This window comes from Rattus norvegicus, chromosome 6 (genome assembly GCF_021556685.1).
Source record: "Rattus norvegicus strain SHRSP/BbbUtx chromosome 6, alternate assembly SHRSP_T2T, whole genome shotgun sequence".
Taxonomy (NCBI): Eukaryota; Metazoa; Chordata; class Mammalia; order Rodentia; family Muridae; genus Rattus; species Rattus norvegicus.
In genome coordinates, this window is record NC_141539.1 from 109,205,082 (window position 1) to 109,326,977 (window position 121,896).

At 47.3% G+C, this 121,896-nt stretch overlaps 3 protein-coding genes and 1 long non-coding RNA gene across 21 annotated transcripts in view; 2 read left to right on the forward strand and 2 right to left on the reverse strand.

The window, feature by feature from the left end:
- Dpf3 (double PHD fingers 3) overlaps window positions 1-12,246 on the reverse strand; it is a 281,926-nt gene extending 269,680 nt beyond the window's left edge. For 3 of the 6 annotated variants that reach the window (XR_015621793.1, NM_001434286.1, NM_001434287.1), the window contains 1 exon segment: window positions 12,193-12,237. Coding sequence is in view for 5 of the 6 variants with exons in the window: in NM_001434286.1 (NP_001421215.1) it covers window positions 12,193-12,224 (32 nt within the window). In the remaining variant the exon portion in view is untranslated. 6 annotated transcript variants of the gene reach the window in all.
- A 29,370-nt stretch (window positions 12,247-41,616) lies between these two features.
- Window positions 41,617-67,747, forward strand: Dcaf4 (DDB1 and CUL4 associated factor 4). 2 transcript variants are annotated; one of them, NM_001108716.1, is made up of 14 exons: window positions 41,617-41,741; window positions 47,507-47,603; window positions 55,853-55,953; window positions 56,302-56,459; window positions 57,118-57,200; window positions 58,654-58,756; window positions 60,158-60,301; window positions 61,805-61,854; window positions 62,833-62,912; window positions 63,857-63,955; window positions 64,066-64,163; window positions 65,217-65,390; window positions 65,661-65,775; window positions 67,142-67,737. In NM_001108716.1, the coding sequence occupies exons 2-14, from the start codon at window positions 47,515-47,517 to the stop codon at window positions 67,402-67,404; spliced, it is 1,557 nt and encodes a 518-aa protein (NP_001102186.1). In that variant the 5' UTR covers window positions 41,617-41,741; window positions 47,507-47,514; the 3' UTR covers window positions 67,405-67,737. The 2 variants fall into 2 exon arrangements, with proteins under 2 accessions (NP_001102186.1, XP_087409990.1); XM_087553864.1 differs by having other exon boundaries at window positions 41,657-41,741; window positions 63,854-63,955; window positions 67,142-67,747.
- A 3,945-nt stretch (window positions 67,748-71,692) lies between these two features.
- Window positions 71,693-120,838, reverse strand: Zfyve1 (zinc finger FYVE-type containing 1). Of its 12 annotated transcripts, none has more exons than NM_001106743.1 (12): window positions 120,624-120,790; window positions 118,156-118,650; window positions 96,247-96,751; window positions 90,911-91,125; window positions 84,002-84,108; window positions 80,544-80,652; window positions 80,033-80,130; window positions 79,817-79,934; window positions 77,401-77,571; window positions 76,686-76,866; window positions 75,932-76,045; window positions 71,693-73,233 (listed from the first exon to the last, which is right to left on the reverse strand). In NM_001106743.1, the coding sequence occupies exons 2-12, from the start codon at window positions 118,636-118,638 to the stop codon at window positions 73,001-73,003; spliced, it is 2,334 nt and encodes a 777-aa protein (NP_001100213.1). In that variant the 5' UTR covers window positions 118,639-118,650; window positions 120,624-120,790; the 3' UTR covers window positions 71,693-73,000. The 12 variants fall into 12 exon arrangements, with proteins under 12 accessions (NP_001100213.1, NP_001421227.1, XP_087408907.1 ...); NM_001434298.1 differs by having other exon boundaries at window positions 71,695-73,233; window positions 118,156-119,061; window positions 120,683-120,838; XM_087552781.1 differs by having other exon boundaries at window positions 71,695-73,233; window positions 75,899-76,045; window positions 118,156-119,061; window positions 120,683-120,838.
- Window positions 86,920-89,149, forward strand: LOC134479226 (uncharacterized). The gene is made up of 2 exons (XR_015623214.1): window positions 86,920-87,628; window positions 88,978-89,149. It is a non-coding gene; the product is annotated as an uncharacterized LOC134479226 (long non-coding RNA).
- Window positions 120,839-121,896: the final 1,058 nt, after the last annotated feature.

Sequence of the window (121,896 nt, forward strand, 5' to 3'; positions counted from 1 at the left end):
CCATCTTGGGGAAAGGTCTTGGGGGTAAGGGGGGTCAGGGGCAAATAAACAGACCCATCTAAAAGCTATTCAGGAAGAGCAAATGCGCAAGTCAAACAACAACGAATAAGAGGATATAAATCTAGATAAAATATTAAAATCATTAAATGGCTGCTGCTCCCTGAAGATTGGGAAAAATGAAGAGAGTTAATTAAAAGCAATCTCCATGCACTGCTGAGCCGGCCAGCCCTGATAAATGAACAGCTGGGGCTGCTGTGGAGGGCAGACAGGGGTTGGGGAGGGGGCCCTGCCAGGAGACGCCTGCGACGGTGAACAGAACACGGGGACTGAAGTTTCATGTTTTATTAAATATTTTATGACTGCTGAATAAAGTTGTTCTAGAGAGAGAGAGAGAGAGAGAGAGAGAGAGAGAGAGAGAGAATGAATGATGGGCTGAGCGAAGGGACTAGGGGGACGCTCCTTATGGATGGAGAAGTATTGTTTGATTTCAAAGACACTTGGGGCATTTCCGATACTGTCACCAAATGCAACGGCAGATAAAACATTGTCTTGGGAAACCTTTCTACAAAAACTTGGGATTTCCTAAGGGTTTGTGGCACACAGCACCCAGAGAGGAAAAAACACAAACAGAAACAGAAATGAGGACTAGGAAAGAGATAGAAAGCAAAGACAGAAGAGACTTTCAAACTTCTCATTACTAATCCAGCCTAGACTTTTAACCCAAAACTAAAGTCAGCAGAAAATGCGCTCGCGCTCTCTCGCTCTCGCTCGCTCTCTCTCTCTCTCTCTCTCTCTCTCTCTCTCTCTCTCTCTCTCTCTCTCTCTCTCTCCCCCCCCCCCTGAGTCCTTTATCTCTGCAGTCAAATAAAATTTGGGTTGTTTTTTTTTTTATAATACTCAGAAATTTTCAAGCCGAGTTGGAGTCCATAGACCGGCAACTTTTTAACGGTTAGAATATGGCCCTTCTGGATTCCGAGGGAAACCCTCAGTCTTTTTCCTGATGAAAACATAATCAAAGAAAATGATTGGGGGAAGTGTTTTTCTCCTCCACAGAATTTGGATCGGAAAGGGGGGTGTGCATTGGGGAAACATAAGGGCTTATGCATTTGGATTGCATTTTAATTAGGTGGACAGAAGCGGCCGCCTGTTAATTTTTCTTGCTTGTTTCCACTTAGCATTCATCACAGGCAGAACCACCGTAGAGCGCTCCCACGATAATAGATGGTTCTGCACTGGCTAAGTCCTCGGGGAAAATAATTAGCAAGAGAGAATATATTCTCTCCACTCCCAATGTCCCAGCCACCCTGCCCCCCCCCCCCGCGCCCCATCTCCGGCAGCAGTTGCTTCCTCCTCTCACCACCCCACCCCTACCCCAATGACAGGGGTTTTCCTGGGAGAGGACAGTCAGCCTCCTGTTTCCCAGGCACTTAGCACCCAAGAGTCAGACTCTAGAAGCTGAAACAGAAACCAGAGGTCCTTCTGAAAGTAGATGACCTGTAGACGCAGACGGGAAGGCCGTTTGGCTGTAACCAGGACAAGATAAAGGACGCTCCTAAGTTGGCTCCAGTGAGACCATTCCCACTGGGCTCAACTCAACGGTGATCCAAGGAAAGTCATTGCAAGTATGATGGCAGTGGGGACGGCTTTGTGATTAGTGCACTGCTAAAGGACCCTTGAAGCTTGCTTCGAGATTGTATGTGCAGCCTCTCCAATGCTAGAAACCAATGCGTAACGTAATGATTCAAGCCCATCGTGAGCTTTTATGTCCAGTTTTCTATAAGTAAGATGTCCTTTTACAATGCCTCCTAAAGCAACCGTTTGCCTTCCTTGTTCACCAGCGGATGCAGACTCCAGCCTTGGTGAAAGGACCAAGAGCTTAGCTGAGGACCCAAGCCCGCCCAAGTGTTTCCCTCTACCCACTGCCCTTCCCATAGCTACTGGTCCTGTGGATGAGCTCAGCTCCGGACTCCCAAGGTGAAATGGGACTTTCTCTTGACCTCATCTTCATGCCCACTTCAAATCTAGACCACGTGAAAGCTGTCTGAGCTCCCGGGACTACTGAGTCACAGTTTGATGAGCAAGATTTGTATTAAAGACAAAGATTAGATATGATGTCAGTGACATGTCTTTTGGATAATGTTTAATAGACCAACCATGATGGGTCAGACCTCTGACCCCAGTTACTCAGGAGGCAGGCAGGAGATAGCTGGTAAGAGGTGGTCTCAAAGAAAGCATGCTGGGTATGTGACTCAACAGAAAACTCCCCCAGCATGGGTCAGAACTTGGGTTTGATCCCCAGCAACACGGACACACATCTAATGTATTAGGTTATCCTTGACTCTTGAGAAGGACTCGATACGTGACAGGGACATTCAGCTCTCCCGGGAATGCCTTATACTTGGAGTTTCCCCTTTCTGAAAAGTTTTATTTCACTTGGGCCCCTGAAGGATAAACAGGGGCTTGGGCAGGAGAAGAATTAAATAAATAAGTTCTCCCCCTGTGCAAAAACAGGCTCAGTTTTTGTTTGTTTATTTCCTGGGTTTTTTCAGTATATGTGTATGAGTGTGTGTTCATGTGTGCGTGCGTGCTTAGATAAAATATCTGGTGTATCGTCAGCTTATTTCGAAGTCACTAGCTGAGGACAGCCTTGAGCTTCTAACCCCCTGCTTCTGCTTCCCTCGTGCTAGGATCATAGGCAAGCGCTACCATGCCTCATTCGTGCAGTGCAAGAGTTCAAACTCTAGCTTCATGTGTTAACCAACCAACTGAGCTCCATCTTTAGATCTGTGTTGTAACTTTACTTTCCTCTGTTGTGTTTGAGACGAAGTCTCACTCTGCAGCCCTGGCTGGCCTTGAACTCCCAAGGGAGCCACCAATCTGTCCTGTCATCCCAGGTGCTCCCTCCCTCTCCATGGGGACAGATTTCCTCATAAGGAATTCTTACCCTCACAGCAAAGGTGGCACAAGGGGCCATGCCAAGAACTAGGAATGGGAGAGGTGAGTGAGTCTCCCGATTCCCAGCTTCCTGGGCCTTTACCACTCCCCAGACAGTAGTGCTAATACCTAGAGAAGGGGTAGGGAGGAGGCTGAGTTCTGTAACATTGTTATCATTGTTACAATGGGGTTGCCGAGTTCTGTAACATTATTATCATTGTTATAATGGGGTTGGGGGGTGGGGGGACAGCCTGTACCAGCTAGAACTGCAGCCTCTGATTTGTAAAAAGTCCGAAAATAAAGGCAATCCACGCCTCTACCCATAAGAACTGAGCACAGGGCCTGGAGCGGTTACTAACACAAAAATGTTCATAGCAGCTTTATTTGCAACAGCCAGGAACAGGAATGGCTCGAGTGTGCAGTAGCAGATAAATGGATAAACAGAGTGTAGCCCGTCCATACAACAGCCATAAAAAGGAATGCAGGTCTGATATACGCCCACTGCAACGGGGATGGCGCCCAAGACATTGCGCAGAGTGACATAAGCCAGACACGAAAGGGCAAACAGAGCAAGTTTCCATTCATATGGAATCCTTAGGCAGAGAGCAAAAGGACACTTCTAGCTCCTGGGAAGCAGGGTATAAGGAAGGAATGATTATTGTCTAGTGCTGAAGGCTGAATCGAGGGCCTTGCCCATACAAGCCCCTGCTCTACCTACCACTGAGCTAGAACCCAGCCCAGAAAGGTGTTTAATGAGGACACATAAAGTTTTGTTCGGCGTGCTGAAAAAGTTCTAGAAATGGCTGGCCAATAATTATCAGTGCATTTAATGTGGGCTGGCAAGATGGCTAAGCAAATACAGGTGCTTGCTGCCAAGCCTGACTACCTGAATTCAATCTTTGGGACCCACACGGTAGACAAAGAGAAGTGACTCACAAGTTGCCCTCTGACCTCCATAAGCAAATGGCATACCAGGGCATGTGTATATGTATGTGTATGTATGTGTATGTGCCCCCATACGCAATAAATATTGTTAAAATGTATTTAATGCCACTGAACTGCAATGCCTTAAAAATGGTGTTTTTGTTGTTGTTACTGCTGTTGTTGTTGTTTGGGGGTTTTTTGGTTTTGTTTTGTTTTTTTTTTTCAGGACAGAGGTTCTCTGTATAGCCCTGGCTGTCCTGGAACTCAGAGATCTGCCATCCTCTGCCTCCCAAGTACTTGAATGAAAAGAGTGTGCCACTGCCACCCTGCTAAGATGGTGTGTTTTCTACCACGCCTATCTTATCAAAGGTTTTAAAATGTAAAAGGGGCGTCTGTCTGCTGAAGATCAACTACGTCACTTTTCCTTCGGCTTAAGACTTAGAATTTACATGCTGGCATCTGCAAAATGGCTGATAAGTCCTGCGAGCCCTTCTTCCTCCTTTAGGCTTGCAGAAAATTGCCAAGGGAGATTTCAACCACAGAAAAGCCCGGTAATAATCCCCAGGTGGAGTCTACAACGTCAATAAAGGAAAGACAATGAAATTCCAATCTGCGTGATGATGCCCACACAGGTATGAGCCAGTTCCTGGGTGTCTGTTGGATGCCTGCCCCTCCCTCCACAGCAGTAACACAAGCTGCACTAGAGGGAGCTCAGTGAGACATCAGTACAGGCCCACAGGCTTCAGGTCACTTAGCAACCAGGTTCTTGTGGCTGTGCGAATGAGAAGGAAGCAAGACCTTTACCTCCATGTCATTTGAGCTGGGTGCCACCGTCAAACAATATGACTTAGATGAAAGGCAGAGGGTCAGCTGAAGGCTTGGGTCCCTCCTCTCTAAACTCAAGAGGCAAACCCAAGGCTTCACACATCCTAGATGAGTACTCAGAAATGGGCTACAGCACCAATGTTTACGTGGGCGCGGGGTTGGGAGGGGTAGATTGGAGAAGGAAAGCATTCTCCGTAATTCCAGTACTTTTCACATCTGGAAACATTATCTGAGTGCTTCTAATAGCAAAATAGACAAACTGGTCTCCCGCCCGACCTTCCTTTCTCTGGTTGCATGACCAAAAGAAAAGCCCACATTTGAACAGCTTGGTTACCTGGTCCTCAGCCGCAGGTTCTGAGAAGGGATAGGATGTTTCCATCATGATAGAACCCTAAGTGGGAGCCCTACGTGGCAAGGTGGGACCCCAAGAAGTGAAACAACATGAGGGCCTCCAGGTCTTACAACTCCACTCCAGAGCAACACCTTAGAAACGAGCCTAAGCACTAACTGTCCTTCCCACCAAAATTGACCACGATTTTGTTTGAGTTTTAGTTTGGTCTGGTTTCATATGCTGGGGACTGGGAGGGGTTATTTTGAGATAGGATCTCACTATGTAGCCTCGGCTGTCCTGAAATTCACTGTGTAAACCAGGCTGGCCTAGAATTTACAGAGACCTCCCTGCTTCTGCCTCCCAGGTACTGGGATTAAAGATGTGTGCCACCATACCCAGGCAACTGCCAGGACATTTTTGATCAGGGAATTATGAAATCAAGTGCACCTCCTCCTCATAAAGGAATAGGAAACCCCGAAAAGGTATAGGATGCCAGAGCCTGTTCTCCTCACCTTACTCCAAAGTCAGCAAAGCTGCTATGGTCACCGTGGAAAAGAGACAGCATGTGAGACAGGCTGCCATGGTGGTAAGGAAAGGGTGAGAACAAGAAAGGTTTCCTGATAGAGAGTTCAACCATGGGTACTACAAACAGCAGGTCGTCAGGATGAGTAAGAATGACAAGAAAAACCTACCTCATTTCACAGCATCCTGAGGTGAGCACAGTCCCTGGGTTTGTGACTATCGGGAGGGAAGGGATAGAGGGGATACTTAGAGCAGAATTATGTGGTCACTATTGTTCTCTCACCTCAGCCCCTGAGTGCCGGAGACTCAATGAGAACTATCTGAATCCCTTACTAGGGATGCTAAGTCTGAACCTTCCCAGTCTCCACAGAGCCCCAACCTCATATCCTCTTCCCTCTCTTCCCCTGCCACTAACCTCTCTCTCTCTCTCTCTCTCTCTCTCTCCCTCCCTCCCTCCCTCCCTCCCTCCCTCTGTCCCTCCCCCCCCCTCTAAGTGTTCACAAACATGCAACTCAGACATTCACCACACTCTACTTCTCTAGCCCCTGGCCTCCCCCAGCAACACCTCCTAACTCTGGCTTTTAAAACTCTAATGCAAATCACAGGCTTCAAGAAAACCTTCTCTTGGTGACAGTTTTACGAGGCTAGCTCTGTTCATCCATATGGTCTGACAGACTGTGAAACACCAGTAACCTGACCAATAAGAAAAACAAATCACACAAACACCACCACACCACACCCCTTCCCAGTCACTCCGGCAAGCTAAGAAAACTTGCAGACTGGAAACCGTTCATCCTGTGGGGGCTCTTCCGAAGTTAAACAATCATCTCTGCACTTCCAGACCACACAGTGGTTTGATCCACTCACCCATCCTCTCCTCCCTACCCCCAAGGCCACTCTTTTGTCTTTCCTTGTTAAATACCTTCATACTTAAAGACTATTTAAAATGGGGTAATAAGACAGGCATTGGAGAATCACAACAGGGAAGAAAAAAAAAATTCAGTGCCTGTGGGATTTCTTTTGGCCTGAGGTTTGCCACACTTGGCTATATTTTGGCCTTCGAGTGACTTTCAAAACACTCAAAAACCGCAAAAGTTATTTTGCTGAGGTTGGTATAATAAACAGGCCCCTGGTTGGGGGGTTGGGGGGGGGGACTTTTTATGACCCAGCTTCCACCAACAGGGCTGCACTTTGAAAGATGGGTATCAGCCTCAGTTTCTATTTTTTTGGGGGGGGAATGGGGGGTGGGGGTGTGTGTGTGCTCAAAACAAAGCGTGATGACCATGCATTCCGTGTTTGGTGCTGCTCTGAGAGGATGTAGAGATATCACAGCTTTTTGTGGATAAATCCAAATTCAACTACCTGCATGCTTCCAAGGAGTCAAAGGACGATGTAACCGCCCCAACTCGATCACCATGGATCCCTGTTGTTCTGTGGATCTAGGATGTCCCCCAGGAGGTTTGCAGACTGGACTGTCTTCAAGGTTTACCCTGTGACGATGCCTCCCTTTGGATTCTGACAGAAACTGAGTTCCTGTGTGGATATGGACAGCTCAGAATAATAATAATAACAAGTAGTTAAATATAATAAAAATAAAAAATGGGCTGGGGATTTAGCTCAGTGGTAGAGCGCTTACCTAGGAAGCGCAAGGCCCTGGGTTCGGTCCCCAGCTCCGAAAAAAAGAACCAAAAAAAAAAAATAAATAAATAAATAAAAATAAAAAATAATGTGCGCTAATGAAGTTTAGAGACTTTAGGGCTTTTAAGATTTATTTTACTTTGCCAGAGTTTGATGCACGCCTTTAATGCCAGCACTCAGAAAGTCAGAGGCAAGTAGATCTGCTAGTCTGAGGCCAGATTGGGAAATAGAATGAGCTCCAGGACGCCAAGGCTATACAGAGAAACCGTCTCTTAAAACCAATAAACAAACAGACAAATAAATAAGGATTCACTTTATCTGTGTGCGTGCGTGTGCGTGTGTGTGTGTGTGTGTGTGTGTGTGTGTGTGTGTGTGTGTGTGTAAGGGTGTCAAATCCCTCGAGCTTGGATGCTCTATGTAGGTGCTAGGAACCAAACTCGGGTCCTCTGGAAGAACCGCCAGTGCTTTTTACTCTCCGCCCACCCCCACCCTCCTGTTTATTTTTACACTGATGACTAAAGCGGAGAGAAATGGTAGTGGTCAAGCATCTGTTGGCTTCAAGGGTCCTTTTCCATCAAGGACTAGAATGGTGTCCATAAAAGGCCGAAAATTCACAAAGCCCCCTACCCCACTGTTCTCTGCTTCATCCCTACTCACCACCCCTTCCCCAATCAAAATAGCCAAGACAAGATTAGGACCAGGAATGTGGCCCCCTGACCCTTCCTCTCTGATAATTAAACTGGCTCTCTCAGCAAGAGTAAGGTCTGGTTTCTAACCTTCATGTGCCCCACACACACATCCACATCAAAGAATGGACAGAGAGATAAAGACCTGACCACATCATCTGTACACACGAGCCATGTTGAATACTGATCAAGTAAACATTTCCTCCTCTTAGAGTTACGTCCTTAATAATAAAGCAAAGTACCTCCAAGCTGGAGTAACTCTTTACAAAGTGAAGCTTCAAGGCAACTGTGTACAAGGAATCATCGTTATAAGCATGACTAAATAGTTTAGCTTTCTGGTTGTCTATAATCAAACAATTAAAGCATTACAGCCCTAACTAGAATAATGAAGTGACGATAGCATTTATTCCGTCTCTGAGCCCGGAGTTATAAAAACAGATACATATGTACATTATCAAGTCTGGCAGAAGGTGGCAGGCATTCCCAGTTAAGTGCTACCAGCAGAGTTTTGATAAGTTACTGTGAGATTGTGCTGCTTAAAGTGTTGTTGGCAGACACGGGGGAAGGTGAGCACCCTGCGCTAGTATAGTGAGATCTTACAATAAAAACATAAGTAAGAGTGTCTGCTCTACGCCTGAACAGAGTTCAATCCCCGGACCACACATGGTGGAAGAAACCACTCCAAAGGTTGTCCTCTAACCACAAACACACATACACACATACACACACACACACACACACACACACACACGCTCGAGCTTCCACACACATACACTTGTTCCAGCACCACACCCACTCAAGACACACACACATAAAATAGTATCTTTGTTTTAATAGGGTCTCTCTATGCAGCTCTGGCTGCCCAGAACTCACTATGTAGGCTAGGCTGGACACCAACTCCGCCTCCCCAGTGCTGGGACTAAAAGCATGTGCTCACCTAAAATAAATAATTTTTTAATTAAGCATTTTATTTCCCAAGTATACAGAAATCGACAACATGTAACTTACACCCATGCCTTTATCAAATCTATCCCTGTTCACTTCCTGGGTATACAGGAGTTGAGGAGGTCTCTGATGAGCTGCACTCAGAGGACAGGGTGTAGCTGCTAATTTAAATAGCAGGCAACTCACATTTACACATCATATGTGTCTGTCAGTGTCTCTGAATTCCATTTGTCCAGATGTGACCGCTTAGCTGTGGGGCCACCTGCTGCGTTCCTTTCTGATCTAATCTGACCTGGCAGCTCCTGTTTCTGCGGCTAACACCCTGTTGGGCAGTAACAAGAAGTTAAAGGCTGGAATGGAGAAGCCAGACTGTCAGCTTCAGAGAGGAAGGGGTGAAAGCAACCAGCAAGAAAAAGGAGTTGAGGAGAGATCAAAGACAGCCAGGAAGAAAGGCAAGCTACCAAGAAAGGCTGTTTTCAGGCACTTGGGACCCTACAGAAGACACCCCCAACCCCACGCGAAGCAGAGATTCAAGTTGAGCCATCTAGTCATCCAGCGAGTTGAATTATTGAATGCCCCCACATGGAAAAAAGCTAGCAAGATGAAAAGGGACCCAGAGTCTAAGGCACAGCCCTACACGGGGTGGCATGAAAGAAACCTGAGCTGGCTTCTTCCCAACACCGTTACTACTGCTACTTATCCCCAGGCTCAAGAGGAAATCTTTCTGTGACCAGTTTCTGTAGGGGGCGTCCGTGATGTTGCCTTTTTAAGACGAGAGAGAGCGCTTGCACACGGAGAAAATGCTAATGTGGCTTGGAGCTCCCTCATTGTCAGGAGGGGCACACAAGGATAAACACGTAAGCTCTCCAAACCATTCCCCTCACTCTTCCTCCTCCTCCCTGCGCCCCCATCCATCCCTTCGGCTGGATGCGTTGCTCTGCTTTGTTCTAATTTAGCCCATGCATAATTTATTCACGTGTGTTTTGTTTCCTGGTCAGCAACTTCTAAAAACAAATGAAATGTATAGGATGTTTTATTAAACAAGTTGTTTTTAAAATAATAATAATAATGATAAAAGCAGATGGCCTCGGTCTCCCAGTAACGATGTGTGTGTGCTCCTGCGTGCGGAGTTTTGAAAATGTCCAGGGTGCAAAAAGCTTGGCTGATTGGGGTTATTGTTTACACCCTTAGTCCTCAGGGGAAGAGGATGGGATACAAAAGGGGATGGCTAATTATAAGTGACCACTGGACTTCCTCTGAGGAAAGGGCAGGCAGGGGTGTTGTGGGTGAGCGCCCCTGTGCGTGAGCCAAGACGGAGTTACAAATGCATCCCACGGCAAGTGTTTCCAATTATTAAGGGATACAAGGATAATTCAGAACTAATTCTATCAACCGAGATTGACCACCTTCTAGCTTCTCTGTTCCTTCTCCCCACAATTTCCAATACACGCACGCTTCTGTGTCAAAAAAAAAAAGTGAAAAGATCTGGGGAACCCTGGAGCGTGGAGCTCCTGCGCGCGCCCGAGCGTAAGCCCGCTCCCGGGCACCAAGGATGCCGCTTTCCCAATGAGGAACCCCGTACACATAGCAAATAGATCTCTCAGACCTGAGTTTACCAAGCAGCATCAGCTCTGCTACGTGATTTCGACTGGAAATGAGGAAATTGCAAATCAGCTGTGTGGGTTTTGGAGAAACTCACGGCACCAGCGGTGTGGTGGCGGGAGTCGGCGAGGACGCGGCGAAGTTACGCCCATTTATTCTGCCATAAAACATTTTTTTCCCCTCTCAGGTTAAACGCTGTCGCGAGTGCAAAGTAGCTGAGCTTCCGAGCGGGAACCGGAGCCAGGAACTCGCATCAAGCTCAGCCCCTGTCTTTACCGCAGTATCTCGTGGAAACTCCGAGATCTGGGACATCCCTGCCCTATTCCTGGTTGTTGGCTGGTGCAAACGCAGCGGGTTCTCCCTACGCGTTTCTTGGCACTAGGAATCACACACACACACACACACACACACACACACACACACACACACACACACACTCGCCGCCGCCCTGCTGCTCCCCAAAGCGAACGGTGTTTTCGACTCCCGGAGCCAGGGCTTAGGACGCTGTAGCGCGCAGTTAAAAGCCAAGATCGACCACTGACACAGACCGGGAAGAATTGGTACTAAACACCCACGCGCACCCTCCGATTCCCAGAGGCTTTCATCAGGGCGTGAAGTCCTAGTACACTCGGCACCCACCCGGTGCCCACGCCGCGCCGCGATTCCCAAGGATCCACCCTCTGCCAACATCCCTGCCAATAGCGCCCCTTGAGAGCCACACTAGTTTTCCCAGGCCACCCCCAGCTCCACGATCACCCGCAGACTTGGCGGCTTCATATTCAGTCCACCGACTGGAAGGAAGGAAGGAAGGAAGGAAGGAAGGAAGGAAGGAAGGAAGGAAGGAAGGAAGGAAGACGGGCAGGCAGGCAGCTCCGATCGGAACCGGCCCCCGCGAGTCCTTGCGCAGCCCGCCCCCCTCTGTCCGCTCAAAGTCTCCGGGAGGCACCTGCCCCTCGCTGTCGCCAGAGCCCTACACCGCCGCCTCCGCCGCCTCAGCTTTTCACCCAGAGCAGGCGAGCACACCATTAATAAGACCTGCAGTTTCCCCGTCTCCATATCAACCTCAAGTTAACCCAGATCGTTAATTTACTAGAGCCAGTTAGCCTACAAATACACAGACACACCGGCGACCGCCCGGAGCGCCCGCCTGATCCCCGGCTGCCGGAGTGGAAAAGCCCGGGGCAAGCACCTGGGCCCCAGGACTCCCGGGACCCGCCGCTCCGCGCGCCGTCCTCCCAACTCCGGAAGGTTTACACAAACTCCCTGGGAGAGCTCGGAAGGCAGAGCGAACGCCCTGCAAAACTCCGCAGCCGCTGCGGTCGGTCTGCCCGCCCCGGTGGACAAGCAGCGGGGCCGGGGAAGCTCCGGCTTGGAGCGCAGGGCATAGCAGAGCGCAGGACGCGGCCCCTGCCCCGCGCTCCGGCCGGACTCAGCCAGCCCCGCGCGGCGCCGGGAGAGGCAGGGGACTCCGGGGACCGTGAAGACCCGAGCTGCACACGACCCCCGCAGCTCCGGAGCCGGCGCCGGCGCTCTGTGCTCCCTCCCGGTCCGGGTCAGCCAATTAAGCAGAACACAAATTTAACAATTTTCTTTTTGTTAATTGCATCTCCTGACATTTCTGCGCGCTGGGAGGAAAAAAGATGAAGAAGTAAGAGCAGGAAGAAAAGAGGAGCCCGGGCGCAGCGGGAGGCGTCTGCGAGAGCCGAGCGCCGGCTGCGCTCCGCAAGGCGCCTTTTTTTCATATTGAAACCACGCGGAATATGTACATTTTTTAGTCTTACTTACGCTTTCAGGGGGTTGTGAATGACAGTCGCCATTTTGCTACAATGTAACAGAATATTGTCTGTCTCAGAGTTCTAAAGGTTCGCTCAGGGGAAGCGGCAGGCCAATCAGAGCACGGGATACCGGTCTGCCGGCCAATCGGCGCGGCTGGTCGCCAAGTGGGCGGAGCCTGCGTGGTGGTAGTTATTAGGGGAGCTGTCAAAGCCCAGAGGTCACTCCCTTTTGTAGAGCCCGAGAGCGAGCAGGTCTTAAAGGGGCAGTACCGTGTTAGTAGCGCCCTTTCAAATAGGGACTAGTGGAGATACATGGGAGAGCAATCTCGCTTAGTTTGAGTCCCTACTTTACTAAATAACCGCAGAGTTTGCGCTCCTGGACAAGAATATTTACATAATGCCAACAAAAATGCTGAATCCCATTCATTAGCTTTGGGCTTTGTATATCACGGTTTTAACCCCCGAGTCTCGGGTACACCACTGTGTTACAAGTGCAAAAAGTTGGAAGGCTGCAGTTTCCTCCAAGAAATTACTACTGTGCTCCACTCTTTGCTAAAAATGCTCTGGGTTCTGCCGCTGTTCAATTTTCTTGTTCCCGAAGTGTTTTCTTTATCTCACCCACCTTCCTCGGTCGGTTTCTGAGAACGGGAGAGTCCAGGGCAGCAACTCCCTTCCCCCTGGAATGTCTCAGCCATGGTTTTTTGTTACGTAATTCACAGGTGGTCACTCTGCACGGTCCCCTACGACCACCGTTCTCCACTGTCGACGATTTCGAAGATCTGACACGACCAGCTTGGGAACGAAGTGAGACCTGGCACCTTTTAGGCAGAAGGCTGGGGAAGATTTGAGGCAACTTTAGGAAACGCAGCTAGGGAAGCCAGTAACTAGGCAGAAATTGTTAGAGCCTGACAATTGTAGGTGTTGCTAGAGTCCCCTCCGGGAATGGCTCTGCGAATCCAGGCGTCACCTTTCTGGACTAAGATAGGAGGTGAAAAGAATCTGCAAGTGAATGTTCAGACGTGACTGGAGGCTTCCCCAGTCTTCGGCTGCTTAGAGTCTGGTGAACCCCTGAAGAAACTAAGACTTCTGCGAACTCAGGCTTCCACGGAGCACAGGGAGACTCAGACTGGGCGAAAACGCACGAAATCACATAGAGTCCAGAGACTCTATCGTTAGCATATAGAAGTCTGGCTATCCCCTGGCTGTTTAATCAGGTCAAATAGCAGAGAGCTGGAGAGTGAAAAGGAAACCGAGAGATGCTGAATTGCAGTTCACAATTCCACCTGCTCTCGCCTTTTACGACTCTCCATGAATAAAGTAAAATACAATCACAAAGCAGTTCGGAACTTTCAGATTCCAACTCCATTCACTATTAGAGTTACAGATAAGCCCAGCAAAGCTGAGTGAGTCCGTGTGTGCAGACTGGAAATATTTAACTCTTTGTTTGCCTAGTAGGGTGATGTTCTCCCCCACCCTCTCTTCTCATTACAGAGTCTCACGATTAGGAAGCTGTTTTTGATGCACTGTAAAGAGAACCAGGTGTGATAGTGCTCCCTTAAAGTTCAAAACCAGCCTGGACTACATATGGAAACCCAGTCTCACACACACCCCCAAATATGGAAACCCAATCTTATCACCCCTCCCCCAAAATAGTATTGCCTTGGTTTTTCGACTTCATGGAAAGTCATTTTAACTGTCAGTACAATTCTGACTTGGTAGTCACTTTTATCACTTCTGAGAAATAAAGAGATATTGTTATTAACTTTGGGGTTTGTATCATAGATTAAAAGGACACAGATTTGGGCCGAAATCTTCAAAAGCAAGGGATTTAGAGTAAACATGCTTGAAGGAGACAGAAACCTTGACCAGAATTAAAGTCTGGGCTTCACCAGTGCTGTGCAATAGTAATATAGACTCTGAAATCCATCTGTCTGCCACCATTTGCCAGCTGGTGACATAAAGAACATAGGAATCCCGAGAAGATGACAACAGACAGCAGAAATAATTCTCTATTTCTAAACTCATTGATTAGAGCAAATGAACAATGTTGATAGCAATGTTTCCCCAATTTAACTCCATAAACCTAAAACCCTTCTTATTGGTTGTGATATCAAAACACTTTTTAAAAAAAAATCACACTTCAGGGTCTGGAGAGATGGTTTGGTGCTTAAGAGCACACATTGCTGCTCATGTGGACCTAGGGCAACCCCCAGCACGGGCATGGTGACCCACAGCCTTCTAACAGGAGTTCCAGGGGGGATCTGATGCCCTCTCCTGGACGAAGTACGCACAAGACATGCACATGGTGCACAGATAGACTTGTAAGCAAAACGCTCCTACACATAAAATTAAATTCATCACAAGTCAGGGGGCTAACTCAGGACCTCAGAGCCTGCCAAATACATATCTGTCTTAGGGGTTAGTCCCTGACAGCCCAAGGGGAAAAGGAAAAGAATAGCGATAAAGAGGAGGGGGAAGAGGGAGAAGGAGGGAGGAGGAGAGGGAGGAGGGAGGAGGGATGGAGGGGAGGGAGGGGAACAAAATCCCATTTCTAAAGCTCTGTTGGCTCGCCTGTGAGTACAAACCCCATCTTGCCTGCCTTGATCTAGGTGGCTGGGCAAGCTATTTGGAATGCAGAAGGGAGCCAGAATGATCACTTCTCCCCCTCCCCTAGGTAGCAGTGAGCTTTGCTGTCAAACCAGAGCTTCCTGAGCCCAGGTGACTACTGAGCATTTGATAAGTGGTAATTCTGAGATGTGTCAAATATACACACGACTTCATAGGCTTAGCGCCAAAATAGGAATGCAAATTAGCTATGAGTGGATTCTCTTAGGGAAGGCCACACCTACCCTTGCTCTCAAACCCCTCCTCCCTCTTTCTGAATGTCTCTCTTCCTCCTAATCCTCATGCCTATATTAACATATCATTTTTTTTGAAAGATAGAGTTTCATGTTGTAGCCCTGGGTGCCTCATGAATGCTGGAATTAAAGGCATGCCCAACCTTACACTAACCGATTGGTATTAAACTTCCCTCCAAATAACCGAATTATTTTATATTGATCACGTGTAGAAATTATGTTTGGGGTTTCCTAGATTAAATAAAATGTTTGTAAAACTATCCTCACAATTTCTTTTTACCTTTTAAAAAATGTGATTAGTAGGAAATTTCAAGTCACACATGCAGCCCAGGTTATATTTTATTGGATAGCTTTATACACCAGAAAGAGAGGTAGGGTCTATTCTCAACTACCTTCATTTCCCTTGTCATAGTTTTCTCCAACTTCTCCATTGATGTCAGTGGGGCAAACCTCTTAGACACAGCTGAAGAACACACCAAGCGACCAAGAACCTAGGTCACAAGGGCACCCATCTCTGTTTACTCATGAAAAAAATTAGAGACTGGAGAGATGGCTCAGGGATGAAGGACCCAGATTCAGTTCCCAGCACCACATGGCAGCTTACAATTATCTTGTAACTCCAGTACCAGGGAATCTGACACCCTCACATATACATACAAGCAGGAAGGACACCATTGTACATAAAATATAAATAAATAAATACATACATACATCATCAAAAACAAAACATCTGCAGGCAAAGGCAAAGCATGCAGATACGCTCTGGTGGGAATACCGCCTTTGCAACACACCTACATATGAGAGGAGACAAGGGTCCCCCCAAAAAAACAGCCAAAGGATCCGTTTGAAAGAGTGTGAGCCAGGCCTGATGGTGCAAACTTACAACTCCACCTATCCTGTAGGCTCAGGGAGGAAGAGCAAGTTCAGCCCTACCTAGGTTACAGATGGAGTTCAAGGCCAGCCTGGAAAACCCGGTGAGGCCCTGTCTCAAAATGAAAAGTGGAAGAGGAGAAGCTGGAGAGAAGCCTCAGCCATTAAAAGCACTGGTCTCGCAGAGGACCTGGCTCCATTTCAAGCACCCACATGGAATCTTACAACATTCTGTAACTATAGTTCCTAGGGATCTTATGCCCTCTTCTGGCCTTGGTGAGTACTGCACATGATATAGAGAAGCAAATGCAAACAAAACTCCCATACGCATAAAATAAAAATAAATAAATCCTTGGAAAATTAAAAGTAGGGTTAGGGAAATAGCCAAGTGCTACAGTATAATAGCTAAGTAAGGAGCATTGGCAAGGCCCTACATTCAACCCTGCGTACCACACCTTAACGAAGACAAAATAATCCAAAATGAACACAGTCCCTCAAGGGCTCTGGGAACTAGAAGAATTTTATCAAAAACAAGAGCAGCTCCCCACTCCCTTTCTCCATTCATCCACAGCCCAAGTAGCCTTGAGTGTTTTCCGCAACCAGCTCTGATATGTTCTAAACACTAAACGGAAGCAAAATTCCTTTGAAGAAAGTGAAACATTCAAACTATGGTCAGCAAAGCTGGGGAGGTGGTGGCTCACGCCTTTAGTCCCAGCACTTGTGGGGCAGTGTCAGGAAGATCTCTGAGAGTTCAAGGCTAGCCTGGTCTACAGAGCTTATTCCAGGAAAGCCAAGGCTGCACAGAGAAGCCCTGTCTCGAAAACGAAAAGAATTAATTAATTATAAATGATAATAATAATACCTAGGCTAGCATCCGGATAGTCAGCAAGGTGTTTGCCTAGCGTGCCTAGCCCTGGGACATAATCTGGATGTGATGCTGCATGATCGTAATCCCAGCAATTAGGAAATGGAAGATCAGAAATTTAGAGTCATTCTGAGCTAGATTATGAGTTAGAGGCCAGCCTAGAACATATAAATCCTACATTTAAAAAAAAAAAAAAATGTGAGCTAAGCCAGACATGCAATGCTAACATTTGGGGAATAGCGGAAGGAAGATCAGGAATTCTTGGCCAGTCTTATTTACATAGTGAGTTTAAAACCAGCTTGGACCTCGACCAAGTCTATCACAAAACAACAACAACAACAACAACGACAATAAAATCCTGGGTTTCTCGATGCCTGGGGAAGGAGGGCAGAAGAATTGTTCCCTTCTCAGTCTCTCAAAACACTTCCCCCAAAGCAAGCTGTGGATGTGGGAGACACTCCTAGGTGATGCCTATGAAACCTATTTCAGGGGAGGTCAATGGAAACAGTATTGGCTGCTTCCCAGGGACTTTGTTTCTTAGTTCACTCATTCATTTATCCAAGAGCAGAGGGTTTTCTCTTAGAAGAGACACGGTGCATAGGCACAGGCACCGAGATAAAAATAAACCAGGCAGCCTCGTAGTATTGGCACAGGCCTGTAATCCCAGCAGAGGCAGGTGGATCTCTGAGTTCGAGGCCAGCCTGGTGTACAGAGGGAGTTCCAGGACAGCCAGGGCTGCACAGAGAAACCCTGTCTTGAGAAACCAAAGAAAGAAAGGAACAAGCAAACCAGGCCTGGAAAACAATTACAATTCCTATCCATCTGCAGAGAGACCAACCCTACAAGCAAGCAGAACAATTGCTCGTTGTAAGTTAGGGGGGAAAGGAGCCTCCCGGCCATCTCCCACTGAGGCCTGGTGCACACAGCCCCAGCGGTCACATCCTCGTGTGTGGCGTGTCTACAGTTTGGGACTGTTGAGGGTTCAAAGGGCAGAGGTTTTGATCCATTAGCATGAGACAAAGAAGTGATCCGCATCCAAAGACCTGAGTGGAGAAACTGAGCCATTCTAACAGCAGGAGAGGGAAAGGCTCCCTCAGGAAGAAATCGATTAGTTTGGGCTTTTCTTAAGGAGACCTTAGAAACGAGACAAGAGGTAAATGTCTTCTAAACTAAAAATATAACTCAGCAGCAGCTACTTTGCACAGCAAGATTCCCTACTGCCGGGCCTTGGGGCACAGAGAAGCCAAGGACAAGCCCTACATGTAAGGAGACTAGACAGACGCTGAGAGGCGGGGAGAGGGAGCATCGGCAACCGGGGTACGATAAGAAACATCAACCGGGCCAAAAGATCAGGGTTATCCCTTCAGAAGGAGGCAGCCAGTGATTACTCCCAAATGACAATGACAAGGGCGCGGAGGGGGGACGGGGGTGTTGTGACTGCACCTTCCGAGACATTTGTAAGAGCTTTGGACTTGTGAGCAAGCCCTCAGGTAAGAAAATAGCTGCATAGGATGAGTGGGCAGGAAAACACCGGAGAGAGGAGGTGGAGTGTAAATTCTAAGAAAAGTGGCGGTTTGGTCCTGGAGGCCGCTGACCAACACCAAAAGATTCTAAGGGGGCGGGGGGCTGCAAATGAGGAGTCTGACATGTAGAAAAAGAGCAACGATGTGGGTTACAGGAGACTGGGGTGGAGGTCAGAAAACCCGTGGGATGGAGGTGGGGGAACCCCTTAGGAGGATGAGACATCTTATCCAAGACAGAGGATGATAGTCGGCGGCGGGCAGAATCGATGGTTTCTAGAGAACTTGTGGGCTTCGGTCACCAGCTATCTAAGAGCTTGAAGGACATGGGAGAGATCAGGGCCATACTCCCGGGCACAGACTTCAGGCAGTTCCTGTTGACAAAAGAAAAGACTCTCAGTCCATGGCCTTGAGCTAGAGGTCTTGGGTGTGCTGAAACACTGCTCTTTCTGCTGTTAAGTGAGGTTTGCCTTACGACAAGATCTTAATGGTTCCTCTCCTCCCCTATTACTGGAACATTTTTTTTTCTGGGGTGATGGTGACCCAAACTAAGATTCTCTCAACTCTACTCGATAATACTTACTTCATTTACTTTTTTGTTGGTTGGTTGGTTGGTTGGTTTTTTGGGGGGAGCTGTTGGGGAGAGGGGGGTGTTCCCAGTCCATAGCTTACACTGACCTAGAGTTTACTGGGTAGCCCAGGCTGGCCTTGAACTCACGGCAATGCTGCCTCACCTTCCCAGGTGTCTGTACTTCCCAGGTAGACTGCAGGAATAAGATGTCATACCTGTGGGCTGGAGAGATGGCTTAACTGAGGTTAAGAGCGCTGACTGCTCTTCCTGAGGTCCTGAGTTCAAATCCCAGCAACCACATGGTGGATCCCAACCATCTGTAATGGGATCTGATGCCCTCTTCTGGTGCGTCTGAAAACAGTGACAGTGCACTCACATACATAAATAGTATTAAAAAAAAAAAGTCATACCTAGCTTCGTACTCCACTTTTAGCTGGAACTCTTCCAAGTCCTGCCCCCTCCTACTGATCCTTCCTTTACCTCAAGGGGACACTTTAAAAGTTAAGGGGTTCCTCCTGGTCAGCTTCTTAAGAACAGATTTTAGAGCTGGGCGGTGGTGGCACTTGCGAGGCAGAGGCGGGCAGATCTCTGAGTTTGAGACCGGCCTGATCTAGAGATGGAATTCCTGGAGAGCCAGTTCTACAAAGAGAAACTGTCTCAAAAGTCAAAGAGGAAAAAAAAAATAGATTTTTAGGGCTGTGTTCCCAAGGAAGAAATCAAGACCTCATCAACTGGGTGTGAAAACACACACCTACAGTCCCTGCATTTGGTGGGCAAGAAGATTAAGAATCCCAGGACTGGGGGCTGGGGATTTAGCTCAGTGGTAGAGCGCTTGCCTAGCAAGCGCAAGGCCCCGGGTTCGGTCCCCAGCTCCAAAAAAAAAAAAGAACCCCCCCCCCAAAAAAAAAAGAATCCCAGGACTGCCTGAGCTATACAGAGACCTTGTCTCTAAAAATCAAACAAACAAACAGACCCCCCCCCTTAGAGGCACAAAACACACACCCCATGCCTAAGTGTCGACTGGATGCCAAACACAAGGAAAGCCAACAGCTAGGACATCCTTTCCCTCATCCTTCTCCTCCCTGAGCATGCCTAGGAGCCCAGACCCCAGACAGGACTAGTTGCTGCCCCCTTCCCTCCTCACTGAAGCCGGTCCAGCATGAGCTGGCCTTGAATCTTCTTTGCAGTGAGCCACTGGCTAAAGAGCCCGTGTTGCTCTTTTTAAAATAGCTAATGCCCTACCTGCCAAGTCTGCCCCGCCAAGCTCTCCCTCACCCTTGCAGATGACTGAAATCTTGGGAGCTCTCACACCCTGAGTTAAAGACTCTTGCACAGAGGAGGAAAATACCGGCCACTGCCATCAAAGCATGACCCAAGAGAGATGTGAATCCAATTTCTCTCTGATCACACACACACACACACACACACACACACACACACACACACACACACACACACACTGGGGAACCAATGCAGTCCTTTGGGCTCTTTCCTAAGCAATCTTCTCATCTGCAGAGGCAGCACCCCCAGGATACCCCAAGAGGGGTGTTGCTTTAAGTGTGGTGACACTCTCCAGCACCTGTTTCCCTCACTCACCCCCCCTCCCCCACTTACATGACCTCAGGCTTCTCTGCTCTGGCACTGAGCAGGAGCCATCCCAAAGTCTATGAGCTAAGCAAAAGAGGGCACATCAAGTCTTGTTGTTCTGTCAATATTTACACTACTATATAAAAATAGGTGTCTACCAGCAGGAGAGATGGACAGAAGCCATGAGACCTAAAATGTCCCACACCCTGGCAAAGCCCTGGGACAGAGAGAGGCCTGCTGGCTTCAAGCAGATGTTTTCCATTCTCTGACAGCTCGGGGCGATGAACTCTGACCTGCATAACTGCAGAAGGACCTCCGCTCCACGTTTACTCCAAAATTAAAAGGGAGGAGGCAGCTGCTGCCTTAAGCGCCAGGTGTAGTCGTATCTCCCTGGGAGCCTAGCACACAGGAAGCTGAGGCAGGAGAAGCAGAAGTTCAAGGCCAACCTGATCTACATAGGAGACACTGTCTCAAAAAAAAAAAAAAAAAAAAAAGGAAGAAACAAAGAAAGGAGAGGAGAGGAGAGGAGAGGAGAGGAGAGGAGAGGAGAGGAGAGGAGAGGAGAGGAGAGGAGAGGAGAGGAGAGGAGAGGAGAGAAGAGACAGCAGACTAAGCACAACCCTTCGGTGAAGTGCGCTGGACCAGGATCCTCCTGACCTCACTTGCACCATTACATTGCTGAATTATTGGAGAGTTGGTGTTCCAGTGGGGTAGGGGATCTAACTCCACAGCTCACTCTAATTTAAAAGTTACTATGTATACCAGGCTAGCCTTGAACTCACAGCAACCCTGCCTCATCACCCTCCCAAGTGTCAGGACTATAGAAATAAGGGTTTATACTCCACTTTCATCCAGGGCCTCTCCCAACCCCTGCCTCCTCCTCCTGCTAATTCTTCCCCTTACCTCAGGACACCGGGAGGGGGAAGGGATCCTTCCAGTGTTTATGATGGGCCAGTGTCTCAGTATACAGGATTCTGGGATACAGGCCTATCCCATAACATCAAGAACCCCAAAGAAGGTAATAAATAAAGAAACAGAATTGAGAAAGTGTCTAAGGTGGTCCTTTCAGAGTAATGGGCATCGGTGGAAGGTGCTGTTTATCACAACAACAGGAAACAAAAATCCGCAAGTCAAGGCTACTAAAAAAAATTACAAAAAATTGACTTTCAATATCTGGTCCCCGCCAAGGATGGTACAGTTTGTTTTTATCTCGTACCTCAGCTGAAACTGGGCAGCAACCATCTTGTAACAGTTGGGAGTCACGGGTAACTGTAAAAGTCGGGGCTGTCTTCTAGATACAAGTGAACTGGTTGGTGAGTAGACTGAAAAGCCATGCGTTTCTAGGCTTTTAAATGTGATTGATTTTAAGTGTCTTATATTTTGGATTTGCTGTTGTTTTCTGATAGTCTTATATGGCCCTGGATGCCCTTAAATTCACTTTGCAGACAAAGATGACCTTGAATTCCTCATCCTCTTGCCTTCTACCTTCCAAGTGCTGGGATTACAGCATTTGCCATTGCATCCTGCAAATATTAAATGTTTTGTGGTTTGGGTTTTGTGGTTTTTGTGGGGGTTTTTTTGTTTGTTTGGTTGGTTGGTTGGTTGGTTGGTTTGGTTTTGGTTTTGATTTTTCAAGTCAGAGTTTCCCAGTGTAGCCCTGGCTGTCCTGGAACACACTCTGTAGGCCAGACTGGCCTCAAACTCTCAGAGATCCTCCTGCATCTGCCTCCTGAGTAATGGGTTTTAATGTGTCAGTACCACGCAGCAGACATTAGTGTTTTAATAACACCCATTTGGCAGCTTGAATTTAAAGCTACTGGGGTAAATGGCTCACATGCTGCGTTTGACTCTTGTAAAGTTTCACACATTGCTCTGTTAAAATACTTGTAATTCCCTAGACCTGGGAGAGGGCTCAGCAGTTAAGCTCATTGGCTGTTCTTCCCAAGGACCCAAGTTCTCTTCCCAGTGCCACAGTCTGTGACTCCGATTCCAGGGGATACAGCGCCCCCTCTGGCCTCTGCCAACACTGCATGAAAGTAGCATATAGGCATTCATGAGAGAAAACACTCGCACAGGTAAAATAAAAATAAATAATACAATCTCTAAAAATATATAGTGGCAATTCTCTGTTTCCCCGCCCTCCAAAGCATGGAGGGCAGATATGGTTGATAATTTGACATTTCCAGTGCCTGGTCTGGTCAACGGTTAACAACTGGTAGTTAAAAGGTTCAATAAAACCATAAATAACTAAACTCAGCGATAGAGATCTTACCCTACTTTTAAAAAGAAGTCTCTACTGTTAGGGATGGCTAAAATGACAAAGAAGCCAAACACAGTAATATTCTCCTACAACCTAGAGGCCCAGGCAAGATGATGGCAGGTTTGAAGCCAGCATTGGCTACATAGTAGGATCCTGCCTAAAAGAAAAGCAAGGTTCAGTTAACACATATTGTCAACAGTGGGAAAACCACTCAGCTTGAGAAATGGAGTCACAAGCATCAGGAGGTCAAGGTTGTCTTCTGTACAGAGCAAGTTCCAGGCTACATAAGGTCCTGCCTCACTTTTTAAAAAATGCACAGATAAATAAAAAAATGGAAACAAGTGGAGTATCTCTCAGAGACAAATGGAGGAATTGCAAGACAGTGGGGTAACCTGGAAAGATGGCTCCTGCCTTAGAGCATCGTTGCATATGCTTTACAGACGACCTGAGTCCAGGTCTCTACCCCGCATCAAGTGACTCAATCAGCTGGACCAGCTCTAGTAGGATCTGATGCCTCTGGCCTCCAAGGTACCTGCACTTGCACACACACACCACACACACACATACACATACACAACACACACAACACACACACACATAGAACACACACACATACACACATACATACAACACACAACACACATACATACATACACACACATACACACACAACACACATACATACATACACACACATACACACACAACACACACATACACACACATACAACACACACAATACACACACAACACACACACATACACACACATACACACACATACAACACACACACACATACATACAACACACACACATACACACACATACAACACACACATACACACACATACATACAACACACACACATACACACACATACTACACACAACACACACACATACACACATACACACACATATACAACACACACATACATACAACACACACACACACGCACACACATACACACATACAACACACACACACAACACACACATACATACACATACAATACACACACATACACACAACATACACACATACAACACACACACATACACACACAAGCACACTACACTTAATTTAAAATAAAATAAATCTTAAGTGTTCCTTTTTTTAAAAAAAATGGAGTACTACTATATGCCACAATGTGAATGGATTTTTAGTTTTTAGCTTATCTATTTCTGAGATAAGGTCTCATTATGTATCCCTGGGTAGCCTGGAAATCATCAGGCAAGCCTAACTGTGAATTTATAGCAGTCTTGCTGCCTCTGCCCCACAGTGCTGGGATTACACATGAGTCCACACTACCATACATGGATGGACCTCATGCTAAGTGAAATAATCCAGTCACAAGGTCACAGGCCGTGTGATTCCAACATTGAGGAATGCAGACAGAAAAGTGCCGGCCTTTTCTTAGGGTTGGAGGGGCAGGTATATGGGAATAAGAGGATATAATACAGGGCATAGGGTTTCTGCTTTTCTGAGACATATCTATCTTTAGTTGTGTGTCTGTGCCTGTGTAAACACACGTGTGGGGGACCTGAAGAGACCAAAGGAGGATGTCGGATCCTCTGGAGCTAGAGTTGAAGGTTTGAGCCACCGGAATATACACCACCAGATTAGACATCTGGGAACTGAAGTCAGGTCCTCGGCAAGAGTGGCAAATGCTCTTAACCACTGAGCCATCTCTCCAACCTTCGCAATATTCTCTTCTGTAGGAGATAAAACAATTGTTCTCAAGTTGATTGTTGTGATGGTCTCTGAACATTCTAAAGGCCATTGAACCAGACACTGGTGGAGGAGGAGTCTGTATGGTAAGTGAGTTAGATCTTGGCAACATTTCAAAACCTCCATCCTCCTAATGAATGACAGAGCCCCTCACTAGTGTGTGGCTGTTTTTGTTTTGGTTTGCTTTGCTTTTGTTTTTTGTTTGTTTGTTTGTTTGGTTTTTGTTTTTTGTTTTTTTGGTTTAGGGGTGTTTTGGTTTGGTTTTGTATTGTTTTGTTTTTTTTAGAACAGCATTGAGCATGCAGAAGACATTGTATGGGATTCAGTTTACCAGTCAGTGATTCTATACACATCATAGCCTCTTGCTTCCTAGCAGGTAACACGGGGAGAAACTGTGTTCCCTGGAAACCTTAAAATACTGAGGCTGTAGCCATGACTAAACTTGTGAGCTCATTAACTGGGAGGACAGGTCACACTGCCATGCGTGGAGGCCTCAGGGTTTCTAGAAAGTCTTTCCACACAGCCAAACAAGAGCATTTTCATTTTACATATTAGCTATACTAAAGAGATTGCTAAAACAAAACCTCACAATACTAGGGCTGAGTGGGAACCTGGTGTCCAATGTGGCCGTGCCTGCCCCATCCCATGAAGTAGTTTGCTTGTTTGTAAGAGAGTCTCAGATGGCCTAGGCTAACCTCAAACATACTATACAGCCAAGAGTAGCCTTGAACTCTTGACTAGACCGCCTCTGCCTCTTGAGTGATTACAGGTGTGTTCTGCCATGCCTACCTTTTTTTGGGGGGGGAGGGTTACTTTGTTTGTTTTTGTTTTTGTTTTTGTTTTTCCTTTGTTTTAAAGCATTCGTCTCTCATTCTGTATCCTGCTCTGGCTTCGCATTCACAGCAATCCTCCTGCTTGAGCTTCCCAAGTGCTAGATTTATAGGCATGAACCACCATACCCAGTTTATGCTTGGTTTATGGTTTAATTGAGAGTATAGGGGTGGCCAAAGCACAAGAATAAAAGCTGTCTGTCATTTTTATGTCTTTAACTAGATTTATCATAAATTGTGAGGGTTTTTAATAAAATTGCATAAAACGTCCTGAAACACTTTTAACAACATTAAAGAATATGAAAGTACAGAAGAAATAGAAAAAAACTTTAAAAATAAATCAGAAAATTCACTTCCAGCAAGTAACTTAATCTTGAACCTCAGTTTACTCCTCTATAAAATGGAACTATTCATACCTGCTTCTACATATGGCAATGTAGATGGTACATAGAAATGTCATTAATAGTGACAGCAAGGAAACTTGGCAGATAAAAGTGCCCGCCACTGAGACTGACAACCTGAGTTTGATCCCAGGGGTCCATAATACTGAAAAGAAAGAAAAGAAAGACCTGGCTCTCATGAATTATCCTCTGACCTTCGCACGGATGCCCCCCAGACACTGGCTCAGTGGTAGAGCACCCACCTGGTATGCACAAGGCCCTGGATTCAACTTCCAAAACCACAAAAGAAGAGGAGGAAGAGAGAAAGGAGAAGGAAGAGGAGGAAGAAGAAAATGAAGAAGGCAAGTAAAAGGAGGAGCGGGAGAGGGGGAGCAGGAGGAGTGGGCAGGGCAAGAGGAGAGGGAGCAGGAGGAGGGAGAGCAGGAGGAGGGGGAGCAGGAGGAGGGGGAGCAGGAGGAGGGGCAGGAGGAGGGGGAGCAGGAGGAGCAGGAGCAGGATACACAGGAAGCCCTTGAGATCTACTTCTTCTGCTGGTCAGTGAATGAAAGATCAAGGACTGGTTGCTGAGGAGGTAGAGATATGAAAAAAACAAAAGACGAGAGTAGTAGAATTACAAGAACCAGAGGTCACCAAATCTGAAGCAGACTACTGGGCCACAGTAGGAGTTAAGTCCCTCCTGTGTGAGGGGAAAGAGGCTTCAGTACGATCAGAGTCAAATGAGGGCAGTCTAGCGGGTTAGAAACCCCTCCACTTAGGAAGGGACGCTTCCTGCCAATGCTTTCCTTCTGGGATATCATGGAGTTAGACATGAACCAGACAAAGGACCATGGGAAGGGATTTAAACATAACTCTCAGGACACATTAGTTATTCACTGTTAATAGGGATGTTTCAAAAGCCTGATTTGTTGGAAACCAATGTCTAGACCCCAGCGCACCTTCTCTCCTGACGTCCGGTTGAGGGGAAAGTGGGGTTTCTTCTTTACTGGAAAAGGTACCGCCAAAGTGGAACAGGCACACCGAAGGTCCAAGACCCAGATTTGTTACTGGCGATCGAGTGCCCTCTAGTGTCGGTTAGTGGGAAGACACATTTGTAAAAAAGTTGAGAAACTCCTAGAGATGCCAAACAGCAGTATCTTACAGGGATATGATATTAGAGAGTAGGAACGGGTATCGATGAAATACAGATGTGGAGTCAGAGAGATGGTTCAGCCGGTAAAGGCACTTTCTGCCAAACCCGATTACATGGGTACTATCCCCTGAATGTAGCTCTCTGATTTCCAGAATATATACGCACATGCCCGGACACCACCGAGTTTGCTGACATCAGAACTTTTTTTTCTTTGCTTTTATCACATATGCTGGCTCCGGTGGAGAAAACAGACATAACCACTTCCACAGCCAAAGCAGTGCTGGCTTCAATCTATTTAACAGTGGAAGAAAAAAACCCAACCACACAGACTTACCTCCACAAGCTCCTTAAGGTTGCTCCAGTTCCTTGTTGCCAGGAAGTTACATTCAGTGGACTCAACAATTCCCGAAGCAAGTATTACCTCAGTGTGGCTCGGCCTGAGAAGGTGGAACTGCCCTAGCAGGCAAAGACAGACAGCCTAAATGCTAGGAGACCTCACGATCCGAACCTGTGTTCTTTCTGCCTTGAGAATCTGGAAACATATGCTGTAAGAGTGCGGACTGTGACCAGGTTTCTCCTCTTGCGCCTGTGGTCTACGGTGCCTTCCGTTTCCTTCCGTGTGAATGTCGTGCGGAAGTTCTGCGACTTGAGCCAGATAATGACCAATTGCCTGGGAAAGAACGTCCAGAAATATGGTCGGAGATCTGTTTTACCGACTAGGTCTTCCAGAAAAACTCCCAAAACCAGACCCTACGGATGCCCAAAGCTTCACATGACTATTGTCTGACAAGGAAGTCACTGAGGATGCCCCTATGCCTCCTACATCCCTCTTTTTAAACATTTATTTTCATTTTTAATGCATTATATATGTGGGGGTGTACACTGAGACCAGAGGCATCTAATGCCCCAGAGCTGGAGTTACAGGCAGTTTGAGCTTTGGATGTGGGTACTGAGAGACTCAAACTTGGGTCCTCAGTAAGAGCAACGAGTGCTCTCTTAACTGCTGAGCCATCTCTCCAGCCTCCATGCCTGGGACCCTCTACAGAGAGTCTCTCTATCAGTTAGGCTTCTACTGCTATAATAGACACCATGACCAAAGCAGCTTGTGGAGGAAAGGGTTTATTCCGGTGTATAATTGTAGTCCATCATGAAGGGGAGTCAGTACAGAGCCTCAGGAAGGACCCTAGAAGTGGGAACGGAAACCATGAAGGACCACTGCTTACTGGCTTGCTCTTCATGGCTGGCTCAGGCAGCCATTTTATATAACCTAGGCCCATCTGCCCGGGGTGGCAGTGCCCCACAGTGGTCTGAGAGTCCTCCCTTATTAATCACTAATCAAGAAAGTGCCTCTGTGGACGTGCCTACGGGCACTTCCTCGGTTCCTCAATTGAGGAACCTCTTCCTCCCTCTTCCTGGATAACCCTGGCTTTTGTCAAAAAATAAATGTGGCCCCAAAAAAATTGCCAAAAATAATTAGTAAACTTTAAAAATCTAAGCAGCACAGATCCCTGGAGCACAGAATGTATAAAAACTCCAATGGTTACTTTTAGTCTTCTTTCCTGGGCCAGGAGGAGAGAGAGAAAGAGAGATAGAGATAGAGATAGAGGCGGGGGGGGGGGGGGGTTGGAGCATCAGGCATAAGGCACTCCTGGGATGTTCAAAGCTATCCCTGGCCACACCCTTTCCAATGTGGATAGGAAACCCGAGCTTACTCATTATTTCTTGTTGGTTGGTTGGTTGGTTGGTTGGTTGGTTGATTTGGTTTGAATTTTTGTTATTGTTATGGTGGGGTTTGGGGGGTAGGTTTTTTGTTGGTTGTGGCGGGTTTGTTTTTGGTTTTGTTTTGGGCTTTGTTGTTGTTGTTTTTGTTTTTGTTTTGGGTTGTTTGGGGTTTTGATCTTTTGGTTTCTGAAGATAGGGTTTCTCTATGTAGCCTTGGCTGTCCTGGAACTCTCAGTACACTAGGCTGGCCTCACACTCAGGGACCGGCCTGTCTTTGTTTCCTGAGTACTGGAATTAAAGGTGTGTACCACCACTGCCCAAGAATTTATTCATTTCTTAAACTGAGACAGGGAGGCAAACGGGATAGTCAGCCCCCAGGAATCCCATGTAACTGACATCTGTTTTAGGTAAGAAGTCCCTGGGGAGCAAGGCAGGAAACAGGGCAGAGTCCTGAATTTGCTCTGTGCTGTATGCTGTACAGTGGTCATCATTCAAAGTGCTCTGATTTCTGGGAACCCTGCAAGGGACTCTCCTGCAGAGTCATGGTTAATGCACAGGGTTTCTCCCCCTGCCTTCCTTCTGGACTCTTACCCTGCCAAGACCAGGAGTGCTCTCTTAATAGATGGGTGGAAATAGCTTAGGCAGAAATTGAGGAAGGAGGAAGAAGAAGGATGTGATGGCTGGCTTGCTTTCAGAACTAAGAGGTGACACAGGCTTTGAAGTGTGCCAGGTGAAACAAAACACAAAGCCCAGGAGCACAGCGTCACTTATACCTGTTACAGGCGGTTGTAGGCTGCTGCATGGGCTCAGAGAGCTGAACCCAGTCCTCTGTAAAAGCAGCTGTGCTCTTAACCATTGAGCCAAGCCATCTCTCCAGCCCCTGGGGACCTATTTATAATTATTAGGGAAAAAGACATCTTGGGGACTGGAGATGTCAGTAAACAGTTCAGTTGGTAAAACGCTCATCTAAGGTGTACAGAGTCCTAGGTTTAAACCCCAGCACTAGGTAAACCAGGTATAGTGGTGCACACCTGTAACCTCAGCACTCTATGGTAAAAGACAGAAGAATCAAAAGTTCAAGGCCATACTTGAACACACACATATATGTATATTCACACACTTACTTACTCGAACATACATACATACACACATATATACATACATACATACATACATACACACATACATACATATATACATACACACATACACAGTGAGTTCAAGACCAGCCTGGCCTACATAGGAACTTTCCCTTTCCTCCTGTCTTTCTTTCTTCCTTTTTAATTTTTCTTCTACATTGTTGTGTATGTGTGTGCACATGTGCACACACGTGTGCTTGTGCATGCTAAAGTAAAGGTCAGAGGACACAGTCCTCTCTCCTTCCTATTATGTGGACTCTGGAGATCAAACTCAGTCCTTCAGGCTTAGTGGCAAACACCTTTATCTCCTAATGTGCATACAGACAGGCAGACAAAAACAGACACGCATGTTAAAAAAACAATAAACAACAACAAAAACAAGAAAAGAGGTACTGTCACAATATCATACTATGGGGATAAATGACAGATAGAAATGCTCAGAGCCACTCTCCATTTCTTCTAGAAAAGAAGAGAAAAGAAAAGAAAGGAGAAGAAAAGAAAAGAAAAGAAAAGAAACGAAACGAAACGAAACGAAATGAAACAAGGGAGCTGGACAGATGGCTCAGTGGTTAAGAGCACTGACTGCTCTTCCAGAGGTCCTGAGTTCAATTCCCACCAACCACATGGTGGCTCACAACCATCTGTAATGAGATCTGATGCCCTCTTCTGATGTGTCTTATGACAGCAACAGTGCACTCACATACATTAAATAAATAAATAAATAAATAAATAAATAAATAGATAGATAAATAGATAAATAAATAAATAAATCTTTTTTAAAAAAATCCAAGGAGGGGGTTGGGGATTTAGCTCAGTGGTAGAGCGCTTGCCTAGGAAGCGCAAGGCCCTGGGTTCGGTCCCCAGCTCCGAAAAAAAAAAAAAAAGAAAAAAGAAGAAAAAAGAAAAAAGAAGAAAAAAAAGAAGAAAAAGAAAAAAAAATCCAAGGAGGCAGAAAAAAGAGGAAGGAAAACGCAGACATCCAGTATGAAATCTGTGAGCTATCCCAAAGGCTGAGCTTATGTCCTGGGACAACAGGCATGCCTGATTTCATTGTTGAAACACAGTTGTTTAAGGAAATCAAAAATACTTCACAGTCTATTAAATCGCCAAACCTCCTTATAAGATGACTATCTGTAAAGATTGAATTTTACCCTCAAATAGAGTTTAGTGCCCTCAAGTTCACAGCCGCAAGAGAAGTATATTATACATCTTAAACTACATCAATAAAGACCCTTTCAAAAAAAAGTTCTGTGGCATTTCCCGTGCAAGATGAGAAAAGACGCATAGCAGTAGGAGTCGCACTTTCCCAGTGTCTCCCAAGTCCAGCGTTTGAAAGCCTGTTATCCTTGTGAGCATTTGGAAGCAACTCTCATCACCACGGAAGGAGCCTTCCGTTTGCAAATGATAAATAATTCAAAGCGAACTCATCTAGGGTGGTTTGAATGAGACTGTCCCCAACCGGCTCTTAAACACTTGGTCCCCAGTTGGTGGCGCCTCTTAGGTTAGGGAGGTGTGGCCTTACTGGAGGAAGTATCCCCTCCCCCCACTCCCAGTTTGCCTTCTCTCTGCTTCATACTTTGAGAGAAGATGGTGAGCTCTTAGCTTCTGTTCCTGCCTGCTGCCATGCTTATGACTGACCTCTTATCCCTCTGGAGCCACAGGTCAAGATAATCCCTTCATCCTACAAATTGCCTTGGGTCATCAAAGGTTTTTACACAGCAACAGAAGTCACTCCTGCGGCACTCTAAGGAGCAGCCTCAACTGGAAACCAGACTGTTTCCCGGTCTCTAAGAGGCACGCCAAACAACCGACCTTCAGGTTCGAAGAGTACAAATGAATTTTTACCCTGGAGTCTAAAACTGGATTTGTGACATCACACAATGCTATTCTCATTAACTACCTACAAAGCAAGGAGGAAACATCTTTCACAAACCAGTAAACCACCAGGCAGTGGTGGAGCACGCCTCTAATCCCAGCACTCCAGGCAGAGCCAGGTGGATCTCTGAGTTTGAGGGCAGCCTGGTCTACAGAGTGAGTTCCAGGACAGTCAGGGCTACACAGAGAAACCCTGTCTGGGAAAACTTCAAATTAGCAGGTGGCACAGTGTACCCCCACTGTCACAGAGGGCCCCCTGCCTTTCTTCCGGCTTCTGTTTCTCTGCCTTTGTGTTCTCATCCGGGAACAGCGAAGAATTTCACCAGGTTACTGCTGTACCGAGGACATCTGGAAGAAAGCGCTTGCCAAGATCTCAAGCTCCTACTAAAAGTTTCCTGAAGTTGGCCGAAAGCAGCAAACGATTCTGCTGACACGGGAAAGCCACGAGAAAGATGTGCTGTAGCAAACACAACTGTGGCTTTAAACACTGTCCCTGCAGCCCCATAATTTGCAATGAAGGTAATACTTCGGAGCAATCAGGGTTCCCTCTGCTCATCCGTTTCCACCCGTTTCTCAAGCTGAGTCCCCTCCAGACAGCTATTAATAAGAATGTATGTGCCGCTCACTCACATTAGGATTTCCAGTTTCGAGTTTATTTGGTTTTGTTATTTTACTTTTGAAGTCCGAAGACTTTCTTCCTCTCCTCGGCCATAAAAATAATACATGCCCATTATAAAGAACCGGAAAGGCACATAAAGATACAAGGAGAAAAATAAAAGTCCCTGGAAGCTCAGCGTCTTTCCTTTTACTTTGTTCTGTTTACTTTTGCTTGGAAATAAGATCTTATTACCTAGCCTTGGCTGACCTGGATCTCCACAGGTAGATCAGGCTGGCCTCAAACTCATAAAGATTCCGCTACCGCTGCCTCCTGAGTGACAGAATTAAAGGCACTCACCACTATACCAGGCCAACATCTTTGTTTCACATTTATTTATTTATTTATTTACTTACTTACTTACTTATTTAGGGGTGAAGGAGCATCCCTGTGCAATGTCTCAATATGAAGATCAAAGAACAAGATTTATGGGGCTGGAGAGATGGCTCAGTGGTTAAGACCACTGACTGCTCTTCCAAAGGTCCTGAGTTCAAACCCCAGCAAGCACATGGTGGCTCACAACCATCTGTAATGGGATTCTATGCCCTCCTCTGGTGTCTGAAGACATATATAGAATAAGGAGAGAGAGAGAGAACACAAAACTTAAAGGCTGGTTTTCTTTGGGTGGTAGGGCACACTTAGGAGAAAGAGGCAGACAAGTCTTTGAGTTCAAGGACAGTCTCATCTACAAAATGAGTCCCAGGACTACACACACACACACACACACACACACACACACACACACAACTATCTCAAAACAACAACAACAACAAAGAGTTGGTTTTCTCCACCATGTGGGGTCTGGGGATGGAATTCAGGTCATCAGACTTGCAGCAAGCACCTTTATCCACTGAGCCATTTCACTTGCTAAATCAACAGCTTACGTGGGTGGGGTCACACACACACACACACACACACACACACACACACACACACACACACGGCTATATAATATTCTATAGAGTAATACGTTCTAATTTTTATGCCATTCTCCATTGTTGAGATGATTCCAGTTCTTGGCAGCCACGGTGCTGTAATAAACAGGCCTGCACCTATGGCCTTATCAATAAGGACTGTCTGTTTTATGGAGTAGACTCCAAGGAGTGGGATTCAGGGATAAATGTTGCCCGATTGCCTTCCAAACTAGGTCAGACTGCTTTACAGCCCACAGCAGGGGCTGAGCTCATGTTGCCCTCTCTCCCTTGCCTGCAGCAGGTGTGAGAACTCTTATGAACTTGTTGTGGATTTAATACAATGTTTCATAGTTTGTGTTTCTCTGTGACCAAGCCAGTTCAGTCAGTCAATAGGGTCTCAAGCAAGGGAGTAAGGATTGAAAACAAAGAAAAACAATTAGACAAGATTCTAACATGACTCCAGCTCATACTGAGGCTGAAACAGGTTTATTTTTCTCCAGCCTGCTTTTATACCATTCTAGGTACATTCAAAAAACATGGTGAGTTCTTAGATCAAAGACGAACTACTCAATCAAAGTAGTGAACGAAGAGATCACATAAGACAGTAATTAAGTAAAGTAGAAAGCCAAGAGATCACATAAGGAAGTCATTAAGTAGAAATCAAAGAGATCACGTAAGGTAGCAGTAATTCAGCAAAGCAGTAAACAACAACCCACGGTCACTATTTCTGACCTTCCTATCTGAGCCTACTTCCTTGTCCGAGCCCAGTGACAAATGCCAGATTCCTAGAAGCAGCACCAAAAGCTCTCAACATCTCTGCGTCTGGGCCCCTGAGTATGCAGTGTAATTTGTGTGGTTTGTGTGGCAGGTGGTGGCACTGAAACCCACCCCATAAGTGTCTCTCATGCTTCTCGGTGATCAGGAAGCAGAGGCAGGAGGATCTCTATGAATTTGAGGGCAGCCTGGTCTACATAGTGAGTTCTGGGTCAGGACAGCCAGGACTACATAGAAAGACTCCATCTAAAACTAAACAGATGAGAATAAAGTGCGTGCATAACCTTACCTCGGCACATTGTGCTGCATACATACCTCCTGCTGCCACTTGCTTCAGCGCCCATTCGTCTCCTTTTGTTCCTTGGCACTCTGCTGTGGGAAAAAGTCCTCTCTTCTCTTCCTGTATTTGCTCAGCCTGCATGTTTTACCGCATAGACGCAGTGTTCCCCACTTATTTAGTGGGGTAGACAGTCCCTCACGATCACTCTTTACCTCCATGCTCAGATATCCCCAATTTCTGTCAATGGGCGCCTCCTCAGAATAGCTACCCCAAACACACCCTGGAATCTCTCTGCCTTAACCCTGAATCAGTCATTTCTTGGGAAATAACAGCAGAAAAGCTATGATTCCTTTCAGAAAAGAATGTTTAGGAACCACTTTCTACAGTGCTTATAGCTGCTGAGAGGGTCCTGCTTCTGAAGGACGGGGGGGGGGGGGGAGGGAGTGGGCAGAAGCCTGGGTTCATGTACACTTTCACAGCGGCAAGGGGGATACGTGCAGATATCTGGGCGCAAAATACACCTATGACTTCACTCGAGTATCTTGCCTCCAGTTCAGTTTCTTCCCGGATGTTTTGCTCCCTTCTGTAACAGCAAGAACTCTGACTCTGTCATTCTCCATGGACTTACTTCCTAGTCTTAATTCACAGTCTGAATTTCAAAAACCTCGGGGGGGGGGGGGGGGGGTTGGTGGGGAGGAATAACGAAGGAAGTGCTGCTAATTCCTGGGTCCTCAGATTATGTCTAAATTTGGATATGGGACCTTTTTATTTATTTATTTATTTATTTTATTTTTTTAAAGATTTTATTTATTATTATGTATAAGTACACTGTAGCTGTCTTCAGACACACCAGAAGAGGGCATCAGATCCCATTACAGATGGTTGTGAGCCACCATGTGGTTGCTGGAATTTGAACTCAGGACCTCTGGAAGAGCAGTCAGTGCTCTTAATCACTGAGCCATCTCTCCAGTCCTTAATTTTTATTTTACCAGACAGAATTTCTTTATGTAGCCCTGGCTGTCCTGGAACTCACTCTGTAGATCAGGTTGGCCTTGAACTCAGAGATCTGCCTGCCTCTGCTCCCCAAATGCTAGACTTAAAGGCATGCGCTGCACCACCCCACTGGATTGAAGGTTTTAAAGATGAACACATTTACAGTGGGCCCTAATTCAATTTAATCAGAGTCCTTTTTATTATCATTTTGTAACCAAGCATGCTCTTGACCCGATTCTCCCACCTCCAACCCCGGAACACACCGCCTTGATGAGTGGTACACTGTGCACTCTACCAACTGGGCTACATCCTCAGCCCAATCTGTGTGATCACAAAGAGACTCTGGGGTTGTTCACCTTTAGGTCAAGCTGCAAAGGGGAGAAGAAGCCTCAAGGAAAAAAAAAAAAAAAAAGAAAGTCAAATCGTCAATGACTTGAACGTCTACTTCCCAATCTGTGGGAAACCTAATGTCTGTCTGATGTCTGCTGTCTGCCAGCATCCAGTCTGTGACTCAAGCAGCCCTACCCAGCCAATGTCAGCCACCTCTAAATCCAGTACCTCGTGACCATTCTGTGGAAGCTGGGCCTGCCTTACGTAAGCTGGGTGTTCTCTGTAAGTTCAGTACTCTCTGCCAACTGTCAGCATACGATGTGAGCACTTCCACAGGCTGGTTCAGTCCCACAGCAAAAAAGACCAGTGGACGTTGTCACACACTGTATATATGTTGTGCTGTGGTATGAACCCAAGTCATTCATGATGGGCTGTCCCCAGTAGCTTCAGCCAGTCTACATCACCTGCAACGCATACGCACTGAGCAATAAGCAAGCATTGGCCTAGGACACCAGCCGAGCTCGGCATGTTCCACAATAGGGTGCTCAGCTAACAACTCCCTCAGCTAACAACTCCCCAGCTACATTGTTCTTATATATAATAATTATTATATAATATACTTATTATATATAAACACACTGTAGCTGTCTTCAGACACACCAGAGGAAGGCATCAGATCTCATTGCAGATGGTTGTGAGCCACCATGTAGCTGCTGGGATTTGAACTCGGGACCTCTGGATGAACAGATAGTGATCTTAACCACTGAGCCATCTCTCCAGCCCCTATCTATACTTCCAATTTCACTACCCTAGTTCCTTAAGGTACTCAAGCTGTCAGAACCTAAGAAATGATTCTAAACACCCTGTAACCACCTGGCCCAACACTACTCAAGCTTGCACGCTGGTTTTACTCCTCTTGGAATGTATGTCCTGACTCCACAAGTCTAAGGGCGATTACTCCAGCCTCCCAAACTGCACATGTGCCGGGGACTGGGAGCCCCAGCTGTGCTTTCTCTGCCTCTGATGCCTCCCCTGGCAGTAAACAGAGCTCTGCTGGGGTTTCTCTAATGATGCCTACAGCCATGGGCAACACTGCAGCTCATTAACGGTGGCACTCAAGCTATGGGGCTAGTGGGAACACATGCTTATTTAGTTCTAGAGAATGAGTCAGCCTCCCTCCCCCACTAGAAATCAGAGGTAGCAGGAGATGCCTTTTATACAAAGAGGAGCTTATCTTGCAGGAACTTCCACCCTGGAGATAAGATGGCAGAGTTTCTAAGGTAAGGGAACAGGTTTGGTCTCGGTTTTAGCCTGTGTGCTGGAAGAATTACACTCATGACTCCGGGTGGGAAAACGGAGGCCAGAACCACCCCACCCCCCACAGGCAAGTCTTCCGCACTTCCCCAGCCTGTTCTCCTGGGGTCCAGCTGTGCCTATGAGAAAAGCTCTGGGGTCCATGTCAGGGAATTCCTGAGCACTCACGCTGGGCTGGGCGAGGGTCCAAGTGCTTTTACATGATCAGTCTAAGGGTGACTATTCCTCATCGGAGGACTTAGTCTCCTCACCTTTCAAATGGGAAAACTGAGGTTCACAGAGGCTAAGCAACATCTCCAAGGGCCCACAACTAATGTGAAACTGTGAAAAAACAAGAATTTGAACACAGTTTGGCTAGCTCCTTGGCATACAGTCTTCAGTGCAAGGCCGTGTTTGGGGGTTTCCTCATTTATTTATCAGTTTTGTGGGGAGGGACATGTACATGTCACAAGAAACTTGTGGAGGGCAGAGGACAAGCCTGATTTCTCCTTCCACCTTGTAGATTCCAGAGATCAAACTCAGGCAGTCACGCTGAGCACCAGTTGTCTCGATCCATGGAACCATCTCCCTTTCTTCTTCTTCTTCTTCTTCTTCTTCTTCTTCTTCTTCTTCTTCTTCTTCTTCTTCTTCTTCTTCTTCTTCTTCTTCTTCTCCTTCTTCTTCTTCTTCTTCTCCTTCTTCTTCTTCCTCTTCTTCTTCCTCTTCTTCTTCCTCTTCTTCTCTCCTCCTCCTCTTCCTCCTCTGCCTCCTCCTCCTCTTTTTCTTTTTCTGCTTTTGCTTCTTCTTCTTCCTCTTCCTCTTCTTCCTCTTCTTCTGCTTCTTCCTCTTCCTCCTCCTCCTCCTCCTTGACAGTGGTCTCAGGTAGCCCACTCTGGCTCACCCTTGCCCTCTAGCCAAGAATGACTTCGAATAGCTATCCTTTTGCCTCAAGCCCTCCTCTCAGATGACACTAGCTTATGTCAAGTTGACACAAATTATCCAGCACACATTCCCAAGTGTAATCAGTCAAAGAGCCCTGGAGGAGGGACCCTAACTGCAGTGAACACAATAGAGTTCTCATCTCAGCTGCCAATCCCAATCTCTATTAAGCGGAGAAAATGACTCATTCCAGACTTGGTACAAAGAAACTATAGGGTGAGCTTGGAATAGAGTGTGCTAAAAATCAACCAGATGCTTGGAGATCAACAAAGTCGTGTCTGACGACTACACCTGCTAAACAATTGAAGTTTTTTTTTTTTTAAAGATTTATTCATTTATTCTATGTAAGTACACTGTAGCTGTCTTCAGACACACCAGATGAGGGCATCAGATCTCTGTATCGTTCCAATTTTAGTATATGTGCTGCCGAAGCGAGCACGAGGGCATCAGGTCTCATTACAGATGGTTGTGAGCCACCATGTGGTTGCTGGGAATTGAACTCAGGACCTCTGGAAGAGCAGTCAGTGCTCTTAGCCGCTGAGCCATCTCTCTAGCCCTTTGTTTTAATTTTCCAGACTGGGTTTCTCTGCCCATCTCTGGCTGTCCTGGAACAAGCTGAATCCAGGCTGGCCTTGAACTCACAGAGATCCACCTGCCTCTGCCTTCCCAAGTGTGGGGATTAAAGGCGTGAGCCGTCACCACCAGGCTGGAAATGAACTTTTAAATTTTTTATCTTTATATTTTATTTTATAGATGTTTTTGTGTTGCATGTATGTCTGTGCGCCATCTGCATGCCTGGTACCCTTGGGGGTCAGAAGAGGGCACCAGATCCCCTGGAACGGCAGTTAGATATGGCTGTTGTTTTCCAGCTTGGGTTGGCAACTCCTATCCAGCAAACTCGAGTCTGTCTTCAGGGCACTGCAGTTCGATCAAAGTTTAAACAGAGGGCCAGAGATGTGTACACTAATCATTCCATTGGGGTGTGGTGCTGTCTGTCCTTGACCAGTGAATGAAAAAAAAAATCCTGAAGAGAAGCCGTGTCTGCAGAGACTGATAAGCTCATTTGTGTTTCAGTCCTGTGGAGAGACTGGAATGTTGTAAGTTCAGAGGCTGACTCCCTTATCCTGGGCTAGTTCTAGCCCACCCTCTGGAATAACCATTCTCTACCTCAGAATGCATCCTGTGGCCAATAGATAAAAAACCTTTAAGAATCTATTAACTCAGCCGACCATTAGCTTCCACCAACGCAAAAACTCAGAGCGCATCCTGGGTCTACAGCAAAGCCTCGCCCATCTTGTTATACCTGCCCCTCTGATGTAACTTGCCCCGATTCATGACTTTCTTTGTTCTGTAAAACTAAAGAAACTTCATTAAACTGCTTCCATGTTGGAGCATGGAATTGGGGTTATCCTAAATCTGTGTTCCTGGGCCATGGTCACTCACAATGGCTCCAGAGTAAACTATCTCTTGATCCCCCCCCCTTTTTTTAAAGATTTATTTGTTTATTTAATGTATGTGAATACACTGTAGTTGTCTCAGACACAGCAGAAGAGGGCATCGGATCCCATTACAGATGGCTGTGAGAATTGAACTCAGGACCTCTGGAAGAACAGCCAGTGCTCTTAACCACTGAGCTATTTCTCCAGCCCCCTCTTGATCCCTTTAAGATAAGAGCTGTGGGTTTTGCTACAGACTCATCCTCTCCTTCTCCCCTTCCCCCCTCTCTCTCCCCTCCCCCCTTTTCTTGCTACAGGCTATCCTGTAAGGTAGTCTAACAAGTTCTTGAGACTGTGTGTGACAAGCTCCCCCTGTGTCCCCTCTAGCTGGTGACTGTTCTTTCTCCCTGCATGAGATTCCTAGGGGGAAATTCTCATTTCTTTGAGATCCATTGTTTCAACAGTTTGGTAGGAGGGACACAAGTTTCTCTTTAGAATATCTTCCTTCTCTGCCTGGCCTATTACACTTCAAGCTGCTACGTGGGTACTGGGAACTTAGGTCATCTGAAAGAGCAGCCAATGCTCTTTAACCACTAAGCCAACTCTCCAGGACATGGATGCCAGCTTCAGTTTCTGTTTTTTGTTTTATTTTGAATTGGTGGTGGTGGTAGTGTTTTGTGTGTGTGTGTGAGTGTGTGTGTGTGTGTGTGTGTCTATGAGTATGTATGTGTGTGTGAGTGTGTGTGTGCATGTGTGTGCGTGTGTGTGTGTGTGAATGTGTATGTTTGTATGTGTGTGTGAGTGTGTGTGCGTGTGTGTATGTGTGTGTGAGTGTGTATGTTTGTGTGTGTGTGTGTGTGTGTGTGTCTGTGTGTGTCTGTGTGTGATTTCCTTTTACCTCTGGATACTATACACTATCTAGACACCAAGCTAAATTTGTAACACAGGGTGCTTAGTCACTGGAAGCCATAAACCAAGACCCTATTTTGGGTCACAGCCTTTACTCTTCTGGACTTTCTTTTTCAGTATTAGTCTATCATCACTTTACCTGAGAGAAAACCGAGTCGGGCACGCCACATGACTTGCTTCTGACCAAATTTCCCTTGTGTAGTGAGTATGTATTACAGGTTTCCAAGGCAAAACTGATGTCCACGCAGTTCCCGTGGTGGGAATTCAGTGGAGCCAGTCACTGGTGCCAGTCAGCTGACTGTTTGCCAATATCTCACAAGTTCCCAGCTCCCTCGTTCTCCTGGTCCTCCTCCTCTTCCTTCCCCCCCCCCCTCAGTCCTCCAGGGACCACAAGGCTTTAGTTTATAATTCTGCCTTCCTCCTCCCAGAATGCAGGTCAGAGATTCTCCTTTTGTTCTGTCTACCTCCATCCCTCGGTTACCTCCCTAACTACTTTCACCGAAACTTGCTGCCCCACCCTACAGACTTCCCTTAAGCACTTTATCCAACAAGGTTCCAGCCTCTGGAGTCCCACGTTTTCCCTGCCTCTGAGGCTGTTCTCCAACTACTTTGGGTCCTCACAACCAGCCGGGCAGCTCAAGCTCTGGGAAGCTGTAGCTCTCACTTCTCTCATTTCCCTCAGAACCTAGCACTCTGCACCCCCTGCACATGTCTGTAAACCTGTTAAGGACTGAAGTGCTTTCGTAGGTCCACATCTATGATCACTGGTAGCTAGCTTCTAGTGGGTCCGGCACTCAGGAGCCTGGGCTAGCATGGCACACAATGAGGTACTCTACAGTTGCAGGAATTGATTCTGTTCTCCTCCAAATGCCATTAAGATCAAGCTTGTTGGTGCTTCCCCACTTAGTCTGGCCTATTTGAACCAACTCTGCTCACACTACTATTACTTCTGACCTATCACAAACTCCATCTTCCTTGAAGTAGTAGTCTGGAGGGTTCTCTGGCCCAGGCACACATATCCCATTCTAGAAATATTGCCTGTACAAACTTTGGGCAGGAGATCATTGACTTAGAATATTTGTTCAACTTTCTTGCTACAGTGGAAGAAATTAAGGCACAGAGAAGTGATAGGCGCACCCTAGACCACATGGCAAGGAAACAACCTAACCTAGACTCGAGGAGCCTCCGGCACCTGTGTCCCAAAGGCTTTCTATGGATTCCTTTTTCTCTTTCCCCCTCAAGCCTCCTTTGCTCTTTCCACAATCATCTTTCCTCCCTCACATATCAGTGTTAACTCGGGCCTGTGTACCGGCCCCAAGCCGAGAGAAACTTCCCAAGATACGATCCGCAGCAGGAGGGAAGACTCACCGTCACTACCAGTACCAGGGACTCTAAGGAGGAGGTAGCAATCTCTAGCCCCGCCCCTAAGCGCAGCAGACCCCGCCCCTAAGCGTGTCAAGCCGGGGCACGCCGGACAGAGACCAGGCGGAAGTTCCAAGTCCCGCCCTCCGTAAAGTAACATGGACAGGCAGAAGCCTAATCCAATGAGAAGAAAGAACCGGTCGCTTTAGTCCTATGGGCTGCGACAACACAGAACATGGGTGTCTTTCCGGATCTTCGCACGCCTCTGGGTACTCCAGGCCAGCCGTGTTGTGTCTGAGAGGACCGTCTGCGCAGGTAAGACTGTTCCCACGCTTGGCGTGCACCTGAGCGCCGACGGAGGGTGCCGCTGTACCCACGCAAGAGGACAGGGAAGGCCAGGCTAAAAACAGGAGTGAGCGTGCAATACATGGCCGGAGTGGGCGTGGGCCCGGATCTGGCGGGTCCTGCGGCGTCCCCAGGATCACCTTGCAGCGTCCATCCCGCAGACCTAAGGCTCCTGCCTATGTTGAAATTTGGGCTGTGAAGAAACACGAGGCCAGTAGTACTTTGGGGTATAGATTTTGGAAGTTTGTAGTTTTGCTTTTTTTTAAAAGCTTATTTTATGCATATGGATATTTGGCTTGCATACACGTGTGTACTGCGAACAAGCCTGGTCTTCAGGGAGGCCAGAAGAGATCAGTCAGATCCCCTCCAACTGGAATTACAGATGGTTATGAGTCGCCCTATGGGGTGTTAGAATTTGAACTGGGCCCTCAGCGCTCTTAACCACTGATTGCTCTTCACACACGCACACACACCCTTTTTTTTTTAAGTTTTATTTTTATGAATATGGGGTAGCTGTCTTCAGACACACCAGAAGAAGACATCAGATCTCATTACAGATGGTTATGAGCCACCATGTGGTTGCTGGGAATTGAACTCAGAACGTCTGGAAGAGCAATCAATGCTCTTAACCGCTGAGCCCTCTCTCCAGCGCCCACCCCCCAACCCCCTTTTTTTTTTTCTTTTTTCTTTTTTCTTTTTTTTCCGGAGCTGGGGACCGAACCCAGGGCCTTGTGCTCTCTAGGCAAGTGCTCTACCGCTGAGCTAAATCCCCAACCCCCCCCCCTTTTTTTTTTTCAAGGGAAGAAAGGTTTATTTGGACTCATGGCTTAAGGATATTTGGTATGGCATCCCCCCCAACCCCTTTTAAAAGAGCTTTTATTTTTAATTGTGTGTGTGTGTGTGTGTGTGTGTGTGTGTGTACGTACTTACATGTCTGTGGAAGATCGAAGAGACCCAAATGTGTCAAACTCCTGGAACTGTAATTTGAGATGTTGTGAACTCCCACATTAGTGCTGTGCATTGAACTCGGGTTCTCTGAAGAACAGCAAGTGCTCTTAACTGCTGAGCCATCTCTCCAGCCCTAGTGGTATCATTCATTATAAGATACAGAAAGAGAGGAGTTGGGGATTTAGCTCAGTGGTAGAGCGCTTGCCTAGCAAGCACAAGGCCCTGGGTTCGGTCCCCAGCTCTGAAAAAAAAAAGATACAGAAAGAGAGGTCAAGTGGTGGCTTGCCTGAGGCCCTGGTGTGGACCAGCCTCCATTCCCTGACACACCAAGTTCTGCGTCAGTGAGAAACACAGTCTGCACACCAAAGTGACTTTGGGGAGCACCACACTCCCTCCACCTTGGGTGTTCCCAGACACAGCCTTGTGTGTGGAGCAGGGCAGTAAGAAGAAAAACAAAAACAAAAAACAGCCAATGAGTCAGCTACCTGGAGAAGACAAAGCTCCCACTGCCTGGAAATGGAGTTGAGATAGGGGTGTGTGTGTGTGTGTGTGTGTGTGTGTGTGTGTGTGTGTGTGTGTACACGTGTGTACCACTTGTGTTCAGGTGCTCTCAAAGGCTGGAGGAATGTTGGATCACTTAGAACTGAGTTGCAGGAGGTTATGAGCCACTACCTGATAGTGGGTGCTGGAAACTGAGCTCAGGTCCTCTACAAGAGCAGCAAGTGCTCTTAGCTGCTGAGGCCTCTCCGGTCTCTTATTTTATTTTTTTCACTGGATAGAACTTTTAATGAGCTATCTGCATGTTCTCATTCCCCTCCTGTGTTCACTCACGGTCCATACCATTGAGGGTGGAAACCTTATTGAAGGGGGGGTCATTTTATTCTGGGTTTTACCTACTAGTGATGTTAGCATTTTGCATCTTTTTATGTCTTAGGAGTCGGGGTCTTACTGAATTTTTCCTATGATTGCATTATCTCTCACTCTACCTATCATCTGTCTTATCTATTTGATTTTTGTATGTATATGTGAGTGCTGTTGTGTGGAAGTTAGAGGACAACCTGAAGTGTCATTTGTCACCTACCTTGTTTGAGACAGGGTCTTTTGTGTTCTCTTGTAGTCCATTAGTCTAGCTGGCCTCGGAGCTTATGGGAAGTCTCCTATCTCCAAGCTCCCATAGAGTGAAAATGTATTCTGAAGATCCCAGCCTATATAGATGTCAAGGGCTCTGCCCGAGAGCTGTCTGCGCAGTCCCCATTGGCTATCATAGCCGCTTTATATTACACTTGCAAGGTTGTGCAGCACATTGCTATGTAATTCCGAGTGTCTTTATAATTACCCCCAGTCTAGCCATGGCCTGGGGTAAAGTGGTGAAACAGTCCCAGGACCTCAAGCTAAGATGTTGCCCAGTGCTTGGGGTCTGTCTTTGGGTAGCAACAACCCATATGTACTGTTGCTCTCATAATGCCCCCAACCCAAGGCCATGGGGTCAGCTGCTTAGCCAGTGGCTGCTGCCACACAGAGAGAGCCCCAATAAACCAAAGCCTTTGCCAGGACCTGCATCATGGGGAATGTTAAGGCCTTGCCTGGAAAGGTTATGGAGAAGAGGAAAGGCTGAATGTGGGTGTCCTCTAAACCCTCTTAATATGTGGGGAAGCTGCCCACTGACAACAGGGAAAAAAGCCCAGCCTCCCACAGAATGAAAGACACAAGTAGATCTTTGCCCCGCATCTAAAGTGGGGCTTGGGAAACTGCAAACAGACTGGGTGCTGGACTTCTCAACCACCCTCAAGGAGAGGTGGAGAGACTGGGAGTCACAGGAGCCGAACCTTTGAAAGTACTGTTAAAGTGATATGAGGCAACGTCCCTGTGACTGAGCAGTCCCCCAGATTATAAAGAACACACTGGCTGCCCGCCTCATAGTAGGCCTGTACCCCGGCTACTCTGGAGTTCTAAGGGAAGTTCAGGGCCAGGCTGGCCTTGACCTCACTTCGTAGCTAATGGGGACCTTTTAACTCCTGATGCTTCAGCCTCCTACTGCTAAGTTTTCTGACTGCAGTCGTGGGCCTGCCTGGCTTTGTGTGCGTGCGTGCGTGCGTGCGTGCGTGCGTGCGTGCGTGCGTGCGTGCGTGCGTGCGTGCGTGTCTGGAACAGGGTGGCTAAGGATCAACAGCTGATCCTTCTCCCATTTTCATTTTTATCTCAGAATGACTTAGAATCTAGATTCCTAAATTGCCCAGCTTCATATCAGCTCAGTATCTCAGCTGCTGGGAAGTGGAATTAATTAAAGGACTCCGGCGAATGGAAATAGAGTTATAAAATACTATACTCTGGGGCATTTTAGTGCCCTACATAGTCATGTGTGATCATTTTCATAATTTAAGGTTATGGAAAAGCCAGGTATGATGGTGCACATCTATAAACACAGCATGTGGAAGGCTGAGACAGCAAGAATCACACATTGGATGCTAGCTTTAGCTGTGAAGAGTGACACCTCTTCACCCCACCCCACTCCAGATTGTAGGTTTCAAACTGTTTGAGGCTAGTATCCTTTATTCCGTTTCTAATGCTCTCATAAGTAATCAAGCCTCTGCCCTAGCGTCTGAGGCCCTCCCTAGCCTGACCCAGCTCTTCCTGCAGTCCCTTGTACCTGACTCTGGTTGTACCAAACCGCCTGCAGGGTCCTCACATGTCCGCCTGCCCCCAGCCCCTAGCCTGTCCACTCTTTGCTCTTGCCCACTTCCCAGTGCCAAGCCCAGTGCCTGCCGCACATGCACATCGGGTGCTGTGTAAATATAAATACTGTAGGAAAACATCCAGCAGAAGGAAGCTTTAGAGTTTACAGTGAAGTAGGGCTGGAGAGACGGCTTGGCAGTTACAGCATCGGCTGTTCCTCCAGACGACCCAGGCTTGATGCTAGCACCCTTATGGCAGATCTTACTGTCTGTAACTCTAGTGCCAGGGCACCTGACACCCTCTTCCTGGCCTCCTCAGGTGCCAGGCATGTGAGTGATGGGCAGACATAGATGCTGGCAAAATCCCCATAGACATTCTGGTTTTGAATGTGTCATAAGTGAAGGGAACTGGAGGTAAACTCAATAGTAAGACCCCAAGCGCCACAGAATAGTAAAGTAGCCACAGGGTTTGTTATACTGGGGGAGGGGAGGGTTATTGTTTTGTTTCGCTCAGCAGTAATTTGCATGTAGCCTACTAGGTCAGTGGGTGCTAAGAATAAAAGGAACGACCCTGGATCTTTTGCCCAGCACGCACAAGGCCCTGAGGTCCGTCGGTCTCCAGCACTGTAGCAAAACAAACAAAAAAGGAATTCACATCCAGTGAGACAGGAGTGTATTAACAAAGTTTAAAACAGACAAATGCAGGGGCTGGGGATTTAGCTCAGTGGTAGAGCGCTTACCTAGGAAGCGCAAGGCCCTGGGTTCGGTCCCCAGCTCCGAAAAAAAAGAACCAAAAAAAAAAAAAAACAAAAAACAAAACAGACAAATGCAGATATAAACCACAGTATGTATCCTGAAAGTGAACTTGTATTTTAGAAAAACATACTTTCAATCCTTAGACATGGGGTTTTTTGTTTGTTTGTTTGTTTGTTTTGTTTTTTCTAATGGGGTGTGTTTTGTTTTTAAGGGTCTTGAGTAGCTTAGGTTGGTCTCAATCTCCCTGTGTGACCTAAAAGATAACCTCAAACTTGCATTCCTCTTGCCTTACCCGCCCATGTGTTTTATTTATTTTTATTTGATGTGTATGGGTGCTTTTCCTGCATGTGTGTCTGCTCACTGTGCTGTCGGTCGGTTGTGCTTATGGTAGTCAAAGGACGTTGGGATCCTGGGTTCAAACTCATGTTTGGAAAAGAGCACCCTTACCTCCCACTGAGCGACTTTTTAAAAATCCAGTAAATGTGAGGGTAGGGTATGTGCAGGTGCAGGTGCCTTCTGAGGCCAGAAGAAAACATTGGATCCCCTGGAGTTGGAGTTAACAAATGGTTATGAGCCACCTGGTGTAGGTGCCAGGAACTGAACTCAAGTCCTCTGCAGGAGCAGTGCATGCTCTCTTAACTGCTGAGCCTTCTCTCGGCTCTTTGTTGGGCTCTTTTGAAAGGCTAGGCAGCCTAGGCTGGCCTTCACTTGGTGACCTCACTGCCTGAATCTTCCAAGTGTACATTTGGCCATTCAAAGCCAAGTTCAGGAATGGGAACTGAATGCGACATCCCCTACCCCCAGGCCCCGACTTTGGAAAGTGTGGATCATTAGGTGCTACTCCAGGGAGGATGTTTGGGCAGAATGCTGGGGTTGTGGGATGTGAAGACATTGAACTGGTATGTAGATCACTGGCTGGGATGCTTCTGCACCTTTGGATCCCAGGGGGAGACCTGCAAGTGAAGCCACTGGTGTGCTTTCCAACAGAGGAGAGGGAGCCATTAAACGTAAACTAGACATCTGTGGTGTCCCCGAGGAAGGATGAGGTGGACATCTGGGGTGGGGGAGGGTGTCTTGGAAAGGCACAGAGACGGATCTATTTCTCTGAGACAAGAGTAAGAATTCACAAGAGTATTTGTGGAAAAGATGCCGGACAAGTTATTCCTGCCTGGTCACTTCTCTAGGACAGAGGATTGCACTGTCTGTCAATGGTAGGAGGGGACATTGGGAAAGTGCTAGAAGCAGACAAAGGTGTGGGTGGTAGCCTTGGCAGTGACCACTGTGAGCATGGTAGAGCTGCTAGTCAAATGGGAAAGCACACAGCCAGGGTATCTGGTGTTCTGTGTTTCTCTCTCCTAGGAACAGAAATGGATAAGAACATCTGGACGAGTAGGAGAAGACGAGGGCGAAGCCACCACCGTAGCCCTGCCCTCAGGCAGTGTGATTCCAGTGAGAGGTAAGTTTTGAGGGCCAGCTTTGCTCAGTTCTGTTCCAGCATTGTCCGATACAGTGCCCACACTTGTACCCCTCCAAACCAGTCGGCAGTGAGGCCAGTAGGCTCGAAAGCTTGACATGTTGCCTGCCATCAGCCCTGCTACAGGAAGTGAGATCACAGTCACACTCTTTGCTTCACAGTGACTGGCTTCTGACTAGTGTCAGCCATAGCTACTGGTAGATTGTCTTGACACAACTGAAGACCTGCTTTTCCATTTTGGAAACTTGGGAGAGGCTTTCTGGAGCTATTATCTAGTATAAGTCTTGGGAAAAGACTTACATAAATATATGTCTAACATGTTGTTTATGCAAATATATATAATATATATAGCATGTAACATTTACATTTTATATATATGTATACATATATGTATATATACACACATATATATATGTGTGTGTGTGTGAACTATGAGACTGAGAGGGGGTATTGTATAGAGGGGCTCTCTCTCCACATAGCTCTGACTTTCCTGGTACTCACTATGTAGATCAGACCGGCCTCCAACTCTTAGTGACACCACCATTGGGCATATGGAACCTTAATATACACAAAAGTACATGAGTAATAGATCAGTGGGTGAAAAGCTCTCAGGGAGAACTTTCCCTCGGGATGGAGACCCTCTAACTCCAAAGACCAGACCGAGACACCACAGGATGCAATCAGCAAGAGGATTTGGTTTATTGTCAGGATACACAGGCATAGGCACCTGCAGGCGCTTCAGTCACTCGGGGGACTGGCGCGCCCCACAGAACCAAGGATGGGCTTTTATAGGATTTTGGGGAGCAGAAGCAAGCATACAGAAGCAGATGCATGGTTACAGGGATATAATTGGTGGATTCTAATATGGCAAGGGTTTAGCCCGGGGGCAAGTTTCCTAGCTACCTTCCTGAAACATAACGGCTGACTCGGCCCCCCAAGGGTTCAGCCCGGGGGCAAGTTTCTTAGCTACCTTCTTGGAACATAACGACTGACTCGGCCCCCCACCAGGGTGTGGGACCTCTCCCGGGGCTTTTTTTCATTGTCAGGTGCTCAACCGAAGTCGTCCTGTTGCCAGGCCTTCAACCAAACACATCCTGCTTGGCAGCTGCTGTGTACTCAGTGTTCTAACCTTTCCCTGAACCAGTCATCTTAAGTACAGCCTTGCAAAATGGCGTTACTGCTGCTAAGCTGGGGTCTTTCATTCCCCCATTTTTTTGCTAACTTTGAGTGAAATCTTTCACTCGACTTGGTCAAGAAATTTCTGTCTGGTGGGGGCTTATTCCCCCACTGACTCTAGGCCACAAAAGGGCTAGGAGGAGCCACGTAGGAGTTTTAACTTTAAGGGGTTTGGAGTGTGCTGAACTCTCTATGTCTGGGGTGTAGTGTTGTGATTAGTCAATTCCTCAGACCGGACTGTCTTGACGTGTGGTGTGTGGATCTAAGCCGAGACTCCGTCTACCTTTAGGGCGGTCGGGGTAGTCAGGAGGACGGTGTAGGGTCCTTTTCACCGTGGCTCGAGATTCTTGGTCTGGTGTCTGTGCACCCACACGGTGTCTCCAATCTGGAACGGGTGTGGCACCACCGGATGCTCAAGCTTGTCCTGGTAAGCAGCGGCCAAAGGTCTCCAGACGTCTCTCTGCACAATCTGTAGGGCCTGTAAATGGGCCCTCAGAGAAGGGCTGGGAAAGATTTCCTCGAGGAGCTTCTTGGTGACCATTTTTGTAGTCTCGTGCTTCGTGGGGAAGGCTTTGACCCATCCTGAGAAGGTGTCTACAAACACTAGGAGATACTTGTATCCATATATACCTGGTTTAATTTCAGTAAAATCAATTTCTCAATGGATGTCGGGACGGTGTCCCCTAGGACGAACTCCTTGTCCAATCATGGTCCTTCCCAGGTTAACCTGAGCGCACGCTTTGTAACTCTCAGTCACCTTTTGTATCGCTTTGTCCCAATTAAAAAAAAACACAGATTTATCTCTTCCCAATCTAGTAAGGTTTTTATCTTCTTATGTAAAAAGGAGATCAATTCAAAAGTCCTTTGTAGACCCACTGTTTTAGTTGAGGGTGGTAGATGGCCCCCATTTTTTTAGGAGCTCTATGTCCTCATGGGCATAAACCCAACTAGTTTGTCCCACTGGTGGGGGCGTGGGTTGGTCTGGGCTATTTAAGGGCAAGATTTGTTTGTTCATGGCCGCTTCTCGCGCCGTGGCATCGGCCAGCCGGTTTCTTCATGCCTCTGGGTTGTGCCCTTTTTGGTGTCCTGGACAATGTATAATACTCAGTCTTTTGGGCAAGAATAGGGCTTCTAAGAGGGCCAGAATTTTAGCCATATCTTTACCCTCAGATGTGAGCAGCTCCTGCCTCTGGTAGATCTCCCCGTGGATGTGTGCCGTGGCAAAGGCATAACGGCTGTCTGTATATATATTTAGCCTCTTACCTTTTGTCATCTTGAGCGCCTGAGTCAAGGCGATGAGTTCAGCCCGTTGTGCAGAGGTATTAGCAGGCAGGGCTTTTGCCCAAATCACTTTGTCCTCCGTAGTGACCGCAGCTCCAGCCTTTTTGTTCTCCCTCTGCCAAGAAGCTGTTGTCATCCGTGTACCATGTGTGGTCAGCATTCTGAAGAGGCTGGTCCGATAGGTCCGGCCTGGTTCTATGTATTTCTGCGAGGATTTGTAGTCAGTCATGCTGTTCTGTCTCCTCTGGTAGAGGAAGCAAGGTGGCAGGATTGAGGGCGACTACGGGCCCAAACTGAACCCGTTCTGCATCCAGTAACAAGGCTTGGTAGTGGGTCATGTGGGAATTAGAGAGCCAGCGGTCTGGGGGCTGTTTTACCAAGGCCTCCACTGTGTGGGGTGCTAGGATGGTGAGTGGCTGTCCCAAAGTCAATTTTCCAGCATCCTTGATCAGGACAGCAATAGCAGCCACCATCCTTAGGCACGGTGGCCAGCCGGAGGACACAGGGTCCAATTTCTTAGACAGGTAGGCCACAGGGCGTTTTCAGGGTCCCAACCTTTGTGTTAGGACCCCTTTAGCATACCCCTGTTTCTCATCGATGAACAGTTACTGAGCAAATTGTAAGGGTTCGGAACAGTCGGATGAATATCTTCTATCCTCTTGTTGACCTTTCTCAAGTCTTGTATTGGCCTATAATCTCCAGTGTCGGGTTTCTTAACAGGCAGAAGAGGCGTATTCCAAGGCGACCGGCAGGGGACTAGGATGCCTTGATCTAGAAGCCTCGTAATGTGAAGCCTTATACCTTGATAAGCTTTATGTGACAGGGGGTATTGTTTTATGGAGACTGGAGTTGTAGTGGTCTTTAACTGTATAATTAAGGGGGGCTGTTGGAGCGCCAACCCCAACCCACCAGTCTCTGCCCAAGCCAGTGGAAAATTCGTGACCCAAGTGTCTATTTCTAGGGATTGTGGCTTGTCCTGTCCCAGTTCATATAGTCTATATTCATAGAACTTGAAGGGGAGTTCCGTGGGGGCCAGTTATTCGGGCCCCTCTTTCCTCAAAATGAATTTGTGCTTTTAGTTTGGTGAGCAGGTCACGGCCCAGCAGAGGGTACGGGCAGTCCGGAACATGTAAGAAGGAATGGGTCACCTTACCAGTAGCCAGCTGAACCCGGCGGTCCGTAGTCCATCGGTATTGTTTCTCACCAGTAGCTCCTTGTACCCAGGCCGTCTGGTCGCTGAGTTGTCCTGAAGCTTGAGTGAGGACTGAATGCTGGGCTCCTGTGTCTACCAGGAAAGTAACCGGCTGCCCCCCAACTTTAAGCGTTACCCTGGGCTCGCGGGGGGGGGGGGGGGGGCTCCTGGCCCTGACCTCCCTAATCTTTATCTAGAGCCAAGAGGGAGGTTCGTGGTCGAGGCTTTCGGGGTCCGCCAGGCTTCTTGGGGCACTCTCTGGCCCAGTGCCCTTTCTCTTTGTAATAGGCACATTGATCTTTATCCAGCTTCAGCCCCTTTCGAGCTCCCCCCTATCTCCCTTCCTTTCTTGGCCCTGAACTACGGCGGCCAAGATTCGACTCAATTCTCTCTCTTATTAAAAATCTTTTCAGCTTCTTTAAGTAAATCCTGTAATGTATAGCCCTGCAAATTTTCTAACCTCTGTAACTTAGTCCTGATATCTGGAGCAGCCTGCCAGATGAAGGACATAGAGACACTCGTCATTTGTCCTGGGTCATCTGGGTCATAGGGAGTGTACATACGGTAGGCCTCCTTAAGTCTCTCTAGAAAGGCGGAGGGAGTTTCCCCTGCTTCCTGTAATACCTGTTTTACCTGAGCCAAATTAGTAGGGCGTCGTATAGCCCCTCGGAGACCCGCTAGAAGCAACTGGCGATAAAGGCGTAGGTGTCCCTTACCTTCAGCTGTATTAAAATCCCAGTTTGGTCCTCAGGCAGCTGGGTGGGACGCCCATCATCTCCCAGAACATGCTTTCTGGCCTCTAGGAACACTCTTTGTTTTTCTTCTGAGGTTAAGAGGGCCTATAAGAGCTGTTGGCAGTCATCCCAAGTAGGCTGGTGGGTAAGTAAAACAGATTCTATTAGGTCGGTGAGTGCCACCGGATCTTTGGAGAAAGAAGGGTTGTTTTGTTTCTGATTGTAAATGTCAGCTGCTGAAAACGGCCAGTACTGGGTCTGGCCACCGGTTCCCTGTCTAAGTAGGAAAGCCTGGGAGGTTGTATCTGGCATCACCTCGAGCTTATTGCGCAATCTCCCTGCGACAGGGGAGAAACCCTTATCAGACTGTGGCCCGGCAACTGATCTGGCCGGCGGCTCTGCCTCCTCCGTTTTAGCCGGGCCTGTCAGAGAGAAGATCTATGAGAGGGGAGTTTGGGTCTGCCGGGAGGACAGGTTTCTTAGAAGGCTCTGATTTCACAAAGGTAGAGAGAGGAAGACGTGGCCGGCGGACCGGGCGGGGCCGAGGGGACAGGCTGGGGGTTGAGGGGAGGCCAATTCGGGTCCACGAAGGGTTCCGCCCGGGGGGGGGGGTTTAAGGCGAGACTCTCTCAAGTGATAATATAAGAAACCTGGTCAGGATGTCCGTGGACGGCCCGATCTTTAACCTGTAAAATAATGATCTTATTAAATGTGTCATTCACTGGCCATCCCGCTCCGAAAGTGGGCCACTCAGATGTGCAGATAGTCTGCCATTTTCCTTTTTTTTTTAACCTCGACGGACTGGTTGTGTGCCTGGTCGTGGACGTCTTTCTAATGATCAAGAGTGAGACTTAGGGGCGTTGTTAGGGACTGTCCCATGTTAGTTCTAAGGAAGATTAGAACACAGAGAAAACAAACAACACCAACAGTCAAACAAACAACAGACAGGCGTGCTGCACGGCTTTGGTACCAAACTGAAAGCAAAAAGTCAGATGGAGGTGGCAAAGGTCCGGGGCCCTCTGAAAGCCAAAAATACAGACAGAGGTGCCGTTAGTCCGGATCTTTCTCCTCTCCCAGATTGGGCCCCGAAAAGTCGGGCCCCTAACACCCTTGGAACGTCTTCCAGGGCTGCGGGGCGAGAAGTCCGAGCTCGTCAGCTCCTTCTTCGTCCCGCCCAAATTCCAAACAACCTGGCTGAGCGCTCACAGAACAGACAGAATAAGGCAGAACGAGACAAAATCAGACAGACAGACAGACGCCGGCCGGCTTACCTCCCAGTGGGTGGTCGGTGGTCCCTGGGTGGAGGATCTCCTTTCCCAGCCAACGCACCAAATGAAAAGCTCTCAGGGAGAACTTTCCCTCGGGATGGAGACCCTCTAACTCCAAAGACCAGACCGAGACACCACAGGATGCAATCAGCAAGAGGATTTGGTTTATTGTCGGGATACACAGGCACAGGCACCTGCGGGCGCTTCAGTCACTCGGGGGACTGGCGCGCCCCACAGAACCAAGGATGGGCTTTTATAGGATTTTGGGGAGCAGAAGCAAGCATACAGAAGCAGATGCATGGTTACAGGGATATAATTGGTGGATTCTAATATGGCAAGGGTTTAGCCCGGGGGCAAGTTTCTTAGCTACCTTCTTGGAACATAACGACTGACTCGGCCCCCCACCAGGGTGTGGGACCTCTCCCGGGGCTTTTTTTCATTGTCAGGTGCTCAACCGAAGTCGTCCTGTTGCCAGGCCTTCAACCAAACACATCCTGCTTGGCAGCTGCTGTGTACTCAGTGTTCTAACCTTTCCCTGAACCAGTCATCTTAAGTACAGCCTTGCAAAATGGCGTTACTGCTGCTAAGCTGGGGTCTTTCATGGGTACCGTGTGCCCACCCATCTTAGACTATATGTACAGTCCCCAGTGTAGGTCTTTTATCCTGCTATAATATGCTATTAACCATCATATTATGAAGTATAACCATTCTTATCTCAGAATAGGAGCATCCCCACCCCCTTACCCTGTTCTCCACCGGGGTTCAGTGAGGACTCCTGACAGGAGGAAGTCTTCGTGTAGCCTTCAGGTTCACAAGTTGCTCTCTCTCTCTACAACACATGTGCCAATGTCAGATTCTTCCACATGTGAGTCCTGCGTGCGTGCGTGCGTGCGTGCGTGCGTGCGTGCGTGCGTGCGTGCGTGAATCAGTTCTTTTCTTTACCATGTGAGTCCTGGGGGTTAACCTCAGGTCCTCAGTCTTGGCCACAAACATCTGTACCTACTTAGCTGCCTGGCCAGCCCAGCCCTCCTCTTAAAATAGATAAATTTGGGGGTTGCAAGATGACAAGATGACTCAGTGGTGCGAAGTCATGCTGCCACTGTGGAAGGGAAGAACAGTCTCCCTCAAGTTGACCTCCACCCATGCATGCTTGTCCACACCCATATGCATTTAATTATCTTTTAAATTTCCAAATACAGGGTCATGATTTCAAATATCAAGGTACTTCTCCAGATTAAATTAACACAAACAGTACAAATCCTTCAGAGACGATGGGAGAGAGAGAGAGCAGCTGTGACCCGGGGAGGCCTACTTTCCTGTCTCGTTCTGTCCCATCTTGCTCTGTCTTGTCAGCCTCTTGCTTGATTGTATAAAAACCCTTAATAAGCTGCCCAACCCTGTAGCCTTGAGCACACAGCACCTCACCGGGTGTAAATCTCCAGTTTAACCCCTACTGTAGGAAGGTCAGCACCCCGCCCAGTGTTGGTATGTTTTGTTAGGAAAGTCATGGATATTTTTTGGGCCTCAGGCCTTCCCACAAGCCATAATGGGTAGTGAGATGTGATCTGTGCAAGAGCCCAAGCACAGTTTTGGCAGAGTGGCTTGGAAACCTGTTGGGCACAGCCATCTTTTGGGCTCTGTGTGGAAAGAATGGAGCAGCAGTCCTTGGAGAGAAAGAGTCATGACTCTTAATCCATCCTCCTGCTGATACAGACGGGCCGCCTCAGAAAGCTCTGGGCGGAAAGGGAGAGAAATAATTTTCCCACCCCTGTGCATAGCATCAGTGTTGGTGGGATTTGGGCTGTTCCTTGCCTCCTTCAGCCTAGCTTTGCAGACTTCCTTTTATTTTGTGTGAGGAGAGACATTCCCACCCTGCATTCCCTCTAATTGCCACCGAGGCCACGGTGGCTTTACACAGCCAGTGTCAGCCATGGCTCCACCCTAATATTACTGAGGAAATTACCTCTGTTCGCCGAGGTTTCTCCATCTGTAAGGTTGTCTGGCCAGATAAAATATGAGCCTTCTGCGGCTGAAGCCAGTAAATAATGGACCTCACCTGGCTTTGTAAAGGGCAAGCGGACAGAGAGCCCAACTGGTAACGATCTCACTGGCAAAGAGCTCTGGGTTCCTTTTCATCCCGGGGAATTCCAAAAGGTCTCAAGGAATGCAAATGCAGAAGTGAGAAGAGAAGGACTTCCTGTGACTCGTGTCCTTTTAGTACAGGAGGAGGAAGGAGAAGAGGAAGAGAAGGAAAGGAGGCCGGCCTTTGTTTTGGTGCTCCCCAAATCACAAAGGTCAGGTAAAGGCTGCACATCTGCTAGGTAGGACCTTCTGTCAGAATGAATGAGAGCTGGCACTGGGGAGGTGGCTTGGTTTGTTTGAAAGCCAGGTGTGGGGTCATGTGCTTGTGATCCCCAATGCTGGGAAGACAGAGACAAACAACCCTGGGGTTCACCAGCGGGCCTAGTCTGCTCTGTGAGTTCCAGGTCCATGAGAGGTCCTGCCTAAAAAGATTGATGCCCAGTATTGTCCCTTGGCCCCCATGTGCACACACACTCCTATTGCCATGTGTGTCACCAGGTACACCTCAGGGGCGTCTCAGAGCTCGCAAGATTCCGGCCACCATGATGTTGAGTGCCCATCAACCTCGTCCAGCAAAGCTGGAGAGTCTTCAGTGCCAGGTAGGTGGTGAGGCGGGCAGGCCCCTCAGACCAGGTAGTGGCCCTGTCCTGGCTGCCAGTCCTCAGCCAGGGCTCTGTCTGTTTGCTTGTTGGGGAGTCAAGAGCCCATTTTTGACTTGAGGGAATTCTAGAAACAAATCGATCCACTGACTGAAGGAGACGGTGTCAGGAGTGATTCTGGGGCAGATGGTCTCCCCAGTCTGGACCTCAGTGGTGACCATGACTGTCACTTCACCAGTAGAAGAGACACACTGACTCTTTATTCTCATTAGGTGGATCTGTTTTTGTTGTTGTTGTTGTTGTTGTTTTGGTTTTTTTATTTGGTCAGTTTACTATTTTGTCCTAAAGACCTTCCAGGTTTTTACTTTGACCCTGAGAAGAACCGATACTTCCGTTTGCTCCCGGGTCATAACAACTGCAACCCCCTCACGAAGGAGGGCATCCAGCTCAAGGAGATGGAGAGCAGGAGGCTGCAGCTGCTGCAGCAAGAGGACAAGCAGAAAAAGGTGGGCTACCCTTGGCTACCCAGTGCCCACTACACCCACAGCACCCATCTACTGCTGAAAGCAGGCTGCCCATTAGATGCCCTGTGACACTCACATATGTCAGACTGTGCTGTCAGAGTCGCCCTGGCATGGAAATGATAAAGAAAAGACCAGGCGAGAGGCCCCATTTCCCACTTCCTTTTTCTGTCTGCTGACCTTGGCATCTGGTCTCACACTGTATACACAGCCTATTGCCTATAAGCAAACAAGAGGTAGGGCAGACTGGCTGGCCCCCAGACTGCCTTGTGCTGGATTTTTCTTACTGCCCATGAGGGGAAACTTTCAGAGGACACCATCAAATTTCAATGATCAAATTTCTGATCATTAATACCCGTGTCCCTCATCGTGTCCTGTGGAATTAAATACCTACTTCTGTTACCCAAACTACAACAAATATATTTTTGTTGTTTGTTCGTTTTGCTTTTTGGCAAGGTATCTCATAACCAAGCTAGTCTGGAAAGCACTGTGTCCAAGGATGGCTTTGAACCGGTGTTCAGGATCCCCTCCCCACCTCCCCAATGCTAGAATTCCAGATTTAAGCCAGCATGGCTACCTTCACTGAATCTTTTTTTCTTTTCTTTTCTTTTCTTTTCTTTTTTTTTTTAATTTATGAACTTAGAAAATTGCCAGAGTGGGATTTAATGCATCGTCCATCCTACGGAAAAATCAGCTGGGTTTTCTCAACTTCTCCAGTTATTGCCGGTAAAATAATATCTTATTTTGTCTCGGATGTTCTTTCCTGTCCTTATCTCTGTAGTTCACGAATCTAGTCAGGAGAAACCTTGTGTTATTTATTCTATGAGCAGTCTTCATAGCTGGGGGTATTGTGGGGGGCTTTTGGGAATCCTGCTTGAAGTTTAATAAAGACACGGAGACATCTACACAAGCTTAAGACAGTTGGCCTCTTGCTGGGAATGTCTCTCAGCTAGCCTCGAACTTACAACTTAACTGACTTCACCTCTGCCTCTCTACATGTGGTTTGCACTGCCAGCTTCCCAGCTCACTCTTCTCATCTGCCCGGTAGTCTGCTCTACTGGTCTTTAAGCCCCAGCTCTAAGCTGCCAGCCCTTTATTATGCAAAAAGCCACACTCCACGGAGCCTTCCCTGGGGCAGCTAAGCATGCCCTCTTCTGGAGTCTGAAAACAGCTACAGTGCGCTCATATAAATAAAATAAATAAATCCTTAAAGGGCACCGGGGTGGGGGGTGGTGGAGGGCACAAAGGGGAGCACGGACTTGTGGTTAAAAGCCAGCAGTTCAGTTGGAGTTGTACTTGCCTCACATGCCCGATTCAGTCCCTAGCATTTCCAATGTATATGTTACCTTTGTGATGCCTGCTATAATTCTAACTAGGTCTAGTAAGATGGGTTGAAGGGAGACAGAGCTGGGAAGTAGGCAGCGAGAACCATATGCAGAGAGGCAGTGGTGGGGAAATCTGGTTAAGTTTAAGGCTGGCTGAGAGACAGCCCCTCCTGTTCTCTAAAGAGGACATTGAAGTTCAGGGCAGAATGACTTACTCCAGGTAAAAACCAGAAACAGGATCTGTCTGACTCCAGCCCCTGATCCCAGCCCCCTACCCTCTGCTTCCCCTCATACACAGGAGGTTAACTAGTGCCTACCTCAGGAAAGGCCAGCAGCCAGCAGAGGTAGCTAGCATACAGCCTCCGCCATCTCTCTCCCAGGAGGGGAGAAGTCTCTGCTTGACCTGGAGCGGAGGAAGCTGTCCTGGGGAGAGGAAAGGGGCAGGAAGGTGGTGGCTGCACATCTGGGCTCTTCTAATCCACTGTGTGCCCTTCGGCAACCTGATCGTGTCTGGGGCCCATTTTCTCCACCCAGAATGTACTGGGTGACTGGAGAAAATGCTCTAGCCTAAATCTTGACTGGGAAAGGGCTACCCAGCCAGTCAGTTGTCCGTAGCGTTACATATGAAAACTACTGTGGAGGTGGGCATTTGTGGGAAAGGCAGGACCCCACCTGTCTTGCTTTTTTTTTATGGTTGAAACAGGACCTTGCTCATGTGGTCCAGACTGGCCTTGAGCTTCTGAACTCGAGCCATCTCCCCACAGCTGGTGGGAACAGGTGACAGACACACCTGCATGGCACTCAGGTGTCTGGCCATGGTGTCCATGCCCTCCCGTTTCTGTCTCCCTGTCCAGTCTCTCCCACGAGCTTCGGGTGGCCTGCATGGAGAGGAAAAAGGTAGAGATTCAGAGCTCAGACCCTTCAGCTCTGGCGAGTGACCGCTTTAACTTCATCCTGGTGAGTGAGAGGTGTCTGTCGGTGTCTGTGGCTGCCATTTCTGGCTTGGTGTTGTGTTCACTAAGCCTGGCTAACAAGATGCTGATTACGTGGGGGAAAAAAAAGATGTCTTTTGGTTTGGTGGGGTTTTGTTGTTGTTTTTAAGGGGTATGTGTGGGTGTGTGTGTATGTGTATGTCCATCACTCACCCTTCAGTCCCATCCTGTGAAATAAACCTGGGTCTGGCCACATACGACAAACAGTGTATTCTCTCCGGCTGTGCACAGTGTGGGCAGGATCCAGGTGCCATCAGCTGCAGCATGGTGGGTTCCTTCGCTCAATGTCCCTGACTTCAGTGGCAGGGCCGTTCGTACCTCCATCACACTATTTATTGGAAGTGGAAAGTCTCTGTATTCACTGAGACCTGGAGTGGAAATCAAGTCCAACTACCAGAGTCTAGGGTCAGGTATGCATTGTTAAGGAGCCAGAGCATGCCCTCCCTCTTCCATGGGCCCCCTGAGCGCTTGTCATCCTTCCTGGAGGCCAAGGGAAAGCCTTGAGGCTGAGATGAGACCATGGAGGCAGTGATCGGTTGGGAAGATGGGAGGCTAAAGTAGAGTGACCCTTGAGGCCCATGTTGAGGCCTCCTGGTCCAGGAGCCCCGACAGCAGAAAGAAGTATTGGGGTCAGGCCCCAGTCTCTGCTGCTCAGCCCTCCTGAGGGCCTGGTGACGGGACAGCAGGCACTTTGCTGCCATGGGTCCCCTCGAGCTCCTTCCCTAGCAATGTGCCTGTGGTAGAGCAGCCGTCCTGTGACCCAGCATCCCATGTGACCAGCTGGGTAGTACCCAGAGCCAGCCAGAGGACTGGGAAGGTGTTTTGACCCACTTGATTCCCATCATTGGTGGGTACATCCAGGCACATAACTCTTCAAGACTGTAGGAGGAATTTCACCAGTGTGTGTGTCTGTTTAGACTTTTATCAGAGGAAACTTAACGGGGCTTTTTAAGACAAGGAAACTCTACTTCAGCCTGGCTCACACTCAGTTCCCCTGCCATAATTAGCTTCCTGAGTGTTGGGATTACAGGTCGGTCCTTTGTTGTATATTTAAATTAAATGAGGCAGGGTCTCACTATGTAGCTGTCTAGGACTCAGAGCTCTTTGTGGGTTTTATGGTGGCCACATGGTATGGTCCTCCCAGACTTGTTTCTGAGGTGGTCACTAAGGTCACCAGACTTCCTGGTCAGGCCCTCATTTTGCCATCTTTTCAGTGCCTCAGAGATGGCAGGGCAGACTCTGGGAGATCACTTTGCTGGAGTGTAGTCACCGAGTGGGAGCTAAGGTGGGTCCCTGCCTTACTCCTTCATGGAGAGGAGCTTAGGCAGCCCACATGAGAGATCACCTGCAGCCTGTTTCCCTCCAGGCAGACACTACCAGTGACCGCCTCTTCACGGTGAATGACGTCAAAATCGGAGGCTCCAAGTACGGCATCATCAGCCTGCAGGGTCTGAAGGCCCCCACGTTCGAGGTGCACATGCACGAGAACCTGTACTTTACCAACAGGAAGGTAGGTCCTGTCTCCACCTTCTAGCTCTTGCCTTTGGACCTAGGCCACTGCTGTAGTTGGCTGAATTCAGAGAGGGAAAGGGAAAACGGCCTGGTGAAGACTGAAGGATCCATCTCATTTTCCAAGGGACAGATGGTTTGCTAATTCCTGAGAGGCCACGGGATGAGCAAGTCCCAGAGAGCCGTAACATCTGAAGAGAAGTTTAGGTGGTTGGGGTGAGCTCAAGGCAGGGTGCTTTCAGTGGCCATTCGAGATTCTTTTCTGAAGGATCAGAACTGATCTGGAGGGGTGTGGTTCCTGGAATACAGCCATCACAGCCTAGATAGGTTCCTTCGCTGGGCATCCCAAAATGTCAGGTACTCCATCTCATAGCCTTTATGTTGCATCTAAGGCAGTGACTTCCTGTTCACTAAGACATAAGCCACGAGCGAGACACTGGTAAAAATGGCTTGAGGAGCCCAGTGTGGTAGCTGTGATCTCACTCAGCACACAGAAGGCTGAGACTGGAGGGTCGCTGTTGGCCGAAGGCTAGCCTGTGCTACAAGGTGAGCCTAGCTGTACCTTTTTCTGTCTCAGAGGAGGCGGAGAAAGGAAGGAAAGAAAGAAAACCCTAAAGGGTTAACCTTTGGTTAAAAGTTAGGTTTGTTTCCTGGTCCTGTAAAAATAGAGGATACAAATAAATAAGTCTTGAAAAAACAACCAAAGGGCTGGAGAGATAGCTCAGTGGTTAAAGGCACTGACTGCTCTTCCAGAGGGCCTGAGTTCAATTCCCAGCAACCACATGGTGGCTCACAACCATCATAATGAGATCTGGATCTGATGCCCTCTTCTGGTGTGTCTGAAGACAGCTACAGCATACTTTGATATAATAAATAAATAAATCTTTAAAAAAAAAATAAGAGAATACAGGTCTAGCTTGGGGGAGGGGGCTGTTGACAGATACCTTAGCTTGGGACCCATGCTGATTTGCAAGAACTGAAGCCTGGAGTTTACTCCTTCCCGTTCCCCTCAAGACCTAAGAGATCTGCACAGGGAGCTCCACCATCCTCAGGATGCTCCTTGCAGCCCATTTTAAGAGCAAAACCTGAAGAAGGAAATCACATGTCAGATTAAGGGTGATTTAGTGGTAGAGTGTTTGCCTAGCATGTTCAGAGCTTTGCGTTTGGTCTCAGCATTGCAGGGAGTGGAGGCGTCGTGAGTTTGTGCCTCTACAAGTCTGTCCTTTCTCTCTTTCTCTCTCCCTTTTCTCCTTCTTCCTTCCTTTTTTTCCTCTTCAATTTTAAGGGACGTGTATGTGTGTGTGCATACCTGGGCACATGTATCTGTGTGTCCAGAAGAGGGAGTTAGTGTTCACGGAGCTGGGACCCAAACTCTGGTCCTCCGTAAAAGCAGCGCGTGCTGAGCCATCTCTGCGGTCCCTTCCAGCCGTCTTCTAGGAAAGCATTTTGCCGCTGTTCTCTGTGGTCAGCAGTCACCCTAGTCTCTCTCTCCCGCTCCCCGCAGGTGAACTCTGTGTGCTGGGCCTCACTCAATCACTTGGACTCCCACATTCTGTATCCTTCCGCAGACAAAAGGGTTTAGTAGACAGCCATGCCCTGGTCTGGACCTGAGCATCTGTGGAGGTGGCAGAGAGGGGTGTCTCACCTTTTAGGGAAAGACCACACCTGGGTCCACAACAGGGAGTCTCCATAAGGAACCGAGGTACAGAGGTGGCTGTTTCTAGGATGATGGTCAAGTTCCTATGTGCCAGACATCTGGGACTTAAAGTGTAGTGGCTAGGGATAGCGTTGGGCCCTAGAAGTCTGGCCCCAGGGTCCACCTGTTCTACTGCTGATATACGCTCATGGGTCACCAGGCAGACCCAGCATCCCTGCCATGGGGTTTGTTTTGGCAAGGGAATAAAGTAGAAAGGATTAGCACATCCCTAAGAAGGTACCCACTGTGAAGTGGAGGGAGGAAGCTGCAGTTAGGGAAACAGAAGGCCATGAAGGGAGGGAGTTCTTTTGACCCCAAGCACAAGACTAGATCTTAGGCCCTGTGGTTGTGGAACATACTGGCCTCTGTGCACTCACAGCCCGCAGGGCTTCTCTAGGACTGCAGTAGCTCACTGTGACGGCGCCTGTGCTCGCTGTGTGAAATTTGTTTCACACACATACGTTCATGACACTTGTCATGGGTTCAGTCTCTTAGCTGGTTGGACTTGAGACTTAGTTCATCGTGTACACAGGCAAGTACATGTGTGGGCATGTTACACCATGGCCTTACCCGCCTCACTTCACCTCGAGAAGCCCAGTTCTTGAGTAGAAGACGGGAAACAGATTGCATGGGACTAAGAGCTTTTTATGGTGTCTGTGACATTATGTTCCCGAAGAAACAGAAACCGAGTGTGGAAAGTGTAAAAAGTGTCACATCCGGACAGGGTTCTCTGCCCTACTTGGCGTTTTATAACTTCCTGAAGGATACTGATAGCATCCTTCTCCCAGAGGACGGCCCTGTCTGTACCTCACTATCCTTAGCAGATTTCCTTCTAGGCTGTGCCTCATGGGCCTTGCAGAGACGCCAGGCTGTGCCACCTTGCTCCCAGCATCACTGTTTGTCAGCAGTCACCAAGGTACGGAGCCCTTTCCTTAGCTTTGGGGAAAAAAATGCTTTGAGGATGTGTCCTCTGTCTCTGTGGGGGTGCCTTAGGAATGTGGGTACCAGAAGCTGGGTTGGCTGCTGTTCCACACTTTAGGCAGAATGGATAACACTGAGGAGAAACTGTCAAAGTCTACCCCAGGATTGCTGCATTTTAGCTGCAGCTTTTTTTAAACCCTTTGAGGCTGTGTCAGAGCAAAAGTGCACATAACTAGCAAGACATTAAGACGCTGGCCTGAGCTGCTGGTAGCCATCATTCAGAGGCATTGATTCAGCCCTCGTGTGATAGGCACGCTGGCTGGCTGCACTCTGCCCCTGCTGGCAGACTTCCGCATGCTGTCTTCAGACTCTCAGAGATGGCATCTGCCGGGTGGGGTCAGCTCCAAGAGTGCAGGCTCCAGGCAGAGCAGGCCCAAAGCACAACTACTGCATTCCCACGTCCAAGCACATTGCTTGACCTCTGGGGTGGAGGCAGCCTGCCCCAGCAGGTTCCTCGTGGAAGTAGGTGAAACCGTGAACATTTAGCCTTTTGGCGTCTCACTGCCCAACAACTTGTGGGGCACGCACTGTACAGATAAGGAAACTGAAGTCTTGGTCCAAGAGTTGGGGGGGGGGGGAGTGAACCCATTATTACTGACATCTTTCTGTTGTAAACCCATCATTCCTACTTTGGAACTCCATCTGCATGACCTCATCAAATCCTAGTCACTTTCCAAAGGCTTTGTCACAGAAATACGTCAGCATGTGGCTTGGGGGGTGACTGTAGTAAATATGAACTCTGGGAAACACCTAACTCATGGCTGGGGTCTGAGCTGCGTTCCCAGTGCTATCCCAGGTTTGTGATTGCTAACCTGGTATCATGGAGAGGTGTCCCTAGGCCTAGAAGGCAGCCGTGTTTTACTTTGTTTCTCTTAGCAGGTACCGACCAGCCTGGCATGCTGTGTAGTTTCCGGATCCCTGGGGCCTGGTCCTGTGCCTGGTCCTTGAACGTCCAGGCAAATAACTGCTTCAGTACAGGTACGCCACCTCCCTGGGTGTCGGGTCCAGAGCTCCAGAGACCTGAAGACCCCATGCAGTTCCTCTTCCCCAGACTGCCAGCATCCCTCAGGGATGTTTGTCTCCACCAGGTTTGTCTCGGAGGGTCCTGCTGACCAACGTGGTGACAGGACACCGGCAGTCATATTGGACCAACAGTGACGTCTTGGCCCAGCAGTTTGCAGTCAAGGTTAGTTGGATTGGGGCTAATTAGAATGTTCCCTGCAGTGGAACATTTGTGGAGTGAATCTGGGTTTCCCTGCCGTAACAGCTGGGCCAGCACCTCTTACAAGGAAAAGCGTGGGAGGGTCAGCAGACTGTTTTGTTGGTTTGTTTTGGTGGCTTTGTTTTGCTTTGGTTTTCTTGAAACAGTCTCACTATGTAACCATGACTGGAACTCTTTATGGAGGCCAGGCTACCCTTGAGTTCTGAGGTTAAAGGTGTGGGCCAGCAGCCCAGAAGGATTCCTAAGCTCCAAGAGAGCGGGTCTGAGCTGATGTGGAACTGTCTCCCGACAGCTGTTAGCGGGCCTTGGATATTGGAGGAGTCGGGACGGATCATTGTGAAATTCTAAGTGGGGACTATGGCTGCAGCTCGAGAGTAGAGTGCCTCCCTAGCAGTCCGTCCTGGAGCCACACAGCAGCACAGTGTGCAGCTCTGATACTGACTCACAGCTCTTAAGCAGTCTCACAGAACTGACAGGTCAGATGGGAAATGGTATGTCTTCGTTACTGTATTTCAAGGACTTAGCTATAGAAAATGCTCTCTTTCTTTAAAAGAGTTGCAGGAGGGGGTCACTGACCTGTGTTGGGCAGGAGCAGAACTGACCATTCAGCCCTTCATCCATCTGTGATAAAACCACACATTTAACTGAGCTGTCTGCTCTCCCCATCAGTCCATCACCTCAGATCTCACCAGAGCCATAGTGGACACAGGGAGACATTACTTAGGCCTTAGAAAAGAAGCCTAAGGGGACCATGATCTAACCTCCAGGCACCTATAGGCTCACCACAAGTGACACTGGAGGAGGCACCGGGTCTACCTTTAATCCCAACACTCAGGAGGTAGAGGTAGGCAGATCTCTTGAGTTCTGTGGCCGGCCAGGGCTGTTACACAGAGAAACCCTCATCTCAAAACAACAACAACAACAACAACAAAATCAGACTCTCTTCTAACTCCACTGAGCCCTAATGCCAAGGCATGGCCAGGTAGTGAAAACTGGGCACTGTTCCCCTCTCCACAGACTCCTTTGCTGTTTAATGGCTGTCGTTCTGGGGAGATCTTTGCCATTGACCTGCGTTCTCCAAGTCAAGCCAAGGGCTGGAAGGCTACTCAAATCTTCCATGACTCAGCAGTGACCTCTGTGCAGGTCTTCAAGGAGGAGCAGTACCTGATGGCGTCAGACATGGCTGGAAAGGTAGGGAATACTGACCTCAGGCCTCAGGATAGCAGGGTGCAGGTCATGGCACACAGATGTACCAAGACCCAGGCTATCCTTTGCCGCTCCATGAGCTTAATCTTGCCTGGATAGAAGTGCGGAGGGCCTCTGTTCTGCGCTTCTGATAGGCAGGAGTCGGAGGCCTCCGTCTAGGCCACTGAGATCAGGTCACCCTTCGCCTGCATACCTGGTTGTTGCTGTGTGCCTGCTAGACTCTTCCCAAGAAACCCTCTGTGCTTCTGCCTACAGATCAAGCTGTGGGACCTGAGAGCCACTAAATGTGTGAGACAATACGAAGGTCACGTGAATGAGTACGCCTACCTGCCACTGCATATGCACGAGGAGGAAGGAATCCTGGTGGCAGGTGTGTGGGGATTGGGAGTTCCCATCCGTCAAGTGCTACCCGTAAGGGCTCTCATGTCTTAAACAGCAGAGGGAAAAAGGGGTAAATAAAGGGAATTATGGACCACTGAGATATCAACAGCTAGCCCTCTGTCAACAGGTCAGTGGCGGGCAGCACCCCAGAAATAGGCAGTTAGGGACTGAGTTGGACGTTGGGCCTCTTTGAATCACAGGATTCCATCAGGCACATCTTGCCTAAAAGCTCACTTAGATGCTGAGAAATTTAGGATTCTAAAGTGCTTGAATCCTGGCCTTTTAACATAGCTGTGATCTACCAAGGAGTAGCAGCTATCTGGCTACTCAGCCCTGAAGGACTTAAACTGACTACAAGTTATAGTTATTTGTAGGCTACAACCCCAATTCAAGGTTTCTACATAAGGAACATGTTCTCAGTCTTCTAGAAGCCTCGTGTGCTAATGTTCCTATGGACAGCTCGCCCATTCCATTAAAATTCGTGGGAGCTAAGCAGCACTGGGCTGGGACTTTTCTTGATGTACTTACCATCTTCATCAACACCAGCACTGGCCTTGTTCCTAGAATGATATTCCCCAAGCCTTGGTCTCAGCAGTTTCCCATGCTGGATTGTAGACACAGGGTGGGCAAGCCTTGCTAAGAGGCAGACAGTGTCTGCCCAGCTGCAACAGCCAGCCACATCCCCCAAGGACATCTCTGCCACAGCAGCACTGCGGCCTCAGAGTCACCGAGTGGTCTGAAGTCTAACTGCTAAAAGCCCACACAGATCTAGCATCTGGGCCACCATAACCCATGGTGTCCCATGCTATATTGTTATAACTTAAGTGTCCTTGGAACTTCAACTTGAACTGGAAGTAGCTGTCATCTGCTCTGTTGGATGTGACAAAGTTGGAAGGTCTTCCTGGTAGTATTTTTCATCTAAAAGAACCCAGCTGCCTGGCATCTAGATCAGGTGGGCTGGGTCCCACCTAAGAAAACCCTCTACGCACAAGCCGGTGCTGGCCGAGCCAAGCCACTGCTTCCGCCCAGCCAGCCAGGGCATCCTTATCATTTCGAACATGTACAGTTGGTTAGGGTTCTGGAGCAACAGACCAACTCATGCTCTTAAAAGTATTTCCATTGTTATTTAGTAACTGTTTTTGCTACTGTATGGATTGAAGTGTAAATATCTGTGTTTTCTGATGGTCTTAGGCGACCCCAGGGAAAGGCAACCCAAATGGGGTGGCAAAACACAGGTCAAGAGGTACTGCACCAGGGGCTTAGTAGTCACACTTGGCCCTGAGAGGTGGCGAGGAGCAGTGTCTACGCATACATTCTTTCCTCTTTAACCTGCTGTTACTTTTCCTCTTTCTTAGTGGGCCAAGACTGCTACACAAGAATCTGGAGCCTCCATGATGCCCGGCTGCTCAGAACCATACCTTCTCCATGCCCGACCTCCAAGGCCAACATTCCCAGTGTGGCCTTCTCTCCTCGGCTTGGGGGCCCCCGGGGAGCCCCAGGGCTGCTCATGGCTGTCCAGCAGGACCTTTACTGTTTCCCATACAGCTCGTCCTGTCCAGATGGTCTGAAGGAGGGCAGGTGGGAGCCCTCTTCTGTTTCTAAGGAGGACATTTTATAAACGGCGCTTGCTGTTCAGATGGAGTCCTTCAGCCTCGGGCAGAATGCAAAGTGACTGACTCAGGAGCTGGAGAGATGGCTCAATGGTTAAGCATGGGCTGCTCTTCCGGAGGTCCCAGGTTCAATTCCCACCAACCACATGGCAGCTCACACCCATCTCAGAATCCGGCACCCTCTTCTGATCTCCTTGGCACCAGGCACACACGATATATGAATAGAACATAACAGGCAAAACACCCATACACATAAAATAAAATTTTTTTTCAATTTTCTAATTTTGTCAAAGTACATTATGTGGAACAATGTCAATAAAGGCTCAGAGCACGAAAGGCCTTGCCATAAAAGGTGTGCATTTCCTTTGCCCATTGAGTTCCACAGACCTCCCTCCTTCACCAGCAAAGTACACTGTGGAGTGCAGACTGACAATGCAGAATTAAAGCTCCTGCTTTCGCCAGGGACTGCCTGGTGGGGAGACCACCTGAGTGCTGCAGGCCCAGAGAGCTCTTCTGCCCTGGAGAAAGGCAGCTGGGGTGCAGAGGGAAAAGCAAGCCGTGGCTTTGTCTGAGGATTCAGGACCAGGTTTGACACCCTTATACATGGCCTTCTCAAACGGTACCAGCCGGTCCCGTGTTCTGTCACCATGCATGGGCATTGGGAAGATGGAGCTTTGCGAGCGCTGTGGCTCCGAGCATGCCTTCCTCAGCGTCTTGCAGGCAGAAAGAGGGAGGCAGCAGCTTTTGGTTGCCAGTTCTACCCAAGGTCAAATAAATTGGCTTTGAGTTTTTAGTAATCTTAGAGTGGCAGTCTATGAAATATTTATAGTTTAAAAATCTTTCCTACCAGGGGTTGGGGATTTAGCTCAGTGGTAGAGCGCTTGCATAGGAAGCGCAAGGCCCTGGGTTCCCAGCTCCGGAAAAAAAGAACCAAAAAAAAAAAAAAAAAATCTTTCCTACCAATCAGCAAAGTAAAAAGCACATGTAGTAAGTTTCTGGTTCAGATGTCGACTTGTTTTCAAGACAGGGTTCCTCCGTGCAGGCCAGGCTGGCCTTGAGCTCGGCTCAGCCTGCTTCTGACAGGTGTGCACCACCACACCGAGCCCAGCCTGATTCGGATCTCGTTCCCTAGGCTATTGAAGCATTCAGCCACCCATGGAAATCCCTACTGCGCCTGCCAGTGGGGTCAAAGGCCTTAAGAGCAGCCTTAACGGTTTGCGGACATGTGCAGATGCCCTTATGCTCACTCCGGCTTGCCCTGCTCATGCTCCAGGAAGCTCACCTCTGGACCTCTCCATCCATCCTCCGTGGCCCCGGTACTCAGTGGCAACAGAGTGGGACTGGTTGTTAGTCCTTCGGCTGGCTCTCTTCCTGTTGAGACTGAGTGTCTGACTTGACACCATTGGGATACAGCTCCCTGGGTTCTAATGACTGTTCTGTTCGTCCCTAACTACATATTCCTGTTAGCCAGGATACTCCCCAATTAAACAAATTGGGAATATTCATCTTTCCCCCTAGGATCCTAATACAACATTCAAAACCAAGTCATCAAAAATGGGTGAGAATATCATGTATCTACTATTTTTAGTATCTCACTTTTTATTTGCTCCTTGTAACAATTCATAAAGGAGTCAGGGAATAAATAGTAACATAATTATCACTGTCACCTTACAGATGAAGCCAGGGTCCCTGCTCAGGGGTACAGCATGTGCTTGTCAAGCACGAAGCACCGGCTTAAAGTGAGAAGCTGTTGTAATAGTAAACAGTGTCCTTCCTCTTCGGAGCTATCTATGACCTGAGCAAAGACACAAAGGTAGACTACAGCAGCCCCGGAAATACAGGCTCTCTTAGTTGTAGAACTGTGAGGATGGGGAGTGTCAGGATAAAGTAGCAGTTTAAAAACATGGCAGTAGCTAACCGAGATCGCTCAGCACCAAGCAATGTGTGTTCTGCTGACTACAAACCACCAGACGGCTCTGGTCACATGTAGTGCCGAGGTCTGCGACAACGGAAGCCTGACGAGGGTGGATTGTATACAGCGTCTTATAAGCAGTAACTAAAGCTGGTTCCATTAATGAGCGCACACAAACTGCAGGCAGATTCAGTTTCCTCCCTGAAGACGATTCTAAAGCTGGCAATGGAAACAGTTGCACAGTACGACAGGATCTTCATTTTGCCAACACCCGGAAGCCAGCTCTGTGTTCCCAAATAGAACCCGTGTAACCTCTGAGCCAGTTGATGGCGTAACAGACACGCCTCAGAACAACAAAAGGGAGAGAGTGCTGAGCCCTCCTGACATTAATGGACACGGGTTAAACGTAAAGGTACTGTGACTTTACATGAAATGCGGAAGAGCCACGGTGCCTGGAAGGGCTTGGGTGCTACACCAGGAGGCTCTGCACTTCCAAACCTGACCCACACGGCAGCTATAAAGCACAGGCACCACCGCCCATTCCGGGCCGGGTGGTGAGCACAGCCTTGAAACTCTCACAATGCCCAGCAGTGCAACAGCCAACCATAAGCCAACCAGATGAGAAACGCCAACAGAAGCATCAGGCCACTCAGGGCTCGCCTAAGATCTCCTCATGGTGAGCAGCCATCTTGACCTGTGAGCTAGTTCTGTGCAGTTATTTAAAGACTTCATAGAACACCTGAAGAGGAAGGTGGGGGACGCGACCTGTGCTCCTGGTTTCAGGAGAGCTTTCTGTGAGGAGAGGGACCCAGTGTTCCTGGAGCACAGCCATGCTGTTTCCTAATCCAGGTGCTGGCTGGACTTGTGGCATCCAACTGAGGAAAGTGAACCAAGCTGATATGTTTGACAGCTGAGGAAGTTTCTTCAGGTCCTTTACAGTCTGCATTTACCTTGCTTCTCCCTGCCCCCTCTTAGCATAGGCTGGGATTCCATTGTTTTTTGGCTAAGAAAAGTGGCCCCCTTTTTTCACCTTAGTGTGCTTCCTTCTCCTGTACTGATTTGAACATCGTGAAATTTTTTTTTATATAGATTTTCCTGTGAGATCTCTCTGAGAAGAGCCTGGAATGGGGGAAGGGGAGGGTAGAAATGTCCCCATGGCATGGTTAGCAGGATTCACACCTAAGTCCCCTAGCAAAGACAGACCAGCACCTTACACGGGAACTTTTCACATCTCTTCCTCAAGCTCTCCCTAGGTAAAGGTAGAAGAGAAGGAATAAAAATAGACAGACACGGACGGACAGACAGACAGACAGACAGACAGACAATGAAGGAAAAGCTGCAGGACAGAGAGTCATTAGCCACAGAAAACTGGGACAACAGGGGCATGACAGGTGGCAAGGTAGGAAGTCGAGTCTTGGAGATGCACCTACACGGTAAGCACACACCTACACGGTAAGCACACACCTACACGGTAAGCACACACCTACACAGTAAGCACACACCTAGGGCATACAAGGTCCCACCGGGGTCCAGCACCAGGTAATTCTTCGTTGCCTCCACAGATGACTGACATCTCTTTGAAACACTGAAGCTGCAGATCAGGAGGAATGTCCAATGACACCATGACATGATGGCAGAGGGAGACCAAGACCCAACAGCTGCCACGAAGCTACAACTCAGCAGGCCAGCCACCTCTGGCCTGACTGCAGCTGCCTCGCTCTCAACGCCCCACCCTCCTGTGGCAGGGTTTGAGAAAGGATCACAGTATGGTATGAATTCTAAGACCACTTTTCACCCTCTCTAAGCAAAGACTAGTCAGAGCAATCATAAAGTTCTGGTCCACTTGGCCAGCCAATCTGGGGCATGCTTACCTGGAAAATGAGGGTGAGGGACATAGCTTCCTTGGTGGGGTGCTGGCCTAGTGTGTAGGAGGGCCTGGCTTTGATCCTTGGCACCATGTAAACCAGGCATGGTGATGCACACCTGTAATCGGAGCACTTGGAAGGTGGAGGCAGGAATAAGAGGTTCGAATGTGGAATACATGAAACCAGAAGGGGGAACCGGGAGAGTGCCAACTGTTAGGAGGTCGGTTAAAACACACCCCGAGCTTACTGTGATACACTTTTGAAGTCCCAGCTACTTGGGAAGCTGAGGCCGAAGGATGACTTGAGCTCTTGAGTATAAACAGTTTCCATCTTAAGTGTGAGTAAATGGGTTTATGGACATATATTTAAAAAAAAAGCTCTTCCGAATAATAAGCTGACATACTGTGTAAAACGTTGCCCCTCTAAGACATGCTCTGGACCTCTGCTCTGCTAGCCACCAGCTATGTTCTTATCAACTGGAAGTGAGACGTAAGAGCCAAAAAGAGCCGACACCGCTGTGCTCAGCAGAAGAGTCCTTTATAGTGGTGAGTGATGACACAGTTCTAGAGCAGGGCCTCGGGAAGCAGAAAGGACAGATCTGAGAAGGACCGATCCATTCCAAGGCTAACCGCTGGATACACACCCCAGGGACGACTGCCCACCCACACACTTCCCGAGGCTCCACCCACCCATCAGTTCAATCAATAACAACGCTGCTGTAATTCTTCTTTTTTTGGCCATTGAAGATGAACTCCACCCCACAGGAGTTCAGCACAACAGTCTTCCAGTCATGATCGATAGGATGTCCAAGCTCTTTTTGAGAAACATTTGTTCACTTCATTTCTCTTGTAAGAACCAAAGAGAAGTTTTTTCCTTATGATCTGTTGAAATATTTATTTATATATTTATATATATTTTTAAAAAACACAACTAACAGTCCATTCTGTGCTGTTTCCCTGGAAGGTTTCTCGTGGTCACCCCTCCCCCCATAACAGACAGAGGGGTTTTATGTATGGGAACAGAGAGTAAGACACTGAGTAATAAAAATCCTCAGAGGAGCAGAGGTGAGGAGCTGAGCTCTGACTAAGGGGCAGGGTATGGCCTTCTAAGAAAACCTAATGGAGACAGAAGCATCCAGGAGCAGATATCCTGCCAGGACCTGCGTTTTCACTTCTATGTCTCAAGACCCTGCCTGCCTGCCTGCCCTCTGCCCCTTACACATACCAGCAGCTTACACACCAACCGAGCCGGACCTCTGCCCAGAACAAGCCAGAACCAACACTGCTTCAAGCAGCAGGTTCAGACCCAGGCGGCCGGCCAATCAGGCAGCTGGGGAGCAGGAGGGAGAAGGGGCAGAAAAGGACTCTGCCAAGCTCTGGGAGAAGCAGCAAAAGGTGACTCTAAGCCTGGCTTGCTTCAGGAGAAAGACTGACTCCCAGTGCCACTCTGTCCCTGTGTGGGCCAGGCCAGGGTAAGTCTTCAAAGCAGAACAGTCTTGAGCACTCCAAATCCACTCTACGTGGATGAATGGAGAGAGGGATTTATTATTTTAGCTGAAATAAATGCAATGGACTCTTGTCCAATCTGCTTTACTGAGAGCTGTTCCCTCCGTCCCCTGCCCTGAGGTGGTTCATGCCTTCGGATTTTCATGCCTTCGGATCTACCGCCAGGCTCACCTCCACTGAGGAAAATAGCCCAGGGATGTGAGGGGGCACACACACCACACCACACCACACCAGGTGACCAGGAGGAGGGCCTACCTCAGTGAGACTTGTTTCTAACCCTGAGAACCTAAGGAACTGTGAAGGAGTGGAGAGGGAACTGGGGTTAAAGGTCACCAGGCTTTTTATTGCAGTTGAAGCAGACTCGGACTGGATGGTCCCAGCCTCGAGAGGGCACAGCCCTGCGGCCATGGGAGCACTCGTCGCAGAAGCCCTGTCCGCAGGCTCGGCAGTGGTGCTTGGAGAGCTTGACACTGAACTCCTTGCGGCAGTTGTGGCAGTGCAGGATCTCGTGGTCGGGCACCCAGTAGGCCGGCCTGGCAGCATCTTTCACCAGGCCTACATCAGGGAAGGAGCAGGAACAGTCAGGACACCAGAACCTCACCTGCCCCAAGTCCTCTGACACTTTTTGGCTTTTCATCCCAACTATACACAGAGCCATGACTCTGCTGTGCTCTCCTATTTACTTTTATTATGTATTTCAGGGACAGCACAGATGGGCTCAGAATCATGGTTGCTGAGGACCACCCTGTACTTCTGATCCTCCTGCCTCCACTTCCCCAGTCCTGGGGTTAGAGGTGTGCGCTCTGCATCCAGTCTATGCAGTGGATTAGACCTACAACTCTGAATGCTACCCAAACCCTACCAAGCCACATCCACACCCTGCCACAGTGTTTTGAGTGGAAGGCAGAGGTAATTTTGTAGTCTCCTTTATGACATGGTTCCAGGGACAGAACACAGTGCCAGGCTTACCCAGCAGGTGTCTCTAACCGCTCAGCATTCCATCACCAGGCCTGAGCTCAACCTGCACAACTCACATGGTGGCAGGGGGAAGCCAACTCCAGCAAGCTGTCCTCCAACCTTCATGTGTATGCATGACACATGTGTGTGCATGACACATGCATGCAAGTGAGCATCCCTCACATGCAAGCAAAAGACAAATTATTAAAGAGGAAAAAAAGATGCCAGGCTTCTTCCACCCTGGACCACAGGACTTGTAGCGGACGTCCTGATGTTTCTCTCTCCACCACACTCTGAGTGACAATACAATACTCTGAGTGACGCGGTACCCACTGCGACTAAAGGACAACAAGCAAGTCTGGACTCCAGCCAGACATCCAGTCGGACCCTAGCACCACTGAGCACAGTAGCTATGGGACTAAGCAAGCCCTTCTAAAGCTGTCAGAACAACCCGAAATAATGTGTTCAGGACACAGAGTTGGCTCAGTGGTTAAGAACACTCGCAGTAAACCGGTGTGGTTTGCATGCCTTTAAAGCAAAGGCAGAGGTAGGCCTGAGTTCAAGGCCAGTCTCGTCTACAGAATGAGTTTCAGGATAGACAGAGCTACACAGAGAAACCAGGTTCAAAATTAAAAAAAAAAAGTACTCGTTGCTCTTGTGGTAAATCTTAAGATTTTTGGTTTTTTTTTTTTTTTTTAAAAAAGAGAGGAGGAGGAAAGAACAGGCCAAACACAACCTGATGGGAGCTCAGCAAGGAACACTCACGCCATGAACAAACCACTCCCACCCAGGGCAGCCCAAGCCCCTCCCAAGTATCTGACGGCAGATGTAATCTGAATGTGAAACCAGGCAAATCCACCAATTCTAATATCTTTGAGTCAAAGGCTCAGGATTTGTTTTGTGTGCTACCCATTTTTCTCTCTAGTCACTCTGATCTCTCTCATACCCTACACCCGAATACATCCCAGGCTCGCCTGTGCGGCCAAGTCCTCCAAACACTACTTGCCTCCCCCGTCTCTCTTCCTACTCTGGTTGTAAGCACCCCTCACAACTGGCACAGAGAAGAACCTTAAATGCTGAGGTAGCAACAGCTCAGCCAGTGAGATGCGGCAGCAAGTACAGGTAGATGCACGACCCCCAGGCCTGACGGCCTGGAAGGGGATAAATGACCCTAAAAGTTGCCTTTTGACCTTCACGAACAGGTCAGGACACATGCACAAAAACAAACTTCATGACTAAACTAATGTAACAAGCTCTCTCACACGCTGTCTTTGAGACGCCAGCTCCCCTTCCTTGAACCTAAGCAGGCTCTGTAACTGCAACAAATGACAGAAGCGTACTTCCTACCTCTTCAAACACTGAAGCTGGCCGCCACCAATCCCCCACCCCGCCCCCGCCAGATCCCAGGGTCTGTCTCTCTCTGAGACGTTTCTCCTGGCTGACCTAAAACTTGCTATGTAAACCAGACTGGCCACAAAGTCAGAGGCCCAGCTGCTGGGATTAAAAGCATATACTGGCACCTGATTCCATATGTTAGTTTTTCTAATTAAGATTTATTTGTTCATTTGTGTGTGCGTGCATGTGCGTGTGTATGCGTGTGGGGTGTGGTGTGTGTGTGTGTGTACACATGCGCACACACAAATACATGTATCCACATATGTGCACATACACATGGAAACCCCAAGAGAGTAGAAGCCCCCCTGGAGGTTGGAGTTACAGGTGGTTGTGAGCTATCCAATGGGTGCTTGAACTCGAACTTAAATGTCCTCTGAGAGAGCAGCAAGAGCTCTTAACCACTGAGCCACTGTCTAGCCACCAAGCATCAGCTCTCGAAACCCCGAAATGCCCTTGTGGTTCATCTACTACCAGACACCAAGTGGAGAGGCCCAGAGTACACAGTGAGGCAGAGGGATGCCCACTGAGCCTAGCTTCTAACTGTCCTCTGAAGATCAGCGTGGACCTTCCGAATCAGCTCAAATGCTCCCCTGCAACACTGAGACAGCAGCTGCAGGCAATGACACCAGGGGCATAAGCAGACTTTCTGATCACTCCACTCACACTATTTTAGACAGAACACAGGCCTTTATGCACAGCACAGATGGTGGAAAGGATGGCCTCCAGAAACAAAGCGACACTACTAAAGGATTCAGCACATAAAAGCAAGGCTAACACTTTCCTTCATTCCTTGCTGCCAGACTCAGTCCAGTAAGCAAGCAAGACAAAATGGCCATTCAGGGTACCCTGAACCCCTCATGCTACATACGTTTCGCCCAATTCAGGCACTGCCCAGGCCCACCTAGTGGTATGTCAATAGCTGTCACCACGGCTCCCAAGGTGTTCTGCACGGCCTCGCCCACCTTCCTGGCGATCAGCGTTCCGCCTTCATCATCTGCCTGCGCCTCAGCCACATCTGCGGACAACAAGAGCAGCTGTTGCCTCTCGGTAGTCACCTCCCATACAGGAGACGGGGCCACGCTGGGACATTTCTGGATTCCCACAGTAACTAAAAGTGACTTGTGGGGCCAGCCAGTTGAGAGCCTGAAACTGGCCTGGGCACCTCTTGTCCTTTATCTCTCTAGAAGTGATTTATAACTTATTTTTAAAGTCAAAGATTGCTTCTGGGAGCAAGACCTAAACTTTTTTTTTCTCTCTTCTGGAGCTGAGGACCGAACCCAGGGCCTTGAGCTTGCTAGGCAAGCACTCTACCACTGAGCTAAATCCCCAACCCCAAGACCTAAACTTTTACAGAGAGAGGACTCAATCTAAGCTTGTGTGGCTTTCCAGAATGCATCAGCTATGCAGATATTTTCCTCTCAGAGCACCGCTGAGCTCAGAACTCAGGCCAGGCCCCAGCTAACCCTAGCTCCCGAAACTCCACCTCGAGGATCAGCGGCATGGGCCTACACTAGCTAGGAGCTCAGAGGACGACCAGCCTGGGTCAGAAGAGCACCTGCTCTCACAAGTGACATGGTCGGAGCAGTGCCCAATTTCAGTGGTGCGAAGAAGGGTGCCTCGCCTTCCACTCTCGCAGCTCCCGAGACCCACATTACCTAACTGGACATTCCTGGCGTCGTAGCAGTTGTCACACACACGGACAGGCGCAGGTCCCCAGCCCCTCTCGGGCACTGGCCGGGTCTTGGATGAACAGCTGTCACAGAAGCCCTCACCACAGGCCCGGCAGTGATGCTTGGTGTCGTTGTCCTTGAAGGATGTCGCACACTGGTTGCAGCTCTGTTCCAAGTCCAAAACAAAACAGAGGCAGGGGTCCTACATGCCTGCTCGGCTGGGGAGTGGACATGACCCAGGGGCAACCACAAACTCCTGAAGGTGGGTTCCAGCTCAGTCAGGACCCAGGCTTTCTAGCAATAATAGAATAAAGAAAGGAGAGGGGCAGAGCGTTTCCTGCTACGTGTTTGGGCAGAAACTAATTCCAGGTTGTGGGGACCCTGAGATTTGTGGTTAAGAAATGACCTCAGAAGGACTCCTTTCTCCAGATTCTGTAGCTGTGGTTCTCTGACATCTAGGCAATATTAATTGGCTCTCACAGGCCCACAAATATCACCCACCACAGAGAAAATACTCACAGCATACAAAAGGCGCTCCAGAAGCAGAGAAGGCATCTAAAGCTGCACCCTCCCAAGACTCTCAGGGATAACCCAGGAGGGAAAATGTCTGTGCCTCCTCCTGGAATGGGATTAGCTCCCAGGCAACACAGAATAATCAGGGTGGTCTACATCAGGACCCAAGAAGACTCCTACATCATACCAGGATCTGGGAGTTGGGCCTCCAGTAGGCAGGAGCGATCTGGTCCGTTAGCCAAGAAGTCACAGCCTTAGTGGGTCCAAGACTAAGCTCAGACACTGACTGGGCCATAAAGTTCATCCCATCCAACAGACGCTGGGCAGCATTGTTGTTATCCTTCAGAAATGCATCCGTCTGCAATGAAAACACAGGCTCATTAAGGGAGGAAAGGGAGAGGGAATATCTGGGGCCACTTCAGAACCGTAAGCCCCCAGGGGAGGCAGAGCACAGGCAGACTGGCACTCTCCCTAGCAGCTGGCAGTTTACCACAGCAGTCTGCACTGACGGAGTCTCATCAGTGTGACCGGACAGCTGTTCAGCTGTTCAACTCTGCCCTGTGGTACAGAAGGCGGTGCATCCTACGAGAGCCCACACCGAGCGCGCTCCTCCTGCAAGCACAGCTGCTATTACATCTGTATGTGAACCCTGCTGGACTATGGACTCCGATGGTAAAACAATGAATGAGCAGGCAGCCATGCTAAACTGTCCAGATTGGACAGCCTACACCATCAAGGCCACCAAGGTATCACCTCCCCCCCCACCCCCCGGCTCCATGAAAGGATGCTAGGAATGAAAAAGAGAAGGCCCTCTGAATTCATGATCACATTAGGGATGTGCTCTTGAAGGGGACTGGGACGCTGGTCTCTAAGGGATGCAAACAGGTCTCCTCTATCACACACGCCCACCAGGATGCCCTATTTTACTGGAGTCCCGAGCAACCCAGTCAGTTGGTCATGGGTAGAAACCTCCAAAAATATGAGCTGATACGTGTTTCTATTCTCTCTTTTTTAAAATTTCTTATTAATTTTTTATTTATATGAGTGCACTATCGCTGTCTTCAGACACACCACAAGAGGGCATCAGATCCCATTGCAGATGGTTCTGAGCCACCATGTGGTTGGTGGGAACTGAACTCAGGACCTCTGGAAGAGCAGTCAGTGCTCTTAACCCCTGAGCCATCTCTCCAGTGCATGTTTCTACTGTCTAAGCTGATGTGTTGTAGTTACAGCAACAGAAGGCTGACCCCCATGACTATGGGCTGAGTGCTCCACTTGAGTTTAAATAACAATGCTACAGGGATTATCCAGCAGGGGAACAACAGACAGTAAAATGATACCCTCTGAGAAAAGTAGTTGTGTTGGCTTTGTTATGATTCATGAGTAATTCCAAACACAACCAGTGATTTGATTTTATGCTGGGACAGGGCCCATCTAACATTGCACCAAGCTGGACTCAAAACTCCTGCGCTCAACCCATCCTCCTGTCTCAGCCTCCCGAGGAGCTTAGAACAAAGGCACACTGACTACCATGAGTAACTGTGAGCAATGACTGACAGAATGGATGCACTAATTGTATCGCCGTCTCCTAAACAGATCTGGTTTTCCAGAGCAGACAACAGTGAGAGGCCTACAGAGATCCTGTAGGCTGGGCCATGGCACGCAGGCATTTCAGCACTTGGGAGGTCAAGCTGGGAGGACCACAAGCTTGAGGCCTGCCTAGGCAGTGCAGTGAGACCCCATTACAAGAGGAACATTCCACTATTTAGAACGTGAAGATGGCTTAGCAGGTAAGGAGTTTATAGCTGAACATGACAACATGAACCCGATTCCTGGGACCCACTCGGTAGCAAGGGAGAACCAACTCCCACAAGTTGTCCTCTGATCTCCACATGCATGCTATAGCATAAGCACACATGCACATGCGTGCATATTCACACACACACAATTTCCCAGAACACAGAAAAAGCTTTCCCACATACAGATAGTCACTAAAACATATTTGTTAATAAGAAACCATAAAATGAATAGATGTCAAAAATAAGAATGGTAAGACAAACCATAGCACTAAGTCAAATAAACTGTTATGAGAAAAGGGAGGAGAATGGCAGAAAATATACTTGAGCAAAGACTGCTGGGACATGCCTATAGTCTCCGCTACACAGGAGGTTTAAGCAGGGAAGTTACTTGAGTCCAGGAGCTCTGGGCCAGCCTAAGCATCATAGTGTAACCCCATCTCTGCATAAAATTAAATGAGCAGTAAGTACATCTCTCAAAAATATGCATCTGCAGATAGAAAATAAGTAAGAGCATACAAGATAAGATCTTACTGGCTAGTTGGACTAATTTCCAGCCATTTCATTCAAGTTTGTGTTCCTATCATTTGCATAATGAGTAAGAATCGAAGAGTGGGAACAGGATGGGCTCTGTAGATCCTGTCTCTCTAAACCACTCACGTGAGATTCAGGGGTGACTTTTCTACTTTAAGCAAACTCCACCTCTGCAGACACAAACACTCAATAATTGAACAGGAACAAACAAACAAACAAACAAACAAACAAACAACAAAGAACCCGGGAGGGAAGCCAAGGAATAGTTCTTACTCCAGGCCACACATGTACAATCTCTGTCCGAACTACTGTATCCACAGGATCTTGGTTCCCAAACCAGTACTGGCGGCTCCGATAGACCACACCGCAGTTAGGACATTCGATCACATACCTACAGGGAGGCAAGTCAGCAGAGTCAGGTGCTAAGAAAACAGCACCAACAAAACAGACAGACAATACCCACACTGTAGCCATGCCATCCCAACTCACCCGGACCAGGCATACTTCGCCAGACCCATCCAGGGAGAGTCGGTGGAGGCGGATGTTTTGGGCACCACGCTGACTTCCTTGCCTCTCTCATAGCAGGCCTGAAACATGGATTACTCTGCCAGTTTATTCTAGGTACCCTGGGCCCCATGACCTCCTCACAACCTCCACCCCGAAAATCACCACACCAGCTGAGGGGTACACGCCTTGAGTTTAGCACCTCAGAAGGAGGTTAATTTCTCTTAAGAAGCCAGTGCTCTCTATAAGAAAGAGCTGTAAAATAGTCTGGGACCCAGAACTATGCTCTAAATTCTATTCTTGTCACAGACAGAAAAAAAAAAAATCCATCTAAAGTGGTTTCCTGAGAAGAAAACCAGAGGATAAATAAGCTGAACTAGAGAAGAGGCCCCAGAGTGAGGGGTAAGCACTGCTGGGTCATTTCCTTTCTCATTCTGCCCAGTACAGGGTTTCTAGGCTTTCCTGGTTGTGGTGGGGAGAGGCTCAGTGGACTCACCTTGCAGGTATAAACTCGGTTGTCATACTGGTGTGAGTACCGACAACGGCTCTTGGCTTCATGAGGCACCCCTTCCTTGCCGTGGTTCATGCTGTTCTTACATCCCGCCCTGAAGGAAGCCAAACACACAATGAGAGGGCGAAGAGGACAGTACCATTCACACAGAAGTGTCGGGCTCCGAACAGACGCAGGACCAGAACCAGACCTGGTTCCTAAGCACACAAGCAGTGTTTTATCTAAGCTCCCTTACTGACCTAGAATTGATATAACTCTAGCTTGTCACACAATGTTTGGAAGTCACTTGGCTCAGAAATCTCTTTGGGTACATGGCAGAAGACAACTTTTGGTTCAGGATAAACATAGTTACTTATCTGAGACTTATTAGAATGGCTTCTAGTGCAAACATCTGAAGCAGTAGCACAACAGAGAGCAAGCAACTATTACTCTGAATGGGGAAATGGAGAAAAGGAAAAATCAACCTGGCTCCTCTGTAGAAATGGAAGAGATAAGAAGACATGAACTTGACTAGAGATGAAAGCTGAATATGTCTTAAGAAAAAAAGACAAGAGAGATATAATGGAAAGAAATATGGTTAGTTTAAATGACAATAGTTCCAATATGGTCCTGAGTTTGAATGCCCCTCAGTTGGTGTAACAGTTTAGAAGGATTACCAGAGTAGCTGCTTGCATGCTAATTGGGCCCCCCAAAACTATTTGCATGAAAGGGTCTACACATAGCTTCTGGGAACCCACCCCTAGTTAATTCTGATTGGTAAATAAAGATGCCATTATCCAATAGCTGGGGAGGAGAGACAGAGGCGGGATTCAGGGTTCCCAGGCTTGAGATGACCTCAAGAAGGAAGAAAGGAAGGGGAGATGCCATATATGAAGAATGTGCAGGAGAGAAGCAGAGCCGTCATGTAAAGGGGCCAAGAGGATGCAGCTCAGAGGGCTGCTCAACTGGGTCAAGAGCAGCCAAGAAAGATGGAACATAGAAATTAAGTAGTAACTTGGAGTTATCGGTGGGAGGTGGATTCTAACAGCATGAAGGGTAGGCAGCAGCCCAGCTAGTGTGCTGCCTATGGCATATTAACATATAAAGTCTGTGTGTCTTTCAAGAACAAACCACTGAGGCGGGTAGTTACCACACACCAGGATTTACTAGAGAAAATATTAGAACTACAGGGTGGTCTTGCTGGAGCAGGTGGGGCTGTGAGGCTTTAAAAGCTCAGACCATTCCTAGTTCATATTCTCATCCCTAGCCACCCCCTCTGCCTGATGTAAGTTCTCAACTGCTGCTCCAGCACCTGCCTACCTGTGTGCTGCCAAGCTCCCCACCATGATAGTCATGGAATCTAACCCTCTGGAGCTGTGAGCCCCAAATTAAATACTTTCTTTTATAAGTAGCCTTAGGCATAATATCTCTCCACAGCAACAGAAAAGCAACTAAGACAGTAAAGCTAAACCATATGGTTGCCAGAATGTAAACATAAAAAGCTAGCCCCCAAATTGGTAATGTATCAGGGGAAGCTTAATGCTGAACCACAAAAACATTCAAGGGAACAGCAAGCTCTGCTGTGCTGACAAGGCAGAAGCAAAGATCAGCACTTTAGGGTTCACTGTAGTAACAGAACATTCTAGAAATCCTGCAGATGCTCAGAATGAAAGGTAAGCAATAGTGCTCAATCCTCTCATGCTGGACTTGGGAGGAGCAAAAGGATGCCACCCTGGTAACTAAGACATGTTCTCTCTTCACAGGTGGAACTCTCCAAAAAATGTCCTTGCCCTCGACTGCACAACTGAAGACCTGTTCACCCAGTTCAGAAATGGTTCTGTAGCCCTCAGATGGGGTACACCATCCCAGGCCAAAGGTCAACCATTCATAGAAGAGTAGGTTCAGGTCACCTCCTGTAAATGGGCAGGCAGGAGGGGAAGATGTAGAATAGATGGTGGTCCTGACATGACCAAAACAATTCAGAGGTGAAGGGAATTCGGAATTGTGTCTACAGGACAAGGAGACTGCAACCTGGCCTTGACACACTGTGTTTAAACTCATGGAAGCCATCAGGCAAGCTATAAATAAGACTGTGATTTAATTGCCTCCAACAGCTTAAAGTGATGCAGCAATCCTCAAGGTAAGGCCCTACAAGCAGAATCACCCTTACCTGGGAATGTCAAACCCAATTCTCAAGTCCTTTGCAGATCTACTAAATCTGAAATGGGACTAAGTAATCTACTTAGCACACTCTGAGTTCCTCTGGTTCATGCTAAAATTTGTGAGTCACTGCTCTAACCCCTCTGTGACTGAGTGGGTTCCACAGACCAGCAGCACAGGAGCACCCTGACACCTTTTCAAGACACGGACATACGTATCTCAGGCCCCACCCAGACCTACTGATCCAGAGCCTGGATTTTAATAACTAAAGGTGCTACAGGTTAAAGATGGAGACTTATTCTAACCCAATAATTTCAGCTTAAGGTATACTTCTGAATACCTCCGGGGCCTTGTAAGTCAACACTGCCAAGGTCACAGCCCAGATCCACCCAATGAATACCCTTGAATGTGGGGCCTTGGCTTTAATTCTGAATGTTCCTTAGAAAATTCTATGTTCTCAGGATTTGTCCCTTTTTTGTTGTTGTTAGATTTATTTATTTATTTATTTATTTATTTATTTATTATATATGAGCACACTGTAGCTGTCTTCAGACACACCAGAAGAGGGCATCAGATCCCATTACAGATGGCTGTGACCCACCATGTGGTTGCTGGGATTTGAACTCAGGCCCCCTGGAAGAGCAGTCAGTGCTCTTAACCACCGAGCCATCTCTCCAGCCCATGGGTTTGTTCTTATAGAGAAAAATAATCCCCTAGGGTTACTGTCTATCACACAATTCTGTCCACAGTCAGGAATGAGTGTGGGGACCCTTGAGTGTGACCTGAATAAGTACTGTCACAGACAATGAAACCAACCAGTGCTCCAAGACACAGAGAGAAGCAGGCAACCCAGGTTCCTACTGAAAACTGGCTACACCAGAGGCCAATCAATCCACATCTACACCAGTCTTCGAGTCTTTCCTGAAGTGTACTCCTAAAGTCCTTAACGCTAAAGGGCAGTCTCCAGATAGCAGGATCACCTGGAACTTGTCAGAAATGCACCGTTAGGCCTTAACCCAAGGAATTAATTTTCTTAATTTTTAAATTACACACACCACAGATGTTGTAGGAGCAGAGGTCAGAGGACAACTTGTCAAAGTCAGTTCTCTCTTTCCCCCTATGAATGACAGAATCAAGCTCAGGTCATCAGGTTTAGCAGCAGGAACCTTCCCTTGCTCAGCCAACTTGCTGGCCCAAGCCTATCAGATTCTATAATTTAACTAGCAATCGGGTGACTGACCCAAGTCAGAAGGAACACGCCTCTGGTTCTAAGCTGGAGGATGGGCATGGTGCCTCTCACTTACCCACAGCTGAGGCAGAGTGAGGAGCAGGTGAAGTACTCATCTGGAAAAAATGAACTGTGCGCCATCTGGTCATCAGGGATCTCACCGCTGAAGCGGTCACTTAGTGCCTGCCAAAGAAGGAAGGTAGTCTGTGAAGGCCCTCAGGCAGCCCAGGCTCCAGCTCCCCCTTGCCTGCCTTTCTAGGATGGCCCCCTCACTCCTGCAAATACCACAGTGGAGAAGGGAGCCCCATACATAATAAACTCCTTACTCTCTGGACCTTGACCCCAACCTGCACCAACTCTCCCCACAGGAAGCCTGGGAGAAAGCAGTCCACTGCTTTTCAAAAGAGATCAAAAGCAAACAGTTACTCTTTTCCCTTAATTGCCTTGGAAATCACAAGTTTCTCTCCCACATGCAGCATTTTACTCAATGTTGACTGTGATCTTCATCACATATATTGACTGATGTTCACATCCTTTGGGAAAGAACTCAGACTCAAGGAGGGATAGGAGCCGAGAAACAAGCTGGGAGTGTCCTAGGCTTCCCTCCACTTTCTAAGCACTGGCTCCCCAGGAATGTAACTAGGCCACAAAACTCTCAACACAGAAAAAAGGTCATCTGTCCAACACAATTAAAAAAACAAATTTCCCAGTCACTCATCAACTCTGTTAACCTAAACGGCAGCAGATGGCCAAAGCAAACACTGAACTGGGAGCTGAGGTGCTTGAGGAGGGGAGAGAACATCTCATGTGCAGAGTGCTTCTGTTTCAAATCAGACCCCACTATCTGAAGTGCTCTTCAGCCTAATGATACAAACACTAACGGGCTTCCCAGGCTTTAGATCCTCCAGTGCCTTCTGAGGAGTCACTAACATCAGCATCCCAAGTCTGAGGCAGCCACACACTATGCAGGGAAGAGAAGGGGAAACAGTTGAAAACAGAAGCATATGGTATTATTCCTTCAGTGAAAACAGGAGAGATGCTGGGACAAGAGCAAGAAGGCAGACTGAGTGGAGGGAGCTTTGGTGGTGGTGTTTCTGAGACAGGTTCTCCTGTAGCCAAGGCTGTCCTTAAACTGACACTCCTGCCTCCGTCTGCCTAGTGCTGGGATTTCACGCATGAGCCACTATACCTGGTCCAAGATTAGGCACTGGACTTTAACTAGTTAGCTATTTATTGGGGGAGGGGAGTTGTTTTGCTTTTCCCTGGCTAGTCTGGGACTAGCCATGAAGACCCGAGTGGTCTCAAACTCACGAGACCCACCTAACTCTGAAGGGTGTGCCACTATGCCCAGTTTTCAAGGTTTTTAAAAAGTCTCACTCAATGAGAATTTGCTGAGAATGCATTAAAACCTAAATAAATTCTAACACAGCACTGCAAAAAAGTAAAATAGTTTTCTCTTCTTTTCAATAAAACCTTAACCTGAGCTGTAAGCTTAAAGGCATACAGCAGCATGAGGTGCAGTGTTGAGTGAGATCAGTGTAAGGCCAGAGTAGTAGAGACTGACACAAAAGCAAGGACAGAAGTGACCACAAACACCATTCCTAAGTGGCAGCAACCAAGTGGCAATCTTTGAGTCAGGCTAACAAAGACTTCAAAAATTCTGTCTGTCTGTCTCATCTCTCCTGTCTGAGCCATTCCTTCACTAGAGTAGAACCTGCTTCTTCCAGATTCCAATGTGGACTGTAAACTGACATATGTGCTGCCTGTTTTCCTTTGTTTTGGAATGGGCCATCCATCCCTCTACCACTTTCTTCATTAGCTCTCACAACAAACACCGAGTATCAAAGGAGCCCACCCATGTGAGACCTGTGGTCCGTTAGCAGCCGCTGCTGCTAGCATCTTCTTACTGGTTTTGATACTCAGGTGGCTTTCCTTTCTTCCTAAGCATTCTCACTGACAGACAGACAGCGCACAGGACCTGAGAGCCTTTCTCAGGCTGTATGCTTATAATCCCAGCACTGAAGAGGTGCAACCAGGGGACCAGAAAGTCAAGGTGATCCTTGTTTGAGGCCAGGCTGGACTAATGAGACACCAACTCAAACAAAACAATGGAAAAGAGCCTTCTCTCCTTACTGGTCTTCATGGCTGCTAGCACCTGCAGGTGAACACTTACCTGCAAACAAATGTTTATTAATCTAATGAAGTGTCACAGAGATACAACAGAAAGCCAGGGAAGGAACATGGAGTCTGCCCTACAGATGGTAGGGGAGAAACCAAAGAACAGCAACATTATAGCCTTGAGGGTTCTACAGCAGCTAGGTCAAAGGCTAACTTAAATACTTGTCTTTTTGTTCTGAGTCAGTCTCATGCATCCCAGTGTGACCTCAAATTTACTGTGTGGCCAAGGCTAACGCAAACTCCTTGATTCCCCCCACTTTCACATCCCAAGCCACAGCATAAAGGATGCCACTGGACTCTGTCATACTTGTTTCCTTCAAGATAAACAGTACCTGGCGAGCAATCACTATCTGGGCTGAATTCTGCGGAGGAGCTTGTCACCCAGCAAGGCTGACAGAACACGTTATATCATCCCAAGTGGCTCAGTTTACTACTCTGAAAGTTTTTTACAGAAATGGGGGTAGTGGCTACTCCTAGTGGTGCACAACTTTGGTCCCATCACTCTTGAGGCAGAGGCAAGTGGATCTCTGAGTTCCAGGCCAGCCAGGGCCGAACAGTGAGACCCTGTCTGAAAACAGCAACAAAAATGACCATTTTAAAGTATCTCTGAGCTTTTCATGAACCAAGCTGTGGCATTCCCCTCAAGGCAGTCATGCCCTTAGAAGTGCAGCCTTCTCTGACCCAGACACATTAACTGCTGACTTGTGTTGTCAAAGGCAACAGTAACCTCTTATGACATCAGAGAGAGAACTCCTACACAAACAGCCCCATCCCTTTAAATGCTGGGTAAGAGAACAAGCATGCCACTTCTTTGCCAAGTCACAGGCTGACAATCATATCCCCAGCCCTGACATGCTTCAGGACGACTTAGAAACATCAAGCACACGGGAAGAGAATAGTAACTATCAAAAACAAATCAACGGTAGCATATTTTAGATACAGGATGGAAAAACCGTCTTCCTTCTACTGTATTGCTTCCTAGTACAGACAGAACCCCCTACCTGACCCACACTAGCTCAGCCAGTACAAAATTCCCAGACCCAGCTCTGGGATGTGCAGGCATGAGGTCCTAGGCCCATTCCCTAGCACTAAAAAAAGATTCCAAACCTCACATCATTCCATAGTTCTTGGTCTCTCCTCCTCAGGTCTCAAGCTACAAGGGAAAGGCAAGGAAGGGCTTCTCTTGAGAGAGTCTGTCAAAGTATTTGAGGCAAAATTGGAGACCTGGTTGCCTGGAAACCAGATGATCTTGAACTTTAGTTGCCTTGGCAACAGTAGGGGACTTTCTATCGTACCTTTAAGGTTAGCTCCTTTTATCAGGAGCTAGCAGTAGAAGGCCTGGTTCCAAATGGATATTCTTCAATCAATGCTACCACCCTCTAGCAATAACTTCATAAATATTTAACAGATGCTTCCCAATTTGATGGAATTGGAAAATGAGTTTCAGGATCGGAGGCTAAAGAAGGTATCACATGACACCTACATGGCTTCAACCTGAAAATGCATCTCCTGGTTGTTCGGAACTGTAAGTACAGATATCCACTTAATTTTCAGCCCCCTTTGGTTCAGTGTTGATTCCCTAACTGTGAAAGCAAGTTCACAGGTATCTAGGCTGGTGCTACTGTGAACCTTTATGGAAGGAGTGGTTATCCCAACTAAGACTGGTACTGGGGACTGGAGAACACAATGTGTCCAGATGACAGGGAAAGTGGTCCCGTGAACAGGGAACCATTTTCAGGCACAAACTGGCGAGCCACTAGTAGCCCAGACATCACCAACGTGTTCAAACTGCAGCCAGTGATGCTCCCAGTGTTTCATCCCTTCTCATAAACCACATCTGCAAAGCTGCTCTTCCCATTCTAATGAATATGAGTGCATGTAAGAAGTGAGGGCAATTGCCTAATGTGTGCTAGGTCCTGGCTTCAATCCCCAGGACAAAAACCAGAGAGAACAAGGGAGTAAGGCCAGGCATGGTAGCATATGCCTTTACTCCCAGCAGACGCAGAAAGATCTCTGGGTTGATAGATAGAGGCCAGCCTAGTCTACAGAACAAGTTCGAGACCAGCCAGGGCTACATAGTGAGACCCTGTCTGTCTTAGTCAATGTTCTACTGCTGTGAATAGACATCATGGCAACTCTTATAAGGGAAAATGTTTAATTGGGACTGGCTTACAGTTTCAGAGGTTTAGTCCTTTATCAGAGCAGGAATCATGGCAGCACACTGGCAGGCTTGATGCTGAAGAAGTAGCTAAGAGTTCCACATCTGGATCCACAGGTAGCAGAAAAGTGCCAGTGGCCTGGCTTGAGCATTTGAAACCCCAAAGCCCAGTCCCAGTGACAAACTTCATCCACAAGGCCACATGTCCTAATCCTTGTGAAGTGTTGCCAAGCATCCAAATACATGAGCCTGTGTGAGCCATTCCTAATCAAGCCACCACACTATTTCAAAAAAGGAGGAGAAAGAAGAGGAAGAAGAGGATGGGGAGGAGGAAGAGGGGAGGGGGAGGAGGAAGATGGTGGCACATGTCTTTAATTCCAGCACTTGGGAGGCAGAGACAAGTGGATCTCTGAGTTTTGTTTGTTTTTTTTGAAATAAATTCTCATGTATCCCAGGCTGGCCTCAAGCTCACTATGTAGCTGAGCCTTGAACTTGTGATCTTCCTGCTTCTACCTCCAAAGTGCTGGGACTACAGGCATGTACCACCATGCCCAGCTCCCAGACTTCTAAGTTATACAGATTTCTCTTTGTGATTTTTTTCTTTTTAAAGGTTCTATAGATAAGAGTCTCAATCTGTAGCCTAGGCTGGCCTGGAATTCACTATGCAGACCAAACTGGCCTTGAATTTACAGTGATCCTTGTGCCTCTGCCTCCAGTGTATTCGGTGTACATGGATATACTACCAAACCAAGATGTTTTCCAAAGAAGCAAGTTAACTACTTCTGGCAAAGCTAAAGACCTGATCCCAGTACTGCAGGAGAATAGTGGCGCTCAAAATGGAGAGACTTACGGACCTGTGTAAAGTTTTAAATTACATTTATCTATAGACGTGTGTTTCTGAGGAGAGATGCACATGCCACATGTTCACAGGTGGTTCTGCCCTCCCACCTGTGAACCCTGGATATCAAACTTAGACCGCCTGGCTTCACTGTCAGCACTCTTACTGAGCTATCATACCAACCCACAGGTGACTTTATTTCTATACAAGAATTTGCAAAAAACATCTCAAAAACAGCTTAAGGGACACAATTCACAATTTGTGCAAATTATCCAGGTGTAGTGATGTACATCTGTGATCCCAGCCCTGGGGTGTGGGGACAAAGCCAGGGAAATGGAGAAACTGAGGCTAGCCTGGACTACAGGGGCTTTAAAACAAAACTCTAAAAGTATGAGCTCACTCACTGTCTAGACTGCACCCCAATACACCAAGCATATGGACATATCCTGGAGTATGTAGGCCAGGCCCACCTTGCTTCATGGCATCCTCTGTCCCACCATTCCCAGGTCCCCTTGTCCATCCTCTGAGCCACTGGGTATCCTCAGCACAGCTACAGTCTCCTGGCCAGTGCCCCTCTTGCCTGCCTGCAAGAGCTTAAATGTTATCACTGCCTCAAGACTCTGCTCCCAGGGTTGGGGATTTAGCTCAGTGGTAGAGCGCTTGCCTAGGAAGCGCAAGGCCCTGGGTTCGGTCCCCAGCTCCGAAAAAAAGAACCCAAAAAAAAAAAGGTCCCCCTGCTCCCTTTCTACTGCCTACTGCCCTGGGCCTGTGAGCATTTGACAGTGTTGAAAAGAAATGGTTTACTCAAAGGAATGAGCTGATGAGTTTAGTACAGAGAACAGTGAATTAAAATACATAAAATGAAGATAAAAGATTATATTGAAGTCAAACCTTGATGGAAAAAGGACAGAAAAAACCAAATTATGAAAATATTTAAATAGGATTACACATGTGACTGTGTGACACACAGTAGTTAGAAAATAAAATACACAGCTGGGTGGTAGGGCCTTCTGGGTGTAAGGCCTGTCTTACAAAGCAGCAAGCAGCCTCCATCAGAACATGGACAGCAGCTTTACAAAGGATGTCATTTCTTATGCTAACAAAACAGCAGCTTGATTCTACTGCTGGCACAGATCCACAATGTGCCTGACTTACAGGAAAATGATAGGTTTTTGTTTTATTTTTAAGACAGGGTCTCACTATGTGCCTCTGGCTGGCCTGAAACTCACTATGTAGACCAAGATGGCCTTAAACTCACTGATCTGTCATCTGAGAAAATAATTCTCAAAGATGGATTTCCCAAACATTAGCCCAATACCACGTATGTCATGTATGTAGGTAACACAGAAATCATCCCCTTTGCAATTTTTCCCCAATGTTTCAGAATCTGCTCTGAAGAAAATCTCATGCAAAGATCCTCCTAAATACTCCTGTCTCATAAACCCCAAGTGCCCTCAGACTTGACAATCAGCAGCCAAAATGTCCTTGAACTTCTGATGGTCCTGTCTCCACTTCCTCAGTGTCCAGATTATAGGCATGCACCACCATATGTCCAATTTATGTGGTCCAGGGGAGCCGACCTCCAACAGGAGCAGTCTACCAACTGAGCTATGAGCTCCTCACCCGTTACCAACTGTCTTATGGACTCAAGATTCCTTCCTACCAGAGCACCTGACAAGACAAGGCATAGGCGTGTGCCTCCTCCACTCACACATGCCCTCTGTGCCGACTCATTCCAACACAGGCCTCCGAGCACCAGCCTAGGAGTACTGGGGACTGATGAGAAGTACCCAGGGCGGGAGCCAGCTGACCTTCAGGGCTTTGAAGATGACCCCTGGGTGCCGAGGAGACCTCGTAGTGTTGTTCTCTAGCAGCTGTTCCAGGGCACGCCGAAGCCCAGAGAAGTCTGTGGGGGGATTGTATGTCCTCGTTCCCTTGTAATGAATGGAGCTAAAGGCTTCAGGGAAGCGGCCCAGCTTCCTGAACCGGTCCTGGATGAGCTTCTCAGGAGCCTCTGAGGGGTGATCTGTATAAGCAGAAAGGCATGTGCATAGTGAGTGCCTTTTTTGAAAACGAAAGTTACCTACCTCTCACTGGAGAAGATACATTTTAACTCTACATAGGTAAAGCACAGACGGGCACAACTACCACGTGGTTAGAATTATTGTACTTGTTTGGCTGTCTGAAAAGGAGCAAGAAGAAGGCAGGGCATCTCACAAACAGGCACTGATTACATGGGTGTGTGATTCATTGCCTTACACACTGTGATGTAATGTGCACTCGTCTGCATGTGTATCATAGAAGAATTTTGAAAAAGATTTACTGGAAGGAAAAGGTAGACCCGTCAGCATAAAAGGAAAGACGAACACGGCCTGTGTTTGTCCATACTTTCTGTGACATCACCCTTCCTACACAGCTTGCTTTGTAATCGCTTGTTACACTATTCACCGAAGAAGCACCTTACTCTTTTAAGAACAGTTGACCGGCCTGCAGATATATGTAACCAGTTGTTTACTAGTGAGGACTCAGTATTATGCTGAGAACTCTGCTCTTGCATCACGAAGCTGCAAAGCTATGACAAGCTAGCAACACAGGGGAGTGGCCTGTAACAGGCTCAGCACCAACCGATCAGCAGCCAGAGGATGGGCAGTCAGTGAACCTTTTAGAGGTAAAGGGTTGTTTGCACAGAAACTTTAGATTAACTTCCTTTAACGCTGTACCAAAAGCACTCAAACATTAGAGATGTATTAGTTCACATTTTAGGAGAGAGTCATTAAACAGCAGCCATCATGATCCTGGACTTATTCCTTACACTCAGTTCCTGCTGAGACTTGAAAGAAATAGCGGGAGGCATTCGTCCCTGCCTTCTCCCACAGCAGCCCAGGATCCTGACCCGGCCCTTCCCTTCCTCCCAATGTCTCTGCATGTCTTTCCTGAGCTTGCAATCGATGCTCTCCAAAGACTTCATTCTGCTCATCTACATAACATAATCCAGCCAGGGCATCCCTAAATAAATCTCCCAAGTCAGAAATGATTTCAACAATGTCCTGGTTTGATTTCTGTTGTTGACCAAAAGCAATTTGGGGTGTGGGGGGTGGCAAAGTTTACTTTCTTACACAGCCAGGGCCCACCTACCTAGGGATGGCCCTGCCTGCAGTGGGCTAGACTCTACACATCAATTAGCAATCAAGAAGACAAGGTTTGGAGCTGGAAAGATGGACCGGTGGTTAAGATCACTAGCTGCTCTTCCAAAAGACACAGGCTCAATTCCCAGCACCCACATGGCAGCTCACAATGGTTTGTAACTCAAAGTCCCAGGGAATCTGACACCCTCTGTATTAACATGCATGTGGTAGATACGTTTACATGTAGGCAAAACAACCACACACTTTTTGGGGGCAAGGGGGTAAAGAAAGAAAATAGGGGCTAGAGAGATGGCTTGTGGTAAAACTCTGTGGTAAGGCAACATTGACTGCTATTCTGGAGGACCCAGGTTCAAATCCCAGCATTCACACGTTTGGCTAACAACACCCTGTAACTCCAGTTCCAAGAGCATCTGACCCCTCTTCTGGGTCCCGCAGACACTGCTGGTTTATACATACGGTATGTAGATTTATGCATGAAAAAATCCATACACATAAAAATAAATCAAGAAAATGCCCACAAACCAGTCTGTTCAAGCCAGTTCCCCAGCTGTGACTCCCTCTAACAACCCTGGACTGTCAAGTTGACTTCTGAACCTAGCCAGGAGAGCGCTTAGCTTTCACACTTGCAGATTCAAGATGCTCCTTTCTCAGACCTTGGCGAATATTCCAAATCTGAAGCCTCCAATCCTACTTCTAGTCCCAAGCATTTTGGGTAAGGAATACTCAACCTGTCGATCATTTCTTATTAAACTCCCACCAGCACTCCAGAAAAACAGCAAAAAGATCAAACAGAAATCGGCAGCTGAACAGCTGTGAGGCAAGAAAAATGCAACGCCCCATTTGCCCACATGCTGGCACTCCTCCTACCCTGCTGCCTCGCTCCATCTTGTTTGTTTGTTTTTTAAAGATTTATTTTATATATGTGGGTACACTGTTGCTGTTGGTGTCTTCAGACCACCAGAAGAGGACATCAGATCTCATTACGGATGGTTGTGAGCCACCATGTGGTTACTGAGAATTGAACTCAGGACCTCTGGAAGAGCAGTCAGTGTTCTTAACCACTGAGCCATCTCTCCAGCCCGTATTGCTCTATCGTAAGGCTTTAAGAAGCCCTGTTGCTCCAGGAAAGGCTCCAGATATCAGAATTGGAAGCTGGTGTTCCAGCCTCAGTTCTGCAAGGGCCTCCTTGGTTACAGACAGCAAGGAGTCCTCTGACCTGTCATCTGAGGCTGCTACACACAGCGGCCTACATAGCACAAAGCAAAAGGATGACTTCTAGGGCCTGGCTATTTCAAAGCCTAAACTGGTAATTAAACCTGGCCCCTAGGGGTTGGGGATTTATCTCAGTGGTAGAGTGCTTGCCTAGCAAGCACAAGGCCCTGGGTTTGGTCCCCAGCTCCAGAAAAAAAAAAAAAAACAAAAAAAAAAAAACAAAAAAAACCTGGCCCCTAAGGCTGTAGAGACCCAGAATGCAGGGCTGGGCAAGGGGGATGCTTTGAAATACAGACCTGACAGGGGATATAGGTCTCCCTCAGAGAACTGACCCAAGGCCACCCATGGTCTGACCCTCAAGTGTCTCCAACTCCCCGAGCACACACTAGCTATGCTGTGCTGTCTCCGCTCTCTACTAGCCCTTCAACACCTCTGTGCACCAGACATCCGCCTGGCCCTTTAAGACAGACGGGAGCAGTGAGCAAGGGAGGCAATGCTTCTGCCTTCATATCACTTCCATTTCCATGGAAAACACCAAAAACAAGTAAGCACACACAAGATGATTCCAGATTCGGAGAGAGTATCAGCACTAGGGTGCAGAAAGGACCACGGCATAGGAGGTCAGGAAAGGTTTGGCCCAGATAAGGTAGCTGGGGCACAGAGGTCCAGACAGACAGCATATCCCGAAGTGAGAACACAGAAAACATGGTACAGTCAGTAGTAGGGAGCAGTGTGTGTGTATCCACATGTGCATATGCAAAATATATTTACAGACACACACACATACAGATGCACGCACACACTGTTTATACATACCTATAAACATGCACACACACACACATTCACACATACACATGGGCAAGCACAACACAGAGTGAGGAGAGATAGGGTCAGGGGAAATAACAAATGGCCAGACACATTGGCAGGGGTGAAACAAACACCTTTGAGTTTAGATTAAATTTCATTTTATTTTTTAATTTCTGAGACAGGGTCTCAATGTGTCAGGCTGGTCTCAAACATTCAATCCTCCTGCTTCAGCTTCCTGAGTGTCAGGATGTGCACATGCTCATATCCAGCTACTGGATTGTTTTTCCCCCCTTGGCTTCTATTATATTTTGATGTAACAGAAAGCAACCAGGAATATCACAAGCCACGGTATCTAAATTATAACTGAAGCTTTTATTCCAGAGAGCCTTCTGGAAAGACAAAGAATGCATCCCAAGGGCTGACACTGCAGTTCCCTGCATATAGCTGCTCCTGGGAAACTGCCAGGGATTTGCTCCCCCAGCACATGCTTTCCCGCTCCTCTGCCTAGCCAAGGCTCAGCTTGCAGGCATCGCTTCCTCTTTCCTAGATGTGTGGTCCCGCCTCTCTATTCCCGCAGCTTCAGGGCCTACACAAGCTACAGAACAGAGTACTGGACGGTCTGTGCAAGTAGACCAAGGGTATAGGCTTTAGCTCTATTCCTCTCTGCCTAGCACACAACAAGTCCTTTCTTGACTGAATGGACAGACATGAACAGTAGAACTGCTCAGGACCAGGTCACTACCCCACATCTAAGAACTATATTGTTGCACCTGATAACCCTGCTCTAAATTTCTCAAAGAAGCAGAAACAGCAGGATAGTTTGCAGATGCACTCCCCACTCACACCTCCATAGGTTCCATTCCCTCTCTCACACACAGACGTAAGTCATGCCGACTCCTCCACCTGAGAACCACTCCAGCTGTTTCTGGTTTTGTTTTGTTTTAATTTTTCATGTTTATTTTGAGAGAGGGTCTCACTGTGTAGACCAAGATGGCCTCAGACTTACAGCAATTTTTCTGGGTCTGCCTCTCAAGTGTGGGGTTACAGGTGTGCACTGCCACATGTGCCATTTGCACTGTTTAGGATTTAACCAGGGCCTCTAGCATTCGAGGCGTCTGGTTTCTTTCTTACATTTACCCCTTCTCTAAAGAGTCATTCTCATCAGTACACCATTATCTCAACTATTTAAATATTTTAAAAGGGAAGTTCTTAGCAATTCCACATGAGCCGCCAGCTACCACTTTATAGTCCAACTTTTCTCCCTCTACGGAACTCCTGGCAAGAATTCATTCAACATATTCACAAGCTTATATCAGTGCCTTGTATGTTAGCTCTCTTCTTTTTTTTTTTTTTTCTTTTTTCTTTCTTTTTGGAGCTGGGGACCGAACCCAGGGCCTTGCGCTTGCTAGGCAAGCACTCTACCACTGAGCTAAATCCCCACCCTTGCTTTCTGGATTTTTTTTTTTTTGTTTTTGTTTTTTTGGTTTTTTTTTGTTTTTTTTGTTTTGGAGTCAAGAGTTTCATGTAGCCTATGGTAGCCCTGACATAATGTAGGTAAGGATGGCCTCTACTTCTTGAATGCTAGGCCTACAGGCATGCACCATTATACTTGCCTTTCTTCTGTTTCAATGTGCCACCAGTCTCACTATGTAGCCCAGGTTAGCCTCAAATTCACAATCCCCCTGCCTCAGCTTCTCGAGTATTCAAATTATAGGTATATATCACTCTGCCTAGCTCTTCTAGTCTCTCTTGAGCCCTCTCTGAAGCTCTCACCATCAGCATCCCAGGGAAACAGACCTCATCCCAATCTCCCAGGACCCTTAGTCTACTGTACTGGTTGATTATTCCAGCCTTCTTGAACATTTTCTTGAGTCTTGCCCGGGTCCAAGTTTTTTCTGGGCATTACCATCACCATACTGCCTCCCAGAGGCCACCTCCTATGCATTAAAAAGCCAGTCTGTGACACACCGCTGTCTACTCACCAGAACCCAGAAGCTGAGTGTGCACAGTCTCGTGGAAAATAATGACTGCAGGGCCCAGAGTGGATAAGGGGACATCCAGGCCACAGCGTGCAGTGGTAGCCTTGAGTTCCTTGGTAAAGTGCTTCAGGTAAGCTTCCGAGGCATCCCCAAGGAATTTGAAGAGGTCATTGTGCAGCCGGTCTGCATGAGTTCGATAGATGACCAAGTCTGAGATGGCCAGGACCTTTAGCAGCAGCCGTGTCCTCTGGCTCAGATTCACGGTGGCCCCCAAGAGCCCTTCTGTGTCTATCACTGCTACCTTATGGACTGGGTCATGGGCTGCCCACACTCCCACAGTGCAGGACTCCTGAGCAGGGGACGTTTTGAAGACTTCTCGGCCATGGAAGAAAGTGTGGTTGAGGGTATGGGACTTTCCATCACCAGTATTTCCAAAAATGGAAACCACCTTGAGATGCTGGTCAGGCTTACAGTCCAATTTCCTAATAAAGTCCTCTTCATTTGTTACCTTCAAAAAAAGGAAGACAATAAAATATAGAAGCTGGAAAACTAATGCCTGTAAGAAACACAACTGTTTCCCGGGAACAAGACCTTTTCTGACTCATCAAAATGGAAGGAAAAGGAAGTCTCAAGACAAGAGCTGCTCATTAGCAAATGGTTTGCGGAACCCTCTGAAGCTTCAGTCGGGGGAGAACTTGGTAGTCATGAAAGCTAAAACTGGGGCATGAAGCAGTTTGATGATTTAAAGTTCTGGCTGCTCTTAGTGAGAACCTGAATTTGGTTCCCAGAACCCGCACTGAAAGGCTAACTTGCTGTGACACTAGTCCTAGGAGATCAAATGCCCTCTTCTGGTTTCCACAGGCACCTGCATTCTCGTACACACACACACACACACACACACACACACACACACACACACACAGAATCAACAACTGAGAAACAAAACTTTAATAAAGAGCTCAATCTGTAAAGTTCTTAAAAGAAAACATGTTAATCATTGGGTTAGCCAATCGTTTCTAAAAAGAAGTAAATTAATAGCTTAAGACCATGTGCTACAAAGTTGCGAAGACAATGGAAGATGGACTAGAGGATTGGCTCAGTGACTGAGAGCACTGGCTTTTATAGGACCTGAGTTCAGTTCTCAGGATCCACACAGCAGCTTAGAGCAGCCCATAACTGCTTTCAGAGGCTCTAAAAACCCTCTCTGGCCTCCATGGGCAGCAGACAGGCACTCGGTACACAGCCAAAACACCCACGTATAAAATAAAAAAATGCAATAAAGAAAAGGTGACATGCAAGACCCCCATGACTCAGAAATTCTATGTGTAGGTTTACATCTAGCAACTGAGCACACAGAACCTCTCCATATATGAATACAAACAGCAGCATTAGCCATACCAGCCGAAGCCAAGGCAGCCCAACACCGGTCGGTCGACTGGTGAATGAATGCGCAGACTCGGCATGTCCCACAACGGCTATCATTTAGCCTTGAAGGAGGCTGAGCCTCTGCCCGACCACTACTGCCATTTACAACTATTATCTTCACCTTTAAGACATTTCTCACATGTGCCTTACTCTGACCTGATTCTGTAAAACTTTCTGGGGTGTGTGTGCTGAACGTGCGTGTGTATCCGCCATGGCATACCATGGAGCGAGTCAGAGAGCCACCTCAGGTGTCAGTCTTTGCCACGCCATGGTTGAGATGAGGTCTCCCTGTTCATCTCGGCTTACAGCAGGCTCACCAGCCTGGAGGCTTCCAGTGGGTCTCTGGTCCCTGCCTCCTTCCATCTCCCCACAGCAGCACGGGGATGACGTGCACACTACTGTACACGGCTTCTAAGTATTCAAACATCCTCATACTTGTACAGCAAATGCCTTACCCACTGCTGATTTGGCCAAAAATGTTTTTTTCTTGAGACAGGGTCTACCTGTATAGACCTGGTTGGCTTGGTCCATATTATGTGGACCTGTCTTGCCTCAAACTCACAGGTCCACCTACCTCTGCTCCCAGAATGTTGGGATTAAAGGTGTGAACCACCTAAAATTTTAAGGTTTTTTTTTTTAATTTAAAAATTATTTTAGGGGCTGGGGATTTAGCTCAGTGGTAGAGCGCTTACCTAGGAAGTGCAAGGCCCTGGATTCGGTCCCCAGCTCCGAAAAAAAAGAACCAAAAAAAAAAAAAATTATTTTATGCGTATGGGTGCTTTGCCTGTACGCACTGTGTGTGTGTGTGTGTGTGTGTGTGTGTGTGTGTGTACACGAGTGCACTAACACATCATGGAAAGCATGGTGCTTCTGTTGAAGGGGTTGGTTCTCTCCTTTCACTGTGTGGGTCCCAGGGATCACACTCGGGCTGGGAAGGACTGGAGGCTAGCACCTTCGCCTGCGTCTTCTCCCTGTGTCCTTGCTCACACACCTTCAGCGGGGGAGGAAATGCTGCAGTGAGACTATGTCTGCCCATGGCTGAAAAGCACATACGCACTACACACAATAATGTCCTCGGACCTAGAGTTGAGGTGCTGTTTCTGTACTGACTTGTTTGACTGGTTAGAAAAGGTCTGAGAAGAGCTTTGGGGAGGAATTACACATCTGAAGAACTATCTGGAAAAATGTATCCTAAATCATTTCAGTTACTTTTTCAGTGGGAAAAGTAATTACAAGGCATATTCTCCTCAGACTCGCACTAGTCTTTTATCTAAATCCCACCTACAACAAACCTCTTACTGAATCAGAAGTACATGAAATTAACATGATTACATCTGTCTTAGTGTTTCCAGTTCTAATTAAAAGAATTTATGATATTTTGTAGTACAAAGTATTTTTATTTGCAACCCAATACTCTAAATATGTTTATGAACTGGACAAATGACAGTTTTGCACACACGTATCATCCCCCAAACAATAACTACAAATGTTAAAATAAAAATATTCTCCCTATGAAAATAATAAAAGCCAAAAGGGGACACAGTTGTAAACATCTACAATCTTGTTCCTTGAGAGACTGAGACAGCAGGACCACTTGCTGAAGATCAGCTTGGTCTAAGATATTCAAAGTTGGGCTGGAGAGATGGCTCAGTGGTTAAGAGTACTGACTGCTCTTCCAGAGGTCCTGAGTTCAATTCCCAGCAACCACATGGTGGCTCACAACCATCTGTAATGAGATCTGATGCCCTCTTCTGGTGTGTCTGAAGACAGCTACAGTGTACTGATATATAATAAATGAATAAATCTTTAAAAACAAAAACAAAAAAAAACAAAACAAAAAAAAAAAGATATTCAAAGTTTCAGACTAGCCTGAAAAGTGCAAGTCTACCTGAAAATTTTATGGTATGTATGTATGTATGTATGTATGTATGTATGTATGTATACATGCATGTATGCATGGCAAGATGGCTCACTGGAGCCAGGCACAGTGGTGCACACCATTAACTCCAGCACTCAGGAAGCAGAGGCAGGTGGTAAGTTTGAAGCCAGTCTGGTTTACACAGTGAGTTCCAGGACAGCCAGGGCTACCCAGAAAAACCCTGTTTTTAAAATACCAAGAAAAAAAAGGCTCATTAGAAGCCCTATATACTGAGTTTAACCTCGGACCCACAGTAAAAGAAGGCAACTTCTCAAAAGTCACTAGTGGCTGTTGTAAGGTCACTGTGGCACATGTACACCCACATACATTTATTACACAAATACAATAATACCAACATGAAATTTTCAACAATTTCATCGCCACCAAAAACACTTAGACAAAAATGTCCAAAAACCCATGACATAAAAATAAACCAATATGCTGTAGAGGTGGCTCAAAGGTTAAGAACACTGGCTGCTCTTCCAAAGGACCCGGGTTCAATTCCCAGTACCCACATGGCAGCTCACAACTGTCTGTTACTCCAATTCCAGGACAGCCAAGAAACCTGACTCAGAACACAGAACTCAGAACACAGAAACACTGACTCAAAACTAAACAACTATTGGTATTTGCTTGACATGCTAAAAGGAAAAAAGAAACCTAAGTACCAACACATGCTAAACAATGAGATTGAATGAGAAGAACCAGACAGAACAGCCAGATATTGTGTGATTCATTTGTGTCAGATGTTCAGGACAATCCACTTCACAAGTCAGGAAGTAGATTAGTGACTGCCAGCAGCCAGAAGAGGAGGAAACAGGGAGAGGCTGTTAAAGGACAAGGTCTCTGCTTGAGGTGATAGAATGTTCTGGAATCAGATGGTGTTCTGGCTGCAGGTTTTGATTATACTAAATGCACTCAATTCTCTTTCATCATTCATTTGTGGTGCTGGGGAACAGACCGAGCATGGGCTTTCAGTGACCTGCACCCTCTAAAAGACCAATCTAGATTGAGGGTCACATCTAGTAGTCAGGACTGTTTGCATGGTCATGGCCCCATATCCTCACACTGAAAAGGCAACTTTAAGTTGAGTTCCGTTTTAATAAAGTTGTGATATTTTAAAAGTTTACCGTTATGACTTCATACATTCATAACCCTCATGACAACTGAAAGAACATGTAGGGCTGATGGCTCGCTCACTTGCCTCCACCCTGGTAACCAGAGGTGTCCTCTAACCACCTCCTCAGACTCCTCCTCACATGCGCTCTCAAGAGCCAGCATTCACATATACATACATGCACACATAAAGACACGCATATCTCTCTCTCTCTCTCTCTCTCTCTCTCTCTCTCTCTCTCTCTCTCTCATTTAGGACGCAGGAACAACACAGTGCTAAAACTTGAATCCCTCTCAGCCCTGCCCCTTAGACTTTCCACAGACCTGAACACAGCAGCATTTGATCAGCTTGGGGCCAGGCTACTTGAACTGCCTGATCGCTCTAAAAAAACAAGAGATCCAAAAGCTAGCTAGCATGGTAGCTCAAATCTATAATCCCAGCACAGAAGAGTTGGAGGCAGGAAGACTATAAGTTCAAGACAAACTTGGGTTACACAGCAAGACTCTCGCAAAAAATTAAGTTAAAAATGTGTGTGTGTGTGTGTGTGTGTGTGTGTGTGTGTGTGTACACTGTAATGATCTTCAAACACACAAGAAGAGGGCATTAGACCTCCTTACAGATGGCTGTGAGTCATCATGTGGTTGCTGGGAATTTGAACTCAGGACCTCTGGAAGAACAGTCAGTGCTCTTAACCACTGAGCCATCCCTCCAGTCCCAGTTAAAAACTTAAGTGGCCAGGTGTAGTGGCATGGACATTTAATCCCAGTTCTGGGGAAAGAGAGGCAAGTGAATCTCTCTGAGGCCAGCCTGGTCTACAGTTTCAGGGCAGCCAGGGCTACAATATAGAGATTCCCTGTCTCAAAAAACAAACCCCCCCCCCCAAAAAAAAAAAGTGACAAAGAAGAGTCCATTTGGACCTGGATCATTCAGCCAGTCTGGTTCCAAGTTGCTAAGGTGGCCAGCAAGACACAAACAAAAGCCCCATAAATTCCCACTAGTAAGGAGTCAGCTAAGGTCAGGGTAGCCAGCTTGTGCTATGTGCTCTAACAGTCCTGAGGCAAGAAAGCCTAGGCCTCCAGTGTCTCCCCTGAAAATCTACCTCATCAATCCAGAAAGAGCAACTGGTATCTAGAGTGTTTAAGAGCAGTTGTTTAGGTACAGAATTAAGTGTTTCTGCCTTACCAGTAAATGATGTGCATAATATATACATAAGCCAGGTGTGCTTACACAGCTGCAGTCTCAACACTCAGGAGCCAAGGCAGCAGGAGCTCAAGTTCAAGGTCAGCAAAGCTACTAAGATCCATCTCAGAAAGCAAGCAAGCAAGCAAAGTACACACACACACACACACACACACACACACACACACACACACACACGCGCGCGCGCGCAACATCTCTGTGTATATGCATATATGATAACATATGCATATAAGCTAACAGCTGGAATCTTATCTGGTATTTAGTATGCTGAGACCTACTAACCACGTATGCTCTTCTATTGGGTCGTGTCTGGACCCTGAAAGCAGACTCAGAAAGAACTCAAAAGCCTTGTTAGGTTTGCCTTCTGATGGTCTATGAGCAATCAACATATGCTAAGCAGCTTTTTTCTTCTGTAAAGTAAGGACATAACCATTTTAACCTCCACTGGAAAGCAGAGGCTAATTAAATGAACAGATGAGGAAAACCTGCTTGGCAAACACGAAGGCAGGCCTCACCCTTCTGTCTTTCACATTACTTTGCTCCCTGGTAACACTCATAAACAACCTGTGGACAACTTTTCCCGAGCCAGAAAGGACTCAGTTGCCTTCATTTAGGTGGCAGGAAGACCAGTTTTCAAACTAGGAAAAGCAGAGGTCAAGGAAGAGGTCAGGGCACAGGAGGCTGCGGCTGGATGATCAGGGCTGCAGAGGAGCTCTGGGTCAGCCATGACTTCCTGGTAAGACCACATCTCAGAAAGAAAAAAAGATAGATTCCCTTTTGTAGGGAAGGAAAAAAGGCTCTGGAAGGCCACAGCCCAGCTCCAATTCTAGCCTGTTTGCTCACACTCATCCACCCCATCTTCACCCCATTTCAGAAGTGAGCCACCTTTGTCGCCCCACCCAATTCTGATGGTCTAAAACAGCCCTTGGCCCTGAAACAAAGCAAAAGCAGGAGCAACATCACCTTTGCTCCTCCTGGTTCCCGGACTCTGAGACCTCAGGCGAGTCAGCAGCTCCCAGGTTCCACCCAGAGCTGAGCCACTGCAGGGCCTTGAAAGAGCTACTTCACTAGGAAGCCTTCGGGACATTAGATAACAACTGACTGCCCAACCCTGTGGGGACACAGAGGACTGCCTCAGATAAAGTACTCTCTAAGATAAATAGCAAAGGGCATAGCCCAGTGTGTGGCACAGAGGGAGAGAGAACAGGAGCCATTATTACTTAGAATCAGCCCCTGGGAAAACACCCAAGTGTGCTGCAAGAGCGACCAGGCTCCCCTTGCCTGTTACCCAGACGTCAGCAACTCAGCAGCGTGGCCAGACCTAACCAGCTCCACCCAAAATCAAAGATCTCACCACACACTTCAAAAACGCCTCTCCTCTCCCACTAACCAAAATAAGGAATTAACAGAAGATGTGGTGGCCCGTGTCTTGAATCCCAACACTTGGGAGGCAGAGTCAAGGTGACCTCCATGAGTTCTAGGCCAGCCAGGGCATACACAGTGAGACTCTGCCTCAAAGAAGGTCAATGAGCCACGCAAGATGGCTCAGTAGGTAAAGGAACTTGCTGCCAAGCCTGGTGAGGCTTGTCGAGAGAGAGAGAGAGAGAGAGAGAGAGAGAGAGAGAGAGAGAGAGAGAGAGACTGATCAAACAAAAGTGCATGCATTATTGTCAGGCAGCAGTGACACACGTCTTCAATTCCAGCACTCAGGGAACAGGCAGGCAGATCTCTGAGTTCGTGGCCAGTCTGGTCTACAAAGAGAGTTCCAGGCCAGCCAGAGCTACATAAAGAGACCCTGTCTCAAACAAAACAAAATAGCATTATAAATACCGGTGCTGCAGCTGACTCTTAGTAAAGTGACACCCAATACATATTAAGCTGAAAGGAACCCAACAAGGGGGCTGGAGAGATGGCTCAACAGTTAAGAGCATGTACTACTCTTCAGAGGACCCCCCACCCCCAATCAGGAACGTAGCCCAGCTCTAGGGCACCCAGTGCCCCTAACCTACACTCACATGCATATAGCCAGAGACACATAAACACAATTTTTTAAAAATCAATCTTTCAGAAACAAACTCAACAGCACCTCTCTTACCCACTTCTCTCTCCCACTTTCCAACTTACTAAAATACTTAATTTGTGTAACATTCCAAGCACATTTTGTAAAATGAATGATCCCCACTCTTTCTTTCTATTGGGAAATCAGAGTTCAGGAAGCATGGACACATGGACTTCCCCAGCAGCCCAGGGCAGGGAAAAGCAGCAATGGGGAAGGACCAATGAGCTGAGAAAGAAGGAAAGGGGTTCCAGTCCAGCCAGGCTTAGAAGTCACAAAGGCACGTGAAGCACTCTGAAGCTGCCCAACATGGAGGCCCTTCTTGTCCGGGCCTCGAAAGCAGACCAGATCTGCACCAACTACAATCGGACATCCCGGTCAAGTTTGCTGTTTGTACTGTCAGTAGCCCCAAATCAGTCAGTCCCACCCCAGGTAACACAAAGCACTATCCAAAGCTCCCCTACTCCATCACAATAGAAACCTCATGATAAGTTCTATCCAACAAATGATTATTTTATAATTTCCCACTGGTTGTAACTAAGTCATGTGGGCAGTTATTTTCAACACTGAGTTTCTCTTAATTATTTGTATTTGTTGGTTTCTAGTTCACTTTGCTTTCTTATCTTTTTTGGCTGAGTTCAAAGGAAAAGAGCCAAAGAAACCAAGAGATTCTCTAATTACAACTGAGACCAGTACCCTAAAATACAAGTAGTTTTTCTGTAGTACCAAGTTCACCTTGTACCTATCCGTCAATAACCAACAGTGACAAAACCCAGCATTACATTTTCTTTTCTTGTAGAGGAAGGAGAGGTGGAAAGGGAGGGAGTTTTTCCCTTGAGAAACCAAAAAAAAAAAAAAAAAAAAAAAAATTCATACTATTCCAAACAACAGGGCAGGAGCACTGGCTTAGCAGTTAAGAGCACTTGATGCTCTTCCAAAGGAACCTGTGTTCCAGTCCCAATACCCACGTCAGGCAGTTCGAAGCCTCCTGTAACTCCAGCTCCAAGGAATCTGACATCTCTTGGCACCCATGGGCACCTACACACATAGGGCATTCACTCACTGGCAAATAAAAAAACAATACTTATATTTTTTTACATTGACCTGAAAAGATGGCTCAGTGGTTAAAAGCACTAGCTGTTCTTCCAGGACTGCGATTCAATTCCCAGTACTCACATCGCAGCTCACTACTGTCCATATGTAACCCCACTTCCAAAACAACCTGGCGCCCATACACAGATAGATAGATAGATAGATAGATAGATAGATAGATAGATAGATAGATAGATAGATAGATAGAGAGATAGATAGAGAGATAGATAGATAGAGAGAGAGAGATAGATAGATAGATAGATAGATGCAAAACACCAATGCTCATAAAACTAAATAAATCCATCAGGAGCTCAGAGGTAGAGCATGATGAGGCCCTGGAGGCTCCAACCCTCCCAAAGTAAAAAGAACACCAGACAATGATTTATATTCACCATCTAACTTGTATCCATTCAAATATGCAGATAGATGAGAGGTTAAGAGCACTGGCTGTTCTTTCAGAGGACGCAGGTTCAATTCCCAACACCCACACAGTAGTTCAAAACTGCTTGCAACTCCAGTTGCAGGGGATCTGATGCCCTCACACATACATGCAAACAAAACACCAATGTACATAAACAAAAATAAAAGAATCAAGTAGGACTTTACTGAAACGATGCCAAATGTATCAGGGGTCTAGTCTTAAAGAAGTCCCAGCAAAGGTTCCATTCCTTATAAGGGATGACCAGAAAGTTCTAGAAACCCTGCTTCTACGTCACAGAAGGCTCGGAAGCAGCGTGTGCACTATCCTCACAGAATATGTACTTACTGTGGGTGGGTTCACATGTGAGGTAGAGTTCCTTGTTAGAAGCATAGTCAGTTCCCTATCAGATGTTTTCTTAAGGTGATTGGAGTCACAGGTTTGGCCTCACAAACACTGAGTACATTTGGTAAGGACAAAGATCACTTTCTTCCACTCCATTGTCCCCGAAGTGTCCCATGACTGGAAAGGTCAGGAATTCCCCTGCCATGTCTTATAACTCCAGCTGACCCTTGCCTCACAAGCACTACCCACAGTTCCTCTGCTGTCCTGGCAGCTTAGACCAGAGCCACAGAAATGAGCCTCACACAGATCCTTCCAAAACAGCTCTTGTCAGCTCCATGATGAATTTCTTTGATATTCCCAATTCACCCAGTTCAGCTCTCCTATTATCTGAATAAAAAGCCTTGGGGTTGGGGATTTAGCTCAGTGGTAGAGCACTTGCCTAGCAAACACAAGGCCCTGGGTTCGGTCCCCAGCTCTGAAAAAAAAAAAAAAAAAAAAAGCCTTCCAATCCTGAGGACTGGAAATACCTACCCAAGAGATCTTCCCTCTTACGAACTCCATTCAGCTACAACAAAACTAGCATGAGCACTAGTGACGGGGGACCTTAGAAGGGAAAGTAACGGACTAGAAGACAAAGAAACAGGCCACAAACTAGATAAACAGATTAAAAATCAACAAATAATAAGAATGAATAAAAATAGCACACCAGAAATAGCTGATGAAACCCCTGTCCTGCTCAAATCCTCACCCCACCGCCCTTTGTTTTGGCCTGCAGTCTATCCTTCCTTCCTAGCTCTCAGCTTCACAACTACTATGAGCTCCTGGATGAGGGGCAGGGGTCTGGTCTGTGCCACTTAATACAGCACGCCTAGCACAACAGGAAGTCAGTATGTATTGTCCCCACAAACCAAACACGATAGCACAGGGGAAAAGAGAGCACTACCAGCATGGAGGGCTTCGTTAGGCTGACTACCCATCACAGGACAATCCTAACAACATCATTTAACTTACATTGGCCTCAATTTTCTCTCTGTGAGGTGAATGCAGCAACGTGATTTACTCCACTATTTCTAATGCTATGATGGTTGTTTTGACTGTCAACCTCACAATCTAGAACCATCAAGCAGAAACATCTCTAGATGCATCTGTGAAGGTATTTCTAGAGAAGCTTAACTGACTGTGGGTGACACCATCCAGTGGGCTGGAGCTCTGGACTGGAATAGCAGGGAAAGAGGGATGTGAGTGGATTTAAAAAAGAAAGGGGGGGTTGGGGATTTAGCTCAGTGGTAGAGCGCTTGCCTAGCAAGTGCAAGGCCCTGGGTTCAGTCCCCAGCTCCAGAAAAAAAGAAGAGAAAAAAAAAAAAAAAGAAAGAAAAAGAAAGGGGAAAGAGATCCCCTGGTGATAGGCAGAGACGCCTTGTTTGTGTGTGTTGTTCTTGTATTGATCAGGGGCAGAGCAGATGGTGGTCCTCTGTTCATCCTACCTAGATATCCAGCTTGGTAGCCAAAGCTGTCTTATGCCTAGGACTCGTAAAAATCAAATCAAAGCAAATCCAGGCAGAGCAGCACAGAAGGAGAAAGACAGACAGAGACCTGCAAGCCACCACGTCACCCACAGCCACCCACAGCCCTACAGTGTGGCTAGCTGCCTCCCAAGCTTGCGGCCATGTTGTCCAGCTATGTCAGCCCTCCTTCCTTAATGTGCCTTTTTCACAGCAGCAAACACTAACTAATGCAGCCATCTTTGATGCTCCCATTCTAATGCAAAGATGCACAACATCCAATATAAATACACAGGACAGGCTAAGTGCCAGGGCCACACCTAAAACCCTAGCACTCAAAGAGGCTGATACAGAAGGATCATAAGCTAAGACCCTATCTACAAATAAAAAATGTATACATACACATATATGTATATATATGTATATATGTATATATCATGATAAATGAATAAATTATATAACTCAGCAATAAAATGAATTTCCTTATAAATTGTACAAAAAATATGGATGACTCTCAAAAGCACAGTAAGCTGGGTGTAATATTCAGGAGAGTGAGGCAGGAAGATCATAAACCCAAGGGCAGCCTGGATAACTTAGTGCTGGAGGATGTAGATATGATGGAGTAGGAGTACTTGCCTCCCAGGGCCCAGGGGCGGAGCAACGGTATTTATTTACTGGTCATGGATGCACACATTTGTCAATTTATAAAACTACACATCTCAATAAAGTTGGATTTTGTGTTTTATTGTGTTTTGTTTTGTAGACAGGGTCTCAACATGTGACCAGGAATGACCTTGAACTCCCAACCCTCTTACCTCTATCTGCCAAGTGCTGGTTTACAAACATGCAACCCCACACTAGGCTTATGCAGGGCTGTAGAGGTGGGACTCCAAGCATGCAGGCAAGCACTGTGCTAGCTGAGCCACATCTCCAAGTTACAGGCAGGCATGATGGCATATGCCTGTGATCCCAACACTTAGGAGGCAGAGGCAGACAGAACTCTGTGAGCTCAAGACCAGCTGAGCACACACTCCAAGTTCCAGGTCAGCCAGGGCCACAGAGTGAGACCCATGTAGACAGGTAAATAAACAGCACACACACAATCGGTTTTCTTTCTATATAAGGGAAGAAAAAAATTCAAGAACAACCAGAATGAAACACAACCCTCACGTCATTTGTACTGGGTGGCACCAACTGTTCCCCTAATGTTGGGAGATTTCATTTCTTAAATTCAGAATGAAAAAGAAAATGGGTGGGGAAAGGGGGAGAAAAGGAAGACAAGAAAGGAAAGAAGCAAGCAGGGAAGGTGGAAAGTTGTTTGCTTGTCTGCCTGTCTGCCAAAGATTCCAGATCTAAACTGCGGAGTAAAGGAGATAATGGTGAAACAGTGATCTACTAACCACACCCACGGTCATCAGAACCAGACGCTGTGCAAAAAGAACTGTGGTCCCAAAGAACTCGGATGAACAAGAGAACTGGGCATTCCGAGCGGGGTGGTCTCCATCCCTCCTCCCAGGCTCACTCGCCACACAGAGGTTCTCCTTTAAGACCGGAGTCGGGTTAGGGCTGTGGCTCAGTGGCAGCGCGCTTGCCTGCCAAGCATACAGCCGTGGGTTTGATCCCCGTGCTACAAGACAAAAAGGGTTTGCACAGAGGGGTTAAGACATACACCTCAGTAAGTACTTCCATTTCAAATCAGGAGACTGATATCTTTGAAAGCTTTGAAAGAAAAGGTTATGAGAGGATACAGAACGGTTTAGCCATGTGGATGACGCAGTCACCAGATAGCAAAACTTAACTAGAAAGTAGAATTTCTAGAGTATTCCTTAACTTCCAAGGTGTTCCAGGCTGTGCTGGAACTTAACTTAAATGTGGGTGTGGGAAAGGAGCAAAGCTATTTCTTTTCAAGTACCCAGTATCTAGAATGATCTACCAGAAATGATCTAGTATCAAAAACAGGTAGAGGGTGGGGGGTCTAGGAGTTACCAGAAAGTCAAGTCATCCTCCCAAGATGTGAAGCCGGAGGTCAGGTTCTTATACATAAGTAGCATATACCTCCACCCTAAAATTCCAACCATGGCCATGCTGACCCTCAAATCAAACATCTTCTTGACTGATGGATGGATATGGTGGCACAATCTCTTGATCCTAGCACTTAGGAGGTAGAAGCATGGATCTCTGTGAGTCCAAGGCCAGCCTGGTCTACAAATCAAATTCCAGACCACTCAGTAAAATCTATCTTAAAAAAAAAGGGGGGGGGGATAAGAAAGTGGCCAGTGAGATGGCTCAGAGTGGAAAAGTCGTTTGCTGCCAAGTCTGATGACCTACGTTTAATCCCTGGAACCCTCATATAAAAAGGAGGATCTACTTCTGCAGTTATCCTCTGACCTCCACACTCAGGCAGTGGCACACATGTTACACACATACAGTTGTCATGCACACAGACACACACATAATCAAGGTTTTTTGTTTTGTTTGTTTTTTTTAAAGAAAGGCAAAAAGAGATTGGGAATAGCTCACTTGGCAGACTGATGGAGCCCTGGGTAAAGTCCCACACTGCACAAACCAGGCATGGAGATGCTTACCTGTCTATCCCAGGTCTAAGGTTGAAGTCGGAAGATCAGAAGTTTAAGGTAATCCTCACTACCAACTGAATTCAAGGTCAGCCTCAACCTTTAAACCTCAGCTTCCCTTCCCTTCATCATAGTCTCCCCACTAGCTCCTTCAATTTCTCACAGCGATCAGTTAGAACTAAAAGCAATCTCCTAGGAGCTCCGAGGTTTCTAAGCAGGCCAGGTCCCCAGCACAGTCCAGCCAGCCACCAGAGCTACAGCCTGCAGGAAAGACCAAGCGTGCTACAGCCAGCAGACACATCCCCAGAGAAAACACACAAAGTCAACTCAGCAAGAGACCTTGCCCTCTACATTAATCCTGGCTCAAAAAGGCAAGCACTTTTGAATTAAAAAAGATGACTTCAAAACTGCTGAGGGATGGTGTCAAGGAAACTTCACACAAAGTAGAGGTAACTTAGAACAGATAGAGATGGGTTCCTTAAAAAGCTGACTCACTGTAATTTTGATGGTTTATACAGGTCAAAATTTAAACAGCCCTGTACTAAACAAAATAGTTTCCCAGGTTAAGAGTCAGGCGTTAGTAACCGCAGAATGAACGAAAAGCTGAGAATACTCCCAAGACCGAGAGGAGACTAAAGACACACAATAGGGGCTCTTTCAAGCTTGTTTGTCATCCACAACGCTGGGTTTCCCAAGTAATCCCATTTCCGTCTGCCCAGTCCATCACCATAATTAAACAAAGAAGCTTTTACTTCCTGTGAGTAAAGGGCTGGGCTGGGGGAGGCTGGGGGAGGCCCCGCTCGGGCGATTATTATTGATTATGATTTTGACAGCGCCAGAGAGTTGTTTCCTTGGCATAGCACCTAAGAAGCTAATGGCAAAAGGTAGACACATCCTGACCACAATTTGTCAGCGGGTAACTCCCCGCTGCACCAACGTCAGCTCTCATTCCCTATCCATCTGGCCATTAGAGAGAACAGAAAAGTTCAACAATGTAGAAAATCAGGATTCCTTTTGCTCATGACCTACTGGCTAGAATGGAATCCTTCGGGGTTTGAACAAGGCTACCGAAAGACAGGGTCCCAGAAGCTACCTAGGACAGAGGACAGAGTAAAGCAGGCCCAGGGACCATGACACAAAAACAGGCACGTGGCAGACCTGCCCAGTCCATCAGGATAAAGACTTCCCATCCAGGAAGAAAACATCTTTTTCCATTTTTGAAACCTCCTAAATTAAGGTCTCTTTTGGTCAATTTAAAAAAAAAAAAAAAAAAAAAAAAAAAAAAAAAAAAGCCAAGTCCCAGTATTTTGAGCAGCACTATTCTGGGACTGTCAACAGGGAGGCAGCCAAGCAGTGTGTTGGGTCTTCTTAAAGGACCCGCCTCAGTGAGGTATCCAATGACTGGGTTGAGGGAAGGGCAGGAGACTCAGCTTGGGCTCCCATGTCACAGACTCTGTGGATGCTTTCGACTCAAGGAAAGCCTGACCCACCCACACACTGTTAGCTGCCCCTCCCACACCCCCACCCCAGCCCACAACTGCCCCATGAGTCAGCTCAGGAGACCAAGTCTCTGGGCTGGCCCAAGTCTCAGTCAGCAAGAAGATGAGACACAGTTCTGGGTAGTATGCCTCTGCCAGAGAGAACACTCACAGGGACTTGGTAAAAGTAATCACAGAGGTGAATGGGCTAGGATGAGGAAAGTCTTTTTAAAGGGAGAGCGGGAGTGGCTCAGAGGCTAAGAGCAGTGGCTGCTCTTTCACAGGAGCCAGGTCTGGTTGCCAGCGCCCGCGTGGCAGCTTACAACTGTCAGCTACCTCTAACTCTGTGTGCCAGACATGCACATGGTACCACAGACACACACAGCAACGAACTCATAAAAACACATACATCTTAGAAAATGAGATCACTGGCCTAAATGTTGGAAGAAAAAGAATGAAGAATGATTCTTTCTGATTCTCATCTTTTCCCCCCAATAACTAAACATATTAACAAAAGATGTTCAACTTCCTGAAGACCCCAAAAATAGGAAAACAGTAGCCTCTTCCTCCTGTAAGAACCCTAGCCACTAGAAAGCTTATTCTCCTAACCTTTGAGACATTTGCTAAGGGTGATGGTCTGACTGCTGGACATTATAAACAACTGTTAGCACATCCTTCGTGGCCAACGCACTAATGGGCCTCTACATACTCTGCTCGCTCCTCTCAGTCAGCCCCACTGAGGCCTAGAAAACACCATGGGTGAAACCCCAGAAGTCTGCCCATTTCACCAAAAAGGCCACAAAATACAGGAAAGAGAGGACGGGCTTCTCCAGCAGGGCCGCTTCTGAGAGATCAGAACCAAGAAGGGCATTTGGTTAAATTCTTTGCCCTACTGCTTTACCCCTCTGGAACCTAGTTCTGCAATGAACCTTTATCTGGTAGATCCATTTCTCAATCACGGCACTGTGGACATTCTGTATCAGATCAACCTTTGGGGTTCTCATCTATTAAACACAATTTACTCCCCAAGATGTAGCAGGCTGGAGACTGCCATCCCCCAAGTGACATCCAAGCCCTGATCCCAGGAACCTATGAAGCACCAGTTTATGTGACAAACAGGACTCTGAGGATAACTTGGGTTTTTTGTTTGTTTGTTTGGTTGGTTGGTTGGTTGGTTCTTTTTTTCGGAGCTGGGGACCGAACCCAGGGCCTTGCGCTTCCTAGGCAAGCGTTCTACCACTGAGCTAAATCCCCAACCCCGAGGACAACTTGTTAAGGGCTTGAAATGGGGATAGTATGCTGGACTGTCTTGGTAGGATCAATACACTCTCAAGGATCCATACAAAGAAGCATCGAGAGGGACACAGAAACAGAAAGACTGAAACATGACGGAACTGGACGGAAGTGGACCTGGATGGAAATGGACGGAAGTGGAAATTGTTCCATGGCTCACTTTGCAGTTCAAGGACAGGGCCACAAACCAAGGAACCCAGTTCAACTCTTACAGCTAGACAAAACCAAAAGAAACAAGTTCTCCTCTCTAGCTTCTACAAAGAGCACAGCCTACCAGCCCACTTTAAGACTTCTGATCTGAGATTAGATGGTAATCTACATGATGACTGGTTACTGCGATATCAAACTAATACACAGGATTATCATTAGGGTTAAACGTCTCGTGCAGGTGCTGAGAAAAATTCCTAACACCATAGTAGGAGGGGACTTTTTAAACTTCAGCTATTATGAGCCAACACTAGAACACAGAAAAATAACTTTAGGGCCAGCTGTGGGGTATGCATCTGTAATACCAGCACTTGGGAGGCAGAGGTAAAATCAGAAGTTCAAGGACCGACTGGGTTAAGAAGAACTTTGAGACCATGAACTACACAATCAGACTCTGTCTACGTTTTCTTTAACTCTTCCTTCATTCGTGTGTGAGAACACACGAATGTGCCACAGAACATGTGAGATCAGAGGACATTGTCCCTCTCCTGGTGTCAAGTACCTTTACCCACTGACCCACTCTACCAGCCTGTCTGAAGACTTCTTATTAAAAGGGAAATAAAGTAGAATGCAGTGGTACCCTAGTGCTTCTCATGGCACATGATGCTGTGTAGAGAGAGACCAAGACATAAACTAGATAAACGTAGAATCCACATTTGTGTTACACAGCCATGTGCTGTTGCTTTGTACATACAGCTGTTAGAGCACTGGACTAGATAATCCCCGTACCTAAGTTTTTACTTACAACTCTATGAGAACAAATACTCACCTAAAGTGAACGAATTCTGTTCCAATCCACTCCTCCCAACTAATGTTGCTGGGATTGACAAACTGTTACTTCCCAGGAAGTGGTCAACAATTATGACTGAAGGGAAAACAGGGCCCTTCAGCAACCCGGCTGCACACACCACACTCGCAAACAAAAACAAAAACAGATGAAGGGCAGGCGTCTCCGTGGAGCGAGATTTATCTCATTAGATTTCTTTCTTTCTTTCTAATCCCTTGTTAAGAAGCATGGACCATCTTGGTATGGTGCAAACACCTTTTATCCCAGTACTCAGGAGACAGGCCGGCAAATCTCGGATTTCTACAGAGCAAGTTCTAGGACAGCCAGAGTTTCAGAGAAACTGCCTCAAAAAAGAAAAAGAAAGATGGACTGTACAACTACAGGGCAGGCATGACCATAGTATGCACTGGGACAAGAAGGTTACAAGTTCGAGGTTGTCTGAGGTCCATGGTGAGACCCTGCCATAAACCCTAAGAGGGGCCTGGAGAGGTAACTCAGAGTTAAGAGAGTGGACCACTCCTGCAGAGAACCAGCGACTGATTCCCAGCAACCACATCAGATGGCTCACAACTGCCCACGACTCCAGCTTCCAACACTGTCCTCTAGCCTTTCCTGGCACCTGCACACCTTTGGCACACATGAACTCAGACAAGCTCATACGCACACATAAATAAAAACATTTTCATTAAAAAAAATAAACATGCCTTGCTCAGGATCACCAGACATTTAATTACTAGTTGCTAGGGAAGATATTTTTCTTCAGTGGTATAACCATTGATAAATTGCCTGTGCTCCTTAAGTATCCCTAAATAATGACACTGGTTCACAATAAATATTAAAGGTTATTTTCTCTTTTAAAAATAATTTACGGGGCTGGGGATTTAGCTCAGTGGTAGAGCGCTTGCCTAGCAAACGCAAGGCCCTTGGTTCGGTCCCCAGCTCCGAAAAAAAGAAAAAAAAAATAAATAAATAAATAATTTACGGAGTTGGGGATTTGGCTCAGTGGTAGAGCGCTTACCTAGCAAGCACAAGGCCCTGGGTTCGGTCCCCAGCTCCGAAAAAAAGAAAAGAAAAAAAAAATAATAATTTACTTACTTTTACTTTTATGTACACTGGAGTTCTACCTGCACATAGATCTGTGTGAGAATGTCAGATCTCCTGGAACTACAGTTACAAGACAGCTGGAAGTTGCCACGTGGGTGCTGGGAATTGAACAGAGGTCCTTTGGAAAAACAGCCAATGCTCTTAACCTCTGAGCCAACTCTCCAGCCCCATAAAACACTATCTGAAAGTGACTAATAATACTGAGATTTTTCTTTTCTACCCTATTCAAGGGAAAGATATTTTAAGAGAACAAGACAGAGGTGAACAGATGGTCAGACTGCCTGACTGGGCTGGGAATGTAGCTTTATCGGCCAAGTGCTGACCAAGTATCTGTGAAGCAAGCCTTAGTAGGGCCAATCCCCAGCACCATGCAAACCAGGCTTGGTGGGACAACATGAAATCCCAGGAGTAGGAAGGTGGATCAGTCGAAAGAGATCACAACTCAAGGCCAAGCCGGAGGTGCTAAGCACATACCTTTGGAGACAAAGGCAAGCTGATCTCCAAGTTCAAAGTCAGCCTGGTGATTTATAGGATATCCAAGGCCTATGAGACCCTGTCTCAAAAGAAAATTCAAGGCCATCCTTTATTACAAAGAGTCTGAGGATGGCATGGGCTACACTAAACAATGTCTTTAAAGTCTCCAGAAAGAAGAAAGGACAAAGAGGAGGAAGGGATAAGGTGATACAGGTGTGGTGGCAGGTACCAGGAACCCGAGTTCTAGGGGTATGGTAAAGGTAGGAGCAGAGGCCAGGAAGATTCCAAGGGCTTTCAGGCAACAGTCTAGCTTAAAACAGCAAGCTCTATATCCAATGAGTGACTTTGTCTTCAAGAGTAACTTAAGATCAACTTCTAGCTTCAGCCTACAAAAAGACACACACACACACACACACACACACGGCCGGGGGGGATTAGGATAAATATTAAGGTAAAATGAGCATGTACCTTCAGTAAACATTTTTAAAAGAACTGTCCTGATCCAGCTGCTCCATTTATAAAACATTTAGTCCGCGATGTTGCCCAATTAGAGCATAATCCATAATGAAGACATTACTGCTGACAAGGGAGGCAGACTGGGATCTGGGTCATTCTTCCCTAACTCTATTAGTTCCTCTCAAACCAATAAAGGGAAGTCTGTGTTAGCAAGTGTCCAGTGATAAGGGAAGTGAATAGGGATCATGACGTAATTCATTTCCATCAGCTTGTCCACATAGGAAAAGGGAGAAGTAAGAAATACTTAGTGGATAATTGGGAAATCTCTTTGTTAGTGACTTACATCGGGATTTCCTCCCTCTGGAGACTGAGTCATCACCAAATACTAAGTCACTGGGCCACAAATACCACAAGGGGACTGGCAACAACAAACCTGTACAGGACGTGAGGCCCTGTAGGATAAGTCGTCTCCACTCCCACTCTCTCTTGGCAGTTCTATGAAACTGAGGCAGAAGGGACCAGTGAGGCGGGAGTAGCTTGCTGTGGCTGCGCAGCCCATGAGCGCTGAGCTATGATGTGAATTCAACACTGAGGCAATCTCCCCTTTTTTTTTTTTTTTTTTTTTTTTTGGTTCTTTTTTTCGGAGCTGGGGACCGAACCCAGGGCCTTGCGCTTCCTAGGCAAGCGCTCTACCACTGAGCTAAATCCCCAACCCCGGCAATCTCCCCTTGACAGCCAACTGAAGGGCCTGCCTCAAGAAGCTTGTCGCCACCAACACTGAGTTCAATCCCTGGGATCCACACGGTGTAAGGACAGCATCAACTCTCATAAACTGTCCCATCACGTGTGCAGGGAGACACACATGTACTTTTTTTAAAAGCCAACTTAAAAAAAAAAACTAACACTTACCCTACCAGGGCATGGGAGCCCACAGCTTTAATCACAGCACTTGGGAGGCAGAAGCAGGTGGATCTGTCTACAGATTGGAGTTCTGGGACAGACAGGGCTACAGAAAGACCCTGTCTCAAAAACACAAACAAATTACTCTTTCCAGTCATTCCTGACAGTCACAGGCTACCATCTCCCTCCCAGCTTAATAGACATTTTTTTTTTCCTTTTGGAGCTGAGGACCGAACCCAGGGCCTTGTGCTTGCTAGGCAAGCACTCTACCACTGAGCTAAATCCCCAACCCCTGACATACTTTTTCACATCCATCTCTTGCCACTCTCTCCCCAAGTGAGACAAACCAGAGTCACTCTGGAGGCCTTGCCTCGCTGCATCACCAGGGTTGGAGTGGTCCTCTGAAACTATATACATACATACACATATATATGTATGTTTGTTTATGTGGAATATGGGATTGTGCACATGGTGTTCTTGGAGACCAAAAGAGACTGCTGGATCCCTTAACTGGAACTACAGGCATCTGTGAGCATTTGTGAACTTGGGTCATTTGCAAGAACAATCCAATGCTCTTATCCACTAAGCAGTCTTGCCCCACCCAGATTTGATCCTCATATCATATACTGAAGTTCTGGAAGTGAACTCTATGGGAAGTAATTGGGGTAAGGTCATCAAAGTGGAGCCCTGTGAGAGGAGAGGTGACTTACTGAGCCAAGAAACTTGAACAGCATCCTGATACCCCTGCCCTACAATACTCAGAGACACCCAGACTTTCCAGCCTATAGACCTGTGAGCAAAATGAACATTTTTTTTATTCCTCATAAGTTACCCTGACTCATATTTTGCCATAGCAACAGATAATGGACTAAGAAGCTAATATAATTAAACCAAAAGAGGCCATCTGATAGAATAGTCTTTGTAAAAGATTTTTTTCCCTTCAATACAGGATACACAGTCCCATATTTGTAACATTATTCAGTTTTCTGCATACCCTCCTGTATGTTTTAGGCTGTTTTAAGCAGTTTTTCCTACCACTAACGACAGTACTGGGAGGCAACACCCTCATTTCATTCTCACCATCATTGTTCCCATTGTATAGATGAAAAAACTAAGGCTTGGAGGAAAGGAAAATGAATTTGGCCCAAGATTACCTAGCTGGTAAATAACTAAATCTTAACTCTGCAATCCCAGCACCTCAGGAGGACAAGGTAGGAGGATCACCAGTTCAAAGCCAGCCTGAACTACTTACTACGAAGAAAGACCCTATCTCAAAAAACCATCAGATAAGCCAGGCATAATGGCTCACATCTACAATCCCCACACTTAGAGAGCTGAAGCAGGAGGACTGTTGTAAATTCCAGGCCAGCCTAGCTACAGAGTAAAACTTCTCAAAACAAAACCAACAACAACCTAACTAACTAAATTTGACTCCAGACAACCTGAGGCTTCTGAGGCCCTGGCCTTTTCTGCCTCTAAGGGGCCCTGCCTCCTTCCAGATTTGGAGAGCAAATTCCCAGCAACAGAGAGAGACACAGACAGGAGACCCTAATGCCTGGGGACTCACCTGGATCTCTTCGTTTTCATCTACCAGGAGGAAGCTCACAACCCTCTCTGTCATCTTCCTCCTCTTGGTCTCCTCATCCATCTCTTCACCCTCCAGAGACTCCTGGACCTTACTGACATGGTACACAGTAACGGGGTGTCTTCTCTTGTTACCCCCTGAATGAGTCCTCTTCTGGCACTCCAGACACAGGTTGATCTTGCAGGTCTGGCACCTCACGGCTGCCCTCTGCCTGACGCCTGGTGAATGCCCGTTGGGGCCCTTGCAGGGGTCACAGTAAGGGACATGACCAGCTTTGAGTCTTATCCGCTCATGGTTTCGAAGGCGCTCCTGCCGGTGGAGTTCTTCCTCACAGCGGAGACACTGCAAACTACAACACTCATCGCATTCGAAGACAGCTTCATCAGTCCCGCTGCAAGCATAACTCTCCTGGCACATGAGCCCCGGATTTAGGCCCTTCTCTGCTAAGGAAGTCTGGGCACTCATAACTGAGACTCTCTGGAAACCACCCACCCTGCAACAGTCACTACTGTACTTTTCCAGGAATGAAGGAAGACAAATGCTTTGAGTCTGAAGGCGGCTAGCGCTTCCACAGGGTTCTGAAAACCTGTCTGGCTTAGGATTTTTACACACTCACAAATGTTCAAGTTTTTAATTGTCTGCCTCCAAGTCTCTTGTACCAGCAGCAGCGTCGACTGAGTTTGATGATGGTCTCATCCTCTGCAAAGTGCAAAGAAAGATGTGGTGGAAGTGACAGAGCCTCTGCGGCACGTGCACGCTGAGCGGTCTGCTGGGTTCACAAAGGTCGGCTCATTGGTTTGGGCCTCAGCTACAAGTCATAGTGATGGAAGAAGGCGGTGAGGAGCTGTTCGATCTACTTGGACCTCGGGCCAGTGTTTCAAGGGCTACCTAGAACAGAGAAAGGAGACTTTACTCATCGGGGAAAAAAAGCAGAAGTGTACCTTAAACTGAGCAAACAAAAAAAAGAGCACCTAAATGCTAGGCCAAAACCAGAGAGAACCCTCATTCTTACTTATAAAACCTACAGTGGCTTATTCTAGGACTAGACACATCATCTCAGAATCATCTCATTTTCTGAAAACAATTGTTACACCAGCAGTACACTGAATCCTAGTACACTGTGATTCCTAGCACTCGAAAGACTAAAGCCCAACTACTAAACTATAAAAATCAACCTGGGGCACCTGCACATGGGAGGCAGAGGCAGGTGGATCTCTGTGAGTTCCAGGCCAGCCAGGGCTAAAGAGAGACCCTGTCTCAAAACAAACATGTATAATAACAAAACACTTCTAGGACCAGAGCCTATAAAGGATTTTGCAGGTTTGTTGGTAAAATGCTCTTTTTGCTTTATTAAATTCTGATTCGAAATCACCAAACAGTTTTGAGGAGGCCAGCCCCCTGTACCTGTTCCTTATATGAGAAGTGGAGAAGGTGGCCTGTAAAAAGCTAAAGAAAAATACTCTAACAATAACTTCAGACCTCTCTCAAAGACCTCCACAAACCCAGTTATCCTTATAAATGGACTCTTTCAGCTCTGGACAAGCAAAGGCCTAGTAAGGGCTCTAAAATTGACAACAATAGACCCAATTTCATGTTCAAAAACAATAAAACAACTACTCTGCTTCCTTTTGTCCCTTCTTTCTGTAGAGGAAGAGAGCTGGGAGCAACAGGAGGCAGAATTCCTGCACTAGAGAGCGCACAGTAGAGCCAGGCCCTAGAGTGAGTCAAAACAACTCATTTTCTCTTGTCACTCAAATACTTAGGACACAACAAATCAAATCAAAAACTTGGGGAGGCGGGACAGGGGTTTTGGGTCACTCTACATGTAACTACACTCTTAATTCTCCCTACCTTTGCCTTCTATGCCAAAGCACAACCAAGTGTAAAAATCCTCCTTTCAGATATTCACTCCTCCCTTACAGTAGCCAATCTATCCATCTGATCTTCAGATAAACAAGGAAGGCAAGGGAGTAACAAGGAGACCTTATTTTCACCTTAACCTCAGACGTGCCCAGTCAGCTCCCAAAAGGGAAACAAAAAAATCAAAACTTGTCACTACTGAGAAAAATAGAAAACCAACCTTCAAAAGAACAGCTGAACCTCACCACCACCACCACCAGGTCAAGCAAACAATATGCCCATTCGGACCCCCCACCACCACCACTTCGACGCCTCTCTCCAATCCAGGGTCCCTCACCCCACAACCTTGCTCCCAGGCACCACCACAGCCCAAGGGGTGGCAGCAGAGCTGAAGAACAAAGAAGGCCCCCCAAATCTCACCCTGACCCGCACAACCCGGAGCCGAATCCATTGTTTATGCCACCCCACCCCCACCCGAGCCGCACCCGTCCCCCCTTCCTCCCAGGAGCGACTGGAGCCCCGGGACCAGAGCTCGCCCGGGGCTCGGCCGAGGCGCCCCCGCCCTGTCCGCCGCGGCCCGCAGAGCCCACCCGGAGCAGCTCGGCCAAGGCAAGGCGGTGTGTGGGGGGACGCGGATTGGCGACGGGACCTGGGCTGCTCTAGGGCCCCGGTGGATCCATCCTCAGTTCCATCTCCGCCCCCTCCTCCTCTGCTGCCTCCCAGGCTTCCTCCTCTCTTGTTGTCAGTTGGAATCAGCTGATCAGAGTGAACTTCTCCCAGCTCGGACCAACAGGAAGGCATGAACAGCGCAACCCAGAGAGGGAGGAGCAGCCAGGGGTGGAGCGCGATGACGGCGGAGCGGGAAGGGCGCACGGTCTTTTGGGAGTTGTAGTTTTTTTGGATGTTTGTCGTGCTATCCCACAGCCCAGAAATACAGGCTCTACTTGACTACAATTCCCGATAGAAGTATCACTTTTGCGAATAGGTGGGGCATATAGGCCGGAAAGCATTCCGGGACTTGTAGTCTCGGCCGGGACTGAGGTTTTTGCAGGTTGCCGCAACTTGTTTAGGGCAGTGGCCTGGGAAGAAGTATTGTAAATTAAACAAATGATATGGTGTTCTATATAACTGGGAAATGACACGGCACATTGTTATTGTACATCTTTCCTTCAGGAATGCTCAAAATGGAAAAACACCAGTAAACATTGAGAGGATATTACTGTGCTTGAGGGTGTTTTGTTTTCCCTTCAAAGGTATTCAACCAACTCACTTAATTTCACTCCAGCCTTATTCCTTTCCTGTCTTTTTCCCTACATAGGCTTCATAACTTTTAATTTTTAAATTGTGCAAGATAGCTAGAGCACACATTCCAATAAAATTTAAGATTACAGTGCCTGCTAATGTCAATACTATTATCTGACCTTTTTAAAAATAGCTTAATATTTGTTTAGTGCTTTCCCTTTCTTTTCATTTATTTCTTGAGACAACAGGGAGAGAAAACACAACGCATGGAAAAAGACACTGTTCTGTAATGCCTAGGAGAACTAACTACCTAGGTTGGTAGTCCCTCCATAAAATAAAGGAATTTTGCTGAGTAATTTCTGATGGCTCTGACAATCTTAACATATGATTTATCTTGATAATGGTTAACCTGAGAGAGAAAACTAAGGTTAAGTTACTTGCCAAGGTACACAGCAAACTATTGACAACACTGGATAAGACCTCATCTTCTGATTCCAGCAGGACACTCGATGGCCTTCTGATTCAGAGGACATAGTTAGATCAATAGTCAAGCCAAATCCACAAAACAGTGAATGAGGTATGCGCATGGATTGTACTGCTGAGAAGTATCTCTTCACAACA

Bases quoted from the DNA above. Each gene is read 5' to 3' on its own strand.
- Dcaf4 (XM_087553864.1), top strand. From the start codon at position 47,515: ATGGATAAGAACATCTGGACGAGTAGGAGAAGACGAGGGCGAAGCCAC. The intron at 61,855-62,832 runs GTATCCTTCCGC...ATTTCCTTCTAG, and splicing joins CACTTGGACTCCCACATTCT to GCTGTGCCTCATGGGCCTTG. The intron at 64,164-65,216 runs GTTAGTTGGATT...CCCTCTCCACAG, and splicing joins CCCAGCAGTTTGCAGTCAAG to ACTCCTTTGCTGTTTAATGG.
- Zfyve1 (XM_087552781.1), bottom strand. From the start codon at position 118,638: ATGAGTGCCCAGACTTCCTTAGCAGAGAAGGGCCTAAATCCGGGGCTC. The intron at 96,752-118,155 runs GTGAGTCCCCAG...CTTTTTTTGAAG, and splicing joins ATGAAAACGAAGAGATCCAG to GTAACAAATGAAGAGGACTT. The intron at 79,935-80,032 runs GTGAGTTGGGAT...GCCTCCCTGTAG, and splicing joins GCGAAGTATGCCTGGTCCGG to GTATGTGATCGAATGTCCTA.